Source organism: Calliopsis andreniformis, unplaced genomic scaffold, assembly GCF_051401765.1.
Source record: "Calliopsis andreniformis isolate RMS-2024a unplaced genomic scaffold, iyCalAndr_principal scaffold0001, whole genome shotgun sequence".
Lineage (NCBI taxonomy): Eukaryota > Metazoa > Arthropoda > Insecta > Hymenoptera > Andrenidae > Calliopsis > Calliopsis andreniformis.
The window spans coordinates 19,410,231-19,554,409 of NW_027480422.1; positions in this window are offsets into that span (position 1 = coordinate 19,410,231).

Sequence of the window (144,179 nt, forward strand, 5' to 3'; positions counted from 1 at the left end):
AGGCTTCACTCTAGGGCGTTGCTCAACCATATCGAATAGCTACGGCCCTAGAAGACAACGCCATAACTATAAAATACAATGTAAATACAACAGCCTTTCCATCGTATAAAACGGATAATTGCAGCCAGTCTGATAGTTATGGTCATTTCTACGTTCCGGGCAAGCTAGGTTTCACCCTTGGGCGTTGATCCATCAGATCGAATAGCTAGCGACTTAGAAGTCAACGCCAGAAGCTTAAAATACAATAAAAATCCAACAGTTTTTCCATCGATTAACAGGCATAATTGCAACCAGTGCGAAGGTAATGGTCATTTCTACGTTCCGGGCAACCTAGGCTTCACTCTAGGGCGGCGGTCCACCAGATCGAATAGCTAGCGACATAGAAGTCAACGCCAGAAGCATAAAATACAATAAAAATACAACAGTTTTTACAACGTATAACTGGAATAATTGCAACCAGTGTGAAAGTAATGGCCATTTCTACGTTCCGGGCAACCTAGGCTTCACTCTAGGGCGTTGGTCCACCAGATCGAATAGTCAGGGCCTATGAAGTCAACGCCAGAAGCATAAAATACAAAATAAATTCAACAGTTTTTCCATCGTATAAAACGAATAATTGCAACCAGTATGAAAGCTATGGTCATTTCTACGTTCCGGGCAACCTAGGCTTCACTCTAGGGCGTTGCTCCATCAGATCGAATAGCTAGGGACTTAGAATTCAACGCCAGAAGAATAAAATACAACTTAAGTACAACAGTTTTACCACCGTATAAAATGAATAATCGCAAACAGTTTGAAGGTAATGGACACTTCCACGTTCCGGGCAACCTAGGCTTCACTCTAGGGCGTTGCTCCACCAGATCGAATAGTTAGGGCCTTAGAAGTCAATGCCAGAAGCATAAAATACAATATAAATACAACAGTTTTTTCATCGTATAACAGGAATAATTGCAACAAGCCTGAAGGTAATGGTCATTTCTACGTTTCGGGTAACCTAGGCTTCACTCTAGGGCGTTGCTCCACCAGATAGAATAGCTGGGGACTTAGAATTCAGCGCCAGAAGAATAAAATGCAACTTAAGTATAACAGTTTTTCCATCGTATAAAATTTATAATTGCAAGCAGTGTGAGGCTAATGGTCATTTCTACGTCCCGGGCAACCTAGGCTTCACTCTAGAGCGTTGCTCCATCAGAACGAATAGTTAGGGCCTTAGATGTCAACGCCCGAAGCATAAAATGCAAAATAAATACAACAGTTTTTCCATTGTATAAAACGAATAATTGCAACCAGTGTTAAAGTTATGGTCATTTCTACGTTCCTGGCAACCTAGGCTTAACTCCAGGGCGTTGCTCCACCAGATCGAATAGTTAGGGACTTTGAATACAACGCCAGAGGCATAAAATACAATAAAAATGCAGCAGTTTTTCCATCGTATAACAGGAAAGCTGCAACCAGTGTGAAAGTACTGGTCATTCCTATGTTCCCGGTAACCTAGGCTTCGCTCTAGGGCCTTGCTCCACCAGATCGAATAGCTAGGGACTTAGAAGTCAACGCCAGAAGCATAAAATACAATAAAAATACAACAGCTTTTCCATCGTATATAATGTATATTTACAAACAGTGTGAAAGTAAAGGTCATTTCTTCGTGCCGGGCAACCTAGGCTTAAGTGCAGGGCGATGCTCCACCAGATCGCATAGTTAGGGACATAGAATTCAACGCCAGAAGCATGAAATACAATAAAAATGCAACAGTTTTTCCATCGTATAAGAGGAATAATTGCAACCAGTGTGAAGGTAATGGTCATTTCCACGTTCCGGGCAACCTAGTCTTAACTGTAGGGCGTTGCTCCACCAGATCGCATAGTTAGGGCCTTAGAAGTCAACGCCCGAAGCATAAAATACAAAATAAATAGAACAGTTTTTCCATTGTATAAAACGAATAATTGAAACCAGTGTGAAAGTTATGATCTTTTCTACTTTCCGCATAACCTGGGCTTCACCCCAGGGCGGTGCTCCACCAGACCAAATAGTTAGGGCCTAAGAAGTCAACGCCAGAAGCATAAAATACAATATAAATACAACAGCTTTTCCATCGTATATAATGTATATTTGCAAACATTGCGAAAATAACGGTGGTTTCTACGATCCGGCAACCTAGGCTTCACTCCAGGGCTTTGCTCCACCAGATCGAATAGTCTGGGACATCGAATTCAACGCCAGAAGCATAAATTACAATAAAAATGCAACAGTTTTTCCATCGTATAAGAGGAATAATTGCAACCAGTGTGAAGGTAATGGTCATTTCCACGTTCCGGGCAACCTAGTCTTAACTGTAGGGCGTTGCTCCACCAGATCGCATAGTTAGGGACTTAGAATTCAACGCCAGAAGCATAAAATACAATAAAAATGCAACAGTTTTTCCGTCGTATAACAGGAATAACTGCAACCAGTGTGAAAGTACCTGTCATTTCTACGTTCCGGGCAACCTAGGCTTCACTCTAGGGCGTTGCTCCACCTGATCGAACAGCTAGGGACTTAGAATTCAACGCCAGAAGAATAAAATACAACCTATGTACAACAGTTTTACCATCGTATAAAATGAATAATCTCAAACAGTGTGAAGGTAATGGTCATTTCTACGTTCCGGGCAACCTAGGCTTCACTCTAGGGCGTCGCTCCACCAGGTCGAGTAGTTAGGGCCATAGAAGTCAACGCCCGAAGCATAAAATAAAATAAAAATAGAACAGTTTTTCCATCGTATAACAGGAATAACTGCAACCAGTGTGAAGGTAATGGTGTTTTCTACGTTCCGCGCAACATAGGCTTCACTACAGGGCGGTGCTCCACCAGATCAAATAGTTAGGGCCTAAGAAGTCAACGCCAGAAGCATAAAATACAACATAAATACAACAGCTTTTCCATCGTATATAATGTATATTTGCAAACATTGTGAAAGTAACGGTCATTTCTACGTTCCGGGCAACCTAGGCTTCGCTTGAGGGCGTTGCTCCACCAGATCGAATAGCTGGGGACTTAAAAGTCAACGACAGAAGCATAAAATACAATAAAAATACAACAGCTTTTCCATCGTATAAACCGAATAATGGCAATCAGTATGAAAGTTATGGTCACTAATACGTTCCGGGCAACCTAGGCTTCACCCTAGGGCGTTGTTCCACCAGGTCGTTCAGTTAGGGCCTAAGAAGTCTACGCCAGAAGCATAAAATACAATATAAATGCAACAGCTATTCCATCGTATAACAGGAATCACTGCAAACAGTGTGTAAGATATGGTCATTTCTACGTCCCGGACAACCTAGGCTTCACTCTAGGGTGTTGCTCGACCACATCGAATTGCTATGGCCTTAGAAGTCAACGCCAGAAGCATTAAATACAATATAAATACAACAGCTTATCCACCGTATATCAGGAATAATTGCAAACAGTGTGAAAGACATGGTCATTTCTACGTTCCGGGCAACCGAGGCTTCCCTCTAGGGCGTTACTCCAACACATCGAATAGCTACGGCCTTAGGAGTCAACGCCAGAGGCATAAAATACAAATAAATGCAACAGTTTTTCCATCGTATAACAGGAATAATTGCAACCAGAGTGAAGGCGATGGTCATCTCTACGTTCCGGGCAACCTAGGCTTCACTCTAGGGCGTTGGTCCACCAGTTCGAATTGTTAGGGCCTAACAAGTGAACGCCAGAAGCATAAAATACAATAGAAATACAACAGCTTTTCCATCGTATAAAACGAATAATTGCAATCAGTATGTAAGTTATGGTCATTTATACGTTCCGGGCAACCTAGGCTTCACCCTAGGGCGTTGCTTCAACAGATCCAATAGTTGGGGCCTACGAAGTCAACGCCAGAAGCATTAAATACAATATAAATACAACAGCTTTTCCACCGTATAACAGGAACAATTGCAAACAGTGTGAAAGACATGGTCATTTCTACGTTCCGGGCAATCTAGGCTTCCTTCTAGGGCGTTACTCCACCACATCGAATAGCTACGGCCTTAGGAGTCAACGCCAGAGGCATAAAATACAAATAAATGCAACAGTTTTTCCTTCGTATAACAGGAATAATTGCAACCAGAGTGAAGGTGATGGTCATCTCTACGTTCCGGGCAACCTAGGCTTCACTCTAGGGCGTTGGTCCACCAGTTCGAATTGTTAGGGCCTAACAAGTGAACGCCAGAAGCATAAAATACAAATAAATACAACAGTTTTTCCATCGTATAACAGGAATAATTGCAACCAGAGTGAAGGTGATGGTCACCTCTACGTTCCGGGCAACCTAGACTTCACTCTAGGGCGTTGGACCACCAGATCGAATAGCTAGGGACTTAGATGCCAACGCCAGAAGCATAAAGTAAAATAAAAATACTACAGTTTTTCCATCCTATAAAACGAATAATTGCAACCTGTATGAATGTTATGGTCATTTCTACGTACCGGGCAACCTAGGCTTCACTCTAGAGCGTTGCTCCACCAGAACGTATAGTTAGGGCCTTAGATGTCAACGACCGAAGCATAAAATACAAAATAAATACAACAGTTTTTCCATTGTATAAAACGAATAATTGCAACCAGTGTTAAAGTTATGGTCATTTCTACGTTCCGGGCAACCTAGGCTTAACTCCAGAGCGTTGCTCCACCAGATCGAATAGTTAGGGACTTTGAATACAACGCCAGAAGCATAAAATACAATAAAAATGCAACAGTTTTTCCATCGTATAACAGGAATAACTGCAACCAGTGTGAAGGTAATGGTGTTTTCTACGTTCCGCGCAACCTAGGCTTCACTACAGGGCGGTGCTCCTCCAGATCAAATAGTTAGGGCCTAAGAAGTCAACGCCAGAAGCATAAAATACAACATAAATACAACAGCTTTTCCATCGTATATAATATATATTTGCAAACAGTGTGAAAGTAATGGTCATTTCCCCCTTCCGGGCAACCCAGGCTTCACTCTAGGGCGTTGCTCCACCTCATCGAATAGCTATGGCCTTAGCAGTCAACGCCTGAAGAATAAAATACATTAAAAATAAAACAGTTTTTCCGTCTTATAAAAGGAATAATTGCAACCAATGTGCACGTAATGTTCATTTCTACGTTCCCGGCAACATAGGCTTCACTCTTGGACGTTGTCCACCGAGAGCGAATAGCTAGGACCTTAGAAGTCAACGCCAGAAGCATATATTACAATAAAAATAGAACAGTTCTTCCATCGTATAAAACGAATAATTGCAACCAGTGTGAAAGTTATGGTCATTTCTACGTTCCGGGCAACCTAGGCTTCACTCTAGGGCGTTGCTCCACCAGATCGAATAGCTAGGGCCTTAGAAGTCAACACCCGAAGCATAAAATAAAATAAAAATAGAACAGTTCTTCCATCCTATAACACGAATAATTGCAACCAGTGTGAAGGTAATGGTCATCTCTACGTTACGGGCAACGTAGGCTGCACCCTAGGGCGTTGCTCCCCCAGGTCGAATAGTTAGAATCTCAGAAGTCAACGCCGGAAGCATAAAGTACAATATAGATACAGAAGTTTTTCCATTGAATAGCAGGAATAATTGCAACCAGTGGGAAAGTAATGTTCATTTCTACGTTCCGGGCAACCTAGGCTTCACTATAGGGCGTAGCTCCACCAGATCGTATAGCTGTGGCCTGAGATGTCAACGACAGGATCATAAAATAAAATAAAAATACAACAGTTTTTCCATCGTATAACAGGAAGAACTTCAGCCTGTGTGAAAGTAATGGCCATTTCTACGTTCCGTCCAACCCAGGCTTCACTCTAGGGCGTCGCTCCACCAGGTCGAGTAGTTAGGGCCATAGAAGTCAACGCCCGAAGCATAAAATAAAATAAAAATAGAACAGTTCTTCCATCCTATAACACGAATAATTGCAACCAGTGTGAAGGTAATGGTCATCTCTACGTTACGGGCAACGTAGGCTGCACCCTAGGGCGTTGCTCCCCCAGGTCGAATAGTTAGAATCTCAGAAGTCAACGCCGGAAGCATAAAGTACAATATAGATAAAGAAGTTTTTCCATTGAATAGCAGGAATAATTGCAACCAGTGGGAAAGTAATGTTCATTTCTACGTTCCGGGCAACCTAGGCTTCAGTATAGGGCGTAGCTCCACCAGATCGTATAGCTATGGCCTGAGATGTCAACGACAGGATCATAAAATAAAATAAAAATACAACAGTTTTTCCATCGTATAACAGGAAGAACTTCAGCCTGTGTGAAAGTAATGGCCATTTCTACGTTCCGTCCAACCCAGGCTTCACTCTAGGGCGTCGCTCCACCAGGTCGAGTAGTTAGGGCCATAGAAGTCAACGCCCGAAGCATAAAGTAAAATAAAAGTGAAACAGTATTTCCATCCTATAGCAGGAATAATTGCAACCAGTGTGAAGGTAATAGTCATTTCTACGTTACGGGTAACCTAGGCTGCACACGAGGGCGTTGCTCCACCAGATCGAATAGTTGGGGCCTAAGAAGTCAACGCCAGAAGCATAAAATACAAAATTAATACAATAGTTTTTCCATCGTATAAAACGAATAATTGCACGTGTGTGAAAGGTATGGTCATTTCTACGTTCCCGCCAACCTAGTCTTCACTCTAGGGCGCTGCTCCACCACATCTAGTAGCTACGGCCTTAGAAGTCAACGCCGGAAGCATAAAATACAATATAAATACAACACCTTTTCCGTCGTATAAAATGAATAATTGCAAACAGTGTCAAAGTCATGCTCATTTCTACATTCCGGGCAACATAGGCTTCACTCTGTGGCGTTGCTCCACCGAATCGAATAGCTACGGCCTTAGAAGTCAACGCCTGAAGCATAAAATACAATAAAAATGCAAAAGTTTTTTCATCGTATAACAGGAATAATTGCAACAAGCGTGAAGGTAATGGTCATTTCTACGTTCCGGGCAATCTAGGCTTCACTCTAGTGCTTTGGTCCAACAGATACAGTAGTTAGGGCCTAAGAAGTCAACGCCAGAAGCATAAAATACAGCATAAATGCTACAGCTTTTCCACCGTATACAATGTATATTTGCAAGCAGTGTGAAAGTAATGGTCATTTCTACGTTCCGGGCAACCTAGTTTTCACTCTAGGGCGTTGCTCCACGAGACCGTGTAGTTAGGGACATAGAACTCAACGCCAGAAGCATAAAATACAATAAAAATGCAACAGTTTTTCCATCGTATAACAGGAATAACTGCAACCAGTGTGAAAGTACTGATCATTTCTACGTTACGGGTAACCTAGGCTTCACTCTAGGGCGCTGCTCCACCAGATCGAATAGCTAGGGACTTAGAATTGTACGCCAGAAGGATAAAATACAATATAAGTTCACCAGTTTTTCCATCGTATAAAATGAATAATTGCAAACAGTGTGAAAGTAATGGTCATTCCTACGTTCCGGGTAACCTAGGCTTCACTCTAGGGCGTTGCTCCACCACATCTAATAGCTACGGCCTTAGAAGTCAACGCCGGAATCATAAAATACAATATAAATACAACAGCTTTTTCGTCGTATAAAATGAATAATTGCAACCACTGTGAAGGTAATGGTTATTTCTACGTTCCGGGCAATCAAGGCTTCACTCTAGGGCGTTCCTCTACCAGATCCAATAGTTAGGGACTATGAAGGCAACACCAGAAGCATAAAATACAATAGAAATACAACAGCTTTTCCATCGTATAAAACGAATAATTGCAATCAGTATGTAAGTTATGGTCATTTATACGTTCCGGGCAACCTAGGCTTCACCCTAGGGCGTTGCTTCAACAGATCCAATAGTTGGGGCCTACGAAGTCAACGCCAGAAGCATTAAATACAATATAAATACAACAGCTTTTCCACCGTATAACAGGAACAATTGCAAACAGTGTGAAAGACATGGTCATTTCTACGTTCCGGGCAACCTAGGTTTCACACTAGGGCGTTGCTCCACCACGTCGAACAGTTAGGGCCTTAGAAGTCAAGGCCAGAAGCATAAAATACAACCCAAGTGCAACAGTTTTACCATCGTATATAATGTATATTTGCAAACAGTGTGAAAGTAAAGGTCATTTCTACGTTCCGGGCAACCTAGGCTTCACTCTAGGGCGTTGCTCCACCAGATCGAATAGTTAGGGACTTTGAATACAACGCCAGAAGCATAAAATACAATAAAAATGCAACAGTTTTTCCATCGTATAACAGGAATAACTGCAACCAGTGTGAAGGTAATGGTGTTTTCTACGTTCCGCGCAACCTAGGCTTCACTACAGGGCGGTGCTCCTCCAGATCAAATAGTTAGGGCCTAAGAAGTCAACGCCAGAAGCATAAAATACAACATAAATACAACAGCTTTTCCATCGTATATAATATATATTTGCAAACAGTGTGAAAGTAATGGTCATTTCCCCCTTCCGGGCAACCCAGGCTTCACTCTAGGGCGTTGCTCCACCTCATCGAATAGCTATGGCCTTAGCAGTCAACGCCTGAAGAATAAAATACATTAAAAATACAACAGTTTTTCCGTCTTATAAAAGGAATAATTGCAACCAATGTGCACGTAATGTTCATTTCTACGTTCCCGGCAACATAGGCTTCACTCTTGGACGTTGTCCACCGAGAGCGAATAGCTAGGACCTTAGAAGTCAACGCCAGAAGCATATATTACAATAAAAATAGAACAGTTCTTCCATCGTATAAAACGAATAATTGCAACCAGTGTGAAAGTTATGGTCATTTCTACGTTCCGGGCAACCTAGGCTTCACTCTAGGGCGTTGCTCCACCAGATCGAATAGCTAGGGCCTTAGAAGTCAACACCCGAAGCATAAAATAAAATAAAAATAGAACAGTTCTTCCATCCTATAACACGAATAATTGCAACCAGTGTGAAGGTAATGGTCATCTCTACGTTACGGGCAACGTAGGCTGCACCCTAGGGCGTTGCTCCCCCAGGTCGAATAGTTAGAATCTCAGAAGTCAACGCCGGAAGCATAAAGTACAATATAGATACAGAAGTTTTTCCATTGAATAGCAGGAATAATTGCAACCAGTGGGAAAGTAATGTTCATTTCTACGTTCCGGGCAACCTAGGCTTCACTATAGGGCGTAGCTCCACCAGATCGTATAGCTATGGCCTGAGATGTCAACGACAGGATCATAAAATAAAATAAAAATACAACAGTTTTTCCATCGTATAACAGGAAGAACTTCAGCCTGTGTGAAAGTAATGGCCATTTCTACGTTCCGTCCAACCCAGGCTTCACTCTAGGGCGTCGCTCCACCAGGTCGAGTAGTTAGGGCCATAGAAGTCAACGCCCGAAGCATAAAATAAAATAAAAATAGAACAGTTCTTCCATCCTATAACACGAATAATTGCAACCAGTGTGAAGGTAATGGTCATCTCTACGTTACGGGCAACGTAGGCTGCACCCTAGGGCGTTGCTCCCCCAGGTCGAATAGTTAGAATCTCAGAAGTCAACGCCGGAAGCATAAAGTACAATATAGATAAAGAAGTTTTTCCATTGAATAGCAGGAATAATTGCAACCAGTGGGAAAGTAATGTTCATTTCTACGTTCCGGGCAACCTAGGCTTCACTCTAGGGCGGTGTTCCACTAGAACGAATAGCTAGGGCCTAAGAAGTCAACGCCAGAAGCATAAAATACAATATAAATACGACAGATTTTCGATCGTATAAAATGAATAATAGCAAATAGTGTGAAAGTAATGCTCATTTCTACATTCCTGGCAACATAGGCTTCACTCTAGGGCGTTGCTCCACCACATCGAATAGCTACGGCCTTAGAAGTCAACGCCTGAAGCATAAAATGCAATAAAAATACAAAAGTTTTTTCATCGTATAACAGGAGTAATTGCAACACGCGTGAAGGTAATGGTCATTTCTACGTTCCGGACAATTTAGGCTTCACTCTAGGGCTTTGGTCCACCAGATCCAATAGTTATGGCCTAAGAAGTCAACGCCAGAAGCACCAAATACAAAATAAATACAACAGTTTTTCCATCGTATGAAACGCATAATTGCAACCAGTATGAAAGTTATGGTCATTTCTAGGTTCCGGGCAACCTAGGCTCCACTCTAGGGCGTTAATCCACCAAATCGAATAGCTAGAGCCTTAGAAGTCAACGCCCGAAGCATAAAACACAATAAAAATACAACAGTTTCTCCATCGTATAACAGAATAATTGCAACCAGAGTAAAAGTGATGGTCATTTCTACGTTCCGGGCGACCTAGGCTTCACTCTTGGACGTTGCCCCAAGAGATCGAATAACTAGGACCTTAGAAGACAACGCCAGAAGCATAAAATACAATAAAAATACAACATTTTTTCCATCGTATAGCATGAATAATTGCAACCAGTTTGAAAGTAATGGTCATTTCTATGTTTCGGGCAACCTAGGCTCCACTCTAGGGCGTTGCTCCACCAGATGCAATAGTTAGGGCCTAACAAGTCAACGAAGGAAGCACCAAATACAAAATAAATACAACAGTTTTTCCATTGTATAACAGGAATAATTGAACCACTGCTAAAGTGATGGTCATTTCTACGTTCCGGGCAACCTAGGCTTCACTCTAGGGCGGTGTTCCACTAGAACGAATAGCTAGGGCCTAAGAAGTCAACGCCAGAAGCATAAAATACAATATAAATACGACAGATTTTCGATCGTATAAAATGAATAATAGCAAATAGTGTGAAAGTAATGCTCATTTCTACATTCCTGGCAACATAGGCCTCACTCTAGGGCGTTGCTCCACCACATCGAATAGCTACGGCCTTAGAAGTCAACGCCTGAAGCATAAAATGCAATAAAAATACAAAAGTTTTTTCATCGTATAACAGGAGTAATTGCAACACGCGTGAAGGTAATGGTCATTTCTACGTTCCGGACAATTTAGGCTTCACTCTAGGGCTTTGGTCCACCAGATCCAATAGTTATGGCCTAAGAAGTCAACGCCAGAAGCACCAAATACAAAATAAATACAACAGTTTTTCCATCGTATGAAACGCATAATTGCAACCAGTATGAAAGTTATGGTCATTTCTAGGTTCCGGGCAACCTAGGCTCCACTCTAGGGCGTTAATCCACCAAATCGAATAGCTAGAGCCTTAGAAGTCAACGCCCGAAGCATAAAACACAATAAAAATACAACAGTTTCTCCATCGTATAACAGAATAATTGCAACCAGAGTAAAAGTGATGGTCATTTCTACGTTCCGGGCGACCTAGGCTTCACTCTGGGGCGTTCGTCCAGCAGATCGAATAGTTGGGGCCTAAGAAGTCAACGCCAGAAGCATAAAACACAAAATAAATGCAATAGCTTTTCCATCGTATAAAACGAATAATTGCACGAGTGTGAAAGGTATGGTCATTTCTACGTTCCGGCCAACCTAGTCTTCACTGTAGGGCGCTGCTCCACCAGATCGAATAGCTAGGACATTAGAAGTCAACGCCAGAGGCATAAAATACTATATAAATACAACAGTTATTCCATCGTATAACAGGAATAATTGCAACCAGTGTGAAAGTAATGGTCATCTCTACGTTCCGGGCAACCTAGGGTTCACTCTATGGCGTTGCTCTACCAGATGGATGAGTTTGGTCCTTAGAAATTAACGCCAGAAGTTTAAAATACAAAATAAATACCAGAACCTTCACACTGGTTGCAATTATTCCTGTTATACGATGGAAAAACAGTTGTATGTTCATTGTATCTTATGCTTCGTCCGTTGACTTCTAAGGCACTGGCTATTCGATCTGGTGGAGTAGCGCTCTAGAGTGATGCCTAGGCTGCTCGAAACGTAGAAATGACCTTTAGATTGACACTCGTTGCATCAGTTCCTGTCATACGTCTCGCAAACCTGCGGTATTTATTTTTAATTTTAATATTCTGGCGTTGATTTCTAAGGCCAAAACTCATCCATCTGGTGAAGCAACGCCCTAGAGTGAACCCTAGGTTGCCCGGAACGTAGAAATGACCATTAGATTGACACTCGATGCATCAGTTCCTGTCATACGTTCGCAAACCTGCCGTATTTATTTTTTATTTTAATCTGTGGCGTTGATTTCTAAGGCCCTAACTATTCGATCTGGCGGAGCAACGCCCTAGAGTTAAGCCTAGGTTGCACGGAACGTAGAAATGGCCATTACCTTCACACAGGTTTCAATTATTCCTGTTATACGATGGAAAGACTGTTGTATTTATATTGTATTTTATGCGTCTGGCGTTATTTTCTAATGCCCTAACTATTCGATCTGGTGGAGCAACGCCCTAGAGTCAAGTCTAGGTTGCCCGGAACGTAGAAATGACACTTACCTTCACACTGATTGCAGTTATTCCTGTTATACGGTGGAAAAACTGTTGAATTTTTATTGTATTTTATGCTTCTGGCGTCGACTTCTAAGTCCCTAGCTATTCGATCTGATGGAGCAACGCCCTACAGTGAAGCCTAGGTTGCACGGAACGTAGAAATTACCATCACTTTCACACTGGTTGCAATTATTCATTTTATACGATGGAAAAACTGGTTCATTTATAAGGTGTTTTATGCTTCTGGCGTTGACTTCTAAGGCCGTAACTATTCGATCTGGTGGAGCAACGCCCTAGAGTGAAGACTAGGTAGCCCGGAACGTAGAAATGACCATAACTTTCAGACTGTTTGCAATTATTCGTTTTATACGATGGAAAAGCTGATGTATTTATATTTTATTTTATGCATCTGGCGTTGAATTCTTAGACCCTAACTATTCGATCTGGTGTAGCAACGCCCTAGAGTGAAGCCTAGGTTGCCCGGAACGTAGAAGTGTCCATCACCTTCACACTGGTTGCAATTATTCCTGTTACACGATGGAAAAACTGTAGTATTTTTATTTTATGTTATGCTTCTGTCGTTGACTTCTAAGGCCCTAGCTATTCGATCTGGTGGAGCAACGCCCTAGAGTGAAGCCTAGGTTGCCCGGAACTTAGAAATGGCCGTTACTTTCACACTGTTTTCAAATATTCATTTTATACGGTGGAAAAACTGTTTTATTTATATAGTATTTTATGCTTCTGGCGTTAACTTCTAAGGCCCTAACTATTCGATCTGGTGGAGCAACGCCCTAGAGTGAGGCCTAGGTTGCCCGAAGCGTAGAAATGACCATTACTTTCACTCTGGTTGCAATTACTCATGCTATACGAGGGAAAAACTGTTGTATTTTTATTATATTTTATGCTTCTGGCGTTGACTTCTAAGGTCCTAGCTATTCTAGCACGTGGGGCAACGTCCAAGTGTGAAGCCTATGTTGCCCGGAACGTAGAAATGGCCATTACTTACACACTGGGTGCAATTATTCCTTTTATACGATGGAAAAACTGTTGTATTTTTATTGTATTTTATGCGTCTGGCGTTGTTCTCTAAGGCCCTAACTATTCGACCAGGTGGAGCTACGCCCTAGAGCGAAGCCTAGGTTGCACGGAACGTAGAAATGACCATCCCTTTCACACTGGTTGCAATTATTCATGCTATACGATGGAAAAACTGTTGTATTTTTATTATATTTTATGCTTCTGGCGTTGACTTCTAAGGTCCTAGCTATTCTAGCACGTGGGGCAACGTCCAAGTGTGAAGCCTATGTTGCCCGGAACGTAGAAATGGTCATTACTTTCACACTGGGTGCAATTATTCCTTTTATACGATGGAAAAACTGTTGTATTTTTATTGTATTTTATGCGTCTGGCGTTGTTTTCTAAGGCCCTAACTATTCGATCTGGTGGAGCAACGCCCTAGACTGAAGCCTAGGCAGCACGGAACGTGGAAATGGCCATCACCTTAACACAGGTTGCAATTATTCCTGTTACACGATGGAAAAGCTGTAGTATTTTTATCTTATGTTATGCTTCTGTCGTTGACTTCTAAGTCCCTAGCTATTCGATCTGGTGGAGCAACGCCCTAGAGTGAAGCCTAGGTTGCCCGGAACTTAGAAATGACCGTTACTTTCACACTGTTTGCAATTATTCATGCTATACGATGGAAAAACTGTTGTATTTTTATTATATTTTATGCTTCTGCCGTTGTTTTCTAAGGCCCTAACTATTCGACCTGCTGGAGCAACGCCCTATGCTGAAGCCTAGGCAGCACGGAACGTAGAAATGGCCATTGCTTTCACACAGGTTGCAATTATCCCTGTTATACGATGGTAAAACTGTTGTATTTTTATTTTGTATTTTATGCTTCTGGCGTTGACTTCTAAGGTCTTAGCTATTCGATATCCCGGTGCAACGTCCAAGAGTGAAGCCTATGCTGCCCGGAACGTAGAATGACCTTTACTTTCACTCTGGTTGCAATTATTCCTGTTATACGATGGAAAAACTGTAGTATTTTTATTCTATTTTATGCTTCTGGCGTTGCTTTCTAATACCCTAACTATTCGACCTGTTGGAGCAACGCCCTAGAGTGAAGCCTAGGTTGCACGGAACGTAGAAATGACAATCACTTTCACACTGGTTGCAATTATTCCTGTTATACGACGGAAAAACTGTTGTATTTTTAGTGTATTTTATGATTCTGGCGTTGACTTCTAAGACCCTAGCTATTCGATCTGGTGGAGCAGCGCCATAGAGTGATGCCTAGGTTGCCCGGAACTTAGAAATGACTGTTACTTTCACACTGTTTGCAATAATTCATTTTATACGGTGGAAAAACTGTTTTATTTGTATTGTACTTTATGCTTCTGGCGTTGACTTCTAAGGCCGTAGCTATTCGATGTGGTGGACCGACGCGCTGGAGTGAAGCCTACTTTGCCCGGAACGTAGAAATGACCATTACTTTCACATTGGTTGCAATTATTCCTGTTATACAATGAAAAAACTGTTTTATTTATATAGTATTTTATGCATCTCGCGTTGACTTCTAAGGCCCTAACTATTCGACCTGGTGGAGCAACGCCCTAGAGCGAAGCCTAGGCTGCACGGAACGTAGAAATGACGATCCCTTTCACACTGGTTGCAATTATTCATATTATACAATGGAAAAACTGTTTTATTTATATAGTATTTTATGCTTCTGGCGTTGACTTCTAAGGCCCTAACTATTCGATCTGGTGGAGCAACGCCCTAGAGTGAGGCCTAGGTTGCCCGAAGCGCAGAAATGACCATTACTTTCACTCTGGTTGCAATTACTCATGCTATACGAGGGAAAAACTGTTGTATTTTTATTATATTTTATGCTTCTGGCGTTGACTTCTAAGGTCCTAGCGATTCTAGCACGTGGGGCAACGTCCAAGTGTGAAGCCTATGTTGCCCGGAACGTAGAAATGGCCATTACTTACACACTGGGTGCAATTATTCCTTTTATACGATGGAAAAACTGTTGTATTTTTATTGTATTTTATGCGTCTGGCGTTGTTTTCTAAGGGCCTAACTATTCGATCTGGTGGAGCAACGCCCTAGAGTGAAGCCTAGGTTGCCCGGAACTTAGAAATGACCGCTACTTTCACACGGTTTGCAATTATTCATTTTATACGATGGAAAAACTGTTATATATATATTTTATTTTATGCTTCTGGCGTTGACTTCTAAGGCCCTAGCTATTCGATCTGGTGGAGCAATGCCTCAGAGTTAAGTCTAGGTTGCGCGGAACGTAGAAATGACCATTACTTTCACACTGTTTGCAATTATTCCTGTTATACGATGGAAAAACTGTTGTATTTTTAATGTATTTTATGCGTCTGGCGTTGTTTTCTAAGGCCCTCACTATTCGATGTGGTGGAGCAACGCCCCAGAGTGAAGCCTAGGTTTCACGGAACATAGAAATGGCCATTACCTTCAAACAGGTTGCAATTATTCCTGTTATACGATGGAAAAACTGTAGTATTTTTATTCTATTTTATGCTTCTGGTGTTGACTTCTAAGGCCCTAACTATTCGATCTGATGGACCAACGCCCTAGAGTGAAGCCTAGGTTGCCCGGAACTTAGAAGTGACCGTTACTTTCACACTGTCTGCAATTACTCATTTTATACGATGGAAAAACTGTTTTATTTATATTGTATTTTATGCTTCTGGCGTTGACTTCTGAGGCCCTAGCTATTCGATCTGGTGGAGCAATGCGTCAGAGTTAAGTCTAGGTTGCGCGGAACGTAGAAATGACCATTAATTTCACACTGGTTGAAATTATTCCTGTTATACAATGAAGAAACGTCTATATTTAGTTTGTATTTTATGCTTCTGGCGTTGACTTCTAAGGTCTTAGCTATTCGATATCGCGGGGCAATGTCCAAGAGTGAAGCCTATGCTGCCAGGAACGTAGAAATGACCATTACTTTCACTCTGGTTGCAATTATTCATGCTATACGATGGAAAAACTGTTGTATTTTTAATGTATTTTATGCGTCTGGCGTTGTTTTCTAAGGCCCTAACTATTCGATGTGGTGGAGCAACGCCCTAGAGTGAAGCCTAGGTTGCACGGAACGTAGAAATGGCAATTATTTTCGCACACGTTGCAATTATTTCTGTTATACGATGGAAAAACTGTTGTACTTTTATTGTATTTTGTGAGTCTGGCGTTGCTTTCTAATACCCTAACTATTCGACCTGTTGGAGCAACGCCCGAGAGTGAAGCCTAGGTTGCACGGAACGTAGAAATGACAATCACTTTCACACTGGTTGCAATTATTCCTGTTATACGACGGAAAAACTGTTGTATTTTTAGTGTATTTTATGATTCTGGCGTTGACTTCTAAGACCCTAGCTATTCGATCTGGTGGAGCAGCGCCATAGAGTGATGCCTAGGTTGCCCGGAACTTAGAAATGACTGTTACTTTCACACTGTTTGCAATAATTCATTTTATACGGTGGAAAAACTGTTTTATTTGTATTTTACTTTATGCTGCTGGAGTTGACTTCTAAGGCCGTAGCTATTCGATGTGGTGGACCGACGCGCTGGAGTGAAGCCTACTTTGCCCGGAACGTAGAAATGACCATTACTTTCACATTGGTTGCAATTATTCCTGTTATACAATGAAAAAACTGTTTTATTTATATAGTATTTTATGCATCTCGCGTTGACTTCAAAGGCCCTAACTATTCGATCTGGTGGAGCAACGCCCTAGAGTGAAGCCTAGGTTGCCCGGAACTTAGAAATGACCGCTACTTTCACACTGCTTGCAATTATTAATTTTATACGATGGAAAAACTGTTGTATTTTTATTGTATTTTATGCGTCTGGCGTTGTTCTCTAAGGCCCTAACTATTCGACCTGGTGGAGCAACGCCCTAGAGCGAAGCCTAGGCTGCACGGAACGTAGAAATGACCATCCCTTTCACACTGGTTGCAATTATTCATATTATACAATGGAAAAACTGTTTTATTTATATAGTATTTTATGCTTCTGGCGTTGACTTCTAAGGCCCTAACTATTCGATCTGGTGGAGCAACGCCCTAGAGTGAGGCCTAGGCTGCCCGAAGCGTAGAAATGACCATTACTTTCACTCTGGTTGCAATTACTCATGCTATACGAGGGAAAAACTGTTGTATTTTTATTATATTTTATGCTTCTGGCGTTGACTTCTAAGGTCCTAGCTATTCTAGCACGTGGGGCAACGTCCAAGTGTGAAGCCTATGTTGCCCGGAACGTAGAAATGGCCATTACTTACACACTGGGTGTAATTATTCCTTTTATACGGTGGAAAAACTGTTGTATTTTTATTGTATTTTATGCGTCTGGCGTTGTTTTCTAAGGGCCTAACTATTCGATCTGGTGGAGCAACGCCCTAGAGTGAAGCCTAGGTTGCCCGGAACTTAGAAATGACCGCTACTTTCACACTGTTTGCAATTATTCCTGTTATACAATGAAAAAACGTCTATATTTAGTTTGTATTTTATGCTTCTGGCGTTGACTTCTAAGGTCCTAGCTATTCGATATCGTGGGGCAACGTCTAAGAGTGAAACCTATGTTGCCGGGAACGTAGAAACGACCATTACTTTCATTCTCGTTGCAACTATTCCTGTTATACGATGGAAAAACTGCTGTATTTTTATTTTATTTTATTCTTCTGGCGTTGACTTCTAACGCCCTAGCTATTCGATCCGGTGGAGCAACGCCCTAGATCGTATCCTAGGTTGCCCGGAACGTAGAAATGACCATTACTTTCACACTGGTTGCAATTATTCATGTTATACAATGGAAAAACTTCTGTATATATAGTGTCTTCTATGCTTCCGGCGTTGACTTCTGATGGCCTAACTCTTCGATCTGGTGAAGCAATGCCTCAGAGTTAGGTCTAGGTTGCCCGGAACGTAGAAATGACCATTACTTTCACACTGGTTGCAATTATTCCTGTTATACGATGGAAAAACTGTTGTATTTTTATTGTATTTTATGCTTCGGTCATTGACTTCTAAGGCCCTAGCTCGTCGATCTGGTGGAGAAACGACCTGGAGTGAAGCCTAGGTTGCCCGAAGCGTAGAAATGACCATTACTTTCACTCGGGTTGCAATTATTCATGCTATACGATGAAAAACTCTTGTATTTTTATTTCGTATTTTATGCTTCTGGCGTTGACTTCTAAGGTCCTAGCTATTCGATATCATGGGGCAACGTCCAAGGGTGAGGCCTATGTTGCCCGGAACGTAGAAATGACCATTACTTTCACTCTGGTTGCAATTATTCCTGTTATACGATGGACAACCTGTAGTATTTTTATTTTATTTTATGCTTCTGGCGTTGACTTCTAAGGCCCTAACTATTCGATCTGGTGGACAAGCGCCCTAGGGTGAAGCCTAGGCTGCCCGGAACTTAGAAATGACCGTTACTTTCACACTGTTTGCAATTATTCATTTTATACGATGGAAAGACTGTTTTATTGAAATTGTATTTTATGCTTCTGGCGTTGACTTCAAAGGCCGTAGCTATTCGATGTGGTGGAGCAACGCGCTGGTGTGAAGCCTATTTTGCCCGGAACGTAGAAATGACCATTACTTTCACATTGGTTGCAATTATTCCTGTTATACAATGGAAAAACTTCTGTATATATATGGTCTTTTATGCTTCCAGCGTTGACTTCTGATGCCCTAACTCTTCGATCTGGTGAAGCAATGCCTCAGAGTTAAGTCTAGGTTGCCCGGAACGTAGAAATGAAAATTACTTGCACACTGGTTGCAATGATTCCTGTTATACGATGGAAAAACTGTTGTATTTTTATTGTATTTTATGCTTCGGTCGTTGACTTCTAAGGCCCTAGCTAGTCGATCTGGTGGAGCAACGACCTGGAGTGAAGCCTAGGTTGCCCGGAGCGTATGAATGACCATTACTTTCACTCGGGTTGCAATTATTCATGCTATACGAAGGAAAAACTGTTGTATTTTTATTATATTTTATGCTTCTGGCGTTGACTTCTAAGGTCCTAGCTATTCGAACACGTGGGGCAACGTCCAAGTGTGAAGCCTATGTTGCCCGGAACGTAGAAATGGCCATTACTTTCACACTGGGTGCAATTATTCCTTTTATACGATGGAAAACTGTTGTATTTTTATTATATTTTATGATTCTGGCGTTGATTTCTAAGGTCCTAGCTATTCGATCACGTGGTGCAACGTCCAAGTGTGAAGCCTATGTTGCCCGGAACGTAGAAATGTCCATTGCTTTCATACTGGGTGCAATTATTCCTTTTATACGATGGAAAAACTGTTGTACTTTTATTGCATTTTATGCGTCTGGCGTTGTTTTCTAAGGCCCTAACTATTCGATCTCTTGGAGGAACGCCCTAGTGTGAAGCCTAGGTTGCGCGGAACGTAGAAATGGCCATTACCTTCACACAGGTTGTAATTATTCCTGTTATACGATGAAAAAAATGTTGTATTTTTATTGTATTTTATGCGTCTGGCGTTGTTTTCTAAGGCCCTAACTATTCGACCTGGTGGTGCAACGCCCTAGACTGAAGCCTAGGCTGCACGGAACGTAGAAATGGCCATTGCTTTCACACTGTTTGCAATTATTCATTTTATACGATGGAAAGACTGTTTTATTGAAATTGTATTTTATGCTTCTGGCGTTGACTTCAAAGGCCGTAGCTATTCGATGTGGTGGAGCAACGCGCTGGTGTGAAGCCTATTTTGCCCGGAACGTAGAAATGACCATTACTTTCACATTGGTTGCAATTATTCCTGTTATACAATGGAAAAACTTCTGTATATATATGGTCTTTTATGCTTCCAGCGTTGACTTCTGATGCCCTAACTCTTCGATCTGGTGAAGCAATGCCTCAGAGTTAAGTCTAGGTTGCCCGGAACGTAGAAATGAAAATTACTTGCACACTGGTTGCAATGATTCCTGTTATACGATGGAAAAACTGTTGTATTTTTATTGTATTTTATGCTTCGGTCGTTGACTTCTAAGGCCCTAGCTAGTCGATCTGGTGGAGCAACGACCTGGAGTGAAGCCTAGGTTGCCCGGAGCGTATGAATGACCATTACTTTCACTCGGGTTGCAATTATTCATGCTATACGAAGGAAAAACTGTTGTATTTTTATTATATTTTATGCTTCTGGCGTTGACTTCTAAGGTCCTAGCTATTCGAACACGTGGGGCAACGTCCAAGTGTGAAGCCTATGTTGCCCGGAACGTAGAAATGGCCATTACTTTCACACTGGGTGCAATTATTCCTTTTATACGATGGAAAACTGTTGTATTTTTATTATATTTTATGATTCTGGCGTTGATTTCTAAGGTCCTAGCTATTCGATCACGTGGTGCAACGTCCAAGTGTGAAGCCTATGTTGCCCGGAACGTAGAAATGTCCATTGCTTTCATACTGGGTGCAATTATTCCTTTTATACGATGGAAAAACTGTTGTACTTTTATTGCATTTTATGCGTCTGGCGTTGTTTTCTAAGGCCCTAACTATTCGATCTCTTGGAGGAACGCCCTAGTGTGAAGCCTAGGTTGCGCGGAACGTAGAAATGGCCATTACCTTCACACAGGTTGTAATTATTCCTGTTATACGATGAAAAAAATGTTGTATTTTTATTGTATTTTATGCGTCTGGCGTTGTTTTCTAAGGCCCTAACTATTCGACCTGGTGGTGCAACGCCCTAGACTGAAGCCTAGGCTGCACGGAACGTAGAAATGGCCATTGCTTTCACACAGGTTGCAATTATCCCTGTTATACCATGGAAAAACTGTTTTATTTATATTGTATTTTATGCTTCTGGCGTTGACTTCTAAGGCCCTAGCTATTCGATCTGGTAGAGCAATGCGTCAGAGTTAAGTCTAGGTTGCCCGGAACGTAGAAATGACCATTAATTTCACACTGGTTGCAATTATTCCTGTTATACAATGAAAAAACGTCTATATTTAGTTTGTATTTTATGCTTCTGGCGTTGACTTCTAAGGTCCTAGCTATTCGATATCGTGGGGCAACGTCTAAGAGTGAAACCTATGTTGCCGGGAACGTAGAAACGACCATTACTTTCATTCTCGTTGCAACTATTCCTGTTATACGATGGAAAAACTGCTGTATTTTTATTTTATTTTATTCTTCTGGCGTTGACTTCTAAGGCCTAGCTATTCGATCTGGTGGAGCAACGCCCTAGATCGTATCCTAGGTAGCCCGGAACGTAGAAATGACCATTACTTTCACACTGGTTGCAATTATTCCTGTTATACAATGGAAAAACTTCTGTATATATATTGTCTTTTATGCTTCCGGCGTTGACTTCTGATGGCCTAACTCTTCGATCTGGTGAAGCAATGCCTCAGAGTTAGGTCTAGGTTGCCCGGAACGTAGAAATGATCATTACTTTCATACTGGTTGCAATTATTCCTGTTATACGATGGAAAAACTGTTGTATTTTTATTTTATTTTATGCTTCTGGCGTTGACTTCTTAGGCCCTATCTATTCGATCTGGAGCAGCAATGCTCTAGAGTGAAGCCTAGGTTGCCCGGAACGTAGAAATGACCATTACCTTCAGACTGCTTGCAATTATACATTTTATACAATGGAAGAACTGTTATACTTATGTTGTATTTTATTCTTCTGGCGTTGAATTCTAAGTCCCTAGCTATTCGATCTGGTGGAGCAACGCCCTAGAGTGAAACCTAGGTTACCCGAAACGTAGAAATTACCATTACCTTCAGGCTTGTTGCAATTATTCCTGTTATACGATGAAAAAACTGTTGTATTTATATCGTATTTTATGCTTCAGGCATTGACTTCTAAGGCCCTAACTATTCGATGTGGTGGAGCAACGCCATAGAGCGAAACCTAGGTTGCTCGGAACGTAGAAATGACCATTACTTTCACACTGGTTCCAATTATTCATTCTATACGATGGAAAAACTGTTGTACATATATCGTATTTTATGCTTCTGGCGTTGACTTCTTAGGCCCTAACTATTCGATCTGATCGAGCAACGCCCTAGGGTGAAGCCTAGCTTGCCCGGAACGTAGAAATGACCATAACTATCAGACTGGTTGCTATTGTCCGTTTTATGCGATGGAAAGACGGTTGTATTTATATTGTATTTTATAGTTATGGCGTTGTCTTCTCGGGCCGTAGCTATTCGATATGGTTGAGCAACGCCCCAGGGTGAAGCCTAGGTTGCCCGGAACGTAGAAATGACCATAGCTTTCATACTGGTTGCAATTATTCGTTTTATACGATGGAAAAACGGTTGTATTTATTATGTATTTGGTGCTCCTGGCGTTGACTTCTTAGGCCCTAGCTATTGGATCTGGTGGACCAACGCCCTAGAGTGAAGCCTAGGATGCCCGGAACGTAGAAATGACGATAACATTCATATTGGTTGCAATTATTCGTTTTATAAGATGGAAAAACTGTTGTATTTTTATTTTATTTTACGCTTCTGGCATTGACTTCTAAGTCCCTAACTATTCGATGTGGTGGAGCAACGCCCTAGAGTGAAGCCTAGGTTGCCCGGAACGTAGAAATGACCATAGCTTACACACTGGTTGCAATTATTCCTGTTATACAAGGGAAAAACTGTTCTACTTATATTGTATTTTATGCTTCTGGCCTTGACTTCTTAGGCCCTAACTATTCGATCTGGTGGAGCACTGCCCTAGACTGAAGCCTAGGATGCCCGGAACGTAGTAATGACCAGTACTTTCACACTGGTTGCAGTTATTCCTGTTATACAATGGAAAGACTGTTGCATTTTTAATGTATTTTATGCTTCTGGCATTGTACTCAAAGTCCCTAACTATTCGATCTGGTGGAGCAACGCCCTAGAGTGAAGCCTAGGTTACCCGGAACATAGAAATGACCAGTACTTTCACACTGGTTGCAGCTTTCCTGATATACGATGGAAAAGCTTTTGTATTTATATTGTATTTTATGCTTCTGGCGTTGACTTCTTAGGCCCTAACTATTCGATCTGGTGGAGCACTGCCCTAGACTGAAGCCTAGGTTGCCCGGAACGTAGTAATGACCAGTACTTTCACACTGGTTGCAGTTATTCCTGTTATACAATGGAAAAACTGTTGCATTTTTAATGTATTTTATGCTTCTGGCATTGTACTCAAAGTCCCTAACTATTCGATCTGCTGGAGCAACGCCCTGGAGTTAAGCCAAGGTTGCCCGGAACGTAGAAATGACCATAACTTTCACACTGGTTGCAATTATTCCATCTATACAATGAAAAGACTGTTCTATTTATTTTGTATTTTATGCTTCGGGCGTTGCCTTCTATGGCCCTAACTATTCGATCTGGTGGAGCAACGCCCAAGAGTGAAACCTAGGTAGCCCGGAACGAAGAAATGACAATTACTTTCACACTGGTTGCTATTATTCCTTTTATACGATGGAAAAACTGTTGTACTTTTATTGTATTTAATGCTTCTGGCGTTGACTTCTAAGTTCCTAGCTATTCGATCAGGTGGAGCAACGCCCTAGAGCGAAACCTAGGTTGCCCGGAACGTTGAAATGACCGTTACTCCCACACTGTTTGCAATTATTCAAATTATACAGTGGAAAAACTGTTGTATTTATATTGAATTTTATGCTTCTGGCATTGACTTCTAAGACCCTAACTATTCGATGTGGTGGAGCAACGCCCTAGAGTGAAGCCTAGGTTGCCCGGAACGTAGAAATGACCATAGCTTTCTCACTGGTTGCAATTATACATGTTATACAAGGGAAAAACTGTTGAATTTATATTTTATTTTATGCTTCTGGCGTTGACTTCTATGGCCCTAACTATTGGATCTGGTGGAGCAACGCCCCAGAGTGAAGCCTAGGTTGCACGCAACGTAGAAATGACCATCACTTTCTCACTGGTTGCAGTTACTCCTGTTATACGATGGAAAAACTGTTGTAATTTTATTTTATTTTATGCTTCTAGCGTTGACATCTTAGGCCCTAACTATTCGACCTGGAGGAGCAACGCTCTAGAGTGAAGACTAGGTTACCCGGAACGTAGAAATGACCATTACGTTCACACTGTTTCCAATTATTCATTTTATACAATGGAAAGACTGTTGTATTTATATTGTATTCTATGCTTCTGGCGTTGACTTCTAAGGTCCTAGCTATTCGATCTCATGGAGCAACGTCCAAGATAGAAGCCTATGTTGCCCAGAACGTAGAAATGACCATTACTTTCACACTGGTTGCAATTATTCCTGTTTTACGATGGAAAAACTGTTGTATTTATTTTGTATTTGATGCTCCTGGCGTCGGCTTCTTAGGCCCTAGCTATTGGATCTGGTAGAGCAGCGCCCTAGAGTGATGCCTAGGTTGCCTGGAACGTAGATATGACCATCACTTTCACACTGGTTGCAATTATTCCAGTTATACGATGGAAAAACTGTTGTAATTTTATTTTATTTTATGCTTCTGGCGTTGACTTCTTAGGCCCTAACTTTTCGATCTGGTGGGGCAACGTCCAAGTGTGAAGCCTATGTTGCCTGGAACGTAGAAGTGACAATTACTTTCACATTGGTTGCAATTATACCTTTTATACGATGGAAAAGCTGTTGTATTTTTATTGTATTTTATGCGTCTGGCGTTGACTTCCAAGGTCCTAGCTATTCGATCTCATGGAGCAACGTCCAGGAGTGAAGCCTATGTTGCCCGGAACGTAGAAATGACCATTACTTTCACACTGGTTGCAATTATTCCTGTTTTACGATGGAAAAACTGTAGTATTTATTTTGTATTTGATGCTCCTGGCGTCGGCTTCTTAGGCCCTAGCCATTGGATCTGGTGGAGCAGCGCCCTAGAGTGAAGCCTAGGTTGCCCGGAACGTAGAAATGACCATTTCTTTCACACTGTTTGCAATTATTCATTTAATACAATGAAGAGAGTGTTGTATTTATATTGTGTTCTATGCTTCTGGCGTTGACTTCTAAGGTCCTAGCTATTCGATCTCTTGGAGCAACGTCCAAGAGAGCAGCCTATGTTGCCCGGAACGTAGAAATGACCATTCCTTTCACACTGGTTGCAATTATTCCTGTTTTACGATGGAAAAACTGTTGTATTTATTTTGTATTTGATGCTCCTGTCGTCGGCTGCTTAGGCCCTAAGTGTTGGATCTGGTGGACCAACGCCCTAGAGTGATGAATAGGTTGCCCGCAACGTAGAAATGACCATAACTTTCACACTGGTTGCAATCATTCCAGTTATACGATGGAAAAGCTGTTGTAATTTTATTTTATTTTATGCTTCTGGCGTTGACTTCTTAGGCCCTAACCTTTCGATCTGGTAGGGCAACGTCCAACAGTGAAGCCTATGTTGCCCGGAACGTAGAAGTGACCATTACTTTCACATTGGTTGCAATTATACCTTTTATACGATGGAAAAGCTGTTGTATTTTTATTGTATTTTATGCTTCTGGCGTTGACTTCTTAGGCCCTAACTTTTCGATCTGGTGGGGCAACGTCCAAGAGTGAAGCCTATGTTGCCCGGAACGTAGAAATGACCATTACATTCACACTCATTGCAATTATTCCTGTTTTACGATGGGAAAACAGTTGTATTTATTTTGTATTTGATGCTCCTGGCGTCAGCTTCTTGGGCCCTAACTATTGGATCTGGTGGAGCAACGCCCTAGAGTGATGCCTAGGTTGCCCGAAACGTAGAAATGACCATCACCTTCACACTGGTTTCAATTATTCCTGTTATACGATGGAAAAACTGTTGTAATTTTATTTTATTTTATGCTTCTGGCGTTGACTTCTTAGGCCCTAACTTTTCGATCCGGTGGAGCAACGACCTAGAGTGAAGCCTAGGTTGCCCGGAACGTAGAAATGACCATTTCTTTCACACTGTTTGCAATTATTCATTCTATACAATCGAAAAACTGTTGTATTTTTATTGTATTTCATGCGCCTGGCGTTGTTTTCGAAGGCCCTAACTATTCGACCTGGTGGAGCAACGCCCTAGAGTGAAGCATAGGATGCCCGGAACGTAGAAATGACCATTACTTTCACACTGTTTTCAATTATTCATTTTATACAATGGAAAAACTGTTGTATATATATTGTATTTTATGCATCTGGTGTGGACTTCTAAGGCCCTAACAATTCGGCGTGGTGCAGCAACGCCCTAGAGCGAAACCTAGGTTGCCCGGAACGTAGAAATGACCATTACTTTCACACTGGTTGCAATTATTCGTTTTATACGATGGAAAATCTGTTGAATTTATATTTCATTTTATGCTTCTGGCGTTGACTTCTATGGCCCTAACTATTGGATCTGGTGGACCAACGTCCTAGAGTGAGGCCTACGATGCCCGGAACGTAGAAATGACCATAACATTCATATTGGTTGCAATTATTCGTTTTATAGGATAGAAAAACTGTTGTATTTTTATTTTATTTTACGCTTCTGGCGTTGACTTCTAAGACCCTAGCTATTCGATCTGGTGGACCAACGCCCTAGAGTGAAGCCTAGGTTTCCCGGAACGTAGAAATGACCATCACCTTCGCTCTGGTTGCATTTATTCCTGTTATACGATGGAAAAACTGTTGTATTTATATATATTTTATGCTTCAGGCGTTGACTTCTAAGGCCGTAGCCATTCGATGTGGTGGAGCAACGCCCTAGAGTGAAGCCTAGGTTGCCCGGAACGTAGAAATGACCATTACTTCCACACTGTTTGCAATTATTCATATTATACAGTGGAAAAACTGTTGTATTTATATTGTATTTTATGCTTCTGGCATTGTCTTCTAAGGCCCTAACTATTCGATCTGGTGGAGCACTGCCCTAGACTGAAGCCTAGGTTGCCCGGAACGTAGTGATGACCAGTACTTTCACACTGGTTGCAGTTATTCCTGTTATACAATGGAAAGACTGTTGCATTTTTAATGTATTTTATGCTTCTGGCATTGTACTCAAAGTCCCTAACTATTCGATCTGGTGGAGCAACGCCCTAGAGTGAAGCCTAGGTTACCCGGAACATAGAAATGACCAGTACTTTCACACTGGTTGCAGCTTTCCTGTTATACGATGGAAAAGCTTTTGTATTTATATTGTATTTTATGCTTCTGGCGTTGACTTCTTAGGCCCTAACTATTCGATCTGGTGGAGCACTGCCCTAGACTGAAGCCTAGGTTGCCCGGAACGTAGTAATGACCAGTACTTTCACACTGGTTGCAGTTATTCCTGTTATACAATGGAAAAACTGTTGCATTTTTAAGGTATTTTATGCTTCTGGCATTGTACTGAAAGTCCCTAACTATTCGATCTGGTGGAGCAACGCCCTGGAGTTAAGCCAAGGTTGCCCGGAACGTAGAAATGACCATAACTTTCACACTGGTTGCAATTATTCCATCTATACAATGAAAAGACTGTTCTATTTATTTTGTATTTTATGCTTCGGGCGTTGACTTCTATGGCCCTAACTATTCGATCTGGTGGAGCAACGCCCAAGAGTGAAACCTAGGTAGCCCGGAACGAAGAAATGACCATTACTTTCACACTGGTTGCTATTATTCCTTTTATACGATGGAAAAACTGTTGTACTTTTATTGTATTTAATGCTTCTGGCGTTGACTTCTAAGTTCCTAGCTATTCGATCAGGTGGAGCAACGCCCTAGAGCGAAACCTAGGTTGCCCGGAACGTTGAAATGACCGTTACTCCCACACTGTTTGCAATTATTCAAATTATACAGTGGAAAAACTGTTGTATTTATATTGAATTTCATGCTTCTGGCATTGACTTCTAAGACCCTAACTATTCGATGTGGTGGAGCAACGCCCTAGAGTGAAGCCTAGGTTGCCCGGAACGTAGAAATGACCATAGCTTTCACACTGGTTGCAATTATACATGTTATACAAGGGAAAAACTGTTGAATTTATATTTTATTTTATGCTTCTGGCGTTGACTTCTATGGCCCTAACTATTGGATCTGGTGGAGCAACGCCCCAGAGTGATGCCTAGGTTGCACGCAACGTAGAAATGACCATCACTTTCTCACTGGTTGCAGTTACTCCTGTTATACGATGGAAAAACTGTTGTAATTTTATTTTATTTTATGCTTCTAGCGTTGACATCTTAGGCCCTAACTATTCGACCTGGAGGAGCAACGCTCTAGAGTGAAGACTAGGTTACCCGGAACGTAGAAATGACCATTACGTTCACACTGTTTCCAATTATTCATTTTATACAATGGAAAGACTGTTGTATTTATATTGTATTCTATGCTTCTGGCGTTGACTTCTAAGGTCCTAGCTATTCGCTCTCATGGAGCAACGTCCAAGAGTGAAGCCTATGTTGCCCGGAATGTAGAAATGACCATTACCTTCACACTGGTTGCAATTATTCCTGTTTTGCGATGGAAAAACTGTTGTATTTATTTTGTATTTGATGCTCCTGGCGTCGGCTTCTTAGGCCCTAGCTATTGGATATGGTGGAGCAGCGCCCTAGAGTGATGCCTAGGTTGCCCGGAACGTAGAAATGACCATCACTTTCACACTGGTGGCAATTATTCCAGTTATACGATGGAAAAACTGTTGTAATTTTATTTTATTTTATGCTTCTGGCGTTGACTTCTTAGGCCCTAACTTTTCGATCTGCTGGGGCAACGTCCAAGAGTGAAGCCTATGTTGCCTGGAACGTAGAAGTGACCATTACTTTCACACTGGTTGCAAGTATACCTTTAATACGATGGAATAGCTGTTGTATTTTTATTGTATTTTATGCGTCTGGCGGTGTTTTCGAAGGCCCTAACTATTCGACCTGGTGGAGCAACGCCCTAGAGTGAAGCCTAGGTTGCCCGGAACGTAGAAATGACCATTACTTTCACACTGTTTGCAATTATTCATTTTATACAATGGAAAAACTGTTGTATTTATATTGTATTTCATGCTTCTGGCGTTGACTTCTAAGGCCCTAACAATTCGACGTGATGGAGCAACGCCATAGAGCGAAACCTAGGTTGCCCGGAACGTAGAAATGACCATTACTTTCACTCTGGTTGCAATTATTCGTTTTATACAATGGAAAGACTGTTGTATTTATATTGTATTCTATGCTTCTGGCGTTGACTTCTAAGGTCCTAGCTATTCGATCTCATGGAGCAACGTCCAAGAGAGCAGCCTATGTTGCCCGGAACGTAGAAATGACCATTCCTTTCACACTGGTTGCAATTATTCCTGTTTTACGATGGAAAAACTGTTGTATTTATTTTGTATTTGATGCTCCTGTCGTCGGCTGCTTAGGCCCTAAGTGTTGGATCTGGTGGACCAACGCCCTAGAGTGATGAATAGGTTGCCCGCAACGTAGAAATGACCATCACTTTCACACTGGTTGCAATCATTCCAGTTATACGATGGAAAAGCTGTTGTAATTTTATTTTATTTTATGCTTCTGGCGTTGACTTCTTAGGCCCTAACCTTTCGATCTGGTAGGGCAACGTCCAACAGTGAAGCCTATGTTGCCCGGAACGTAGAAGTGACCATTACTTTCACATTGGTTGCAATTATACCTTTTATACGATGGAAAAGCTGTTGTATTTTTATTGTATTTTATGCTTCTGGCGTTGACTTCTTAGGCCCTAACTTTTCGATCTGGTGGGGCAACGTCCAAGAGTGAAGCCTATGTTGCCCGGAACGTAGAAATGACCATTACATTCACACTCATTGCAATTATTCCTGTTTTACGATGGGAAAACAGTTGTATTTATTTTGTATTTGATGCTCCTGGCGTCAGCTTCTTGGGCCCTAACTATTGGATCTGGTGGAGCAACGCCCTAGAGTGATGCCTAGGTTGCCCGGAACGTAGAAATGACCATCACCTTCACACTGGTTTCAATTATTCCTGTTATACGATGGAAAAACTGTTGTAATTTTATTTTATTTTATGCTTCTGGCGTTGACTTCTTAGGCCCTAACTTTTCGATCCGGTGGAGCAACGACCTAGAGTGAAGCCTAGGTTGCCCGGAACGTAGAAATGACCATTTCTTTCACACTGTTTGCAATTATTCATTCTATACAATCGAAAAACTGTTGTATTTATATTGTATTTCATGCGCCTGGCGTTGTTTTCGAAGGCCCTAACTATTCGACCTGGTGGAGCAACGCCCTAGAGTGAAGCATAGGATGCCCGGAACGTAGAAATGACCATTACTTTCACACTGTTTTCAATTATTCATTTTATACAATGGAAAAACTGTTGTATATATATTGTATTTTATGCATCTGGTGTAGACTTCTAAGGCCCTAACAATTCGGCGTGGTGCAGCAACGCCCTAGAGCGAAACCTAGGTTGCCCGGAACGTAGAAATGACCATTACTTTCACACTGGTTGCAATTATTCGTTTTATACGATGGAAGATCTGTTGAATTTATATTTCATTTTATGCTTCTGGCGTTGACTTCTATGGCCCTAACTATTGGATCTGGTGGACCAACGCCCCAGAGTGAAGCCTAGGTTGCACGGAACGTAGAAATGACCATCACTTTCTCACTGGTTGCAGTTACTCCTGTTATAAGATGGAAAAACTGTTGTCATTTTATTTTATTTTATGCTTCTAGCATTGACTTCGTAGGCCCTAACTATTGGACCTGGTGGAGTAACGCCCTAGAGTGAAGCCTAGGATACCCGGAACGTAGAAATGACCATTACCTTCACACTGTTTGCAATTATTCATTTTATACAATGGAAAGACTGTTGTATTTATATTGTATTCTATGCATCTGGCGTTGACTTCTGAGGTCCTAGCTATTCGATCTCATGGAGCAACGTCCAAGAGTGAAGCCTATGTTGCCCGGAACGTAGAAATGACCATTACTTTCACTCTGGTTGCAATTATTCCTGTTTTACGATGGAAAAACTGTTGTATTTATTTTGTATTTGATGCTCCTGGCGTCGGCTTCTTAGGTCCTAGCTACTGGATCTGGTGGAGCAGCGCCCTAGAGTAATGCCTAGGTTGCCCGGAACGTAGAAATGACCATCACTTCCACACTGGTTGCAATTATTCCAGTTATACGATTGAAAAACTGTTGTAATTTTGTTTTATTTTATGCTTCTGGCGTTGACTTCTTAGGCCCTAACTTTTCGATCTGGTGGGGCAACGTCCAAGAGTGAAGCCTATGTTGCCTGGAACGTAGAAGTGACCATTACTTTCACATTGGTTGCAATTATACCTTTTATACGATGGAAAATCTGTTGTATTTTTATTGTATTTTATGCGTCTGGCGTTGTTTTCGAAGGCCCTAACTATTCGACCTGGTGGAGCAACGCCCTAGAGTGAAGCCTAGGTTGCCCGGAACGTAGAAATGACCATTACTTTCACACTGTTTGCAATTATTCATTTTATACAATGGAAAAACTGTTTTATTTATATTGTATTTTATGCTTCTGGCGTTGACTTCTAAGGTCCTAGCAATTCGATCTCTTGGAGCAACGTCCAAGAGTGAGGCCTATGTTGCCCGGAACGTAGAAATGACCATTACTTTCACACTGGTTGCATTTATTCCTGTTTTACGATGGAAAAACTGTTGTATTTATTTTGTATTTGATGCTCCTGGCGTCGGCTTCTTAGGCCCTAACTATTGGATCTGGTGGACCAACGACCTAGAGTGATGCCTAGGTTGCCCGCAACGTAGAAATGACCATCACTTTCACACTGGTTGCAATTATTCCTGTTATACGGTGAAAAAGCTGTTGTATTTTTATTGTATTTTATGCGTCTGGCGTTGTTTCCGAAGGCCCTAACTTTTCGACCTGGTGGAGCAACGCCCTAGAGTGAAGCCTAGGTTGCCCGGAACGTAGAATTGACCATTACTTTCACACTGTTTGCAATTATTCATTTTATACAGTGGAAAAACTGTTGTATTTATATTGTATTTTCTGCTTCTGGCGATGACTTCTAAGGCCCTAACCATTCGAGGTGGTAGAGCAACGCCCTAGAGCGAAACCTAGGTTGCTCGGAACGTAGAAGTGACCATTACTTTCACACTGGTTGCAATTATTCGTTTTATACGATGGAAAAACTGTAGAATTTATATTTTATTTTATGCTTCTGGCGTTGACTTCTATGGCCCTAACTATTGGATCTGGTGGAGCAACGCCCCAGAGTGAAGCCTAGGTTGCACGGAACGTCGAAATGACCATCACCTTCACGCTGGTTGCAATTATTCCTGTTATACGATGGAAAAACTGTTGTAGTTTTATTTTATTTTATGCTTCTGGCGTTGACTTCTTAGGCCCTAATTTCTCGATCTGGTGGGGCAACGTCCAATAGTGAAGCCTATGTTGTCCGGAACGTAGAAATGACCATTACTTTCACACTGGTTGCAATTATTCATTTTATACAATGGAAAAACTATTGTATTTATATTGTATTTTATGCTTCTGGCGTTGACTTCTAATGCCCTAACCATTCCCCGTGGTGAAGCAACGCCCTAGAGCGAAACCTAGGTTGCCCGGGACGTATAAATGGCCACTACTTTCACACATGTTGCAATTATTCCTGTTATACCATGGACAAACTGTTGGATTTTTATTGTATTTTATGCTTCTGGCGTTGACTTCTAAGGCCCTAACCATTCGACGTGGTGGAGCAACGCCCTAGAGCGAAACCTAGGTTGCCCGGAACGTAGAAATGACCATTACTTTCACACTGGTTGCAATTATTCGTTTTATACGATGGAAAAACTGTTGTACTTCTATTTTATTTTATGCTTCTGGCGTTGACTTCTTTGGCCCTAACTATTGGATCTGGTGGAGCAACGCCCCAGAGTGAAGCCTAGGCTGCAAGGAACGTAGAAATGACCATCACTTTGACACTGGTTGCAATTATTCCTGTTATACCATGGTCAAACCGTTGGATTTTTATTGTTTTTTATGCTTCTGGCGTGGAATTCTAAGTCCCTAGCTATTCGATCTGGTGGAGCAACGCCCTAGAGTGATGCCTAGGTAGCACATAGCGTTGAAATGACCATCACATTCACACTGGTTGCAATTATTCCTGTTATACTATGGAAAAACTGTTGTAATTTTATTGTATTTTATGCGTCTGGCGTTGTTTTCTAAGGCCCTAACTATTCGACCTGGTGGAGCAACGCCCTAGAGTGAAGCCTAGGTTGCCCGGAACGTAGAAATGATCATTACTTTCACACTGTTTGCAATTATTCATTTTATACAATGGAAAGACTGTTGTATTTATATTGTATTCTATGCTTCTGTAGTTGACTTCTAAGGTCATAGCTATTCGATCTCATGGAGCAACGTTCAAGAGTGAAGCCTATGTTGCCCGGAACGTAGAAATGACCATTTCTTTCACACTGGTTGCAATTATTCCTATTTTACGATGGAAAAACCTTTGTATTTATTTTGTATTTGATGCTCCTGGTGTTGGCTTCTTAAGCCCTAACTATTGGATCTGGTGGACCAACGCCCTAGAGTGATGATTAGGTTGCCCCGAACGTAGAAATGACCATCACTTTTACACTGGTTGCAATTATTCCTGTTATGCGATGGAAAAACTGTTGTAATTTTATTTTGTTTTATGCTTCTGGCGTTGACTTCTTAGGCCCTAACTTTTCGATCTGATGGGGCAACGTCCAAGAGTGATGCCTATGTTGCCCGGAACGTAGAAGTGACCATTACTTTCACATTGGTTGCAATTATACCTTTTATACGATGGAAAAGCTGTTGTATTTTTATTGTATTTTATGCGTCCGGCGTTGTTTTCTAAGGCTCTCACTATTCGACATGGTGGAGCAACGCCCTAGATTGAAGCCTAGGTTGCCCCGTACGTAGAAATGACTATTATTTTCACACTGGTTGCAATTATTCCTGTTATACCATGGACAAACTGTTGGATTTTTATTGTATTTTATGATTCTGGCGTTGAATTCTAAGTCCCTAGCTATTCGATCTGGTGCAGCAACGCCCTAGAGTGATGCCTAGTTAGCCCAGAGCGTTGAAATGACCATCACTTTCACACTGGTTGCAATTATTCCTGTTATATGATGGAAAAACTGTTGTAATTTTATTGTATTTTAAGCGTCTGGCGTTGTTTTCAAAGGCCCTAACTAATCGACCTGGTGGAGCAACGCCCTAGAGTGAAGCCAAGGTTGCCCGGAACGTAGAAATGACCATTACCTTCACACTGTTTGCAATTATTCATTTTGTACAATGGAAAGACTGTTGTATTTATATTGTATTCTATGCTTCTGGCGTTGACTTCTAAGGTCCTAGCTATTCGATCTCATGGAGCAACGTCCAAGATAGAAGCCTATGTTGCCCGGAACGTAGAAATGACCATTACTTTCACACTGGTTGCAATTATTCCTGTTTTACGATGGAAAAACTGTTGTATTTATTTTGTATTTGATGCTCCTGGCGTCGGCTTCTTAGGTCCTAGCTACTGGATCTGGTGGAGCAGCGCCCTAGAGTGATGCCTAGGTTGCCCGGAAAGTAGAAATGACCATCACTTTCACACTGGTTGCAATTATTCCAGTTATACGATTGAAAAACTGTTGTAATTTTATTTTATTTTATGCTTCTGACGTTGACTTCTTAGGCCCTAACTTTTCGATCTGGTGGGCAACGTCCAAGAGTGAAGCCTATGTTGCCTGGAACGTAGAAATGACAATTACTTTCACATTGGTTGCAATTATACCTTTTATACGATGGAAAAGCTGTTGTATTTTTAGTGTATTTTATGCGTCTGGCGTTGACTTCTAAGGTCCTAGCTATTCGATCTCATGGAGCAACGTCCAGGAGTGAAGCCTATGTTGCCCGGAACGTAGGAATGACCATTACTTTCACACTGGTTGCAATTATTCCTGTTTTACGATGGAAAAACTGTTGTATTTATTTTGTATTTGATGCTCCTGGCGTCGGCTTCTTAGGCCCTAGCTATTGAATCTGGTGGAGCAGCGCCCTAGAGTGATGCCTAGGTTGTCCGGAACGTAGAAATGACCATCACTTTCACACTGGTTGCAATTATTCCAGTTATACGATGGAAAAACTGTTGTAATTTTATTTTACTTTATGCTTCTGGCGTTGACTTCTTAGGCCCTAACTTTTCGATCTGGTTGGGCAACGTCCAAGAGTGAAGCCTATGTTGCCTGGAACGTATAAGTGACCATTACTTTCACATTGGTTGCAATTATACCTTTTATACGATGGTAAAGCTGTTGTATTTTTATTGTATTTTATGCGCCTGGCGTTGTTTTCGAATGCCCTAACTATTCGACCTTGTGGAGCAACGCCCTAGAGTGAAGCCTAGGTTGCCCGGAACGTAGAAAAGACCATTTCTTTCACACTGGTTGCAATTATTCCTGTTATACCGTGGAAAAACTGCTGTTTTTTTATTGTATTTTATGCTTCTGGCGTTGAATTCTAAGTCCCTAGCTATTCGATCTGGCGAAGCAACGCCCTAGAGTGATGCCTAGGTAGCCCAGAGCGTTGAAATGACCATCACTTTCACACTGGTTGCAATTATTCCTGCTATACGATGGAAAAACTGTTATAATTTTATTGTATGTTAAGCGTCTGGCGTTGTTTTCAAAGGCCCTAACTATTCGACCTGGTGGTGCAACGCCCTAGAGTGAAGCCTAGGTTGGCCGGAACGTAGCAATGACCATTACTTTCACACAGTTTGCAATTATTCATTTAATACAATGAAGAGACTGTTGTATTTATATTGTGTTCTATGCTTCTGGCGTTGACTTCTAAGGTCCTAGCTATTCGGTCTCTTGGAGCAACGTCCAGGAGAGCAGCCTATGTTGCCCGGAACGTAGAAATGACCATTTCTTTCACACTGGTTCCAATTATTCCTGTTTTACGATGGAAAAACTGTTGTTATTATATTTTACTTTATGCTTCTGGCGTTGACTTCTTAGGCCCTAACTTTTCGATCTGGTGGGGCAACGTCCAAGAGTGAAGCCTATGTTGCCCGGAACGTAGAAATGACCATTACTTTCACACTGGTTGGAATTATACCTTTAATACGAAGGAATAGCTGTTGTATTTTTATTGTATTTTATGCGTCTGGCGTTGTTTTCTAAGGCCCTAACTATTCGACCTGGTGGAGCGACGCCCTAGAGTGAAGCCTAGGTTGCCCGGAACGTAGAAATGACCATTTCTTTCAAACTGTTTGCAATTATTCATTCTATACAATGGAAAAACTGTTGTATTTATATTGTATTTTATGCTTCTGGCGTTGACTTCTAAGGCCCTAGCTATTCGATCAGGTGGACCAACTCCCTACAGAGAAGCCTAGGTCGCCCGGAACGTAGAAATGGCCATACCTTTCACGCTCGTGCAATTATTCGTTTTAGACGATGGAAAAACTATTGTATTTATTTTGTATTTTATGCCTCTGTAGTTGACTCCTTAGGCCCTAACTATTCGATCAGGTGGACCAACGCCCCAGAGTGAAGCCTAGATCGACCGGAACGTAGAAATGACCATTACTTTCACACTGGTTGCAATTATTCTTTTTCTACGGTGGAAAAACTATTGTATTTATTTTGTATTTTCTGCGCCTGGCGTTGACTTCTAAGGTCCTAGCTATTCGATCTCGTGTGGCAACGTCCAAGAGTGGAGCCTACGTTGCCGGAAAGTAGAAATGACCATAACTTTCACACTGGTTGCTATGATTCGTTTCATACGATGGAAAAACTGCTGTACCTGTATTGTATTTTATGCTTCTGGCGTTGACTTCAAAGGCCTTTGCTATCCGATCTGGTGGACCAACGCTCTAGAGTGAAGCCTAGGTTGCCTTGAACGTAGAAATGTCCATCACCTTCACTCTGGTTGCCACCATTCCTGTTATACGATGGAATAACTGTTGTATTTTTATTGTATTTAATGCGTCTGGCGTTAACTTCTAAGGCCCGAACTATTGGATCTGGTGGACCAACGCACTACAGCGTAGCGTTGGTTGATAGGAACGTAGAAATGACCATTACGTTCACACTGGTTGCAATTATTCCTGATATACGATGGAAAGACTGTTGTATTGTTATTGTATTTTATGCTTCTGGCGTTGACTTTTAAGGCCCCAGCTATTCGATCTGGTGGCCCAACGCTCTAGAGTGAAGCCTAGGTTGCCCGGAACGTAGAAATGTTCATCACCTTCACTCTGGTTGCAATTATTCCTGTTATACGATGGAAAAACTGTTGTATTTATATGGTATTTTATGCTTCTGGCGTTGACTTCTAAGGTCCTAGCTATTCGATCTTGTTGACCAACGCCCTAGAGTGAAGCCTAGGTTGCGCGGCACGTAGAAGTGACCATCACTTTCACACTGGTTGCAATTATTCCTGTTATACGGTGGAAAAACTGTTGTATTTATTTTGTATTTTATGCTTCTGGCGTTGACTTCTTAGGCCCTAACTATTGGATCTGGTGGAGCCACGCCCTAAGGTGAAGCCTAGGTGGCTAGGGACGTAGAAATGACCATAACTTTCACACTGGTTTTAATTATTCCTGTTATACGATGGAAAAACTGTTGTATTTATATTGTATTTTATGTTTCTGGCGTTGACTTGTAAGGCCCTAGCTATCCGATCTGGTGGAGGAACGCCCTAGAGTGAAGCCTAGGTTGCCCGGAACGTAGAAATGACCATAACTTTCATACAGGTTGCTATTATTCGTTTTATTCGATGGAAAAACTGCTGTACTTATATTGTATTTTATGCTTCTGCCGTTGACTTCTTAGGACCTAACTATTCGATCTGGTGGAACAACGCCCTAGAGTGTAGCCTGGGTTGCCCGGAACGTAGAAATGACCATCACCTTCACTCTGGTTGCAATTATTCTTTTTATACGATGGAAAAACTGTTGTATTTTTTTGTATTTTATGCCTCTGGCGTTGATTTCTAAGGTCCTAACTATTCGATCTGGTGGAGCAACGCCCTAGAGTGAAGCCTACGTTGCGCGGAACGTAGAAATGACCATTACCTTCATACTGGTTACAATTATTCCTGTTATACGATGGAAAGACTTTTGTATTTTTATTGTATTTTATGCTTCTGGCGTTGACTTCTTAGGCCCTAACTATTCGATCTGGTGGAGGAACGCCCTATAGTGAAGCCTAGGTTGCCCGGAACGTAGTAATGACCGTTACAATCACAATCATTGCAATTAATCATTCCATACGATGGAAAAACTGTTGTATTTATAGTGTATTTTATGCTTCTGGCGTTGACTCCTAAGGCCGTAGCTACTCGATGTGGTGGAGCAATGCCCTAGAGTGAAGCCTAGGTTGCCCGGAACGTAGAAATAACCATCTCTTTCACACTTGTTGCAATTATTCCTGTTATACGATGGAAAAGCTGTTATATTTATATTGTATTTTATGCTTCTGGCGGTGTCTTGTAAGGTCCTATCTATCCGATCTCGTGAGGCAACGTCCAAGAGTGAAGCCTAGGTTGCCCGAAACGTGGAAATGGCCATTACTTTCGAACTGGTTGCAATTATTCGATTTATACTATGCAAAAACTGCTATATTTATATTGTATTTTATGCTTCTGGCGCTGACTTCTAAGGTCCTAGCTATTCGATCTCGTGCGGCAACGTCCAAGAGTGGAGCCTACGTTGCCGGAAAGTAGAAATGACCATAACTTTCACACTGGTTGCTATGATTCGTTTCATACGATGGAAAAACTGCTGTACCTGTATTGTATTTTATGCTTCTGGCGTTGACTTCAAAGGCCTTAGCTAACCGATCTGGTGGACCAACGCTCTAGAGTGAAGCCTAGGTTGCCTTGAACGTAGAAATGTCCATCACCTTCACTCTGGTTGCCACCATTCCTGTTATACGATGGAATAACTGTTGTATTTTTATTGTATTTAATGCGTCTGGCGTTAACTTCTAAGGCCCGAACTATTGGATCTGGTGGACCAACGCACTACAGCGTAGCGTAGGTTGATAGGAACGTAGAAATGACCATTACGTTCACACTGGTTGCAATTATTCCTGATATACGATGGAAAGACTGTTGTATTGTTATTGTATTTTATGCTTCTGGCGTTGACTTCTAAGGCCCCAGCTATTCGATCTGGTGGCCCAACGCTCTAGAGTGAAGCCTAGGTTGCCCGGAACGTAGAAATGTTCATCACCTTCACTCTGGTTGCAATTATTCCTGTTATACGATGGAAAACCTGTTGTATTTATTAGGTATTTTATGCTTCTGGCCTTGACTTCTAAGGTCCTAGCTATTCGATCTTGTTGACCAACGCCCTAGAGTGAAGCCTAGGTTGCGCGGCACGTAGATGTGACCATCACTTTCACACTGGTTGCAATTATTCCTGTTATACGGTGGAAAAACTGTTGTATTTATTTTGTATTTTATGCTTCTGGCGTTGACTTCTTAGGCCCTAACTATTGGATCTGGTGGAGCCACGCCCTAAGGTGAAGCCTAGGTGGCTAGGGACGTAGAAATGACCATAACTTTCACACTGGTTTTAATTATTCCTGTTATACGATGGAAAAACTGTTGTATTTATATTGTATTTTATGCTTCTGGCGTTGACTCCTAAGGCCCTAACTATCCGATCTCGTGGATCAACGCTCTAGGGTGAAGCCTAGGTTGCCCGGAACGTAGAAATGACCATTACTTTCCCACTGTTTGCAATTATTTATTTAAACGATGGAAAGACTGTTGTACTTATATTGTATTTTATTCTTCTGTCGTTGAATTCTAAGTCCCTACCTATTCGATCTCGTGGAGCAACGCCCAGGAGTGAAGACTAGGTTTCCCGGAACGTAGAAATGACCATTACTTTCACACTGGTTGCAATTATTCTTTTTATACGATGGAAAAACTGTTGTATTTATATTGTATTTTATGCTTCTGGCGTTGACTTCTAAGGCCGTAGCTATTCGATGTGGAGGAGCAATGCGCTAGAGTGAAGCCTAGGTTGCCCGGGACGTAGATATGGCCATAACTTTCACACTGGTTGCAATTATTCGTTTTATACGATGGAACGACTGTTGTATTTATTTTGTATTTTATGCTTCTGGCGTTGACTTCTAAGGTCCTAACTCTTCGATCTGTTGGAGCAATGCCTCAGAGTTAAGTCTAGAATGCCCGAAACGTCGAAATGATCATTACTTTCACACTGGTCGCAATTATTCCTGTTATACGATGGAAAAGCTGTTGTATTTATATTGTATTTTATGCTTCTGGCGTTGACTTCTTAGGCCCAAACTATGTGATCTGGTGGAACACCGCCCTACAGTGAAGCCTAGGTTGCCCGCAACGTAGAATTGTCCGTCACCTTCACACTGGTTGCAATTATTAATGTTATACAATGGAAAAACTGTTATACCTTTATTGTATTTTATGCTTCCGGCTTTGACTTCTTAGGCCCTAACTATTCGATCTGGTGGAGCAACGCCCTAGAGTGAAGCCTGGCTTGCCCGAATCGTAGAAATGATCATTACATTTACTCTGGTTGCAATTATTCATGCAATGCGATGGAAAAACTGTTGTATTTCTATTGTATTTTATGCTTCTGGCGTTGACATCTTAGGCCCTCACTATTCGATCTGGTGGAGCAACGCCCTAGAGTGAAGCCAAGGTTGCCCGGAGCGTAGAAATGACCATTACTTTCACACTGGTTGCAATTATTCCCTTTATACGATGGAAAAACTGTTGTATTTTTATTGTATTTTATGTTTCGGGCGTTTAGTTCTAAGGCCCTAGCTAGTGGATCTGGTAGAGCTACGCCCTAGAGTGAAGCCTAGGATGACCGGAACGTAGAAATGACCATACGTTTCACACTCGTGCAATTATACGTTTTAGACGATGGAAGAGCTATTGCATTTATTTTGTATTTTATGCTTCGTGCGATGACTTCTTAGGCCCTAACTGTTCGATCTGGTGGAACAAGGCCCTAGAATGAGGCCTACGTTGTCCGGTACGTAGATATGACCATTACTTTCGCACTGGTTGCAATTATTCATGCTATACGATGGAAAAACTGTTGCATTTTTATTGTATTTTCTGCTTCTGGCATTGACTTCTAAGGTCCTAGCTATTCGATCTGGTGGGGCAACGTCCAAGGGTGAAGCCTAGGTTGCCCGGAACGTAGAAATGACCGTTACTTTCACAATGCTTGCTATCATTCATTGTATACGATGGAAAAACTGTTATATTTATATTGCATTTTATGCTTCTGGCGTTGACTTCTAAGGACGTAGCTATTCGATGTGGTGAAGCAACGCCCTAGAGTGAAGCCTAGGTTGCACGGAACGTAGAAATGACCATAACTTTCACACTGGTTGCAATTATTCATGCTATACGATGGAAAAACTGTTGCATTTTTATTGTATTTTCTGCATCTGGCTTTGACTTCTAAGGTCCTAGCTATTCGATCTGGACTGGCAACGTCCAAGCGTGAAGTCTATGTTGCCCGGAACGAAGAAATGACCATGACTTTCACACTGGTTGCAATTACTCGTTTTATACAATGGAATAGCTGGCGTATTTATATTGTATTTTATGACTCTGGCGTTGACTTCTAAGGCCGTAGCTATTCGATATGGTGGAGCAACTCCCGAGAGTGAAGCCTAGGTTGCCCGGAACGTAGAAATGGCCATACATTTCACACTCGTGCAATTATTCGTTTTAGACGATGCAAAAGCTATTGTATTTATTTTGTATTTTATGCCTCTGGCGTTGCCTTCTTAGGCCCTAACTATTCGATCTGGTGGACCAACGCTCCAGAGTGAAGCCTAGGTCTGTCGGAACGTAGAAATGGCCATTACTTTCACACTGGATGCAATTATTCCTGTTATACGATGAAAAAACTGATGTATTTTTATTGTATTTTATGCTTCGGGACTTGGCTTCTAAGGCCCTAACTATACCATCTGGTGAAAGAACGCCCTAGAGTGAAGCCTAGGTTGCCCGGAACGTAGAAATGACCATAACTTTCATACAGGTTGCTATTATTCGTTTTATTCGATGGAAAAACTGCTGTACTTATATTGTATTTTATGCTTCTGCCGTTGACTTCTTAGGACCTAACTATTCGATCTGGTGGAACAACGCCCTAGAGTGTAGCCTGGGTTGCCCGGAACGTAGAAATGACCATCACCTTCACTCTGGTTGCAATTATTCTTTTTATACGATGGAAAAACTGTTGTATTTATTTTGTATTTTATGCCTCTGGCGTTGATTTCTAAGGCCCTAACTATTCGATCTGGTGGAGCAACGCCCTAGAGTGAAGCCTACGTTGCGCGGAACGTAGAAATGACCATTACCTTCATACTGGTTACAATTATTCCTGTTATACGATGGAAAGACTTTTGTATTTTTATTGTATTTTATGCTTCTGGCGTTGACTTCTTAGGCCCTAACTATTCGATCTGGTGGAGGAACGCCCTATAGTGAAGCCTAGGTTGCCCGGAACGTAGTAATGACCGTTACAATCACAATCATTGCAATTAATCATTCCATACGATGGAAAAACTGTTGTATTTATATTGTATTTTATGCTTCTGGCGTTGACTCCTATGGCCGTAGCTACTCGATGTGGTGGAGCAATGCCCTAGAGTGAAGCCTAGGTTGCCCGGAACGTAGAAATAACCATCTCTTTCACACTGGTTGCAATTATTCCTGTTATACGATGGAAAAGCTGTTGTATTTATATTGTATTTTATGCTTCTGGCGGTGTCTTGTAAGGTCCTATCTATCCGATCTCGTGAGGCAACGTCCAAGAGTGAAGCCTAGGTTGCCCGAAACGTGGAAATGGCCATTACTTTCGAACTGGTTGCAATTATTCTATTTATACTATGCAAAAACTGCTATATTTATATTGTATTTTATGCTTCTGGCGCTGACTTCTAAGGTCCTAGCTATTCGATCTCGTGTGGCAACGTCCAAGAGTGGAGCCTACGTTGCCGGAAAGTAGAAATGACCATAACTTTCACACTGGTTGCTATGATTCGTTTCATACGATGGAAAAACTGCTGTACCTGTATTGTATTTTATGCTTCTGGCGTTGAATTCAAAGGCCTTAGCTATCCGATCTGGTGGACCAACGCTCTAGAGTGAAGCCTAGGTTGCCTTGAACGTAGAAATGTCCATCACCTTCACTCCTGTTGCCACCATTCCTGTTATACGATGGAATAACTGTTGTATTTTTATTGTATTTAATGCGTCTGGCGTTAACTTCTAAGGCCCGAACTATTGGATCTGGTGGACCAACGCACTACAGCGTAGCGTAGGTTGATAGGAACGTAGAAATGACCATTACGTTCACACTGGTTGCAATTATTCCTGATATACGATGGAAAGACTGTTGTATTGTTATTGTATTTTATGCTTCCGGCGTTGACTTCTAAGGCCCCAGCTATTCGATCTGGTGGCCCAATGCTCTAGAGTGAAGCCTAGGTTGCCCGGAACGTAGAAATGTTCATCACCTTCACTCTGGTTGCAATTATTCCTGTTATACGATGGAAAACCTGTTGTATTTATTAGGTATTTTATGCTTCTGGCGTTGACTTCTAAGGTCCTAGCTATTCGATCTTGTTGACCAACGCCCTAGAGTGAAGCCTAGGTTGCGCGGCACGTAGAAGTGACCATCACTTTCACACTGGTTGCAATTATTCCTGTTATATGGTGGAAAAACTGTTGTATTTATTTTGTATTTTATGCTTCTGGCGTTGACTTCTTAGGCCCTAACTATTGGATCTGGTGGAGCCACGCCCTAAGGTGAAGCCTAGGTGGCTAGGGACGTAGAAATGACCATAACTTTCACACTGGTTTTAATTATTCCTGTTATACGATGGAAAAACTGTTGTATTTATATTGTATTTTATGCTTCTGGCGTTGACTCCTAAGGCCCTAACTATCCGATCTCGTGGATCAACGCTCTAGGGTGAAGCCTAGGTTGCCCGGAACGTAGAAATGACCATTACTTTCCCACTGTTTGCAATTATTTATTTAAACGATGGAAAGACTGTTGTACTTATATTGTATTTTATTCTTCTGTCGTTGAATTCTAAGTCCCTACCTATTCGATCTCGTGGAGCAACGCCCAGGAGTGAAGACTAGGTTTCCCGGAACGTAGAAATGACCATTACTTTCACACTGGTTGCAATTATTCTTTTTATACGGTGGAAAAACTGTTGTATTTATTTGTACTTTATGATTCTGGCGTTGATTTCTATGGTCCTAACTATTCGGTCTCGTGAGGCAACGTCCATGAGTGAAGCCTATGTTGCCCGAAACGTAGAAATGACCATTAACTTCATACTGGTTGCAATTATTCCTGTTATACGATGGAAAGACTGTTGTATTTTTATTGTATTTTATGCTTCTGGCGTTGACTTCTAAGGCCCTAGCTATTGGATCTGGTGGAGCAACTCCCTACAGTGAAGCCTAGGTCGCCCGGAACGTAGAAATGACCATACCTTTCACGCTCGTGCAATTATTCGTTTTAGACGATGGAAAAACTATTGTATTTATTTTGTATTTTATGCCTCTGTAGTTGACTCCTTAGGCCCTAACTATTCGATCAGGTGGACCAACGCCCCAGAGTGAAGCCTAGATCGACCGGAACGTAGAAATGACCATTACTTTCACACTGGTTGCAATTATTCTTTTTCTACGGTGGAAAAACTATTGTATTTATTTTGCATTTTCTGCGCCTGGCGTTGACTTCTAAGGTCCTAGCTATTCGATCTCGTGTGGCAACGTCCAAGAGTGGAGCCTACGTTGCCGGAAAGTAGAAATGACCATAACTTTCACACTGGTTGCTATTATTCGTTTCATACGATGGAAAAACTGCTGTACCTGTATTGTATTTTATGCTTCTGGCGTTGACTTCTTAGGCCCTAACTATTCGATCTGATGGAAGAACGCCCTAGAGTGAAGCCTAGGTTGCCCGGAACGTAGAAATGTCCATCACCTTCACTCTGGTTGCAATTATTCCTCTTATACGATGGAGTAACTGTTGTATTTTTATTGTATTTAATGCGTCTGGCGTTGACTTCTAAGGCCCGATCTATTCGATCTGGTGGAGCAACGCCCTAGAGTGAAGCCTAGGTCGCCCGGAACGTAGAAATGACCATACCTTTCACACTCGTGCAATTATACCTTTTAGACGATGGAAAAACTATTGTATTTATTTTGTATTTTATGCCTCTGGCGTTGACTTCTTAGGCCCTAACTATTCGATCTGATGGACCAACGCCCCAGACTGAAGCCTAGGTCGTCAGGAACGTAGAAATGACCATTACTTTCTCACTGGTTGCAATTATTCTTTTTATACGATGGAAATACTGTTGTATTTTTATTGTTTTTTATGCTTCTAGCGTTGACGTCTTAGGCCCTAACTCTTCGATCTGGTGGAGCAATGCCTCAGAGTTAAGTCTAGAATGGCCGAAAAGTCGAAATGATCATTACTTTCAGACTGGTTGCAATTATTCATGCTATACGATGGAAAGACTTTTGTATTTTTATTGTATTTTATGCTTATGGCGTTGACTTCTAAGGCCCTAGCTATTCGATCTGGTGGACCAACGCCCTAGAGTGAAGCCTAGGTTGCCCGGAACGTAGAAATGTCCATCACCTTCACTTTGGTTGCAACCATTCCTGTTATACGATGGAATAACTGTTGTATTTTTATTGTATTTAATGCGTCTGGCGTTAACTTCTAAGGCCCTAACTATTGGATCTGGTGGACCTACGCCCTAGAGTGAAGCATAGGTTGACAGGAACGTAGAAATGACCATCACTTTCACACTGTTTGCAATTATTCCTGCTATACGACGGAAAAACTGTTGTATTTATATCGTATTTTACGCTTCTGGCGTTGACTTCTAAGGCCCTAACTACTCGGTCTGGTGGAGCAACGCCCTAGAGTGAAGCCTAGGTTGCCGGAACGTAGAAATGACCATACCTTTCACACTCGTGCAATTATTCGTTTTAGACGATGGATAATATATTGTATTTATTTTGGAGTTTATGCCGCTGGCGTTGACTTCTAAGGTCCTAACTCTTCGATCTGGTGGAGCAATGCCTCAGAGTTAAGTCTAGAATGGCCGAAACGTCGAAATGATCATTACTTTCACACTGGTTGCAATTATTCATGGTATACCATGGAAAAACTGTTGTATTTTTATTGTATTTTATGCTTCGGCGTTGACTTCTAAGGCCCTTGCTATTCGATCTGGTGGAGCAACGCCCTAGAGTGAAGCCTCGGTTGCCCAGAACGTAGAAATGTCCATCACCTTCACTCTGGTTGCAATTATTCTTTATATACGATGGAAAAACTGTTGTATTTATTTTGTATTTTATGCTTCTGGCGTTGACTTATTAAGCCCTAACTATTGGATCTAATGGACCAGCGCCCTTGAGTGAAGCCTAGGTTGCCCGGTACGTGGACATGACTATTACTTTCACACTGGTTGCAATTATTCGTTTTATACGCTGGAAAAACTGTTGTATTTATTTTGTATTTTATGCTTCTGGCGTTGACTTATTAAGCCCTAACTATTGGATCTGATGGACCAGCGCCCTAGAGTGAAGCCTAAGTTGCCCGAAACGTAGGAATGGCCATTACTTTCACACTGGTTGCAATTACTCTATTCATACAATGGAAAAACTGTTGTACTTTTATTGTATTTAATGCGTCGGGTGTTGACTTCTAAGGCCCCAACTATTGGATCTGGTGGACCAACGCCCTAGAGTGAAGCGTAGGTTGCCAGGAACGTAGAAATGACCATCACTTTCACACTGTTTGCAATTATTCCTGTTATACGATGGAAAGACTGTTGTATTTATTTTGAATTTTATGCTTATGGCGTTGATTTCTAAGGTCCTAACTCTTCGATCTGGTGGAGCAATGCCTCAGAGTTAAGTCTAGGATGCCCGGAACGTAGAAATGACCATATCTTTGACACTGGATGCAGTTATTCATTTTATACGATGGAAAAGCTGTTGTATTTATTTCGTATTTTATGCTTCTGGCGTTGACTTCTAAGGCCGTTGCTATACGATGTGATGGACCAACGCCCTAGAGTGAAGCCTAGGTTGCCCCGAACGTAGAAATGACCATCACCTTCACTCTGGTTGCAATTATTCCTGCTATACGGTGTAAAAGCTGTTATATTTTTATTGTATTTTATGCTTCTGGCGTTGACTTCTAAGGCACTAGCTATTCGATCTGGTGGAGCAACGCCCTAGAGTGAAGCCTAGGTTGCCCGGAACGTAGAAATGACCATAACTTTCACACTGGTTGCAATTATTCGTTTTATGCAATGGAAAAACTGTTCTATTCATTTTGTATTTTATGCTTCGGGCGTTGACTTCAAAGACCCTAACTATTCGATCTGGTGGAGCAACGCCATAGTGTGAAGCCTAGGTAGCACGAAACGTAGAAATGACCATAACTTTCATACAGATTGCTATTATTCGTATTATACGATGGAATAACGGCTGTATTTTTATTTTATTTTATGCTTCTGGCGTTGACTTCTTAGGCCCTAGCTATTCGATCTGGTGGAGCAACGCCCTAGAGTGAAGCCTAGGTTGCCCGGAACGTAGATATGAAAATAAGTTTCATACAGGTTGCTATTATTCGTTTTATACGATGGAAAAACTGCTGAAGCTATATTGTATTTTATGCTTCTGGCGTTGACTTCTTAGGCTCTAACTATTCGATCTGGTGGAGGAACGCCCTAGAGTGAAGCCTAGGTTGCCCGGAACGTAGAAATGGCAATACATTTCACACTCGTGCAATTATTCGTTTTAGACGATGCAAAAACTATTGTATTTATTTTGTATTTTATGCCTCTGGCGTTGACTTCTTAGGCCCTAGCTATTCGATCTGGTGGAGCAACGCCCTAGAGTGAAGCCTAGGTTGCCCGGAACGTACAAATGACCATAACTTTCATACAGGTTGCTATTATTCGTTTTATACGATGGAAAAACTGCTGTACTTATATTGTATTTTATGCTTCTGGCGTTGACTTCTTAGGACCTAACTATTCGATCTGGTGGAAGAACGCCCTAGAGAGAAGCCTATGTTTCTCGGAACGTAGAAATGACCATCACTTTCACACTGGTTGCAATTATTCCTGTTATACGGTGGAAAAGCTGTTGTATTTTTATTGCATTTTATGCTTCGGGCGTAGTATTCAAAGTCCCTAACTATTCGATCTGGTGGAGCAACGCGCTAGGGTTAAGACCAGGTTGCCCGGAACGTAGAAATGACCATAACTTTCACACTGTTTGCAATCATTCATTTTATACGATGGAAAAGCTGTTTTATTTATATTGATTTTTATGCTTCTGGAGTTGACTTCTAAGGCCGTAGCTATTCGATGTGGTGGCGCAACGCCCAAGAGTGAAACCTACGTTGCCCGGAACGTAGAAGTGACCAGTACTTTCACATGGGTGCAGTTATTCCTGTTATACGATGGACAAACTGTTGCACTTTTACTGTATTTTATGCTTCTGGCGTTGTATTCAAAGTACCTAACTATTCGATCTGGTGGAGCAACGCCCTAGAGTCAAGCCGAGGTTGCCCGGAACGTAGAAATGACCGTTACTTTCACAATGTTTGCAATCATTGATTGTATACGATGGAAAAACTGTAGTATTTATATTGTATTTTATGCCTCTGGCGTTGACTTCTAAACCTGTAGCCATTCGATGTGGTGGAGCAACGCCCTAGAGTGAAGCCTAGGTTGCACGGAACGTAGAAATGACCATAATCTTCACACTGGTTGCAATTATTCGTTTTGTACAATGGAAAAACTGTTCTATTAATTTTGTATTTTACGCTTCGGGCGTTGACTTCCAAGGCCCAAACAATTCGATCTGGTGGAACAGCGCCCTAGAGTGAAGCCTAAGTTGCCCGGAACGTGGAAATGACCATCACTTTCGCACTGGTTGCAATTATTCTCGTTATACAATGGAAAAACAATTGTATTTTTATTGTATTTCATGTTTCGGGCGTTGACTTCTAAGGGCCTAGCTATCCGATCTGGTGGAGCAACGCCCTAGAGTGAAGCCTAGATTGCCCGGAACGTAGAAATGACCGTTACTTTCACAATGTTTGCAATCATTCATTATATACGATGGAAAAACTCTTGTATTTATATTGTATTTTATGCTTCTGGCGTTGACTTCTAAAGCCGTAGCGATTCGATGTTGTGGAGCAACGCCCTAGAGTGAAGCCTATGTAGCACGGAACGTAGAAATGACCATAATCTTCACACTGGTTGCAGTTATTCGTTTTATACAATGGAAAAACTTTTCTATTAATTTTGTCTTTTATGCTTGGGGCGTTGACTTCCAAGGCCCTAACAATTAGATCTGTTGGAGCAACGCCCCAGAGTAAAGACAAGGTTGCACGGAACGTAGAAATGACCATAACTTTCACATTCGTTGAAATTATTCGTTTTATACGATGGAAAAGGTGTTGTATTTATATTGTATTTTATGCTTCTGGCGTTGATTTCTTAGGCCCTAACCATTGGATCCGGTGGACCAACGCCCTCGACTGAACCCTAGGTTGCCCGGAACCTGGTAATGACCATCACTTTCACATTTGTTGCAATTATTCCGGTTATACGATGGAAAAACTGTTGTATTTTTATTGCATTTGGGCTTCGGGCGTTGACTTTTAGGGCCCTAGCTATTCGATCTGGTGGAGCAACGCCCTAGAGCGAAACCTGGATTGCCCGGAACGTAGAAATGACCTGTACTTTCGCACTGGTTGCAATTATTCCGGTTATACGATTGAAAAACTGTAGTACTTATGTTGTATTTTATGCTCCTGGCGTCGAATTCTAAGTCCCTAACTATTCGATCTGGTGGAGGAACGCCCTCGAGTGAAGCCTCGGCTGCCCGGAACGTAGAAATGACTGTTACTTTCATACTGTTTGCAAAGATACATTATATACGATGGAAAAGCTGGTGAATTTATATTGTATTTTAAGCTTATGGCGTTGACTTCTTAGGTCCTAACTATTTGATCTGGTGGAGCACCGGCCTAGAGTGAAGCCTAGGTTGCCCGGAAAGTAGAAATGACCTGTACTTTCACACTTGTTGCAGTTATTCCTGTTATACGATGGAAAAACTGTTGCATTTTTATTGCATTTTATGCTCCTGTCGTTGAATTCTAAGTCCCTAACTATGCGATCTGGTGGAGAAACGCCCTACAGTTAAGCCTAGGTTGTCCGGAACGTAGAAATGACCTTTACTTTCACACTGTTTGCAAATATACATTATATACTATAGAAAAACTGTTGTATCTATTTTGTATTTTATGCTTCTGGCGCTGACTTCTTAGGTCCTAACTATTGGATATGGTGGATCAACGCCCTAGAGTGAAGCCTAGGTCGCCCGAAACGTAGAAATGACCATTACTTTCACTCTGGTTGCAATTATTCATGCTATACGATGGAAAAACTGTCGTATTTTTATTGTATTTTATGATTCTGGCGTTGACTTCTAAGGCCCTATGTATTCGATCTGGTGGAGCAATGCCTCAGAGTTAAGTCTAGGATGCCAGGAACGTAGAGAAGACCATTACCTTCACACTGGTTGCAATTATTCCTGTTATACGATGGACAAACTGTTGCATCTTTATTGTATTTTATGCTTCGGGCGCTGACTTCTAAGGCACTAACAATTCGATCTGGTGGAGCACCGCCCTGTAGTGAAGCCTAGGTTGCCCGGAACGTAGAAATGACCTGTACTTTCACACTGGTTGCAGTTATTCCTGTTATACGATGGAAAAGCTGTTGCATTTTTATTGCATTTTATGCTCCTGTCGTTGAATTCTAAATCCCTAACTATGCGATCTGGTGGAGAAACGCCCTACAGTTAAGCCTAGGTTGCCCGGAACGTAGAAATGACCTTTACTTTTACACTGTTTGCAAATATACATTATATACTATAGAAAAACTGTTGTATCTATTTTGTGTTTTATGCTTCTGGCGCTGACTTCTTAGGTCCTAACTTTTGGATCTGGTGGAGCAACGCCCAGGGGTGAATCCTAGGTTGCGCGGAACGTAGAAATGACCTGTACTTTCACACTGGTTGCAATTATTCCAGTTATACGATGAAAAACTGTTGTACTTATGTTGTATTTTATGCTTCAGGCGTTGACTTCTAAGGCCCTAACTATTCGATGTGGTTGAGCAACGCCCTAGAGCAATACCTAGGTTGCCCGGAACGTAGAAATGACCATTACCTTCACGCTTGTTGCAATTATTCTTGTTATACGATGGACAAACTGGTGGATTTTGATTGTATTTTATGTTTCGGGCGTTGACTTCTAAGGCCCTAGCTATTCGATATGGTGGATCAACGCCATAGAGTGAAGCCTAGGTCGCCCGAAACGTAGAAATGACCATTACTTTCACTGTGGTTGCAATTATTCATGCTATACGATGGCAAAACTGTCGTATTTTTATTGTATTTTATGCTTCTGGCGTTGACTTCTTAGGCCCTAACTATTCGATCTGGTGGAGCAACGCCCTGGAGTGAAGCCTGGATTGCGCGGAACGTAGAAATGACCATCACCTTCACTCTGGCTGCAATTATTCCTGTTATACGATGAAAAAACTGTTCTATTTTTATTGTATTGTATGCTTCTGGCGCTGACTTCTTAGGTCCTAACTATTGGATCTGGTGGAGCAACGCCCAGTGGTGAAGTCTAGGTTGCGCGGAACGTAGAAATGACCATGATTTTCACACTGGTTTCAATTATTCGTTTTATATAATGGAAAAACTGTTGTATTTATTTTGTGTTTGGTGCTTCTGTCGTTGACTTCTTAGGCCCTAACTATTGGATCCGGTGGACCAACGCCCTCGAGTGAACGCTAGGTTGCCCGGAACCTGGTAACGACCATCACTTTCACATTTGTTGCAATTACTCCCGTTATACGATGGAAAAACTGTTCTATCTATTTTGTATTTCATGCTTCGGGCGTTGACTTCTAAGTCTCTAACTATTCGATCTGATGGAGCAACGCCCTACAGTTAAGCCTAGGTTGCCCGGAACGTAGAAATGACCTTTACTTTCACTCTGTTTGCAAATAGACATTGTATACGGTGGAAAAGATGTTGTATTTATTGTGTATTTTATGCTTCTGGCGTTGACTTCTCAGGCCCTACCTATTCGATCTGGTGGAACAACACCCTACAGTGAAGCTTAGGCTGCCCGGAACGTAGAAATGACCTTTACTTTCATACTGTTTGCATATATACATTATATACGATGGACAAGCTGTTGTATTTATATTGTATTTTGTGCATCTGGCGTTGTCTTCTTAGGCCCTAACTATTCGGTCTGGTGGAGCAACGCCCTAGAGTGAAGTCTAGGTTGCACGGAACGTAGAAATGCCCATTTCTTTCACACTGGTTGTAATTATTCCTGTTATAATATGGAATAACTGCTCTATTTTTATTTCATTTTATGCTTCTGGCGTTGACTTCTTAGGCCCTAACTTTTCGATCTGGTGGAGCGACGCCCTGGAGTGAAGCATAGGTTGCCCGGAACGTAGAAATGACAATTACCTTCACACTGTTTGCGATTATTCATTTTATACGATGGTAAAACTGTTGTACTTATGTTGCATTTTATTCTTCTGGCGTTGAATTCTAAGTCCCTAGCTATTCGATCTGGTGGAGCAACGCCCTGGAGTTAAGCCTAGAATGCCCGGAACGTAGAAATGACCATAACTTTCACACTGGTTGCAGTTATTCGTTTTATACAATGGAAAAACTGTACTATTTATTTTATATTTTATGCTTCGGGAGTCGACATCTAAGGCCGTAGCTATTCGGTGTGGTGGAGCAACGCCCAAGAGTGAAACCTAGGTTGCCCGGAACGTAGAAGTGACCATTACTTTCACACTGGTTGCAATTATTCGTTTTATACAATGGAAAAACCGTTCTACTTATTTTGTATTTTATGCTTCGGGCGTTGACTTCTAAGGCCCTAACTATTCGACCTGGTGGAACAACGCCCTAGAGTGAAGCCTAGGTAGCCCGGAACGTAGAAATGGCCTTTACTTTCACACTGTTTGCAAATATACATTATATACGATGGAAAAGCTGTTGTATTTATATTGTATTTTATGCTTCTGGAGTTGACTTCTTAGGCCCTACCTATTCGATCGGGTGGAACAACTCCCTAGAGTGAAGCCTAGGTTGCCCGGACCGTAGAAATGACCTTTACTTTCACACTGGATGCAATTATTCGTTTTATCCGATGGAAAAACTGTTGTATTTATTTTGTGTTTGGTGCTTCTGGCGTTGACTTCTTAGGCCCTAACTTTTCGATCTGGTGGAGCAACGCCCTGGAGTGAAGGCTAGGTTGCCCGGAACGTAAAAATGACCATTACCTTCACACTGTTTGCGGTTATTCATTTTATACGATGGTAAAACTGTTGTACTTATGTTGTATTTTATTCTTCTGGCGTTGAATTCTAAGTCCCTAGCTATTCGATCTGGTGGAGCAGCACCCTGGAGTGAAGCCTAGGCTACCCGGAACGTAGAAATGACCAGTACTTTCAAACTGGTTGCAGTTATTCCTGTTATACAATGCAAAAACTGTTGCATTTTTATTGTATTTTATGCTTCTGGCGTTGTATTCAAAGTCCCTGACTATTCGATCTGGTGGAGCAACGCCCAAGAGTGAAGCCTAGGTTGCCCGGAACATAGAAATGACCTGTACTTTCACACTGGTTGCAATTATTCCTGTTACACGATGGAAGAACTGTTGTACTTGTGTTGTATTTTATGCTTCTGGCGTTGAATTCTAAGTCCCTAACTATTCCATCTGGTGGAGCAACGCCATAGAGCAAAACCTAGGTTGCTCGGAACGTAGAAATGACCATTACTTTCACACTGGTTCCAATTATACATTTTATACGATGGAAAAACTGTTGTACATATATCGTATTTTATGCTGTTGGCGTCGACTTGTTAGGCCCTCACTATTCGATCTGGTTGAGCAACGCCCTAGTGTGAAGCCTAGGTTGCCCGGAACGTAGCAATGATCATAACTATCAGACTGGTTGCAATTATTCGTTTTATAGGATGGAAAGACTGTTGTATTTTTATTGTATTTTATGATTCTGGCGTTGACTTCTAAGGCCCTATGTATTCGATCTGGTGGAGCAATGCCTCAGAGTTAAGTCTAGGATGCCAGGAACGTAGAGAAGACCATTACCTTCACACTGGTTGCAATTATTCCTGTTATACGATGGACAAACTGTTGCATCTTTATTGTATTTTATGCTTCGGGCGCTGACTTCTAAGGCACTAACAATTCGATCTGGTGGAGCACCGCCCTGTAGTGAAGCCTAGGTTGCCCGGAACGTAGAAATGACCTGTACTTTCACACTGGTTGCAGTTATTCCTGTTATACGATGGAAAAGCTGTTGCATTTTTATTGCATTTTATGCTCCTGTCGTTGAATTCTAAATCCCTAACTATGCGATCTGGTGGAGAAACGCCCTACAGTTAAGCCTAGGTTGCCCGGAACGTAGAAATGACCTTTACTTTTACACTGTTTGCAAATATACATTATATACTATAGAAAAACTGTTGTATCTATTTTGTGTTTTATGCTTCTGGCGCTGACTTCTTAGGTCCTAACTTTTGGATCTGGTGGAGCAACGCCCAGGGGTGAATCCTAGGTTGCGCGGAACGTAGAAATGACCTGTACTTTCACACTGGTTGCAATTATTCCAGTTATACGATGAAAAACTGTTGTACTTATGTTGTATTTTATGCTTCAGGCGTTGACTTCTAAGGCCCTAACTATTCGATGTGGTTGAGCAACGCCCTAGAGCAATACCTAGGTTGCCCGGAACGTAGAAATGACCATTACCTTCACGCTTGTTGCAATTATTCTTGTTATACGATGGACAAACTGTTGGATTTTGATTGTATTTTATGTTTCGGGCGTTGACTTCTAAGGCCCTAGCTATTCGATATGGTGGATCAACGCCATAGAGTGAAGCCTAGGTCGCCCGAAACGTAGAAATGACCATTACTTTCACTGTGGTTGCAATTATTCATGCTATACGATGGCAAAACTGTCGTATTTTTATTGTATTTTATGCTTCTGGCGTTGACTTCTTAGGCCCTAACTATTCGATCTGGTGGAGCAACGCCCTGGAGTGAAGCCTGGATTGCGCGGAACGTAGAAATGACCATCACCTTCACTCTGGCTGCAATTATTCCTGTTATACGATGAAAAAACTGTTCTATTTTTATTGTATTGTATGCTTCTGGCGCTGACTTCTTAGGTCCTAACTATTGGATCTGGTGGAGCAACGCCCAGTGGTGAAGTCTAGGTTGCGCGGAACGTAGAAATGACCATGATTTTCACACTGGTTTCAATTATTCGTTTTATATAATGGAAAAACTGTTGTATTTATTTTGTGTTTGGTGCTTCTGTCGTTGACTTCTTAGGCCCTAACTATTGGATCCGGTGGACCAACGCCCTCGAGTGAACGCTAGGTTGCCCGGAACCTGGTAACGACCATCACTTTCACATTTGTTGCAATTACTCCCGTTATACGATGGAAAAACTGTTCTATCTATTTTGTATTTCATGCTTCGGGCGTTGACTTCTAAGTCTCTAACTATTCGATCTGATGGAGCAACGCCCTACAGTTAAGCCTAGGTTGCCCGGAACGTAGAAATGACCTTTACTTTCACTCTGTTTGCAAATAGACATTGTATACGGTGGAAAAGATGTTGTATTTATTGTGTATTTTATGCTTCTGGCGTTGACTTCTCAGGCCCTACCTATTCGATCTGGTGGAACAACACCCTACAGTGAAGCTTAGGCTGCCCGGAACGTAGAAATGACCTTTACTTTCATACTGTTTGCATATATACATTATATACGATGGACAAGCTGTTGTATTTATATTGTATTTTGTGCATCTGGCGTTGTCTTCTTAGGCCCTAACTATTCGGTCTGGTGGAGCAACGCCCTAGAGTGAAGTCTAGGTTGCACGGAACGTAGAAATGCCCATTTCTTTCACACTGGTTGTAATTATTCCTGTTATAATATGGAATAACTGCTCTATTTTTATTTCATTTTATGCTTCTGGCGTTGACTTCTTAGGCCCTAACTTTTCGATCTGGTGGAGCAACGCCCTGGAGTGAAGCCTAGAATGCCCGGAACGTAGAAATGACCATAACTTTCACACTGGTTGCAGTTATTCGTTTTATACAATGGAAAAACTGTACTATTTATTTTATATTTTATGCTTCGGGAGTCGACATCTAAGGCCGTAGCTATTCGGTGTGGTGGAGCAACGCCCAAGAGTGAAACCTAGGTTGCCCGGAACGTAGAAGTGACCATTACTTTCACACTGGTTGCAATTATTCGTTTTATACAATGGAAAAACCGTTCTACTTATTTTGTATTTTATGCTTCGGGCGTTGACTTCTAAGGCCCTAACTATTCGACCTGGTGGAACAACGCCCTAGAGTGAAGCCTAGGTAGCCCGGAACGTAGAAATGGCCTTTACTTTCACACTGTTTGCAAATATACATTATATACGATGGAAAAGCTGTTGTATTTATATTGTATTTTATGCTTCTGGAGTTGACTTCTTAGGCCCTACCTATTCGATCGGGTGGAACAACTCCCTAGAGTGAAGCCTAGGTTGCCCGGACCGTAGAAATGACCTTTACTTTCACACTGGATGCAATTATTCGTTTTATCCGATGGAAAAACTGTTGTATTTATTTTGTGTTTGGTGCTTCTGGCGTTGACTTCTTAGGCCCTAACTTTTCGATCTGGTGGAGCAACGCCCTGTAGTGAAGGCTAGGTTGCCCGGAACGTAAAAATGACCATTACCTTCACACTGTTTGCGGTTATTCATTTTATACGATGGTAAAACTGTTGTACTTATGTTGTATTTTATTCTTCTGGCGTTGAATTCTAAGTCCCTAGCTATTCGATCTGGTGGAGCAGCACCCTGGAGTGAAGCCTAGGCTACCCGGAACGTAGAAATGACCAGTACTTTCAAACTGGTTGCAGTTATTCCTGTTATACAATGCAAAAACTGTTGCATTTTTATTGTATTTTATGCTTCTGGCGTTGTATTCAAAGTCCCTGACTATTCGATCTGGTGGAGCAACGCCCAAGAGTGAAGCCTAGGTTGCCCGGAACATAGAAATGACCTGTACTTTCACACTGGTTGCAATTATTCCTGTTACACGATGGAAGAACTGTTGTACTTGTGTTGTATTTTATGCTTCTGGCGTTGAATTCTAAGTCCCTAACTATTCCATCTGGTGGAGCAACGCCATAGAGCAAAACCTAGGTTGCTCGGACCGTTGAAATGACCATTACTTTCACACTGGTTCCAATTATACATTTTATACGATGGAAAAACTGTTGTACATATATCGTATTTTATGCTGTTGGCGTCGACTTCTTAGGCCCTCACTATTCGATCTGGTTGAGCAACGCCCTAGTGTGAAGCCTAGGTTGCCCGGAACGTAGCAATGATCATAACTATCAGACTGGTTGCAATTATTCGTTTTATAGGATGGAAAGACTGTTGTATTTATTTTGTATTTTATGCTTCTGGCGTTGACTTCTAAGTCCCTAACTATTCGGTGTGGTGGAGCAACGCCCAAGAGTGAAACCTAGGTTGCCCGGAACGTAGAAATGACCATTACTTTCACACTGGTTGCAATTATTCATTTATACGATGGAAAAAGTGTTGTATTTTTATTGTATTTTATGCTTCTGGCGTTGACTTCTAAGTCCCTAGCTATTCGATCTGGTGGAGCAGCGCTCTACAGCGAAACCTAGGTTGCCCGGAACGTAGAAATGATCATTACTTTCACACTGTTTGCAAATATACATTATATACGATGGAAAAGCTGTTGTATTTATATTGTATTTTATGCTTCTGGCGTTGTCTTCTTAGGCACTAACTATTCGATCTGATGGAGGAATGCTCCAGAGTAAAGCCTAGGTTGCCCGGAACGTATAAATGACCATAACTTTCATACTGATTGCAATTATTCGTTTTATACAATGGAAAAACCGTTCTACTTATTTTGTATTTTATGCTTCGGGCGTTGACTTCTAAGGCCCTAACTATTCGACCTGGTGGAACAACGCCCTAGAGTGAAGCCTAGGTTGCCCGGAACGTAGAAATGGCCTTTACTTTCACACTGTTTGCAAATATACATTATATACGATGGAAAAGCTGTTGTATTTATATTGTATTTTATGCTTCTGGAGTTGACTTCTTAGGCCCTACCTATTCGATCGGGTGGAACAACTCCCTAGAGTGAAGCCTAGGTTGCCCGGACGGTAGAAATCACCTTTACTTTCACACTGGATGCAATTATTCGTTTTATCCGATGGAAAAACTGTTGTATTTATTTTGTGTTTGGTGCTTCTGGCGTTGACTTCTTAGGCCCTAACTTTTCGATATGGTGGAGCAACGCCCTGGAGTGAAGGCTAGGTTGCCCGGAACGTAAAAATGACCATTACCTTCACACTGTTTGCGGTTATTCATTTTATACGATGGTAAAACTGTTGTACTTATGTTGTATTTTATTCTTCTGGCGTTGAATTCTAAGTCCCTAGCTATTCGATCTGGTGGAGCAGCACCCTGGAGTGAAGCCTAGGCTACCCGGACCGTAGAAATGACCAGTACTTTCAAACTGGATGCAGTTATTCCTGTTATACAATGCAAAAACTGTTGCATTTTTATTGTATTTTATGCTTCTGGCGTTGTATTCAAAGTCCCTGACTATTCGATCTGGTGGAGCAACGCCCAAGAGTGAAGCCTAGGTTGCCCGGAACATAGAAATGACCTGTACTTTCACACTGGTTGCAATTATTCCTGTTACACGATGGAAAAACTGTTGTACTTGTGTTGTATTTTATGCTTCTGGCGTTGAATTCTAAGTCCCTAACTATTCCATCTGGTGGAGCAACGCCATAGAGCAAAACCTAGGTTGCTCGGAACGTAGAAATGACCATTACTTTCACACTGGTTGCAATTATTCATTTATACGATGGAAAAAGTGTTGTATTTTTATTGTATTTTATGCTTCTGGCGTTGACTTCTAAGTCCCTAGCTATTCGATCTGGTGGAGCAGCGCTCTACAGCGAAACCTAGGTTGCCCGGAACGTAGAAATGATCATTACTTTCACACTGTTTGCAAATATACATTATATACGATGGAAAAGCTGTTGTATTTATATTGTATTTTATGCTTCTGGCGTTGTCTTCTTAGGCACTAACTATTCGATCTGATGGAGGAATGCTCCAGAGTAAAGCCTAGGTTGCCCGGAACGTATAAATGACCATAACTTTCATACTGATTGCAATTATTCGTTTTATACAATGGAAAAACCGTTCTACTTATTTTGTATTTTATGCTTCGGGCGTTGACTTCTAAGGCCCTAACTATTCGACCTGGTGGAACAACGCCCTAGAGTGAAGCCTAGGTTGCCCGGAACGTAGAAATGGCCTTCACTTTCACACTGTTTGCAAATATACATTATATACGATGGAAAAGCTGTTGTATTTATATTGTATTTTATGCTTCTGGAGTTGACTTCTTAGGCCCTACCTATTCGATCGGGTGGAACAACTCCCTAGAGTGAAGCCTAGGTTGCCCGGACCGTAGAAATGACCTTTACTTTCACACTGGATGCAATTATGCGTTTTATCCGATGGAAAAACTGTTGTATTTATTTTGTGTTTGGTGCTTCTGGCGTTGACTTCTTAGGCCCTAACTTTTCGATATGGTGGAGCAACGCCCTGGAGTGAAGGCTAGGTTGCCCGGAACGTAAAAATGACCATTACCTTCACACTGTTTGCGGTTATTCATTTTATACGATGGTAAAACTGTTGTACTTATGTTGTATTTTATTCTTCTGGCGTTGAATTCTAAGTCCCTAGCTATTCGATCTGGTGGAGCAGCACCCTGGAGTGAAGCCTAGGCTACCCGGAACGTAGAAATGACCAGTACTTTCAAACTGGATGCAGTTATTCCTGTTATACAATGCAAAAACTGTTGCATTTTTATCGTATTTTATGCTTCTGGCGTTGTATTCAAAGTCCCTGACTATTCGATCTGGTGGAGCAACGCCCAAGAGTGAAGCCTAGGTTGCCCGGAACATAGAAATGACCTGTACTTTCACACTGGTTGCAATTATTCCTGTTACACGATGGAAAAACTGTTGTACTTGTGTTGTATTTTATGCTTCTGGCGTTGAATTCTAAGTCCCTAACTATTCCATCTGGTGGAGCAACGCCATAGAGCAAAACCTAGGTTGCTCGGAACGTAGAAATGACCATTACTTTCACACTGGTTCCAATTATACATTTTATACGATGGAAAAACTGTTGTACATATATCGTATTTTATGCTGTTGGCGTTGACTTCTTAGGCCCTCACTATTCGATCTGGTTGAGCAACGCCCTAGTGTGAAGCCTAGGTTGCCCGGAACGTAGCAATGACCATAACTATCAGACTGGTTGCAATTATTCGTTTTATAGGATGGAAAGACTGTTGTATTTATTTTGTATTTTATGCTTCTGGCGTTGACTTCTAAGTCCCTAACTATTCGGTGTGGTGGAGCAACGCCCAAGAGTGAAACCTAGGTTGCCCGGAACGTAGAAATGACCATTACTTTCACACTGGTTGCAATTATTCATTTATACGATGGAAAAAGTGTTGTATTTTTATTGTATTTTATGCTTCTGGCGTTGACTTCTAAGTCCCTAGCTATTCGATCTGGTGGAGCAGCGCTCTACAGCGAAACCTAGGTTGCCCGGAACGTAGAAATGATCATTACTTTCACACTGTTTGCAAATATACATTATATACGATGGAAAAGCTGTTGTATTTATATTGTATTTTATGCTTCTGGCGTTGTCTTCTTAGGCACTAACTATTCGATCTGATGGAGGAATGCTCCAGAGTAAAGCCTAGGTTGCCCGGAACGTATAAATGACCATAACTTTCATACTGATTGCAATTATTCGTTTTATACAATGGAAAAACCGTTCTACTTATTTTGTATTTTATGCTTCGGGCGTTGACTTCTAAGGCCCTAACTATTCGACCTGGTGGAACAACGCCCTAGAGTGAAGCCTAGGTTGCCCGGAACGTAGAAATGGCCTTTACTTTCACACTGTTTGCAAATATACATTATATACGATGGAAAAGCTGTTGTATTTATATTGTATTTTATGCTTCTGGAGTTGACTTCTTAGGCCCTAACTATTCGATCTGGTGGAGCATGGCCCTAGAGTGAAGCCTAGGTTGCCCGGAATGTAGAAATGGCCTTCACTTTCACACTGGTTGCAATTATTCTTGTTATACGATGGAAAAACTGTTGTATTTATTTTGTATTTTATGCCTCTGGCGTTGACTCCTAAGGCCGTAGCTATTCGATGTGGTGGAGCAACGCCCTAGAGTGAAGCCTAGGTTGCCCGGAACGTAGAAATGACCATGTCTTTCACACTGCTTGCAATTATTCCTGTTATACGATGGAAAAACTGTTGTATTTATATTATATTGTATGCTTCAGACGTTGACTTCTAAGGCCGTAGCTATTCGATGTGGTGGAGAAACGCCCTAGAGTGAAGCCTAGGTTGCCCGGAAAGTAGAAATGACCATTACCTCCACACTGTTTGCAATTATACACTTTATACAATGGAAAAACTGTTGAATTTATATTGTTTTTTAAAGTTATGGCGTTGACTTCTAAGGCCGTAGCTATTCGATGTGGTGGAACAATGCCCTAGAGTGAAGCCTAGGGTGCCCGCAACGTAGAAATGACCATACCTTTCAAACTGGTTGCAATTATTCCTGTTATACGATGGAAAAGCTGTTGTATTTGTATTGTGTTTTATGCTTCTGGCATTGACTTCTAAGGCCCTAACTATTCGATGTGGTGGAGCAACGCCATAGAGCGAAACCTAGGTTGCTCGGAACGAAGAAATGACCATTACTTTCACACTGGTTGCAATTATTCCTGTTATACGATGGACAAACTGTTGGATTTTTAATGTACTTTATGTTTCTGGCGTTGACTTCTAAGGCCCTATGTATTCGATCTGGCGGAGCAATGGCTCAGTGTTAAGTCTAGGATGCCCGGAACGTAGAAATGGCCGTTACTTTCACACTGGTTGCAATTATTCATTTTATACGATGGAAAAACTGTTGTACATATATCGTATTTTATGCTTCTGGCGATGACTTATAAGGCCCTAACTATTTGATCTGGTGGAGCAGCGCCCTAGGGTGAAGCCTAGCTTGCCCGGAACGTAGAAATGACCATAACTATCAGACTGGTTAAAATTATTCGTTTTATACGATGGAAAGACTGTTGTATTTATATTGTATTTTATAGTTATGGCATTGTGCTCTAGGGCCGTAGCTATTCGATTTGGTTGAGCAACGCCCTAGAGTGAAGCCTAGGTTGCCCGAAACGTAGAAATGACCATTACTTCCACACTGTTTGCAATTATTCGTATTATACAGTGGAACAACTGATGTATTTATATGGCATTTTATGCTTCTGGCATTGACTTCTTAGGCCCTAGCTATTGGATTTGGTGGACCAACGCCCTAGAGTGAAGCCTAGGCTTCCCGGAACGTAGAAATGACCATAACATTCATACTGGTTGCAATTATTCGTTTTATACGATGGAGAAACTGTTGTATTTTTATTTTATTTTATGCTTCTAGAGTTGACTTCTAAGTCCCTAGCTATTCGATCTCGTGGAGCAACGCCCTCGAGTGAAGCCTAGGTTGCCGGGACGTAGAAATGGCCATCACCTTCACTCTGGCTGCAATTATTCCTGTTATACGATGGAAAGACTGTTGTATTTATATTGTATTTTATAGTTATGGCATTGTGCTCTAGGGCCGTAGCTATTCGATTTGGTTGAGCAACGCCCTAGAGTGAAGCCTAGGTTGCCCGGAACGTAGAAATGACCATAGCTTTCATACTGGTTGCAATTATTCGTTTTATACGATGGAAAAACTGTTGTATTTATTTTGTATTTGGTGCTCCTGGCGTTGACTTCTCAGGCCCTAGCTATTGGATCTGGTGGACCAACGCCCTAGAGTGAAGCCTAGGTTGCCCGTATCGTAGAAATGACCATTACCTTCACACTTCTTGCAATTATACATTTTATACGATGGAAAAACTATTGTACTTATGTTGTATTTTGTTCGTCTGGCGTCGAATTCTAAGTCCCTAGCTATTCGATCTGGTGGAGCAATGCCCTAGAGTGAAGCCTAGGTCACCCGGAACATAGAAATGACCAGTACTTTCACACTGGTTGCAGCTTTCCTGTTATACGATGGAAAACCTGTTGCATTTTTATTGTATTTTATGCTTCTGGAGTTGTATTCAAAGTCCCTAACTATTCGATCTGGAGGAGCAGCGCCCTGGAGTTAAGCCTAGGTAGCCCGGAAAGTAGGAATGACCATAACTTTCACACTGGTTGTAATTATTCGTTTTATACAATGGAAAAGCTGTTGCATTTATATTGTATTTTATGCTTCTGGCATTGACATCTAAGGCCCTAACTATTCGATGTGGTGGAGCTACGCCATAGAGCGAAACCTAGGTTGCTCGGAACGTAGAAATGACCATTACTTTCACACTGGTTGCAATTATTCCTGTTATACGATGGACAAGCTGTTGGATTTTTAATGTACTTTATGCTTCTGGCGTTGACTTCTAAGGCCTTATGTATTCGATCCGGCGGAGCAATGGCTCAGTGTTAAGTCTAGGATGCCCGGAACGTAGAAATGGCCGTTACTTTCACACTGGTTGCAATTATTCATTTTATACGATGGAAAAACTGTTGTACATATATCGTATTTTATGCTTCTGGCGATGACTTCTTAGGCCCTAACTATTCGATCTGGTGGAGCAGCGCCCTAGGGTGAAGCCTAGCTTGCCCGGAACGTAGAAATGACCATAACTATCAGACTGGTTGCAATTATTCGTTTTATACGATGGAAAGACTGTTGTATTTATATTGTATTTTATAGTTATGGCATTGTGCTCTAGGGCCGTAGCTATTCGATGTGGTTGAGCAACGCCCTAGAGTGAAGCCTAGGTTGCCCGGAACGTAGAAATGACCATAGCTTTCATACTGGTTGCAATTATTCGTTTTATACGATGGAAAAACTGTTGTATTTATTTTGTATTTGGTGCTCCTGGCGTTGACTTCTCAGGCCCTAGCTATTGGATCTGGTGGACCAACGCCCTAGAGTGAAGCCTAGGTTGCCCGTATCGTAGAAATGACCATTACCTTCACACTTCTTGCAATTATACATTTTATACGATGGAAAAACTATTGTACTTATGTTGTATTTTGTTCGTCTGGCGTCGAATTCTAAGTCCCTAGCTATTCGATCTGGTGGAGCAATGCCCTAGAGTGAAGCCTAGGTCACCCGGAACATAGAAATGACCAGTACTTTCACACTGGTTGCAGCTTTCCTGTTATACGATGGAAAACCTGTTGCATTTTTATTGTATTTTATGCTTCTGGAGTTGTATTCAAAGTCCCTAACTATTCGATCTGGAGGAGCAGCGCCCTGGAGTTAAGCCTAGGTAGCCCGGAAAGTAGGAATGACCATAACTTTCACACTGGTTGTAATTATTCGTTTTATCCGATGGAAAAACTGTTGTATTTATTTTGTGTTTGGTGCTTCTGGCGTTGACTTCTTAGGCCCTAACTTTTCGATATGGTGGAGCAACGCCCTGGAGTGAAGGCTAGGTTGCCCGGAACGTAAAAATGACCATTACCTTCACACTGTTTGCGGTTATTCATTTTATACGATGGTAAAACTGTTGTACTTATGTTGTATTTTATTCTTCTGGCGTTGAATTCTAAGTCCCTAGCTATTCGATCTGGTGGAGCAGCACCCTGGAGTGAAGCTTAGGCTACCCGGAACGTAGAAATGACCAGTACTTTCAAACTGGATGCAGTTATTCCTGTTATACAATGCAAAAACTGTTGCGTTTTTATTGTATTTTATGCTTCTGGCGTTGTATTCAAAGTCCCTGACTATTCGATCTGGTGGAGCAACGCCCAAGAGTGAAGCCTAGGTTGCCCGGAACATAGAAATGACCTGTACTTTCACACTGGTTGCAATTATTCCTGTTACACGATGGAAAAACTGTTGTACTTGTGTTGTATTTTATGCTTCTGGCGTTGAATTCTAAGTCCCTAACTATTCCATCTGGTGGAGCAACGCCATAGAGCAAAACCTAGGTTGCTCGGAACGTAGAAATGACCATTACTTTCACACTGGTTCCAATTATACATTTTGTACGATGGAAAAACTGTTGTACATATATCGTATTTTATGCTGTTGGCGTTGACTTCTTAGGCCCTCACTATTCGATCTGGTTGAGCAACGCCCTAGTGTGAAGCCTAGGTTGCCCGGAACGTAGCAATGACCATAACTATCAGACTGGTTGCAATTATTCGTTTTATAGGATGGAAAGACTGTTGTATTTATTTTGTATTTTATGCTTCTGGCGTTGACTTCTAAGTCCCTAACTATTCGGTGTGGTGGAGCAACGCCCAAGAGTGAAACCTAGGTTGCCCGGAACGTAGAAATGACCATTACTTTCACACTGGTTGCAATTATTCATTTATACGATGGAAAAAGTGTTGTATTTTTATTGTATTTTATGCTTCTGGCGTTGACTTCTAAGTCCCTAGCTATTCGATCTGGTGGAGCAGCGCTCAACAGCGAAACCTAGGTTGCCCGGAACGTAGAAATGATCATTACTTTCACACTGTTTGCAAATATACATTATATACGATGGAAAAGCTGTTGTATTTATATTGTATTTTATGCTTCTGGCGTTGTCTTCTTAGGCACTAACTATTCGATCTGATGGAGGAATGCTCCAGAGTAAAGCCTAGGTTGCCCGGAACGTATAAATGACCATAACTTTCATACTGATTGCAATTATTCGTTTTATACAATGGAAAAACCGTTCTACTTATTTTGTATTTTATGCTTCGGGCGTTGACTTCTAAGGCCCTAACTATTCGACCTGGTGGAACAACGCCCTAGAGTGAAGCCTAGGTTGCCCGGAACGTAGAAATGGCCTTTACTTTCACACTGTTTGCAAATATACATTATATACGATGGAAAAGCTGTTGTATTTATATTGTATTTTATGCTTCTGGAGTTGACTTCTTAGGCCCTACCTATTCGATCGGGTGGAACAACTCCCGAGAGTGAAGCCTAGGTTGCCCGGACCGTAGAAATGACCTTTACTTTCACACTGGATGCAATTATTCGTTTTATCCGATGGAAAAACTGTTGTATTTATTTTGTGTTTGGTGCTTCTGGCGTTGACTTCTTAGGCCCTAACTTTTCGATATGGTGGAGCAACGCCCTGGAGTGAAGGCTAGGTTGCCCGGAACGTAAAAATGACCATTACCTTCACACTGTTTGCGGTTATTCATTTTATACGATGGTAAAACTGTTGTACTTATGTTGTATTTTATTCTTCTGGCGTTGAATTCTAAGTCCCTAGCTATTCGATCTGGTGGAGCAGCACCCTGGAGTGAAGCCTAGGCTACCCGGAACGTAGAAATGACCAGTACTTTCAAACTGGATGCAGTTATTCCTGTTATACAATGCAAAAACTGTTGCATTTTTATCGTATTTTATGCTTCTGGCGTTGTATTCAAAGTCCCTGACTATTCGATCTGGTGGAGCAACGCCCAAGAGTGAAGCCTAGGTTGCCCGGAACATAGAAATGACCTGTACTTTCACACTGGTTGCAATTATTCCTGTTACACGATGGAAAAACTGTTGTACTTGTGTTGTATTTTATGCTTCTGGCGTTGAATTCTAAGTCCCTAACTATTCCATCTGGTGGAGCAACGCCATAGAGCAAAACCTAGGTTGCTCGGAACGTAGAAATGACCATTACTTTCACACTGGTTCCAATTATACATTTTATACGATGGAAAAACTGTTGTACATATATCGTATTTTATGCTGTTGGCGTTGACTTCTTAGGCCCTCACTATTCGATCTGGTTGAGCAACGCCCTAGTGTGAAGCCTAGGTTGCCCGGAACGTAGCAATGACCATAACTATCAGACTGGTTGCAATTATTCGTTTTATAGGATGGAAAGACTGTTGTATTTATTTTGTATTTTATGCTTCTGGCGTTGACTTCTAAGTCCCTAACTATTCGGTGTGGTGGAGCAACGCCCAAGAGTGAAACCTAGGTTGCCCGGAACGTAGAAATGACCATTACTTTCACACTGGTTGCAATTATTCATTTATACGATGGAAAAAGTGTTGTATTTTTATTGTATTTTATGCTTCTGGCGTTGACTTCTAAGTCCCTAGCTATTCGATCTGGTGGAGCAACGCCCTGGAGTTAAGCCTAGGATGCCCGGAACGTAGAAATGACCATAACTTTCACACTGGTTGCAGTTATTCGTTTTATACAATGGAAAAACTGTACTATTTATATTATATTTTATGCTTCGGGAGTCGACATCTAAGGCCGTAGCTATTCGGTGTGGTGGAGCAACGCCCAAGAGTGAAACCTAGGTTGCCCGGAACGTAGAAGTGACCATTACTTTCACACTGGTTGCAATTATTCATGCTATACGATGGAAAAACTGTTGTATTTTTATTGTATTTTATGCTTCTGGCGTTGACTTCTAAGTCCCTAGCTATTCGATCAGGTGGAGCAGCGCTCTCCAGCGAAACCTAGGTTGCCCGGAACGTAGAAATGACCTTTACTTTCACACTGTTTGCAAATATACATTATATATGATGGAAAAGCTGTTGTATTTATATTGTATTTTATGCTTCTGGCGTTGACTTCTTAGGCCCTACCTATTCGATCTGGTGGAACAATGCCCTAGAGTGAAGCCTTGGTTGCCCGGAACGTAGAAATGACCATTACTTCCTCACTGTTTGCAATTATTCATTTTATACAATGGAAAAGCTGTTGTATTTATATTGTATTTTATGCTTCTGGCATTGACATCTAAGGCCCTAACTATTCGATGTGGTGGAGCTACGCCACAGAGCGAAACCTAGGTTGCTCGGAACGTAGAAGTGACCATTACTTTCACACTGGTTGCAATTATTCCTGTTATAAGATGGACAAACTGTTGGATTTTTAATGTACTTTATGCTTCTGGCGTTGACTTCTAAGGCCCCATGTATTCGATCTGGCGGAGCAATGGCTCAGTGTTAAGTCTAGGATGCCCGGAACGTAGAAATGGCCGTTACTTTCACACTGGTTCCAATTATTCATTTTATACGATGGAAAAACTGTTGTACATATATCGTATTTTATGCTTCTGGCGATGACTTATAAGGCCCTAACTATTTGATCTGGTGGAGCAGCGCCCTAGGGTGAAGCCTAGCTTGCCCGGAACGTAGAAATGACCATAACTATCAGACTGGTTAAAATTATTCGTTTTATACGATGGAAAGACTGTTGTATTTATATTGTATTTTATAGTTATGGCATTGTGCTCTAGGGCCGTAGCTATTCGATGTGGTTGAGCAACGCCCTAGAGTGAAGCCTAGGTTGCCCGGAACGTAGAAATGACCATAGCTTTCATACTGGTTGCAATTATTCGTTTTATACGATGGAAAAACTGTTGTATTTATTTTGTGTTTTATGCTTCGGGCGTTAACATCTAAGGCCCTAACTATTCGATCTGGAGGAGCAACGCTCTAGAGTGAAGCCTAGGTTGCCCGGAACGTAGAAATGACCATTACCTTCACACTGATTGCAATTATACATTTTATACGATGGATAAACTGTGGTACCTGTGTTGTATTTTATTCTTCTGGCGTTGAATTCTAAGTCCATAGCTACTCGAAGTGGTGGAGCAACGCCCAAGCGTGAAGCCTATGTTGCCCGGAACATAGAAATGACCATGTCTTTCACAATGGTTGCAATTATTCCTGTTATACGGTGGAAAAACTGTTGTACTTATATTATATTTTATGCTTCAGGCGTTGACTTCTAAGGCCGTAGCTATTGGATGTGGTGGAGAAACGCCCTAGAGTGAAGCCTAGGTTATCCGGAAAGTAGAAATGACCATTACCTCCACACTGTTTGCAACTATTCATTTTATACAGTGGAACATCTGTTGTATTTATATGGCATTTTATGATTCTGGCATTGACTTCTAAGGCCCTAACTATACGTTGTGGTGGAGCAACGCCCTAGAGTGAGGCCTAGGTTGCCCGGAACGTAGAAATGACCATGTCTTTCAGACTGGTTGCAATTATTCCTGTTATACGATGGAAAAACTGTTGTATTTATATTATGTTTTATGCTTCAGACGTTGGCTTGTAAGCCGTAGCTATTCGATGTGGTGGAGAAACGCCCTAGAGTGAAGCCTAGGTTTCCCGAAAAGTAGAAATGACCATTACCTCCACACTGTTTGCAATTATACACTTTATACAATGGAAATACTGTTGAATTTATATTGTTTTTTAAAGTTATGGCGTTGACTTCTAAGGCCGTAGCTATTCGATGTGGTGGAACAATGCCCTAGAGTGAAGCCTAGGATGCCCGCAACGTAGATATGACCATATCTTTCACACTGTTTGCAATTATTCCTGTTATACGATTGAAAAACTGTTGTATTTATACTGTATTTTATGCTTCTGGCGTTGACTTCTAAGGCCGCAGCTATTCGATGTGGTGGAGAAACGCCCTAGAGTGAAGCTTAGATTGCCCGGAAAGTAGAAATGACCATTACCTCCACACTGTTTGCAATTATTCATTTTATACAATGGAAAAACTGTTGTATTTATATTGTTTTTTATAGTTATGGCGTTGACTTCTCAGGCCGTAGCTATTCGATGTGGTGGAGCAATGCCCTAGAGTGAAGCCTAGGTCACCCGGAACATAGAAATGACCAGTACTTTCACACTGGTTGCAATTACTTCTGTTATACGAGGGAAAAACTTTTTCATTTATATTGCATTTTATGCTTCTGGCGTTGACTTCTTAGGCCCTGACTATTCGATCTGGTGGAGCAACGCCCTAGAGTGAAGCCTAGGTTGCACGGAACGTAGAAATGACCATTACTTCCTCACTGTATGCAATTATTCATTTTATACAATGGAAAAGCTGTTGCATTTATATTGTATTTTATGCTTCTGGCGTTGACTTCTAAGGCCGCAGCTGTTCGATGTGGAGGAGCAACGCCCTAGAGTGAAGCCTAGGTTGCCCGGAACGTAGAAATGACCATACCTTTCAAACTGGTTGCAATTATTCCTGTTATACGATGGACAAACTGCTGGATTTTTAATGTACTTTATGCTTCTGGCGTTGACTTCTAAGGCCCTATGTATTCGATCTGGCGGAGCAATGGCTCAGTGTTAAGTCTAGGATGCCCGGAACGTAGAAATGGCCGTTACTTTCACACTGGTTGCAATTATTCATTTTATACGATGGAAAAACTGTTGTACATATATCGTATTTTATGCTTCTGGCGATGACTTCTTAGGCCCTAACTATTCGATCTGGTGGAGCAGCGCCCTAGGGTGAAGCCTAGCTTGCCCGGAACGTAGAAATGACCATAACTATCAGACTGGTTAAAATTATTCGTTTTATACGATGGAAAGACTGTTGTATTTATATTGTATTTTATAGTTATGGCATTGTGCTCCAGGGCCGTAGCTATTCGATGTGGTTGAGCAACGCCCTGGAGTGAAGCGTAGGTTGCCCGGAACGTAGAAATGACCATTACCTTCACACAGCTTGCGATTATACATTTTATGCGATGGATAAACTGTGGTACCTGTGTTGTATTTTATTCTTCTGGCGTTGAATTCTAAGTCCATAGCTATTCGATCTGGTGGAGCAACGCCCTAGAGTGAAGCCTAGGTTACCCGGAACATAGAAATGATCAGTACTTTCACACTGGTTTCAATTATTCCTTTTATACGATGGAAAAACTGTTGTATTTTTACTGTATTTTATGCTTCAGGCGTTGACTTCTGAGTCCCTAGCTATTCGATCTGATGGAGCAACGCCCTACAGCGAAACCTAGGTTGCCCGGAACGTAGAAATGACCTTTACTTTCACACTGTTTGCAAATATACATTATATACGGTGGAAAAGCTGTTGTATTTATATTGTATTTTATGCTTCTGGCGTTGACTTCTTAGGCCCTAACTATTCGATCTGGTGGAACAATGCCCTAGTGTGAAGACTAGGTTGCCCGGAACGTTGAAATGACCATAACTTTCACACTGGTTGCAATTATTCGTTTTATACAATGGAAAAACTGTTCTATTAATTTTGTATTTTATGCTTCGGGAGCTGAATTCCATGTCCCTAGCTATTCCATCTGCTGGAGCAATGCCCTACAGTGAAGCCTAGGTTGCCCGGAACGTAGAAATGACCATAGCTTTCACACTGGTTGCAATTATTCCTGTTATACAAGGGAAAAACTGTTGTATTTATATTGTATTTTATGCTTCTGGCGTTGACTTCTTAGGCCCTAGCTATTCGGTCTGGTGGAGCAACGCCCTAGAGTGGTGCCTATGTTGCCCGAATCGTAGAGATGACCATTACTTTCACACTGGTTGCAATTATTCATGCTATACGAAGGAAAGACTGTTGTATTTATATTGCATTTTATGCTTCTGGCGTTGACTTCTAAGGCCGTAGATATTCGATGAGGTGGAGCAACGCCCTAGAGTGAAGCCTAGGTTGTCCGGAACGTAGAAATGACCATTACTTTCACACTGATTGCAATTATTCCTGTTATACGATGGAAAAACTGTTGTATTTCTATTGTGTTTTATGCTTCTGGCGTTAACTTCTAAGTCCCTAGCTACTCGATCTGGTGGAGCAACGCCCTACAGCGAAACCTAGGTTGCCCGGAACGTAGAAATGACCTTTACTTTCACACTGTTTGCAAATATACATTATATACGATGGAAAAGCTGTTGTATTTATATTGTATTTTATGCTTCTGGCGTTGACTTCTTAGGCTCTAACTATTCGATCTGGTGGAACAATGCCCTAGAGCGAAGCCTAGGTTGCCCGGAACTTCGAAATGACCATAACTTTCACACTGGTTGCAATTATTCGTTTTATACAATGGAAAAACTGTTCTATTTATTTTGTATTTTATGCTTCGGGAGCTGAATTCTAGGTCCCTAGCTATTCGATCTGGTGGAGCAACGGCCTAGAGTGAAGCCTAGGTTACCGGGAACATAGAAATGACCAGTACTTTCACACTGGTTGCAGTTATTCCTGTTATACGATGGAAAAACTGTTGCATTTTAATTGTATTTTATGCCTCTGGCGTTGACTTCTAAGTCCCTAGCTATTCGATCTGGTGGAGCAAGGCCCTGGAGCGAAGCCTAGGTTGCCCGGAACGTAGAAATGACCATTACCTTCACACTTCTTGGTATTATACATTTCATACGATGGAAAAGCTGTTGTACATATATCGTATTTTATGCTTCTGGCGTTGACTTCTTAGGACCTAACTATTCGATCTGGTGGAGCAACGCCCTAGGGTGAAGCCTAGGTTGCCCGGAACGTAGAAATGACCATAACTTTCATACTGGTTGCAATTATTCGTTTTATACCGTGGAAAAACTGTTGTATTTATACTGCATTTTATGCGTCTGGAGGTGTTTTCTAAGGTCCTAACTATTCGACCTGATGGACCAACGGCCTAGAGTGAAGCCTAGGTTGCACGGAACGTAGAAATGCCCATTACTTTCACACTGGTTGTAATTATTCCTGTTACACAATGGAATAACTGTTGTATTTTTATTTTATTTTGTGCTTCTGGCGTTGACTTCTAAGGCCCTTACTATTCGCTCTGGTGGAGCAACGCCCTAGAGTGAAGCCTAGATTGCCCAGAATGTAGAAATGACCATCACTTTCACACTGGTTGCTATTATTCCTGTTATACGATGGAAAAACTGTTGTATCTATATTGTATTTTATGCTTCTGGCGTTGACTTCTTATGTCCTAACTATTGGATCTGGTGGAGCAACGCCTAGAGTGAAGCCTAGGTTGCACGGAACGTAGAAATGGCGATAACTTTCACACAGGTTGCAATTATTCGTTTTATACAATGTTAAAGCTGTTCTTTTAATTTTGTATATTATGCCTCGGGCGTTGACTTCTAAGGCCCTAGCTATACGATTTGGTGGACCAACGCCCTAGAGTGGTGCCTATGTTGCCCGAATCGTAGAGATGACCATTACTTTCACACTGGTTGCAATTATTCATGCTATACGATGGAAAGACTGTTGTATTTATATTGCATTTTATGCTTCTGGCGTTGACTTCTAAGGCCGTAGATATTCGATGAGGTGGAGCAACGCCCTAGAGTGAAGCCTAGGTTGTCCGGAACGTAGAAATGACCATTACTTTCACACTGATTGCAATTATTCCTGTTATACGATGGAAAAACTGTTGTATTTCTATTGTGTTTTATGCTTCTGGCGTTAACTTCTAAGTCCCTAGCTACTCGATCTGGTGGAGCAACGCCCTACAGCGAAACCTAGGTTGCCCGGAACGTAGAAATGACCTTTACTTTCACACTGTTTGCAAATATACATTATATACGATGGAAAAGCTGTTGTATTTATATTGTATTTTATGCTTCTGGCGTTGACTTCTTAGGCCCTAACTATTCGATCTGGTGGAACAATGCCCTAGAGCGAAGCCTAGGTTGCCCGGAACTTCGAAATGACCATAACTTTCACACTGGTTGCAATTATTCGTTTTATACAATGGAAAAACTGTTCTATTTATTTTGTATTTTATGCTTCGGGAGCTGAATTCTAGGTCCCTAGCTATTCGATCTGGTGGAGCAACGGCCTAGAGTGAAGCCTAGGTTACCGGGAACATAGAAATGACCAGTACTTTCACACTGGATGCAGTTATTCCTGTTATACGATGGAAAAACTGTTGCATTTTAATTGTATTTTATGCCTCTGGCGTTGACTTCTAAGTCCCTAGGTATTCGATCTGGTGGTGCAAGGCCCTGGAGCGAAGCCTAGGTAGCCCGGAACGTAGAAATGACCATTACCTTCACACTTCTTGCTATTATACATTTCATACGATGGAAAAACTGTTGTACTTATGTTGTATTTTGTTCTTCTGGCGTTGAATTCTAAGTCCCTAGCTATTCGATCTGGTGGAGCAATGCCCTAGTGTGAAGCCTAGGTTGCCCGGAACGTAGAAATGACCATACCTTTCACACTGGTTGCAATTATTCCTGTTATACAAGGGAATAACTGTTGTATTTATATTGCAGTTTATGCTTCTGGCGTTGACTTCTTAGGCCCTAACTATCCGATCTGGTGGAGCAACGCCCTACAGTGAAGCCTAGGTTGCCTGTAACGTAGAAATGACCATACATTTCACACTGATTACAATTATTCCTGTTATACGGTGGAAAAACTGTTGTATTTCTATTGTGTTTTATGCTTCTGGCGTTGACTTCTAAGTACCTAGCTACTCGATCTGTTGGAGCAACGCCCTACAGCGAAACCTAGGTTGCCCGGAACGTAGAAATGACCATACCTTTCACACTGGTTGCAATTATTCCTGGTATACAAGGGAACAACTGTTGTATTTATATTGCAGTTTAAGCTTCTGGCGTTGACTTCTTAGGCCCTAACTATCCGATCTGGTGGAACAATGCCCTAGAGTGAAGCCTAGGTTGCGCGGAACTTCGAAATGACCATAACTTTCACACAGGTTGCAATTATTCGTTTTATACAATGTTAAAGCTGTTCTTTTAATTTTGTATTTTATGCCTCGGGCGTTGACTTCTAAGGCCCTAGCTATTCGATTTGGTGGACCAACGCCCTAGAGTGGTGCCTATGTTGCCCGAATCGTAGAGATGACCATTACTTTCACACTGGTTGCAATTATTCATGCTATACGATGGAAAGACTGTTGTATTTATATTGCATTTTATGCTTCTGGCGTTGACTTCTAAGGCCGTAGATATTCGATGAGGTGGAGCAACGCCCTAGAGTGAAGCCTAGGTTGTCCGGAACGTAGAAATGACCATTACTTTCACACTGATTGCAATTATTCCTGTTATACGATGGAAAAACTGTTGTATTTCTATTGTGTTTTATGCTTCTGGCGTTAACTTCTAAGTCCCTAGCTACTCGATCTGGTGGAGCAACGCCCTACAGCGAAACCTAGGTTGCCCGGAACGTAGAAATGACCTTTACTTTCACACTGTTTGCAAATATACATTATATACGATGGAAAAGCTGTTGTATTTATATTGTATTTTATGCTTCTGGCGTTGACTTCTTAGGCCCTAACTATTCGATCTGGTGGAACAATGACCTAGAGCGAAGCCTAGGTTACCCGGAACTTCGAAATGACCATAACTTTCACACTGGTTGCAATTATTCGTTTTATACAATGGAAAAACTGTTCTATTTATTTTGTATTTTATGCTTCGGGAGCTGAATTCTAGGTCCCTAGCTATTCGATCTGGTGGAGCAACGGCCTAGAGTGAAGCCTAGGTTACCGGGAACATAGAAATGACCAGTACTTTCACACTGGATGCAGTTATTCCTGTTATACGATGGAAAAACTGTTGCATTTTAATTGTATTTTATGCCTCTGGCGTTGACTTCTAAGTCCCTAGGTATTCGATCTGGTGGAGCAAGGCCCTGGAGCGAAGCCTAGGTAGCCCGGAACGTAGAAATGACCATTACCTTCACACTTCTTGCTATTATACATTTCATACGATGGAAAAACTGTTGTACTTATGTTGTATTTTGTTCTTCTGGCGTTGAATTCTAAGTCCCTAGCTATTCGATCTGGTGGAGCAATGCCCTAGTGTGAAGCCTAGGTTGCCCGGAACGTAGAAATGACCATACCTTTCACACTGGTTGCAATTATTCCTGTTATACAAGGGAATAACTGTTGTATTTATATTGCAGTTTATGCTTCTGGCGTTGACTTCTTAGGCCCTAACTATCCGATCTGGTGGAGCAACGCCCTACAGTGAAGCCTAGGTTGCCTGTAACGTAGAAATGACCATACATTTCACACTGATTACAATTATTCGTATTATACGATGGAAAATTTGTTGTATTTATATTGTATTTTAACCTTCTGGCGTTGACTTCTAAGGCCGCAGCTATCCGATCTGGTGGAGCAACGCCCTAGAGTGAAGCCTAGGTTGCACGGAACGTAGATATGACCATACCTTTCACACTGGTTGCAATTATTCCTGTTATACCAGGGAAAAACTGTTGTATTTATATTGTATTTTATGCTTCTCGCGTCGACTTCCTGGGCCCTAACTATTGTATCTGGAGGAGCAACGCCCTAGAGTGAAGCCTAGGTTGCCCGGAACGTAGAAATGACCATAACCTTCACACTTCTTGCTATTATACATTTCATACGATGGAAAAACTGTTGTACTTATGTTGTATTTTGTTCTTCTGGCGTTGAATTCTAAGTCCCTAGCTATTCGATCTGGTGGAGCAATGCCCTAGTGTGAAGCCTAGGTTGCCCGGAACGTAGAAATGACCATACCTTTCACACTGGTTGCAATTATTCCTGTTATACAAGGGAATAACTGTTGTATTTATATTGCAGTTTATGCTTCTGGCGTTGACTTCTTAGGCCCTAACTATCCGATCTGGTGGAGCAACGCCCTACAGTGAAGCCTAGGTTGCCTGTAACGTAGAAATGACCATACATTTCACACTGATTACAATTATTCCTGTTATACGGTGGAAAAACTGTTGTATTTCTATTGTGTTTTATGCTTCTGGCGTTGACTTCTAAGTACCTAGCTACTCGATCTGTTGGAGCAACGCCCTACAGCGAAACCTAGGTTGCCCGGAACGTAGAAATGACCATACCTTTCACACTGGTTGCAATTATTCCTGGTATACAAGGGAACAACTGTTGTATTTATATTGCAGTTTAAGCTTCTGGCGTTGACTTCTTAGGCCCTAACTATCCGATCTGGTGGAACAATGCCCTAGAGTGAAGCCTAGGTTGCGCGGAACTTCGAAATGACCATAACTTTCACACAGGTTGCAATTATTCGTTTTATACAATGTTAAAGCTGTTCTTTTAATTTTGTATTTTATGCCTCGGGCGTTGACTTCTAAGGCCCTAGCTATTCGATTTGGTGGACCAACGCCCTAGAGTGGTGCCTATGTTGCCCGAATCGTAGAGATGACCATTACTTTCACACTGGTTGCAATTATTCATGCTATACGATGGAAAAACTGTTGTATTTCTATTGTGTTTTATGCTTCTGGCGTTAACTTCTAAGTCCCTAGCTACTCGATCTGGTGGAGCAACGCCCTACAGCGAAACCTAGGTTGCCCGGAACGTAGAAATGACCTTTACTTTCACACTGTTTGCAAATATACATTATATACGATGGAAAAGCTGTTGTATTTATATTGTATTTTATGCTTCTGGCGTTGACTTCTTAGGCCCTAACTATTCGATCTGGTGGAACAATGACCTAGAGCGAAGCCTAGGTTGCCCGCAACTTCGAAATGACCATAACTTTCACACTGGTTGCAATTATTCGTTTTATACAATGGAAAAACTGTTCTATTTATTTTGTATTTTATGCTTCGGGAGCTGAATTCTAGGTCCCTAGCTATTCGATCTGGTGGAGCAACGGCCTAGAGTGAAGCCTAGGTTACCGGGAACATAGAAATGACCAGTACTTTCACACTGGATGCAGTTATTCCTGTTATACGATGGAAAAACTGTTGCATTTTAATTGTATTTTATGCCTCTGGCGTTGACTTCTAAGTCCCTAGGTATTCGATCTGGTGGAGCAAGGCCCTGGAGCGAAGCCTAGGTAGCCCGGAACGTAGAAATGACCATTACCTTCACACTTCTTGCTATTATACATTTCATACGATGGAAAAACTGTAGTACTTATGTTGTATTTTGTTCTTCTGGCGTTGAATTCTAAGTCCCTAGCTAATCGATCTGGTGGAGCAATGCCCTAGTGTGAAGCCTAGGTTGCACGGAACGTAGATATGACCATACCTTTCGCACTGGTTGCAATTATTCCTGTTATACCAGGGAAAAACTGTTGTATTTATATTGTATTTTATGCTTCTCGCGTCGACTTCCTGGGACCTAACTATTGTATCTGGAGGAGCAACGCCCTAGAGTGAAGCCTAGGTTGCCCGGAACGTAGAAATGACCATAACCTTCATACTGATTGCAATTATTCGTTTTATACGATGGAAAAACTGTTGTACTTATATTGTATGTTATGGCTCTGGTGTTGACTCCTAAGGCCGTAGCTATTCGATCTGGTGGAACAAAGCCCTAGAGTGAAGCCTAGGTTGCCCGAAACGTAGAAATGACCATCACTTTCACACTGGTTGCAATTATTCCTGTTATACGATGGAAGGACTGTTGTATCTATTTTGTTTTTTATGCTTCTGGCGTTGACTTCTTAGGTCCTAACTATTGGATCTGGTGGAGCAACGCCCTCTGATGTAGCCCAAGTTGCCCGGAACGTAGAAATGACCATAACTTTCATACTGATTGCAATTATTCGTATTATACGATGGAAAATCTGTTGTATTTATATTGTATTTTAACCTTCTGGCGTTGACTTCTAAGGCCGTAGCTATTCGATGTGGTGCAGCAACGCCCTGGAGTGAAGCCTAGGTTGCACGGAACGTAGAAATACCCATTACTTCCACACTGTTTGCAATTATTCCTGTTATACGATGGAAAAACTGTTGTATTTCTATTTTATTTTACGCTTCTGGCGTTGACTTCTTAGGCCCTAACTATTCGACCTGGTGGAGCAACGCTCTAGAGAGAAGCCTAGATTGCCCGGAACGTAGAAATGACCATTACCTTCTGGCTTGTTGCAATTATTCCTGTTGTACGATGATAAAGCCGCTGTATTTTTATTGTATTTTATGCGTCTGGAGTTGTATTCTAAGGCCGTAACTATTCGATGTGGTGGAGCAACGCCCTAGAGCGAAACCTAGGTTGCCCTGAACGTAGAAATGACCATTACTTTCACACTGGTTGCAATTATTCCTGTTATACGGTGGACAAACTGGTGGATTTTTATTGTACGTTATACTTCTGGCGTTGACTTCTTAGGCCCTAACTATCGGATCTGGTGGAGCAACGCCTCCAGTGAAGCCTAGGTTGCGCGGAACGTAGAAATGACCATAACCTTCATACTGAGTGCAATTATTCGTCTTATACGATGGAAAAGCTGTTGGACTTATATTGTATGTTATGCCTCTGGCGTTGACTCCTAAGGTCGTAGCTATTCGATGTGGTGGAGCAATGCCCTAGAGTGAAGCCTAGGTTGCCCGGAACGTAGAAATGACCATCACTTTCACACTGGTTGCAATTATTCCTGTTATACGATTGAAAGACTGTTGTACCTATTTTGTTTTTTATGCTTCTGGCGTTGACTTCTTAGGTCCTAACTATTGGATCTGGTGGAGCAACGCCCTCTGATGAAGCCCAGGTTGCCCGGAACGTAGAAATGACCATAAATTTCATATTGATTGCAATTATTCGTATTATACGATGGAAAATCTGTTGTATTTATATTGTATTTTAACCTTCTGGCGTTGACTTCTAAGGCCGTAGCTATTCGATGTGGTGCAGCAACGCCCTGGAGTGAAGCCTAGGTTGCCCTGATCGTAGAAATGACCATATCTTTCACACTGGTTGCAATTATTCCTGTTAATCGATGGAAAAACTGTTGTATTTCTATTGTATTTTATGCTTCTGGCGTTGACTTCTTAGGCCCTAACTATTCGATCTGGTGGAGCAACGCCCTAGAGAGAAGCCTAGATTTCCCGGAACGTATAAATGACCATTACCTTCAGGCATATTGCAATTGTTCCTGTTATAGGATGAAGGAACTGTTGTATTTTTCCTGTGTTTTATGCGTCTGGAGTTGTTTTCTAAGGCCCTAACTATTCGACCTGGTGGAGCAACGCCCTAGAGTGAAGCCTAGGTTGCACGGAACGTAGAAATGCCCATTACTTTCACACTGGTTGTAATTATTCCTGTTATATGATGGAATAACTGTTGTATTTATATTTTATTTTATGCTTCTGGCGTTGACTTCTAACGCCCTAGCTATTTGATCTGGTGGTGCAACGCTCTAGGGTGAAGCCTAGGTTGCCGGAACTTAGAAATGCCCATTACTTTCATACTGGTTGTAATCATTCCTGTTACACGATGGAATAACTGTTGTATTTTTATTTTATTTTGTGCTTCTGGCGTTGACTTCTTAGGTCCTAACTATTGGATCTTGTGGAGCAACGCCCTCTGATGAAGCCCAGGTTGCCCGGAACGTAGAAATGACCATAAATTTCATACTGATTGCAATTATTCGTATTATACGATGGAAAATCTGTTGTATTTATATTGTATTTTAACCTTCTGGCGTTGACTTCTAAGGCCATACTATTCGATGTGGTGGAGCAGCGCCCTAGAGTGAAGCCTAGGTTGCCCGGAACGTAGATATGACCATACCTTTCACACTGGTTGCAATTATTCCTGTTATACCAGGAAAAAACTGTTGTATTTATATTGTATTTTATGCTTCTCGCGTCGACTTCCTGGGCCCTAACTATTGTATCTGGAGGAGCAACGCCCTAGAGTGAAGCCTAGGTTGCCCGGAACGTAGAAATGACCATAACCTTCATACTGATTGCAATTATTCGTTTTATACGATGGAAAAACTGTTGTACTTATATTGTATGTTATGGCTCTGGTGTTGACTCCTAAGGCCGTAGCTATTCGATCTGGTGGAACAAAGCCCTAGAGTAAAGCCTAGGTTGCCCGGAACGTAGAAATGACCATCACTTTCACACTGGTTGCAATTATTCCTGTTATACGATGGAAGGACTGTTGTATCTATTTTGTTTTTTATGCTTCTGGCGTTGACTTCTTAGGTCCTAACTATTGGATCTGGTGGAGCAACGCCCTCTGATGAAGCCCAAGTTGCCCGGAACGTAGAAATGACCATAACTTTCATACTGATTGCAATTATTCGTATTATACGATGGAAAATCTGCTGTATTTATATTGTATTTTAACCTTCTGGCGTTGACTTCTAAGGCCGTAACTATTCGATGTGGTGCAGCAACGCCCTGGAGTGAAGCCTAGGTTGCACGGAACGTAGAAATACCCATTACTTCCACACTGTTTGCAATTATTCCTGTTATACGATGGAAAAACTGTTGTATTTCTATTTTATTTTATGCTTCTGGCGTTGACTTCTTAGGCCCTAACTATTTGACCTGGTGGAGCAACGCTCTAGAGAGAAGCCTTGATTGCCCGGAACGTAGAAGTGACCATTACCTTCTGGCTTGTTGCAATTATTCCTGTTGTACGATGAAAAAGCCGCTGTATTTTTATTGTATTTTATGCGTCTGGAGTTGTATTCTAAGGCCGTAACTATTCGATGTGGTGGAGCAACGCCCTAGAGCGAAACCTAGGTTGCCCTGAACGTAGAAATGACCATTACTTTCACACTGGTTGCAATTATTCCTGTTATACGGTGGACAAACTGGTGGATTTTTATTGTACGTTATGCTTCTGGCGTTGACTTCTTAGGCCCTAACTATCGGATCTGGTGGAGCAACGCCTCCAGTGAAGCCTAGGTTGCCCGGAACGTAGAAATGACCATAACCTTCATACTGAGTGCAATTATTCGTCTTATACGATGGAAAAGCTGTTGGACTTATATTGTATGTTATGCCTCTGGCGTTGACTCCTAAGGTCGTAGCTATTCGATGTGGTGGAGCAATGCCCTAGTGTGAAGCCTAGGTTGCCCGGAACGTAGAAATGACCATACCTTTCACACTGGTTGCAATTATTCCTGTTATACAAGGGAATAACTGTTGTATTTATATTGCAGTTTATGCTCCTGGCGTTGACTTCTTGGGCCCTAACTATTCGATCTTGTGGAGCAACGCCGTAGAGTGAAGCCTAGGGTGCCCGGAACGTAGAAATGGCCATTGCTTTCACACTGGTTGCAATTATTCGTATTATACGATGGAAAAACTGTTGTATTTATATTGTATTTTATGCTTCTGGAGTTGTTTTCTAAGGCCCTAACTATTCGACCTGGTGGACCAACGCCCTAGAGTGAAGCCTAGGTTGCCCGGAACGTAGAACTGACCATAACTTTCACACTGGTTGCAATTATTCGTTTTATACCGTGGGAAAACTGTTGTATTTATAATGTATTTTATGCGTCTGGAGTTGTTTTCTAAGGCCCTAACTATTCGACCTGGTGGAGCAACGCCCTAAAGAGAAGCCTAGATTTCCCGGAACGTAGAAATGACCATTACCTTCAGGCATGTTGCAATTGTTCCTGTTACAGGATGAAGGAACTGTTGTATTTTTCTTGTGTTTTATGCGTCTGGAGTTGTTTTCTAAGGCCCTAACTATTCGACTTGGTGGAGCAACGCCCTAGATGAAGCCTAGGTTGCACGGAACGTAGAAATGCCCATTACTTTCACACTGCTTGTAATTATTCCTGTTATATGATTGAATAACTGTTGTATTTATATTTTATTTTATGCTTCTGGCGTTGACATCTTAGGCCCTAGCTATTTGATCTGGTGGTGCAACGCTCTAGGGTGAAGCCTAGGTTGCCCGGAACTTAGAAGTGACCATCACCTTCACTCTGGTTGCTATTATTCCTGTTATACGATGGAAAAATTGTTGTATTTTTATTGTATTTTATGCTTCGGGCGTTGACTTCTAAGGCCGTAGCTATTCGATCTGGTATAGCAACGCCCTAGAGTTAAGTCTAGGATGCCCGGAACGTAGAAATGGCCATTGCATTCACACTGGTTGCAATTATTCGTATTATACGATGGAAAAACTGTTGTATTTACATTGTATTTTATGCTTCTGGTGTAGACATCTTAGGCCCTAGCTATTCGATCTGGAGGAACAACGCCCTAGAGTGAAGCCTAGGTTGCCCGGGACGTAGAAATGACCATCACTTTCACACTGGTTGCAATTATTCCTGTTATACGATTGAAAGACTGTTGTACCTATTTTGTTTTTTATGCTTCTGGCGTTGACTTCTTAGGTCCTAACTATTGGATCTGGTGGAGCAACGCCCTCTGATGAAGCCCAGGTTGCCCGGAACGTAGAAATGACCATAAATTTCATATTGATTGCAATTATTCGTATTATACGATGGAAAATCTGTTGTATTTATATTGTATTTTAACCTTCTGGCGTTGACTTCTAAGGCCATAGCTATTCGATGTGGTGCAGCAACGCCCTGGAGTGAAGCCTAGGTTGCACGGAACGTAGAAATACCCATTACTTCCACACTGTTTGCAATTATTCCTGTTATACGATGGAAAAACTGTTGTATTTCTATTTTATTTTATGCTTCTGGCGTTGACTTCTTAGGCCCTAACTATTTGACCTGGTGGAGCAACGCTCTAGAGAGAAGCCTTGATTGCCCGGAACGTAGAAGTGACCATTACCTTCTGGCTTGTTGCAATTATTCCTGTTGTACGATGAAAAAGCCGCTGTATTTTTATTGTATTTTATGCGTCTGGAGTTGTATTCTAAGGCCGTAACTATTCGATGTGGTGGAGCAACGCCCTAGAGCGAAACCTAGGTTGCCCTGAACGTAGAAATGACCATTACTTTCACACTGGTTGCAATTATTCCTGTTATACGGTGGACAAACTGGTGGATTTTTATTGTACGTTATGCTTCTGGCGTTGACTTCTTAGGCCCTAACTATCGGATCTGGTGGAGCAACGCCTCCAGTGAAGCCTAGGTTGCCCGGAACGTAGAAATGACCATAACCTTCATACTGAGTGCAATTATTCGTCTTATACGATGGAAAAGCTGTTGGACTTATATTGTATGTTATGCCTCTGGCGTTGACTCCTAAGGTCGTAGCTATTCGATGTGGTGGACCAATGCCCTAGTGTGAAGCCTAGGTTGCCCGGAACGTAGAAATGACCATACCTTTCACACTGGTTGCAATTATTCCTGTTATACAAGGGAATAACTGTTGTATTTATATTGCAGTTTATGCTCCTGGCGTTGACTTCTTAGGCCCTAACTATTCGATCTTGTGGAGCAACGCCGTAGAGTGAAGCCTAGGGTGCCCGGAACGTAGAAATGGCCATTGCTTTCACACTGGTTGCAATTATTCGTATTATACGATGGAAAAACTGTTGTATTTATATTGTATTTTATGCTTCTGGAGTTGTTTTCTAAGGCCCTAACTATTCGACCTGGTGGACCAACGCCCTAGAGTGAAGCCTAGGTTGCCCGGAACGTAGAACTGACCATAACTTTCACACTGGTTGCAATTATTCGTTTTATACCGTGGGAAAACTGTTGTATTTATAATGTATTTTATGCGTCTGGAGTTGTTTTCTAAGGCCCTAACTATTCGACCTGGTGGAGCAACGCCCTAGAGAGAAGCCTAGATTTCCCGGAACGTAGAAATGACCATTACCTTCAGGCATGTTGCAATTGTTCCTGTTACAGGATGAAGGAACTGTTGTATTTTTCTTGTGTTTTATGCGTCTGGAGTTGTTTTCTAAGGCCCTAACTATTCGACTTGGTGGAGCAACGCCCTAGATGAAGCCTAGGTTGCACGGAACGTAGAAATGCCCATTACTTTCACACTGCTTGTAATTATTCCTGTTATATGATGGAATAACTGTTGTATTTATATTTTATTTTATGCTTCTGGCGTTGACATCTTAGGCCCTAGCTATTTGATCTGGTGGTGCAACGCTCTAGGGTGAAGCCTAGGTTGCCCGGAACTTAGAAGTGACCATCACCTTCACTCTGGATGCTATTATTCCTGTTATACGATGGAAAAATTGTTGTATTTTTATTGTATTTTATGCTTCGGGCGTTGACTTCTAAGGCCGTAGCTATTCGATCTGGTATAGCAACGCCCTAGAGTTAAGTCTAGGATGCCCGGAACGTAGAAATGGCCATTACTTCCACACTGTTTGCAATTATTCCTGTGATACGATGGAAAAACTGTTGTATTTCTATTTTATTTTATGCTTCTGGCGTTGACTTCTTAGGCCCTAACTATTTGACCTGGTGGAGCAACGCTCTAGAGAGAAGCCTTGATTGCCCGGAACGTAGAAGTGACCATTACCTTCTGGCTTGTTGCAATTATTCCTGTTGTACGATGAAAAAGCCGCTGTATTTTTATTGTATTTTATGCGTCTGGAGTTGTATTCTAAGGCCGTAACTATTCGATGTGGTGGAGCAACGCCCTAGAGCGAAACCTAGGTTGCCCTGAACGTAGAAATGACCATTACTTTCACACTGGTTGCAATTATTCCTGTTATACGGTGGACAAACTGGTGGATTTTTATTGTACGTTATGCTTCTGGCGTTGACTTCTTAGGCCCTAACTATCGGATCTGGTGGAGCAACGCCTCCAGTGAAGCCTAGGTTGCCCGGAACGTAGAAATGACCATAACCTTCATACTGAGTGCAATTATTCGTCTTATACGATGGAAAAGCTGTTGGACTTATATTGTATGTTATGCCTCTGGCGTTGACTCCTAAGGTCGTAGCTATTCGATGTGGTGGAGCAATGCCCTAGTGTGAAGCCTAGGTTGCCCGGAACGTAGAAATGACCATACCTTTCACACTGGTTGCAATTATTCCTGTTATACAAGGGAATAACTGTTGTATTTATATTGCAGTTTATGCTCCTGGCGTTGACTTCTTAGGCCCTAACTATTCGATCTTGTGGAGCAACGCCGTAGAGTGAAGCCTAGGGTGCCCGGAACGTAGAAATGGCCATTGCTTTCACACTGGTTGCAATTATTCGTATTATACGATGGAAAAACTGTTGTATTTATATTGTATTTTATGCTTCTGGAGTTGTTTTCTAAGGCCCTAACTATTCGACCTGGTGGACCAACGCCCTAGAGTGAAGCCTAGGTTGCCCGGAACGTAGAACTGACCATAACTTTCACACTGGTTGCAATTATTCGTTTTATACCGTGGGAAAACTGTTGTATTTATAATGTATTTTATGCGTCCGGAGTTGTTTTCTAAGGCCCTAACTATTCGACCTGGTGGAGCAACGCCCTAGAGAGAAGCCTAGATTTCCCGGAACGTAGAAATGACCATTACCTTCAGGCATGTTGCAATTGTTCCTGTTACAGGATGAAGGAACTGTTGTATTTTTCTTGTGTTTTATGCGTCTGGAGTTGTTTTCTAAGGCCCTAACTATTCGACTTGGTGGAGCAACGCCCTAGATGAAGCCTAGGTTGCACGGAACGTAGAAATGCCCATTACTTTCACACTGGTTGTAATTATTCCTGTTATACGATGGAATAACTGTTGTATTTATATTTTATTTTATGCTTTGGCGTTGACATCTTAGGCCCTAGCTATTCGATCTGGTGGTGCAACGCTCTAGGGTGAAGCCTAGGTTGCCCGGTACTTAGAAGTGACCATCACCTTCACTCTGGTTGCTATTATTCCTGTTATACGATGGAAAAATTGTTGTATTTTTATTGTATTTTATGCTTCGGGCGTTGACTTCTAAGGCCGTAGCTATTCGATCTGGTATAGCAACGCCCTAGAGTTAAGTCTAGGATGCCCGGAACGTAGAAATGGCCATTGCATTCACACTGGTTGCAATTATTCGTATTATACGATGGAAAAACTGTTGTATTTACATTGTATTTTATGCTTCTGGTGTAGACATCTTAGGCCCTAGCTATTCGATCTGGAGGAACAACGCCCTAGAGTGAAGCCTAGGTTGCCCGGGACGTAGAAATGACCATCACTTTCACACTGGTTGCAATTATTCCTGTTATAAGATGGAAAAACTCTTGGAACTATTTTGTATTTTATGCTTCTGGCGTTGACTTCTTATGTCCTAACTATTGGATCTGGTGGAGCAACGCCCTCTGGTGAAGCCCAGGTTGCCGGGAACGTAGAAATGACCATAACTTTCATACTGATTGCAATTATTCGTATTACACGATGGAAAATCTGATGTATTTATATTGTATTTTAACCTTCTGGCGTTGACTTCTAAGGCCGTAGCTATTCGATGTGGTGCAGCAACGCCCTGGAGTGAAGCCTAGGTTGCCCTGATCGTAGAAATGACCATATCCTTCACACTGGTTGCTATTATTCCTGTTATACGATGGAAAAACTGTTGTATTTTTATTGTATTTTATGCTTCGGGCGTTGACTTCTAAGGCCGTAGCTATTCGATCTGGTAGAGCAACGCCCTAGAGTTAAGTCTAGGATGCCCGGAACGTAGATATGGCCATTGCTTTCACACTGGTTGCACTTATTCGTTTGATACGATGGAAAAGCTCTTGTACATATATCGTGTTTTATGCTTCTAGCGTTGACTTCTTAGGACCTAACTATTCGATCTGGTGGAGCAACGCCCTATGGTGAAGCCTAGGTTACCCGAAACGTAGAGATGACCATTACTTTCACACTGGTTGCAATTACTCCTGTTATATGTTAGAAAAACTGTTGTGTCCCTATTGTATTTTATGATTATGGCGTTGACTTCTAAGGCCGCAGCTATTCGATGTGATGGAGCAACGCCCAAGAGTGAAGCGTAGCTTGCCCGGAACGTAGAAATGACCATTACTTTCACACTGGTTGCAACTATTCCTTTTATACGAAGGAAAAGCTGTTGTATTTTTATTGTATTTTATGCTTCTGGCGTTGACTTCTAAGTCCCTAGCTATTCGATCTGGTGGAGCAACGCCCTTAAGCGAAGCCTAGGTTGCCCGGAACGTAGAAATGACCTGTACTTTCACACTGGTTGCAATTATTCCTGTTATACGATGGAAAAACTGTTGTACTTATGTTGTATTTTAGGCTTCTGGCGTTGAATTCTAAGTTCCTAACTATTCGATCTGGTGGAGCTACGCCCTAGAGTGAAGCCTAGGTTACCCGGAACATAGAAATGACCAGTACTTTCACACTGGTTGCAGCTTTCCTGTTATACGATGGAAAAACTGTTTCATTTTTGTTGTATTTTGTGCTTCTGGCGTCGTATTCAAAGTCCCTATCTATTCGATCTGGTGGAGCAACGCCCTGGAGTTAAGCCTAGGTTGCCGGGAACGTAGAAATGACCATAACTTTCACACTGGTTGCAATCATTCACTTTATACGATGGAAAAGCTGTTGTATTTATATTGTATTTCATGCTTCTGGAGTTGACTTCTAAGGCCGTAGCTATTCGATGTGGTGGAGCAACGCCCAAGAGTGAAACCTAGGTTGCCCGGAACGTAGAAATGACCATTACCTTCACACTGTTTGCGATTATTCATTTTATACGATGGTAAAACTGTTGTCCTTATGTTGTATTTTATTCTTCTGGCGTTGAATTCTAAGTCCCTAGCTATTCGATCTGGTGGAGCAACACCCTAGGGTGAAGCCTAGGTTACCCGGAGCGTAGAAATGACCTGTACTTTCACACTGGTTGCAATTACTCCTGTTATACTATAGAAAAACTGTTGCATTTTTATAGTATTTTATGCTTCTGGCGTTAAATTCTAAGTCCCTAACTATGCGATCTGGTGGAGCAACGCCCTACAGTTAAGCCCAGTTGCCCGGAACCTAGGAATGACCTTTACTTTCACACTGGTTGCAATTATTCGTTTTATACAGTGGGAAAACTGTTCTATTTATTTTGTATTTTATGCTTCGGGCGTTTTCATCTAAGGCCCTAACTACTCGATCTGGTGCAGCAACGCTATAAAGTGAAGCCTAGGTTGCCCTGAACGTAGAAATGACCATTACCTTCACACTGCTTGCAATTATACATTCTATACAATGGAAAACCTGTGGTACTTATGTTGTATTTTATTCTTCTGGCGTTGAATTCTAAGTCCATAGCTATTCGATCTGGTGAAGCAACGCTCTAGAGTGAAGCATAGGTTGCCCGGAACGTAGAAATGACCATTACCTTCACACTGCTTGCTGTTATACATTTTATACGATGGAAAAACTGTTCTACATATGGTGTATTATATTCTTCTGGCGCTGAATTCTATGTCCCTAGCTATTCGATCTGGTGGACCTATGCCCTAGAGTGAAGCCTAGGTTACCCGGAACATAGAAATGACTAGTGCTTTCACACTGGTTGCAGCTTTCCAGTTATACGATGGAAAAACTGTTGCATTTTTATTGTATTTTATGCTTCAGGCGTTGTACTCAAAGTCCCTAACTAATCGATCTGGTGGAGCAACGCCCTGGAGTTAAGCCTAGGTTGCCCGGAAGGTAGAAATGACCATAACTTTCACACTGTTTGCAATCATTCATATTATACGATGGAAAAGCTGTTGTATTTATATTGGATTTTATGCTTCTGGCGTTGACTTCATAGGCCCTAGCTATTCGATCTGGTGGAGCAACGCCCTGGAGTTAACCCTAGGTTGCCCGGAACGTAGAAATGACCATAACTTTCACACTGGTTGCAATTATTCGTTTTATACAATGGAAAAACTATTCTATTTATTTTGTATTTTATGCTTCGGGCGTTGACATCTAAGGCCCTAACTATTCGATCTGGTGCAGCGACGCTCTAGAATGAAGCCTAGGTTGCACGGAACTTAGAATTGACCAGTACCTTCACACTGCTTGCAATTATACATTTTATACGATGGAAAAACTGTGGTACTTATGTTGTATTTTATTCTTCTGGCGTTGAATTCTAAGTCCATAGCTATTCGATCTGGTGGAGTTACGCCCTAGAGTGAAGCCTAGGTTACCCGGAACATAGAAATGACTAGTGCTTTCACACTGGTTGCAGCTTTCCAGTTATACGATGGAAAAACTGTTGCATTTTTATTGTATTTTATGCTTCAGGCGTTGTACTCAAAGTCCCTAACTAATCGATCTGGTGGAGCAACGCCCTGGAGTTAAGCCTAGGTTGCCCGGAAGGTAGAAATGACCATAACTTTCACACTGTTTGCAATCATACATATTATACGATGGAAAAGCTGTTGTATTTATATTGTGTTTTATGCTTCTGGAGTTGACCTCTAAGGCCGTAGCTATTCGGCGTGGTGGAGCAACGCCCAAGAGTGAAACCTAGGTTGCCGGGAACGCGGAAATGACCATTACTTTCACACTGTTTGCAATTATTCATATTATACAGTGGAAAAACTGTTCTATTTATTTTGTATTTTATGCTTCGGGCGTTTTCATCTAAGGCCCTAACTACTCGATCTGGTGCAGCAACGCTCTAAAGTGAAGCCTAGGTTGCCCGGAACGTAGAAATGACCATTACCTTCACACTGCTTGCAATTATACATTCTATACAATGGAAAAACTGTGGTACTTATGTTGTATTTTATTCTTCTGGCGTTGAATTCTAAGTCCATAGCTATTCGATCTGGTGGAGCTACGCCCTAGAGTGAAGCCTAGGTTACCCGGTACATATAAATGACCAGTACTTTCACACTGGTTGCAGGTTTCCTGTTATACGATGGAAAAACTGTTGCATTTTTATTGTATTTTATGCTTCTGGCGTCGTATTCAAAGTCCCTATCTATTCGATCTGGTGGAGCAACGCCCTGGAGTTAAGCCTAGATTGCCCGGAACGTAGAAATGACCATAACTTTCACACTGTTTGCAATCATTCATATTATACGATGGAAAAGCTGTTGTATTTATATTGTATTTTATGCCTCTGGAGTTGACTTCTAAGGCCGTAGCTATTCGGTGTGGTGGAGCAACGCACAAGAGTGAAACCTAGGTTCGCGGGAACGCAGAAATGACCATTACTTTCACACTGTTTGCAATTATTCATATTATACAGTGGAAAAACTGTTGTATTTATATTGTATTTTATGCTTCTGGCATTGACTTCTAAGGCCCTAACTATTCGATGTGGTGGAGGAACGCCCTAGAGTGAAGCCTAGGTTGCCCGGAACGTAGAAATGACCATAGCCTTCACACTGGTTGCAATTATTCCTGTTATACAAGGGAAAAACTGTTGTATTTATATTGTATATTATGCTTCTGGCGTTGACTTCTTAGGCCCTAGCTATTCGATCTGGTGGAGCAACGCCCTAGAGTGAAGCCTAGGTTGCCCGGAACGTAGAAATGACCATTACCTTCACACTGTTTGCGATTATTCGTTTTATACACTGGAAAAACTGTTCTATTGGTTTTGTATTTTATGCTTCGGGCGTTGAATTCTAAGTCTAGAGCTATTCGATCTTGTGGAGCAGCGCCCTAGAGTGATGCCTAGGTTATCCGGAACATAGAAATGACCAGTACTTTCACACTGGTTGTAGCTTTCCTGTTATGCGATGGTAAAACTGTTGCATTTTTACTGTATTTTGTGCTTCTGGCGTTGTATTCAAAGTCCCTAACTATTCGATCTGGTGGAGCAACGCCCTGGAGTTAAGCCTAGGTTGCCCGGAACGTAGAAATGACCATAACTTTCACACTGTTTGCAATCATTCACTTTATACGATGGAAAAGCTGTTGTATTTATATTGTATTTTATGCTTCTGGAGTTGACTTCTAAGGCCGTAGCTATTCGATGTGGTGGAGCAACGCCCAAGAGTGAAACCTAGGTTGCCCGGAACGTAGAAATGACCATTACTTTCACACTGGTTGCAATAACTCCTTTTATCCGATGGAAAAACTGTTGCATCGTTATTGTATTTTATGCTTCTGGCGTTAAATTCTAAGTCCCTAACTATGCGATCTGGTGGAGCAACGCCCTGTAGTTAAGCCTAGGTTGCGCGGAACGTAGAAATGACCATTACCTTCACACTGCTTGCAATTATACATTCTATACAATGGAAAAACTGTGGTACTTATGTTGTATTTTATTCTTCTGGCGTTGAATTCTAAGTCCATAGCTATTCGATCTGGTGGAGCTACGCCCTAGAGTGAAGCCTAGGTTACCCGGAACATAGAAATGACCAGTACTTTCACACTGGTTGCAGGTTTCCTGTTATACGATGGAAAAACTGTTGCATTTTTATTGTATTTTATTCTTCTGGCGTTGTAATCAAAGTCCCTAACTATTCGATCTGGTGGAGCAGCGCCCTGGAGTTAAGCCTAGGTTGCCCGGAACGTAGAAATGACCATAACTTTCACACTGGTTGCAATTATTCGTTTTATACAATGGAAAAACTGTTCTATTTATTTTGTATTTTATGCTTCGGGCGTTTTCATCTAAGGCCCTAACTACTCGATCTGGTGCAGCAACGCTCTAAAGTGAAGCCTAGGTTGCCCGGAACGTAGAAATGACCATTACCTTCACACTGCTTGCAATTATACATTCTATACAATGGAAAAACTGTGGTACTTATGTTGTATTTTATTCTTCTGGCGTTGAATTCTAAGTCCATAGCTATTCGATCTGGTGGAGCTACGCCCTAGAGTGAAGCCTAGGTTACCCGGTACATAGAAATGACCAGTACTTTCACACTGGTTGCAGGTTTCCTGTTATACGATGGAAAAACTGTTGCATTTTTATTGTATTTTATGCTTCTGGCGTCGTATTCAAAGTCCCTATCTATTCGATCTGGTGGAGCAACGCCCTGGAGTTAAGCCTAGGTTGCCCGGAACGTAGAAATGACCATAACTTTCACACTGTTTGCAATCATTCATATTATACGATGGAAAAGCTGTTGTATTTATATTGTATTTTATGCTTCTCGAGTTGACTTCTAAGGCCGTAGCTATTCGGTGTGGTGGAGCAACGCCCAAGAGTGAAACCTAGGTTGCCGGGAACGCAGAAATGACCATTACTTTCACACGGTTTGCAATTATTCATATTATACAGTGGACAAACTGTTGTATTTATATTGTATTTTATGCTTCTGGCATTGACTTCTAAGGCCCTAACTATTCGATGTGGTGGAGGAACGCCCTAGAGTGAAGCCTAGCTTGCCCGGAACGTAGAAATGACCATAGCCTTCACACTGGTTGCAATTATTCCTGTTATACAAGGGAAAAACTGTTGTATTTATATTGTATTTTATGCTTCTGGAGTTGACTTCTAAGGCCGTAGCTATTCGATGTGGTGGAGCAACGCCCAAGAGTGAAACCTAGGTTGCCCGGAACGTAGAAATGACCATTACTTTCACACTGGTTGCAATTACTCCTTTTATCCGATGGAAAAACTGTTGCATCGTTATTGTGTTTTATGCTTCTGGCGTTAAATTCTAAGTCCCTAACTATGCGATCTGGTGGAGCAACGCCCTGTAGTTAAGCCTAGGTTGCGCGGAACGTAGAAATGACCATTACCTTCACACTGCTTGCAATTATACATTCTACACAATGGAAAAACTGTTGTACATATGTTGTATTATATTCTTCTGGCGCTGAATTCTAAGTCCCTAGCTATTCGATCTGGTGGAGCAACGCCCTAGAGTGAAGCCTAGGTTACTGGGAACATAGAAATGACCAGTACTTTCACACTGGTTGCAGTTATTCCAGTTATACGATGTAAAAACTGTTGCATTTTTATTGTATTTTAAGCCTCTGGTGTTGACTTCTAAGTTCCTAGCTATTCGATCTGGTAGAGCAACGCCCAAGAGTGAAACGTAGGTTGCCGGGAACGCAGAAATGACCATTACTTTCACACTGTTTGCAATTATTCATATTATACAGTGGAAAAACTGTTGTATTTATATTGTATTTTATGCTTCTGGCATTGACTTCTAAGGCCCTAACTATTCGATGTGTTGGAGGAACGCCCAAGAGAGAAGCCAAGGTTGCCCGGAACGTAGAAATGACCATAGGCTTCACACTGGTTGCAATTATTCCTGTTATACAAGGGAAAAACTGTTTTATTTATATTGTGTATTATGCTTCTGGCGTTGACTTCATAGGCCCTAGCTATTCGATCTGTTGGAGCAACGCCCTGGAGTTAACCCTAGGTTGCCCGGAACGTAGAAATGACCATAACTTTCACACTGGTTGCAATTATTCGTTTTATACAATGGAAAAACTATTCTATTTATTTTGTATTTTATGCTTCGGGCGTTGACATCTAAGGGCCTAACTATTCGATCTGGTGCAGCGACGCTCTAGAATGAAGCCTAGGTTGCCCGGAACTTAGAAATGACCAGTACCTTCACACTGCTTGCAATTATACATTTTATACGATGGAAAAACTGTGGTACTTATGTTGTATTTTATTCTTCTGGCGTTGAATTCTAAGTCCATAGCTATTCGATCTGGTGGAGTTACGCCCTAGAGTGAAGCCTAGGTTACCCGGAACATAGAAATGACCAGTACTTTCACACTGGTTGCAGCTTTCCTGTTATACGATGGAAAAACTGTTGCATTTTTATTGTATTTTATGCTTCTGGCGTTGTAATCAAAGTCCCTAACTATTCGATCTGGTGGAGCAGCGCCCTGGAGTTAAGCCTAGGTTGCCCGGAACGTAGAAATGACCATAACTTTCACACTGGTTGCAATTATTCGTTTTATACAATGGAAAAACTGTTCTATTTATTTTGTATTTTATGCTTCGGGCGTTTTCATCTAAGGCCCTAACTACTCTATCTGGTGCAGCAACGCTCTAAAGTGAAGCCTAGGTTGCCCGGAACGTAGAAATGACCATTACCTTCACACTGCTTGCAATTATACATTCTATACAATGGAAAAACTGTGGTACTTATGTTGTATTTTATTCTTCTGGCGTTGAATTCTAAGTCCATAGCTATTCGATCTGGTGGAGCTACGCCCTAGAGTGAAGCCTAGGTTACCCGGTACATAGAAATGACCATTACTTTCACACTGATTGCAATTATTCATATTATACAGTGGAAAAACTGTTGTATTTATATTGTATTTTATGCTTCTGGCATTGACTTCTAAGGCCCTAACTATTCGATGTGGTGGAGGAACGCCCTAGAGTGAAGCCTAGGTTGCCCGGAACGTAGAAATGACCATAGCCTTCACACTGGTTGCAATTATTCCTGTTATACAAGGGAAAAACTGTTGTATTTATATTGTATATTATGCTTCGGGCGTTGACATCTAAGGCCCTAACTATTCGATCTGGTGGAGCAACGCCCTGTAGTTAAGCCTAGGTTGCGCGGAACGTAGAAATGACCATTACCTTCACACTGCTTGCAATTATACATTCTATACAATGGAAAAACTGTGGTACTTATGTTGTATTTTATTCTTCTGGCGTTGAATTCTAAGTCCATAGCTAGTCGATCTGGTGGAGCTACGCCCTAGAGTGAAGCCTAGGTTACCCGGAACATAGAAATGACCAGTACTTTCACACTGGTTGCAGGTTTCCTGTTATACTATGGAAAAACTGTTGCATTTTTATTGTATTTTATGCTTCTAGCGTCGTATTCAAAGTCCCTATCTATTCGATCTGGTGGAGCAACGCCCTGGACTTAAGCCTAGGTTGCCCGGAACGTAGAAATGACCATTACCTTCACACTGCTTGCTGTTATACATTTTATACGATGGAAAAACTGTTGTACATATGTTGTATTATATTCTTCTGGCGCTGAATTCTAAGTCCCTAGCTATTCGATCTGGTGGAGCAACGCCCTAGAGTGAAGCCTAGGTTACCGGGAACATAGAAATGACCTGTACTTTCACACTGGTTGCAGTTAGTCCTGTTATACGATGTAAAAACTGTTGCATTTTTATTGTATTTTAAGCCTCTGGTGTTGACTTCTAAGTCCCTAGCTATTCGATCTGGTAGAGCAACGCCAAAGAGTGAAACCTAGGTTGCCGGGAACACAGAAATGACCATTACTTTCACACTGTTTGCAATTATTCATATTATACAGTGGAAAAACTGTTGTATTTATATTGTATTTTATGCTTCTGGCATTGACTTCTAAGGCCCTAACTATTCGATGTGGTGGAGGAACGCCCAAGAGTGAAGCCTAGGTTGCCCGGAACGTAGAAATGACCATAGGCTTCACACTGGTTGCAATTATTCCTGTTATACAAGGGAAAAACTGTTGTATTTATATTGTGTATTATGCTTCGGGCGTCGACATCTAAGGCCCTAACTATTCGATCTGGTGCAGCGACGCTCTAGAATGAAGCCTAGGTTGCCCGGAACTTAGAAATGACCAGTACCTTCACACTGCTTGCAATTATGCATTTTATACGATGGAAAAACTGTGGTACTTATGTTGTACTTTATTCTTCTGGCGTTGAATTCTAAGTCCATAGCTATTCGATCTGGTGGAGTTACGCCCTAGAGTGAAGCCTAGGTTACCCGGAACATAGAAATGACCAGTACTTTCACACTGGTTGCAGCTTTCCTGTTATACCATGGAAAAACTGTTGCATTTTTATTGTACTTTATGCTTCTGGCGTTGTAATCAAAGTCCCTAACTATTCGATCTGGTGGAGCAGCGCCCTGGAGTTAAGCCTAGGTTGCCCGGAACGTAGAAATGACCATAACTTTCACACTGGTTGCAATTATTCGTTTTATACAATGGAAAAACTGTTCTATTTATTTTGTATTTTATGCTTCGGGCGTTTTCATCTAAGGCCGTAACTACTCGATCTGGTGCAGCAACGCTCTAAAGTGAAGCCTAGGTTGCCCGGAACGTAGAAATGACCATTACCTTCACACTGCTTGCAATTATACATTCTATACAATGGAAAAACTGTGGTACTTATGTTGTATTTTATTCTTCTCGCGTTGAATTCTAAGTCCATAGCTATTCGATCTGGTGGAGCTACGCCCTAGAGTGAAGCCTAGGTTACCCGGTACATAGAAATGACCAGTACTTTCACACTGGTTGCAGGTTTCCTGTTATACGATGGAAAAACTGTTGCATTTTTATTGTATTTTATGCTTCTGGCGTCGTATTCGAAGTCCCTATCTATTCGATCTGGTGGAGCAACGCCCTGGAGTTAAGCCTAGGTTGCCCGGAACGTAGAAATGACCATAACTTTCACACTGTTTGCAATCATTCATATTATACGATGGAAGAGCTGTTGTATTTATATTGTATTTTATGCTTCTGGAGTTGACTTCTAAGGCCGTAGCTATTCGGTGTGGTGGAGCAACGCCCAAGAGTGAAACCTAGGTTGCCGGGAACGCAGAAATGACCATTACTTTCACACCGTTTGCAATTATTCATATTATACAGTGGAAAAACTGTTGTATTTATATTGTATTTTATGCTTCTGGCATTGACTTCTAAGGCCCTAACTATTCGATGTGGTGGAGGAAGGCCCTAGAGTGAACCCTAGGTTGCCCGGAACGTAGAAATGACCATAGCCTTCACACTGGTTGCAATTATACATTCTATACAATGGAAAAACTGTGGTACTTATGTTGTATTTTATTCTTCTGGCGTTGAATTCTAAGTCCATAGCTATTCGATCTGGTGGAGCTACGCCCTAGAGTGAAGCCTAGGTTACCCGGAACATAGAAATGACCAGTACTTTCACACTGGTTGAAGGTTTCCTGTTATACGATGGAAAAACTGTTGCATTTTTATTGTATTTTATGCTTCTGGCGTCGTATTCAAAGTCCCTATCTATTCGATCTGGTGGAGCAACGCCCTGGACTTAAGCCTAGGTTGCCCGCAACGTAGAAATGACCATTACCTTCACACTGCTTGCTGTTATACATTTTATACGATGGAAAAACTGTTGTACATATGTTGTATTATATTCTTCTGGCGCTGAATTCTAAGTCCCTAGCTATTCGATCTGGTGGAGCAACGCCCTAGTGTGAAGCCTAGGTTACCGGGAACATAGAAATGACCTGTACTTTCACACTGGTTGCAGTTATTCCTGTTATACGATGGAAAAACTGTTGCATTTTTATTGTATTTTAAGCCTCTGGTGTTGACTTCTAAGTCCCTAACTATTCGATCTGGTAGAGCAACGCCCTGGAGTTAAGCCTAGGTTGCCAAGAACGCAGAAATGATCATTATCTTCACACTGTTTGCGATTATTCATTTTATACGATGGTAAAACTGTTGTACTTATGTTGTATTTTATTCTTCTGGCGTTGAATTCTAAGTCCCTAGCAATTCGATCTGGTGGAGCAACGCTCTAGAGTGAAGCCTAGGTTCCCCGGAACATAGAAATGACCAGTACTTTCACACTGGTTACAGCTTTCCTGTTATACGATGGAAAAACTGTTGCATTTTTATTGTATTTTATGCTTCTGGCGTTGTATTCAAAGTCCCTAAGAATTCGATCTGGTGGAACAACGGCCTCGAGTTAAGGCTAGGTTGTCCGGAAAGTAGAAATGACCATAACTTTCACACTGTTTGCAATCATTCATTTTATGCGATGGAAAAGCTGTTGTATTTATATGGATTTTATGCTTCTGGAGTTGACTTCTAAGGCCGCAGCTATTCGATGTGATGGAGCAACGCCCAAGAGTGAAGCGTAGGTTGCCCGGAACGTAGAAATGACCATTACTTTCACACTGGTTGCAACTATTCCTTTTATACGGAGGAAAAGCTGTTGTACTTATGTTGTATTTTAGGCTTCTGGCGTTGAATTCTAAGTCCCTAACTATTCGATCTGGTGGAGCTACGCCCTAGAGTGAAGCCTAGGTTACCCGGAACATAGAAATGACCAGTACTTTCACACTGGTTGCAGCTTTCCTGTTATACGATGGAAAAACTGTTTCATTTTTGTTGTATTTTGTGCTTCTGGCGTCGTATTCAAAGTCCCTATCTATTCGATCTGGTGGAGCAACGCCCTGGAGTTAAGCCTAGGTTGCCCGGAACGTAGAAATGACCATAACTTTGACACTGGTTGCAATTATTCCTGTTATACTATAGAAAAACTGTTGCATTTTTATAGTATTTTATGCTTCTGGCGTTAAATTCTAAGTCCCTAGCTATGCGATCTGGTGGAGCAACGCCCTACAGTTAAGAAAAGGTTGCCCGGAACGTAGAAATGACCTTTGCTTTCACACTCTTTGCAAATATACATTATATACGATGGAAATGCTGTTGTATTTATATTGTATTTTATGCATCTGGCGTTGGCTACTTAGACCCTAACTATTCGATCTTGGTCAACAACGCCCTAGGGTGAAGCCTATGTCGCCCGGAACGTAGAAATGACCATAACATTCACACTGGTTGCAATTATTCGTTTTATACACTGGAAAAACTGTTCTATTGGTTTTGTATTTTGTGCTTCGGGCGTTGAATTCTAAGTCCCGAGCTATTCGATCTTGTGGAGCAGCGCCCTAGAGTGATGCCTAGGTTATCCGGAACATAGAAATGACCAGTACTTTCACACTGGTTGTAGCTTTGCTGTTATGCGATGGTAAAACTGTTGCATTTTTACTGTATGTTGTGCTTCTGGCGTTGTATTCAAAGTCCCTAACTATTCGATCTGGTGGAGCAACGCCCTGGAGTTAAGCCTAGGTTGACCGGAACGTAGAAATGATCATAACTTTCACACTGTTTGCAATCATTCACTTTATACGATGGAAAAGCTGTTGTATTTATATTGTATTTCATGCTTCTGGAGCTGACTTCTAAGGCCGTAGCTATTCGATGTGGTGGAGCAACGCCCAAGAGTGAAACCTAGGTTGCCCGGAACGTAGAAATGACCATTACCTTCACACTGTTTGCGATTATTCATTTTATACGATGGTAAAACTGTTGTCCTTATGTTGTATTTTATTCTTCTGGCGTTGAATTCTAAGTCCCTAGCTATTCGATCTGGTGGAGCAACACCCTAGGGTGAAGCCTAGGTTACCCGGAGCGTAGAAATGACCTGTACTTTCACACTGGTTGCAATTACTCCTGTTATACTATAGAAAAACTGTAGCATTTTTATAGTATTTTATGCTTCTGGCGTTAAATTCTAAGTCCCTAACTATGCGATCTGGTGGAGCAACGCCCTACAGTTAAGCCCAGTTGCCGGAACCTAGAAATGACCTTTACTTTCACACTGTTTCCAAATATACACTATATACGATGGAAAAGCTGTTGTATTTATATTGTATTTTATGCTTCTGGCGTTGACTTCTTAGGTCATAACAATTCGATATGGTGGAACAACGCCCTAGAGTGAAGCCTATGTTGCCTGGAACGTAGAAATGACCATAACTTTCAAACTGGTTGCAATTATTCGTTTTATACAATGGAAAAACTGTTCTATTTATTTTGTAGTATATGCTTCGCGCGTTGACTTCTAAGGCCGTGACTATTCGATCTGGTGGAGCAACGCTCTTGAGTGAAGCCTAGGTTGCCCGGAACGTAGAAATGACCATTACCTTAACACGACTTGCAATTATACATTTTATACGATGGAAAAACTGTTGTACTCATGTTGTATTTTATTCTTCTGGCGTTGAATTCTAAGTCCCTAGCTATTCGATCTGGTGGAGCAACACCCTAGAGTGAAGCCTAGGTTACCCGGAACGTAGAAATGACCAGTACTTTCACACTGGTTGCAGTTATTCCTGTTATAGGATGGAAAAACTGTTGCATTTTTATTGTATTTTATGCTACTGGCGCTGACTCCTAAGTCTCTAGCTATTCGATCTGGTGGTGCAAGGCCCTAGAGCGAAGCCTAGGTTGCCCGGAACGTGGAAATGACCATAACTTTAACACTGGTTGCAATTATTCCTGTTATACTATAGAAAAACTGTTGCATTTTTATAGTATTTTATGCTTCTGGCGTTAAATTCTAAGTCCCTAACTATGCGATCTGGTGGAGCAACGCCCTACAGTTAAGCAAAGGTTGCCCGGAACGTAGAAATGACCTTTGCTTTCACACTCTTTGCATATATACATAATATACGACGGAAAAGCTGTTGTATTTATATTGTATTTTATGCATCTGGCGTTGGCTACTTAGGCCCTAACTATTCGATCTGGTGCAACAACGCCCTAGAGTGAAGCCTAGGTCGCCCGCAACGTAGAAATGACCATAACTTTCACACTGGTTGCAATTATTCGTTTTATACAATGGAAAAACTGTTCTATTTATTTTGTATTTTATGCTTCGGGCGTTGACGTCTAAGGCCCTAACTATTCGATCTGGTGAAGCAACGCTCTAGAGTGAACCATAGGTTGCCCGGAACGTAGAAATGACCATTACCTTCACACTGCTTGCTGTTATACATTTTATGCGATGGAAAAACTGTTGTACATATGGTGTATTATATTCTTCTGGCGCTGAATTCTATGTCCCTAGCTATTCGATCTGGTGGACCGATGCCCTAGAGTGAAGCCTAGGTTACCCGGAACATAGAAATCACTAGTGCTTTCACACTGGTTGCAGCTTTCCAGTTATACGATGGAAAAACTGTTGCATTTTTATTGTGTTTCATGCTTCAGGCGTTGTACTCAAAGTCCCTAACTAATCGATCTGGTGGAGCAACGCCCTGGAGTTAAGCCTAGGTTGCCCGGAACGTAGAAATGAGCATAACTTTCACACTGGTTGCAATTATTCGTTTTATACAATGGAAAAACTGTTCTATTTATTTTGTATTTTATGCTTCGGGCGTTGACGTCTAAGGCCCTAACTATTCGATCTGGTGAAGCAACGCTCTAGAGTGAAGCATAGGTTGCCCGGAACGTAGAAATGACCATTACCTTCACACTGCTTGCTGTTATACATTTTATACGATGGAAAAACTGTTGTACATATGGTGTATTATATTCTTCTGGCGCTGAATTCTATGTCCCTAGCTATTCGATCTGGTGGACCTATGCCCTAGAGTGAAGCCTAGGTTACCCGGAACATAGAAATGACTAGTGCTTTCACACTGGTTGCAGCTTTCCAGTTATACGATGGAAAAACTGTTGCATTTTTATTGTATTTTATGCTTCAGGCGTTGTACTCAAAGTCCCTAACTAATCTATCTGGTGGAGCAACGCCCTGGAGTTAAGCCTAGGTTGCCGGAAGGTAGAAATGACCATAACTTTCACACTGTTTGCAATCATTCATATTATACGATGGAAAAGCTGTTGTATTTATATTGTATTTTATGCTTCTGGAGTTGACTTCTAAGGCCGTAGCTATTCGGCGTGGTGGAGCAACGCCCAAGAGTGAAACCTAGGTTGCCGGGATCGCAGAAATGACCATTACTTTCACACTGTTTGCAATTATTCATATTATACAGTGGAAAAACTGTTGTATTTATATTGTATATTATGCTTCTGGCATTGACTTCTAAGGCCCTAACTATTCGATGTGGTGGAGGAACGCCCAAGAGTGAAGCCTAGGTTGCCCGGAACGTAGAAGTGACCATAGGCTTCACACTGGTTGCAATTATTCCTGTTATACAAGGGAAAAACTGTTGTATTTATATTGTATATTATGCTTCTGGCGTTGACTTCATAGGCCCCAGCTATTCGATCTGGTGGAGCAACGCCCTGGAGTTAAGCCTAGGTTGCCCGGAACGTAGAAATGACCATAACTTTCACACTGGTTGCAATTATTCGTTTTATACAATGGAAAAACTATTCTATTTATTTTGTATTTTATGCTTCGGGCGTTGACATCTAAGGCCCTAACTATTCGATCTGGTGCAGCGACGCTCTAGAATGAAGCCTAGGTTGCCCGGAACGTAGAAATGACCAGTACCTTCACACTGCTTGCAATTATACATTTTATACGATGGAAAAACTGTGCTACTTATGTTGTATTTTATCCTTCTGGCGTTGAATTCTAAGTCCATAGCTATTCGATCTGGTGGAGTTACGCCCTAGAGTGAAGCCAAGGTTACCCGGAACATAGAAATGACCAGTACTTTCACACTGGTTGCAGCTTTCCTGTTATACGATGGAAAAACTGTTGCATTTTTATTGTATTTTATGCTTCTGGCGTTGTAATCAAAGTCCCTAACTATTCGATCTGGTGGAGCAACGCCCTGGAGTTAAGCCTAGGTTGCCCGGAACATAGAAATGACCATAACTTTCACACTGTTTCCAAATATACACTATATACGATGGAAAAGCTGTTGTATTTATATTGTATTTTATGCTTCTGGCGTTGACTTCTTAGGTCATAACAATTCGATATGGTGGAACAACGCCCTAGAGTGAAGCCTATGTTGCCTGGAACGTAGAAATGACCATAACTTTCAAACTGGTTGCAATTATTCGTTTTATACAATGGAAAAACTGTTCTATTTATTTTGTAGTATATGCTTCGCGCGTTGACTTCTAAGGCCGTAACTATTTGATCTGGTGGAGCAACGCTCTTGAGTGAAGCCTAGGTTGCCCGGAACGTAGAAATGACCATTACCTTAACACGACTTGCAATTATACATTTTATACGATGGAAAAACTGTTGTACTCATGTTGTATTTTATTCTTCTAGCGTTGAATTCTAAGTCCCTAGCTTTCGATCTTGTGGAGCAGCGCCCTAGTGTGATGCCTAGGTTATCCGGAACATAGAAATGACCAGTACTTTCACACTGGTTGTAGCTTTCCTGTTATGCGATGGTAAAACTGTTGCATTTTTACTGTATTTTATGCTTCTGGCGTTGTATTCAAAGTCCCTAACTATTCGATCTGGTGGAGCAACGCCCTGGAGTTAAGCCTAGGTTGCCCGGAACGTAGAAATGACCATAACTTTCACACTGTTTGCAATCGTTCACTTTATACGATGGAAAAGCTGTTGTATTTATATTGTATTTTCTGCTTCTGGAGTTGACTTCTAAGGCCGTAGCTATTCGACGTTGTGGAGCAACGCCCAAGAGTGAAACCTAGGTTGCCCGGAACGTAGAAATGACCATTACTTTCACACAGGTTGCAATTATTCCTTTTATCCGATGGAAAAACTGGTGAATCTTTATTGTATTTTATGCTTCTGGCGTTAGATTCTAAGTCCCTAACTATGCGATCTGGTGGAGCAACACCCTAGAGTGAAGCCTAGGTTACCCGGAACGTAGAAATGACCAGTACTTTCACACTGGTTGCAGTTATTCCTGTTATAGGATGGAAAAACTGTTGCAATTTTATTGTATTTTATGCTACTGGCGCTGACTCCTAAGTCTCTAGCTATTCGATCTGGTGGTGCAAGGCCCTAGAGCGAAGCCTAGGTTGCCCGGAACGTGGAAATGACCATAACTTTAACACTGGTTGCAATTATTCCTGTTATACTATAGAAAAACTGTTGCATTTTTATAGTATTTTATGCTTCTGGCGTTAAATTCTAAGTCCCTAACTATGCGATCTGGTGGAGCAACGCCCTACAGTTAAGCAAAGGTTGCCCGGAACGTAGAAATGACCTTTGCTTTCACACTCTTTGCATATATACATAATATACGACGGAAAAGCTGTTGTATTTATATTGTATTTTATGCATCTGGCGTTGGCTACTTAGGCCCTAACTATTCGATCTGGTGCAACAACGCCCTAGAGTGAAGCCTAGGTCGCCCGCAACGTAGAAATGACCATAACTTTCACACTGGTTGCAATTATTCGTTTTATACAATGGAAAAACTGTTCTATTTATTTTGTATTTTATGCTTCGGGCGTTGACGTCTAAGGCCCTAACTATTCGATCTGGTGAAGCAACGCTCTAGAGTGAACCATAGGTTGCCCGGAAAGTAGAAATGACCATTACCTTCACACTGCTTGCTGTTATACATTTTATGCGATGGAAAAACTGTTGTACATATGGTGTATTATATTCTTCTGGCGCTGAATTCTATGTCCCTAGCTATTCGATCTGGTGGACCGATGCCCTAGAGTGAAGCCTAGGTTACCCGGAACATGGAAATCACTAGTGCTTTCACACTGGTTGCAGCTTTCCAGTTATACGATGGAAAAACTGTTGCATTTTTATTGTGTTTCATGCTTCAGGCGTTGTACTCAAAGTCCCTAACTAATCGATCTGGTGGAGCAACGCCCTGGAGTTAAGCCTAGGTTGCCCGGAACGTAGAAATGAGCATAACTTTCACACTGGTTGCAATTATTCGTTTTATACAATGGAAAAACTGTTCTATTTATTTTGTATTTTATGCTTCGGGCGTTGACGTCTAAGGCCCTAACTATTCGATCTGGTGAAGCAACGCTCTAGAGTGAAGCATAGGTTGCCCGGAACGTAGAAATGACCATTACCTTCACACTGCTTGCTGTTATACATTTTATACGATGGAAAAACTGTTGTACATATGGTGTATTATATTCTACTGGCGCTGAATTCTATGTCCCTAGCTATTCGATCTGGTGGACCTATGCCCTAGAGTGAAGCCTAGGTTACCCGGAACATAGAAATGACTAGTGCTTTCACACTGGTTGCAGCTTTCCAGTTATACGATGGAAAAACTGTTGCATTTTTATTGTATTTTATGCTTCAGGCGTTGTACTCAAAGTCCCTAACTAATCTATCTGGTGGAGCAACGCCCTGGAGTTAAGCCTAGGTTGCCGGAAGGTAGAAATGACCATAACTTTCACACTGTTTGCAATCATTCATATTATACGATGGAAAAGCTGTTGTATTTATATTGTATTTTATGCTTCTGGAGTTGACTTCTAAGGCCGTAGCTATTCGGCGTGGTGGAGCAACGCCCAAGAGTGAAACCTAGGTTGCCGGGAACGGAGAAATGACCATTACTTTCACACTGTTTGCAATTATTCATATTATACAGTGGAAAAACTGTTGTATTTATATTGTATTTTATGCTTCTGGCATTGACTTCTAAGGCCCTAACTATTCGATGTGGTGGAGGAACGCCCAAGAGTGAAGCCTAGGTTGCCCGGAACGTAGAAGTGACCATAGGCTTCACACTGGTTGCAATTATTCCTGTTATACAAGGGAAAAACTGTTGTATTTATATTGTATATTATGCTTCTGGCGTTGACTTCATAGGCCCTAGCTATTCGATCTGGTGGAGCAACGCCCTGGAGTTAAGCCTAGGTTGCCCGGAACGTAGAAATGACCATAACTTTCACACTGGTTGCAATTATTCGTTTTATACAATGGAAAAACTATTCTATTTATTTTGTATTTTATGCTTCGGGCGTTGACATCTAAGGCCCTAACTAATCGATCTGGTGCAGCGACGCTCTAGAATGAAGCCTAGGTTGCCCGGAACGTAGAAATGACCAGTACCTTCACACTGCTTGCAATTATACATTTTATACGATGGAAAAACTGTGCTACTTATGTTGTATTTTATTCTTCTGGCGTTGAATTCTAAGTCCATAGCTATTCGATCTGGTGGAGCTACGCCCTAGAGTGAAGCCTAGGTTACCCGGAACATAGAAATGACCAGTACTTTCACACTGGTTGCAGGTTTCCTGTTATACGATGGAAAAACTGTTGCATTTTTATTGTATTTTATGCTTCTGGCGTCGTATTCAAAGTCCCTATCTATTCGATCTGCTGCAGCAGCGCCCTGGAGTTAAGCCTAGGTTGCCCGGAACGTAGAAATGACCTTTACCTTCACACTGCTTGCTGTTATAAATTTTATACGATGGAAAAACTGTTGTATTTATATTGTATTTTATGCTTCTGGAGTTGACTTCTAAGGCCGTAGCTATTCGGCGTGGTGGAGCAACGCCCATGAGTGAAACCTAGGTTGCCGGGAACGCAGAAATGACCATTACTTTCACACTGTTTGCAAATATTCATATTATACAGTGGAAAAACTGTGGTACTTATGTTGTAGTTTATTCTTCTGGCGTTGAATTCTAAGTCCCTAACTATTCGATCTGGTGGAGCAACGCCCTGGAGTTAAGCCTAGGTTGCCCGGAACGTAGAAATGACCATAACTTTCACACTGGTTGCAATTATTCGTTTTATACAATGGAAAAACTGTTCTATTTATTTTGTATTTTATGCATCGGGCGTTTTCATCTAAGGCCCTAACTACTCGATCTGGTGCAGCAACGCTCTAAAGTGAAGCCTAGGTTGCCCGGAACGTAGAAATGACCATTACCTTCACACTGCTTGCAATTATACATTCTATACAATGGAAAAACTGTGGTACTTATGTTGTATTTTATTCTTCTGGCGTTGAATTCTAAGTCCATAGCTATTCGATCTGGTGGAGCTACGCCCTAGAGTGAAGCCTAGGTTACCCGGAACATAGAAATGACCAGTACTTTCACACTGGTTGCAGGTTTCCTGTTATACGATGGAAAAACTGTTGCATTTTTATTGTATTTTATGCTTCTGGCGTCGTATTCAAAGTCCCTATCTATTCGATCTGGTGGAGCAACGCCCTGGAGTTAAGCCTAGGTTGCCCGGAACGTAGAAATGACCATAACTTTCACACTGTTTGCAATCATTCATATTATACGATGGAAAAGCTGTTGTATTTATATTGTATTTTATGCTTCTGGAGTTGACTTCTAAGGCCGTAGCTATTCGGTGTGGTGGAGCAACGCCCAAGAGTGAAACCTAGGTTGCCGGGAACGCAGAAATGACCATTACTTTCACACTGTTTGCAATTATTCATATTATACAGTGGAAAAACTGTTGTATTTATATTGTATTTTATGCTTCTGGCATTGACTTCTAAGGCCCTAACTATTCGATGTGGTGGAGGAACGCCCTAGAGTGAAGCCTAGGTTTCCCGGAACGTAGAAATGACCATTACCTTCACAATGTTTGCGATTATTCATTTTATACGATGGTAAAACTGTTGTACTTATGTTGTATTTTATTCTACTGGCGTTGAATTCTAAGTCCCTAGCTATTCGACCTGGTGGAGCAACGCCCTAGAGTGAAGCCTAGGTTCCCCGGAACGTAGAAATGACCAGTACTTTCACACTGGTTGCAGTTATTCCTGTTATAGGATGGAAAAACTGTTGCATTTTTATTGTATATTATGCTACTGGCGCTGACTTCTAAGTCTCTAGCTATTCGATCTGGTAGTGCAAGGCCCTAGAGCGAAGCCTAGGTTACCCGGAACGTGGAAATGACCATAACTTTAACACTGGTTGCAATTATTCCTGTTATACTATAGAAAAACTGTTGCATTTTTATAGTATTTTATGCTTCTGGCGTTAAATTCTATGTCCCTAACTATGCGATCTGGTGGAACAACGCCCTACAGTTAAGCAAAGGTTGCCCGGAACGTAGAAATGGCCTTTGCTTTCACACACTTTGCATATATACATTATATACGACGGAAAAGCTGTTGTATTTATATTGTATTTTATGCATCTGGCGTTGGCTACTCAGGCCCTAACTATTCGATCTGGTGCAACAACGCCCTAGAGTGAAGCCTAGGTCGCCCGGAACGAAGAAATGACCATTACCTTCACACTGCTTGCAATTATACATTCTATACAATGGAAAAACTGTGGTACTTATGTTGTATTTTATTCTTCTGGCGTTGAATTCTAAGTCCATAGCTATTCGATCTGGTGGAGCTACGCCCTAGAGTGAAGCCTAGGTTACCCGGAACATAGAAATGACCAGTACTTTCACACTGGTTGCAGGTTTCCTGTTATACGATGGAAAAACTGTTGCATGTTTATTGTATTTTATGCTTCTGGCGTTGTAATCAAAGTCCCTAACTATTCGATCTGGTGGAGCAACGCCCTGGAGTTGAGCCTAGGTTGCCCGGAACGTAGAAATGACCATAACTTTCACACTGTTTGCAATCATTCATTTTATACGATGGAAAAACTGTTGTATTTATACTGTATTTTATGCTTCTGGAGTTGACTTCTAAGGCCGTAGCTATTCGGCGTGGTGGAGCAACGCCCAAGAGTGAAACCTAGGTTGCCCGGAACGTGGAAATGACCATTACTTTCACACTGGTTGCAATTATTCCTTTTATACGATGGAAAAACTGTTGTATTTTTATTGTATTTTATGCTTCTGGCGTTGACTTCTAAGTCCCTAGCTATTCGATCTGGTGGTGCAAGGCCCTAGAGTGAAGCCTAGGTTACCGGGTACATAGGAATGACCAGTACTTTCACACTGGCTGCAGTTATTCCTGTTATACGATGGAAAAACTGTTGCATTTTTATTGTATTTTATGCCTCTGGCGTTGACTTCTAAGTCCCTAACTATTCGATCGGGTGGAGCAAGGCCCTAGAGCGAAGCCTAGGTTGCCGGGAACGTAGAAATGACCTGTACTTTCACACTGGTTGCAATTACTCCTGTTATACTATGCAAAAACAGTTGCATTTTTATTGTATTTTATGCCTCTGGCGTTGACATCTAAGGCCCTAACTATTCGATCTGGTGCAGCGACGCTCTAGAGTGAAGCCTAGGTTGCCCAGAACGTAGAAATGACCATTACCTTCACACTGCTTGCAATTATACATTTTATACGATGGAAAAACTGTGGTACTTATGCTGTATTTTATTCTTCTGGCGTTGAATTCTAAGTCCATAGCTATTCGATCTGGTGGAGTTACGCCCTAGAGTGAAGCCTAGGTTACCCGGAACATAGAAATGACCAGTACTTTCACACTGGTTGCAGCTTTCCTGTTATACGATGGAAAAACTGTTGCATTTTTATTGTATTTTATGCTTCTGGCGTTGTAATCAAAGTCCCTAACTATTCGATCTGGTGGAGCAACGCCCTGGAGTTAAGCCTAGGTTGCCCGGAACGTAGAAATGACCATAACTTTCACACTGGTTGCAATTATTCGTTTTATACAATGGAAAAACTGTTCTATTTATTTTGTATTTTATGCTTCGGGCGTTTTCATCTAAGGCCCTAACTATTCGATCTGGTGCAGCAACGCTCTAGAGTGAAGCCTAGGTTGCCCGGAACGTAGAAATGACCATTACCTTCACACTGCTTGCAATTATACATTCTATACAATGGAAAAACTGAGGTACTTATGTTGTACTTTATTCTTCTGGCGTTGAATGCTAAGTCCATAGCTATTCGATCTGGTGGGGCTACGCCCTAGAGTGAAGCCTAGGTTACCCGGAACATAGAAATGACCAGTACTTTCACTCTGGTTGCAGCTTTCCTGTTATACGATGGAAAAACTGTTGCATTTTTATTGTATTTTATGCTTCTGGCGTCGTATTCAAAGTCCCTATCTATTCGATCTGGTGGAGCAACGCCCTGGAGTTAAGCCTAGGTTGCCCGGAACGTAGAAATGACCATAACATACACACTGTTTGCAATCATTCCTATTATACGATGGAAAAGCTGTTGTATTTATATTGTATTTTAAGCTTCTGGAGTTGACTTCTAAGGCCGTAGCTATTCGGTGTGGTGGTGCAGGGCCCTAGAGCGAAGCCTAGGTTGCCCGGAACGTGGAAATGACCATAACTTTAACACTGGTTGCAATTATTCCTGTTATACTATAGAAAAACTGTTGCATTTTTATAGTATTTTATGCTCCTGGCGTTAAATTCTAAGTCCCTAACTATACGATCTGGTGGAGCAACGCCCTACAGTTAAGCAAAGGTTGCCCGGAACGTAGAAATGACCATAACTTTCACACTGTTTGCAATCATTCATTTTATGCGATGGAAAAGCTGTTGTACATATGGTGTATTATATTCTTCTGGCGCTGAATTCTATGTCCCTAGCTGTTGGATCTGGTGGAGCAACGCCCTGGAGTGAAGCCTAGGTGACCGGGAACATAGAAATGACCAGTACTTTCACACTGGTTGCAGTTATTCCTGTTATACGATGGAAAAACTGTTGCATTTTTATTGTATTTTATGCCTCTGGCGTTGACTTCTAAGTCCCTGGCTATTCGATCCGGTGGAGCAAGGCCATAGAGCGAAGCCTAGGTTGCCCGGAACGTAGAAATGACCTGTACTTTCACACTGGTTGCAATTACTCCTGTTATACCATGCAAAAACTGTTGCATTTTTATTGTATTTTATGCTTCTGGCGTTGTAATCAAAGTCCCTAACTATTCGATCTGGTGGAGCAACGCCCTGGAGTTAAGCCTAGGTTGCCCGGAACGTAGAAATGACCATAACTTTCACACTGTTTGCAATCATTCATTTTATACGATGGAAAAGCTGTTGTATTTATACTGTATTTTATGCTTCTGGAGTTGACTTCTAAGGCCGTAGCTATTCGGTGTGGTGGAGCAACGCCCAAGAGTGAAACCTAGGTTGCCCGGAACGTGGAAATGACCATTACTTTCACACTGGTTGCAATTATTCCTTTTATACGATGGAAAAACTGTTGTATTTTTATTGTATTTTATGCTTCTGGCGTTGACTTCTAAGTCCCTAGCTATTCGATCTGGTGGTGCAAGGCCCTAGAGTGAAGCCTAGGTTACCGGGAACATAGGAATGACCAGTACTTTCACACTGGTCGCAATTATTCTTTTCATACGATGGAAAAACTGATGTATTTTTATTGCGTTTTATGTGTCTGGAGTTGTTTTCTCAGGCCCTAACAATTCGACCTGGTGGACCAACGCCCTAGAGTGAAGCCTAGGTTGCACGGAACGTAGAAATGACCATAACTTTCACACTGGTTGCAATTATTCGTTTTATACAATGGAAAAACTGTTCTTTTTATTTTGTATTTTATGCTTCGGGCGTTGACGTCTAAGGCCCTAACAATTCGATCTGGTGAAGCAACGCTCTAGAGTGAAGCCTAGGTTGCCCAGAACGTAGCAATGACCATTACCTTCACACTGCTTGCAATTATACATTTTATACGATGGAAAAACTGTTGTACTTATGTTGTATTTTATACTTCTGGCGTTGAATTCTAAGTCCCTAGCTATTCGATCTGGTGGACCAATGGCCTAGAGTGAAGCCTAGGTTACAAGGAAAATAGAAATGACCAGTGCGTTCACACTGGTTGCAGCTTTCCAGTTATACGATGGAAAAACTGTTGCATTTTTATTGTATTTTATGCTTCTGGCGTTGTAATCAAAGTCCCTAACTATTCGATCTGGTGGAGCAACGCCCTGGAGTTAAGCCTAGGTTGACCGGAACGTAGAAATGACCATAACTTTCACACTGGTTGCAATTATTCGTTTTATACAATGGAAAAACTGTTCCATTTATTTTGTATTTTATGCTTCGGGCGTTGACATCTAAGGCCCTAACTATTCGATCTGGTGCAGCAACGCTCTAGAGTGAAGCCTAGGTTGCCCGGAACGTAGAAATGACCATTACCTTCACACTGCTTGCAATTATACATTCTATACAATGGAAAAACTGTGGTACTTATGTTGTATTTTATTCTTCTGGCGTTGAATTCTAAGTCCATAGCTATTCGATCTGGTGGAGCTACGCCCTAGAGTGAAGCCTAGGTAACCCGGAACATAGAAATGACCAGTACTTTCACAGTGGTTGCAGCTTTCCTGTTATACGATGGAAATACTGTTGCATTTTTATTGTATTTTATGCCTCTGGCGTTGACATCTAAGGCCCTAACTATTCGATCTGGTGCAGCGACGCTCTAGAGTGAAGCCTAGGTTGCCCGGAACGTAGAAATGACCATTACCTTCACACTGCTTGCAATTATACATTCTATACAATGGAAAAACTGAGGTACTTATGTTGTACTTTATTCTTCTGGCGTTGAATTCTAAGTCCCTAGCTATTCGATATGGTGGTCCAACGCCCTAGAGTGAAGCCTAGGTTGCACGGAACGTAGAAATGCCCATTACTTTCACACTGGTTGTAATTATTCCTGTTATACGATGGAATAGCTGTTGTATTTTTATTTTATTTTGTGCTTCTGGCGTTGACTTCTAAGGCCGTAGCTATTCGATGTGGTGGAGCAACGGCCTAGAGTGAAGCCTATGTTGCCCGGAACGTAGAAATGTCCATAACTTTCACACTGCTTGCAATTACTCCCGTTATACGATGGACATACTGTTTGACTTTTATTGTACTTTATGCTTCTGGCGTAGACTTCTAAGACCCTATGTATTCGCTCTGGCGCAGCAATGACTCAGAGTGAAGTCTAGGATGCCCGGAACGTAGGAATGGCCATTACTTTCACACTGGTTGCAATTTTCCGTTTTATACGATGGAAAAACTGCTGTACATATATCGTATTTTATGCTTCTGCCGCTGACTTCCTAGTCCCTAACTATTCGACCTGGTGGAACAACGCCCTAGAGTGAAGCCTAGATTGCCCGGAACGCAGAAATGACCATTACGTTCACGCTTGTTGCAATTATTCCTGTTATACGATGAAAAAACTGTTGTATTTTTATTTTATCTTTTACTTCTGGCGTTGACTTCTAATGCCCTAGCTATTCGATCTGGTGGAGCTACGCCCCAGGGTCAAGTCTAGGTTATCCGGAACGTAGAGGGGACTATTACTTTCACACTGGTTCCAATTATTCCTGTTATACGATGGAAAAACTGAAGTATGTTTATTGTATTTTCTGCTTCTGGCGTTGAATTCTATGTCTCTAGCGATTCGATCTTGTAGGGCAATGCCCTCGAATGAAGCCTAGGTTACCCGGAACGTAGAAATGACCAGTCCTTTCACACTGGTTGCAGTTATTCCTGTAATACGATGGAAAAACTGTTGAATTTACATTGTATTTTATGCTTCTGGCGTTGAATTCTAAGGCCCTATGTATTCGATCTGGTGGTGCAATGTGTCAGAGTTAAGTCTAGGATGCCCGGAACGTAGAAATGGCCATTACCTTAACACTGGTTGCAATTATCCGTTTTATACAATGGAGAATCTGTTGTATTTTTATTTTATCTTATGCTTCAGGCGTTGACTTCCAAGGTCGTAGCTATTCGATGTGGCGGAACAACGCCCTACTGTGAAGCCTAGGTTGCCCGGAACGTGGTAATGACCATCTCTTTCACATTTGTTGCAATTATTCCCGGTATACGATGGAAAAACTGTTGTACTTTAATTGTATTTTAGGTTTCGGGCGTTGACTTCTAAGGCCGTAGCTAATCGATGTGGTGGGGCAACGCCCTGGAGTGAAGCCTAGGTTGCGCGGAACGTAGAAATGCCCATTTCTTTCACGCTGGTTGCAATTATTCCTTTTTTACGATGGAATAACTGCTCTATTTTTATTTTATTTTATTCTTCTGGCGTTGACTTCTAAGGCCCTAGCTATTCGATCTGGTGGAGCAACGCCCTAGGGTGAAGCCTAGGTTGTCCGGAACGTAGAAATGGCCATCACCTTCACTCTGGTTGCAATTACTCCTGTTATACGATGGGAAAACTATTGTATTTATATTGAATTTTATGCTTCAGGCGTTGACTTCCAAGGCCGTAGCTATTCGATGTGGTGGAGCAACGCCCTAGGGTGAAGCCTAGGTTGCCCGGAACGTAGAAATGACCATATCTTTCACACTGGTTGCAATTATTCGATTTATACGATGGAAAAGCTGTTGTATTTCTATTGTATTCTATGCTTCTGGCGTTGACTTCTAAGGCCCTATGTATTCGATCTGGAGGAGCAATGCCTCAGTCTTAAGTCTAGGATGCCCGGAACGTAGAAGTGGCCGTTACTTAAACACTGGTTGCAATTATTCATTTTATACGATGGAAGAACTGTTGTACATATATCGTATTTTACGCTTCTGGCGTTGACTTCTAAGTCCCTAGCTATTCGATCTGGTGGAGCAGTGCCCTAGAGTGATGCCTAGATTGCCCGGAACGTAGAAATGACGATAGCTTTCATACTGGTTGCAATTATTCGTTTTATATGATGGAAAAACTATTGTATTTATTTTGTATTTGGTGCTCCTGGCGTTGACTTCTTAGGCCCTAACTATTGGATCTGGAGGACCAACGCTCTAGAATGAAGCCTAGGTTTCCCGGAACGTAGAAATGACTATAACATTCATACTGGTTGCAACTATTCGTTTTATACGATGGAAAATCTGTTGTATTTATTTTATTTTATACTTCTGGCGCTGACTTCTAAGACCCTAGCTTTTCGATCTGGTGGAGCAACGTGCTAGAGTGAAGCCTAGGTTTCCCGGAACGTAGAAATGACCATAACACTCATACTGGTTGCAATTATTCGTTTTATACGATGGAAAATCTGTTGTATTTTTGTTTTATTTTATGCTTCTGGCGCTGACTTCTAAGACCCTAGCTATTCGATCTGGTGCAGCAACGCCCTAGAGCGAAGCCTAGGTTGCCCGGAATGTAGAAATGACCATCACTTTCACACTGGTTGCAATTATTCTTGTTATGCGATGGAAAAACTGTTGTATTTATTTTGAATTTTAAGCTTCAGGCGTTGACTTCCAAGGCCGTAGCTATTCGATGTGGTGGAGCAACGCCCTAGAGTGAAGCCTAGGTTGTCAGGAACGTAGAAGTGACCATTACTTCCACAGTGTTTGCAATTATTCATACTATACAGTGGAAAAACTGTTGTATTTATATTGTATTTTATGCTTCAGACGTTGACTTCTAAGGCCGTAGCTATTCGATGTGGTGGAGAAACGCCACAGACTCAAGCCTAGGTGGCCCGGAATGTAGAAATGACCATTACCTCCACACTGTTTGCAATTACTCATTTTATACAATGGAAAAACTGTTGTATTTATATAGTTTTTTATAGTTATGGCGTTGACTTCTAAGGCCGTAGCTATTCGATGTGGTGGAGCAATGCCCTAGAGTGAAGCCTCAGATGCCCGCAACGTAGAAATGACCATATCTTTCACACTCTTTGCAATTATTCCTGTTATACGATTGAAAAACTGCTGTATTTATATTGTATTTGGTGCTCCTGGCGTTGACTTCTTAGGCCCTAGCTATTCGACCTGGTGGTGCAACGCTCTAGAGTGAAGCCTAGGTTGCCCGGAACTTAGAAGTGACCATCACCTTCACTCTGGTCGCTAGTATTCCTGTTATACGATGGAAAAACTGTTGTACATATATCGTATTTTATGCTTCTGGCATTGACTTCTTAGGCCCTAACTATTCGATCTGGTGGAGCAACACCCTAGGGTGAAGCCTAGGTTGCCCGGAACGTAGAAATGACCATAGCTATCAGACTGGTTGCAATTATTCGTTATATACAATGGAAAGACTGTTGTATTTATATTGTATTTTATAGTTATGGCGTTGTCTTCTAGGGCCGTAGCTATTCGATGTGGTTGAGCAACGTCCTAGAGTGAAGGCTAGGTTGCCCGGAACGTAGAAATGACCATTACTTCCACACTGTTTGCAATTATTCTTATTATACGGTGGAAAAACTGTTGTATTTATATTTCATTTTATGCCTCTGGCGTTGACTCCTACGGCCGTAGCTATGCGATGTGGTGGAGCAACGCCCTAGAGTGAAGCCTAGGATGCCCGGAACGTAGAAATGACCATACCTTTCACACTGGTTGCAATTATCCCTGTTATACGATGGAAAAGCTGTTGTATTTGTATTGTATTTTATGCTTCTGGCGTAGACGTCTTAGGCCCTAACTCTTCGATGTGGTGGAACGACGCCCTAGAGTGAAGCCTAGGCTGCCCGGAACGTAGAAATGACCATAGTTTTCATACTGGTTGCAATTATTCGTTTTAAACGATGGAAAAACTGTTGTATTTATTTTGTATTTGGTGCTCCTGGCGTTGACTTCTTAGGCCCTAGCTATTGGATCTGGTGGACCAACGCCCTAGAGTGAAGCCTAGGTCGCCAGAAACGTAGAAATGACCATTACTTTCACACTGGTTGCAATTATTCATGTTATACGATGGAAAAACTGTTGTATCTATTTTGTATTTTATGCTTCTGGCGTTGACTTCTTAGGTCCTAACTATTGGATCTGGTGGAGCAACGCCCTAGAGTGAAGCCTAGGTTGCCCGGGACGTAGAAATGACCATCACCTTCACTCTGGTTGCAATTATTCCTGTTATACGATGGAAAAACTGTTGTATTTATATTATATTTTATGCTTCAGGCGTTGACTTCTAAGGCCGTACATATTCGATGTGGTGGAGCAACGCCCTAGAGTGAAGCCTAGGTTGCCCGGAACGTAAAAATGACCATTAGTTCCAAACTGGTTGCAATTATTCCTGTTATACGATGGAAAAACTGTTGTATTTATATTATATTTTATGCTTCAGACGTTGACTTCTAAGGCCGTAGCTATTCGATGTGGTGGAGAAACGCCATAGACTCAAGCCTAGGATGCCCGGAACGTAGAAATGACCATACCTTTCACACTGGTTGCAATTATCCCTGTTATACGAAGGAAAAGCTGTTGTATTTGTATTGTATTACATGCTTCTGGCGTAGACTTCTTAGGCCCTAACTATTCGATCTGGTGGAACGACGCCCTAGAGTGAAGCCTAGGTTGCCCGGGACGTAGAAATGACCATCACCTTCACTCTGGTTGCATATATTCCTGTTATACAAGGGAAAAACTGTTGTATTTATATTGTATTTTATGCTTCTGGCGTTGACTTCCTAGGCTCTAACTATTCCATCTGGTGGAGTTACGCCCTAGAGTGAAGCCTAGGTTGCCCGGAATGTAGAAATGACCATCACTTTCACACTGGTTGCAATTATTCTTGCTATACGATGGAAAAACTGTTGTATTTATTATGTATTTTATGCCTCTGCCGTTGGCTCCTAAGGCCGTAGCTATTCGATGTGGTGGAGCAACGCCCTAGGGTGAAGCCTAGGTTGCCCGGAACGTAGAAATTACCATTAGTTCCACACTGTTTGCAATTATTCATTTTATACAATGGAAAAACTGTTGTATTTATATTGTATTTTATAGCTATGGCGTTGACTTCTTAGGCCCTAACTATTCGATCTGGTGGAGCAACGCCCTAGAGAGAAGCCTATATTGCCCGGAACGTAGAAGTGACCATTACCTTCTGGCTTGATGCAATTATTCCTGTTATACGTTGAAAAAACTGCTGTATTTTTATTGTATTTTATGCGTCTGGAATTGTTTTCGAAGGCCCTAACTATTGGATGTGGTGGAGCAACGCCCTAGAGCGAAACCTAGGTTGCCCGGAACGTAGAAATGATCATTACTTTCACACTGGTTGCAATTATTCCTGTTATACGATGGACAAACTGTTGGATTTTTATTGTACGTTATGCTTCTGGCGTTGACTTCTTAGGCCCTAGCTATTGGATCTGGTGGAGCAACGCCTAGAGTGAAGCCTAGGTTGCCCGGAACGTAGAAATGACCATAACCTTCATACTGATTGCAATTATTCGTTTTATACGATGGAAAAACTGTTGTACTGATATTGCATGTTATGCCTCTGGCGCTGGCTCCTAAGGCCGTAGCTATTCGATGTCGTGGAGCAGCGCCCTAGCGTGAAGCCTAGGTTGCCCGGAACGTAGAAATAACCATTACTTCCACACTGTTTGCTATTACTCAGTTTATACAATGGAAAAACTGTTGTATTTATATTGTATTTTATAGTTATGGCGTTGACTTCTAAGGCCGTAACTACTCGATGTGGTGGAGCAATGCCCTAGAGTGAAGCCTAGGTTGCCCGGAACGTAGAAATGACCATACCTTTCACCCTGGTTGCAATTATTTCTGTTATACGATGGAAAAACTGTTGCATCTATTTTGTATTTTATGCTTCTGGCATTGACTTGTAAGGCCCTAACTATTCGATGTGGTGGAGCAACGCCCTAGAGTGAAGCCTAGGTTGCCCGGAACGTAGAAATGACCATAGCTTTCACAATGGTTGCAATTATTCCTGTTATACATGGGAAAAACTGTTGTATTTATATTGTATTTTATGCTTCTGGCGTTGACTTCTTAGGCCCTAACTATTCGATCTGGTGGAGCAACGCCCTAGAGGGAAGCCTAGGTTGCCCGGAATGTAGAAATGACCATAACTTTCACACTGGTTGCAATTATTCTTGTTATACGATGGAAAAACTGTTGTATTTATTTTGTATTTTATGCCTCTGGCGTTGAGTCCTAAGGCCGTAGCTTTCGATGTGGTGGAGCAACGCCCTAGAGTGAAGCCTAGGATGCCCGGAACGTAGAAATGACCATCACTTTCACACTGGTTGCAATTATTCCTGGTATACGATGGAAAAACTGTTGTATCTATTTTGTATTTTATGCTTCTGGCGTTGTCTTCTTAGGTCCTAACTATTGGATCTGGTGGAGCAACGCCCTCTGATGAAGCCGAGGTTGCACGGAACGTAGAAATGCCCATTACTTTCTCACTGGTTGTAATTATTCCTGTTATACGATGGAATAACTGTTGTATTTTTATTTTATTTTGTGCTTCTGGCGTTGACTTCTAAGGCCCTAGCTATTCGATCTGGTGGAGCAACGCTCTGGAGTGAAGCCTAGGTTGCCTGGAACGTAAAAATGACCATTACTTTCACACTGGTCGCGATTATTCCTGTTATATGACGGAAAAGCTGCTGTATCTATTTTGTATTTTATGCTTCTGGCGTTGACTTCTTAGGTCCTAACTATTGGATCTGGTGGAGCAACGCCCTAGGGTGAAGCCTAGGTTGCCCGGAACGTAGAAATGACCATAGTTTTCATACTGGTTGTAATTATTCGTTTTATAACGTGGAAAAACAGTTGTCTTTATATTGTATTTTATGAGTCGGGAGTTGTTTTCTAAAGCCCTAACTATTCGACCTGGTGGACCAACGCCGTAGAGTGAAGCCTAGGTTGCACGGAACGTAGAAATGCCCATTACTTTCACACTGGTTCTAATTATTCCTGTTATACGATGGAATAACTGTTGTATTTTTACTTTATTTTGTGCTTCTGGCGTTGACTTCTAAGGCCCGAGCTATTCGATCTGGTGGAGCAACGCTATAGAGTGAAGCCTAGGTTGCCCGGAACTTAGAAATGACCATCACCTTAACACTGGTTGCAATTATGCCAGTTATACGTTGGTAAAACTGTTGTATTTTTATTGTATTTTATACGTCTGGAGTCGTTTTCTAAGGCCGCAACTATTCGACCTGGTGGAGCAACGCCCTAGAGTGAAGTCTAGGTTGCACGGAACGTAGAAATGCCCATTTCTTTCACACTGGTTGTAATTATTCCTGTTATACGATGGAATAACTGCTCTATTTTTATTTTATTTTATGCTTCTGGCGTTGACTTCTAAGGCCCTAGCTATTCGATCTGGTGGAGCAACCCCCTAGGGTGAAGACTAGGTTGCCCGGAACGTAGAAATGACCATATCTTTCAGACTGGTTGCAATTATTCCTTCTATACGATGAAAAAAATGATGTATTTTTATTGTATTTTATGCTTCAGGCGTTGTCTTCTAAGGCCCTAACTATTCGATGTTGTGAAGCAACGCCCTAGAGCAAAACCTAGGTTGCCCGGAACGTGGAAATGACCATCACGTTCACATTTGTTGCAATTATTCCCGTTATACGATGGAAAACTGTTGCATTTTTATTGTATTTTATGCTTCTGTCGTTGACTTCTTAGGCCCTAACTATTGGATCTGGTGGACCAACGCCCTAGAGTGAAGCCTAGATTGCCCGGAACGTGGAAATGGCCATCACGTTCACAATTGTTGCAATTATTCCCGTTATACGATGGAAAAACTGTTGTATTTTTATTGTATTTAATGTTTCGGTCGTTGACTTCTAAGGCACTAGCTATTCGATCTGGTGGAGCAACGCCCTGGAGTGAAGCCTAGGTTGCCCGGAACGTAGAAATGACCAGTACCTTCAGACTGTTTGCAAATATACATAATATACGATGGAAAAGCTGTTGTATTTATATTGTATTTTATGCTTCTGGCGTTGACTTCTTAGGCCCTAACTATTCCATCTGGTGGAGCAACGCCCTAGGGTGAAGCCTAGGTTACCCGGAACTTCGAAATGACCCTAACTTTCATACTGGTTGCAATTATTCGTTCTATACGATGGAAAAACTGTTGTATTTATACTCTATTTTATGCTTCAGGCGTTGACTTCTTAGGCCCAAACTATTCGCTCTGGTGGAACAACGCCCTAGAGTGATGCCTAGGTCGCCCGGATCGTTGTAATGACCATTACTTGCACACTGGTTGCAATTTTTCGTTTTATACGATGGAAAAACTGTTGTATTTATTTTGTATTTGGTGCTCCTGGCGTTGACTTCTTAGGCCCTAACTGTTGAACCTGGTGGACCAACGCCCTAGCGTGAAGCCTAGGTTGCCCGGAACGTAGAAATGACCATAACATTCATACTGGTTGCAATTATTCATTTTATACGATGGAAAAACTGTTGTACTTATATTATATTTTATGCTTCAGGCGTTGACTCCTAAGGCCGCAGCTATTCGATGTGGTGGAGCAACGACCTAGAGTGAAGGCTAGGTTGCCCGGAACGCAGAAAAGGCCATGCCTTTCACACTGGTTGCAATTATTCCTGTTATACGATGGAAAAACTGTTGTATTTATATTATATTTTATGCTTCAGGCGTTGACTTCTAAGGCCGTAGCTATTCGATGTGGTGGAGCAACGCCCTAGAGCGAAGCCTACGTTGCCCGGAAAGTAGAAATGGCCATTACCTCCACACTGTTTGCAATTATTCATTTTATACTATGGAAAAACTGTTGTATTTATATTGTTTTTTATAGTTATGGCGTTGACTCCTAACGCCGCAGCTATTCGATGTGGTGGAGCAACGACCTAGAGTGAAGCCTAGGTTGCCCGGAACGCAGAAAAGACCATGCCTTTCACACTGTTTGCAATTATTCCTGTTATACGATTGAAAGGCTGTTGTATTTATATTGTATTTTATGCTTCTGGCGTTGACTTCTAAGGTCCTAACTATTGCATCTGTTGGAGCAACGCCCTAGGGTGAAGCCTAGGTTGCCCGGAACGTATAAATGACCATAACTTTCATACTGGTTGCATTTATTCGTTTTATACGATGGAAAAACTATTGTATATATATTGTATTTTATGCTTCTGGCGTTGACTTCTAAGGCCGTAGCTGTTCGATGTGTTGGTGCAACTCTCTAGAGTGAAGCCTAGGTTGCCAGGAACGTAGATATGACCATATCTTTTACACTGTTTGCAATTATTCATGTTATGCGGTGGAAAAGCTGTTGTATTTATATTGTATTTACTGCTTCTGGCGTTGACTTCTAAGGCCATAGCTATTCGACGAGGTCGAGCAACGCCCTAGAGTGGAGCCTAGATTGCCCGGAACGTAGAAAAGACCATTACCATCACTCGTGTTGCAATTCTTCCTGTTATACGGTGAAAAAACTGTTGTATTGTTAATGTATTTTATGCTCCAGGCGTTGACTTCTAAGGCCGTAGATATTCGATGGGGTGGAGCAACCTCCTGGAGTGAAGCCTAGGTTGCCCGGAACGTAGAAATGACCATCACTTTCAACCTGGTTGCAATTATTCCCGTTATACGATGGAAAAAATGTTGTATTTTTACTGTATTTTATGTTTCGGGCGTTGACTTCTAAGGTCCTAGCTATTCGATCTGGTGGAGCAACACCCTAGAGTGAAGCCTAGGTTGCCCGAAACGTAGATATGACCATAACATTTACACTGGTTGCAATTATTCGTTTTATACGACGGAAAGACTGTTGTATTTATTTTGTATTTTATGCTTCTGGCGTTGACTTCTATGGGCCTAACTCTTCGATCTGGTGGAGCAATGCCTCAGAGTTAAGTCTAGCATGCCCGAAACGTCGAAATGATCATTACTATCACACCGGTTGCAATCATTCATGCTATACGATGGAAAAACTGCTGCATATTTATTGTATTTCCTGCTTCTGGCTTAGACTTCTAAGGTCCTAGCTATTCGATCGGTTGAGGCAACGTCCAAGAGTGAAGCCTATGTTGCCCGGAACGTAGAAATGTCCATAACTTTCACACTGCTTGCAATTACTCCCGTTATACGATGGACATACTGTTTGACTTTTATTGTACTTTATGCTTCTGGCGTAGACTTCTAAGACCCTATGTATTCGCTCTGGCGCAGCAATGACTCAGAGTGAAGTCTAGGATGCCCGGAACGTAGGAATGGCCATTACTTTCACACTGGTTGCAATTTTCCGTTTTATACGATGGAAAAACTGCTGTACATATATCGTATTTTATGCTTCTGCCGCTGACTTCCTAGTCCCTAACTATTCGACCTGGTGGAACAACGCCCTAGAGTGAAGCCTAGATTGCCCGGAACGCTGAAATGACCATTACGTTCACGCTTGTTGCAATTATTCCTGTTATACGATGAAAAAACTGTTGTATTTTTATTTTATCTTTTACTTCTGGCGTTGACTTCTAATGCCCTAGCTATTCGATCTGTTGGAGCTACGCCCCAGGGTCAAGTCTAGGTTGTCCGGAACGTAGAAGGGACTATTACTTTCACACTGGTAGCAATTATTCCTGTTATACGATGGAAAAACTGAAGTATGTTTATTGTATTTTCTGCTTCTGGCGTTGAATTCTATGTCTCTAGCGATTCGATCTTGTGGGGCAATGCCCTCGAATGAAGCCTAGGTTACCCGGAACGTAGAAATGACCAGTCCTTTCACACTGGTTGCAGTTATTCCTGTAATACGATGGAAAAAATGTTGAATTTACATTGTATTTTATGCTTCTGGCGTTGAATTCTAAGGCCCTATGTATTCGATCTGGTGGTGCAATGTGTCAGAGTTAAGTCTAGGATGCCCGGAACGTAGAAATGGCCATTACCTTAACACTGGTTGCAATTATCCGTTTTATACAATGGAGAATCTGTTGTATTTTTATTTTATCTTATGCTTCAGGCGTTGACTTCCAAGGTCGTAGCTATTCGATGTGGCGGAACAACGCCCTACAGTGAAGCCTAGGTTGCCCGGAACGTGGTAATGACCATCTCTTTCACATTTGTTGCAATTATTCCCGGTATACGATGGAAAAACTGTTGTACTTTAATTGTATTTTAGGTTTCGGGCGTTGACTTCTAAGGCCGTAGCTAATCGATGTGGTGGGGCAACGCCCTGGAGTGAAGCCTAGGTTGCGCGGAACGTAGAAATGCCCATTTCTTTCACGCTGGTTGCAATTATTCCTTTTTTACGATGGAATAACTGCTCTATTTTTATTTTATTTTATTCTTCTGGCGTTGACTTCTAAGGCCCTAGCTATTCGATCTGGTGGAGCAACGCCCTAGAGCGAAGCCTAGGTTGCCCGGAATGTAGAAATGACCATCACTCTCACACTGGTTGCAATTATTCTTGTTATACGATGGAAAAACTGTTGTATTTATTTTGAATTTTAAGCTTCAGGCGTTGACTTCCAAGGCCGTAGCTATTCGATGTGGTGGAGCAACGCCCTAGAGTGAAGCCCAGGTTGCCAGGAACGTAGAAATGACCATTACTTCCACAGTGTTTGCAATTATTCATACTATACAGTGGAAAAACTGTTGTATTTATATTGTATTTTATGCTTCTGGCATTGACTTCTAAGGCCCTAACTATTCGTTGTGGTGGAGCAACGCCCTAGAGTGAAGCCTAGGTTGCCCGGAACGTAGAAGTGACCATTACTTCCACACTGGTTGCAATTATTCCTGTTATACGATGGAAAAACTGTTGTATTTATATTATATTTTATGCTTCAGGCGTTGACTTCTAAGGCCGTACATATTCGATGTGGTGGAGCAACGCCCTAGAGTGAAGCCTAGGTTGCCCGGAACGTAAAAATGACCATTAGTTCCAAACTGGTTGCAATTATTCCTGTTATACGATGGAAAAACTGTTGTATTTATATTATATTTTATGCTTCAGACGTTGACTTCTAAGGCCGTAGCTATTCGATGTGGTGGAGAAACGCCATAGACTCAAGCCTAGGTGGCCCGGAATGTAGAAATGACCATTACCTCCACACTGTTTGCAATTACTCTTTTTATACAATGGAAAAACTGTTGTATTTATATAGTTTTTTATAGTTATGGCGTTGACTTCTAAGGCCGTAGCTATTCGATGTGGTGGAGCAATGCCCTAGAGTGAAGCCTCAGATGCCCGCAACGTAGAAATGACCATATCTTTCACACTGTTCGCAATTATTCCTGTTATACGATTGAAAAACTGCTGTACTTATATTGTATTTTACGCTTCTGGCGTTGACTTCTAAGGCTGCAGCTATTCGATGTGGTGGAGCAATGCCCTAGAGTGAAGCCTAGGATGCCCGGAACGTAGAAATGACCATACCTTTCACACTGGTTGCAATTATCCCTGTTATACGAAGGAAAAGCTGTTGTATTTGTATTGTATTACATGCTTCTGGCGTAGACTTCTTAGGCCCTAACTATTCGATCTGGTGGAACGACGCCCTAGAGTGAAGCCTAGGTTGCCCGGGACGTAGAAATGACCATCACCTTCACTCTGGTTGCATATATTCCTGTTATACAAGGGAAAAACTGTTGTATTTATATTGTATTTTATGCTTCTGGCGTTGACTTCCTAGGCTCTAACTATTCCATCTGGTGGAGTTACGCCCTAGAGTGAAGCCTAGGTTGCCCGGAATGTAGAAATGACCATCACTTTCACACTGGTTGCAATTATTCTTGCTATACGATGGAAAAACTGTTGTATTTATTATGTATTTTATGCCTCTGCCGTTGGCTCCTAAGGCCGTAGCTATTCGATGTGGTGGAGCAACGCCCTAGAGTGAAGCCTAGGTTGCCCGTATCGTAGAAATGACCATATCTTTCACACTGGTTGCAATTATTCCTGTTATACGATGGAAAAACTGTTGTATTTCTATTGTATTTTATGCTTCTGGCGTTGACTTCTTAGGCCCTAACTATTCGATCTGCTGAAGCAACGCCCTAGAGAGAAGCCTATGTTGCCCGGAAAGTAGAAATGACCGTAACTATCAGACTGGTTGCAATTATTCGTTTTATACGATGGAAAGACTGTTGTATTTATATTGTATTTTATAGTTATGGCGTTGTCTTCCAGGGACGTAGCTATTCGATGTGGTTGAGCAACGCCCTAGAGTAAAGCCTAGGCTGCCCGGAACGTAGAAATGACCATAGTTTTCATACTGGTTGCAATTATTCGTTTTATACGATGGAAAAACTGTTGTATTTATTTTGTATTTGGTGCTCCTGGCGTTGACTTCTTAGGCCCTATCTATTGGATCTGGTGGACCAACGCCCTAGAGGGAAGCGTAGGTTGCCCGGAACGTAGAAATGACCATCACTTTCACACTGGTTGCAATTATTCTTGTTATACGATGGAAAAACTGTTGTATTTATTTTGTATTTTATGCCTCTGTCGTTGACTCCTAAGGCCGTAGCTATTCGATGTGGTGGAGCAACGCCCTAGAGTGAAGCCTAGGTTGCCCGGAACGTAGAAATGACCATCACTTTCACACTGGTTGCACTTATTCTTGTTATACGATGGAAAAACTGTTGTATTTATTTTGTATTTTATGCCTCTGGCGCTGACTCCTAAGGCCGTAGCTTTCGATGTGGTGGAGCAACGCCCTAGGGTGAAGCCTAGGTTGCCCGTATCGTAGAAATGACCATATCTTTCACACTGGTTGCAATTATTCCTGTTATACGATGGAAAAACTGTTGTATTTCTATTGTATTTTATGCTTCTGGCGTTGACATCTTAGGCCCTAACTATTCGATCTGGTGAAGCAACGCCCTAGAGAGAAGCCTAGGATGCCCGGAACGTAGAAATGACCGTAACTATCAGACTGGTTGCAATTATTCGTTTTATACGATGGAAAGACTGTTGTATTTATATTGTATTTTATAGTTATGGCGTTGTCTTCCAGGGACGTAGCTATTCGATGTGGTTGAGCAACGCCCTAGAGTGAAGCCTAGGTTGCCCGGAACGTAGAAATGACCATAGTTTTCATACTGGTTGCAATTATTCGTTTTAAACGATGGAAAAACTGTTGTATTTATTTTGTATTTGGTGCTCCTGGCGTTGACTTCTTAGGCCCTAGCTATTGGATCTGGTGGACCAACGCCCTAGAGTGAAGCCTAGGTCGCCAGAAACGTAGAAATGACCATTACTTTCACACTGGTTGCAATTATTCATGTTATACGATGGAAAAACTGTTGTATCTATTTTGTATTTTATGCTTCTGGCGTTGACTTCTTAGGTCCTAACTATTGGATCTGGTGGAGCAACGCCCTAGAGTGAAGCCTATGTTGCCCGGGACGTAGAAATGACCATCACCTTCACTCTGGTTGCAATTATTCCTGTTATACGATGGAAAAACTGTTGTATTTATATTATATTTTATGCTTCAGGCGTTGACTTCTAAGGCCGTACATATTCGATGTGGTGGAGCAACGCCCTAGAGTGAAGCCTAGGTTGCCCGGAACGTAAAAATGACCATTAGTTCCAAACTGGTTGCAATTATTCCTGTTATACGATGGAAAAACTGTTGTATTTATATTATATTTTATGCTTCAGACGTTGACTTCTAAGGCCGTAGCTATTCGATGTGGTGGAGAAACGCCATAGACTCAAGCCTAGGTGGCCCGGAATGTAGAAATGACCATTACCTCCACACTGTTTGCAATTACTCTTTTTATACAATGGAAAAACTGTTGTATTTATATAGTTTTTTATAGTTATGGCGTTGACTTCTAAGGCCGTAGCTATTCGATGTGGTGGAGCAATGCCCTAGAGTGAAGCCTCAGATGCCCGCAACGTAGAAATGACCATATCTTTCACACTGTTCGCAATTATTCCTGTTATACGATTGAAAAACTGCTGTACTTATATTGTATTTTACGCTTCTGGCGTTGACTTCTAAGGCTGCAGCTATTCGATGTGGTGGAGCAATGCCCTAGAGTGAAGCCTAGGATGCCCGGAACGTAGAAATGACCATACCTTTCACACTGGTTGCAATTATCCCTGTTATACGAAGGAAAAGCTGTTGTATTTGTATTGTATTACATGCTTCTGGCGTAGACTTCTTAGGCCCTAACTATTCGATCTGGTGGAACGACGCCCTAGAGTGAAGCCTAGGTTGCCCGGGACGTAGAAATGACCATCACCTTCACTCTGGTTGCATATATTCCTGTTATACAAGGGAAAAACTGTTGTATTTATATTGTATTTTATGCTTCTGGCGTTGACTTCCTAGGCTCTAACTATTCCATCTGGTGGAGTTACGCCCTAGAGTGAAGCCTAGGTTGCCCGGATTGTAGAAATGACCATCACTTTCACACTGGTTGCAATTATTCTTGCTATACGATGGAAAAACTGTTGTATTTATTATGTATTTTATGCCTCTGCCGTTGGCTCCTAAGGCCGTAGCTATTCGATGTGGTGGAGCAACGCCCTAGAGTGAAGCCTAGGTTGCCCGTATCGTAGAAATGACCATATCTTTCACACTGGTTGCAATTATTCCTGTTATACGATGGAAAAACTGTTGTATTTCTATTGTATTTTATGCTTCTGGCGTTGACTTCTTAGGCCCTAACTATTCGATCTGGTGAAGCAACGCCCTAGAGAGAAGCCTATGTTGCCCGGAAAGTAGAAATGACCGTAACTATCAGACTGGTTGCAATTATTCGTTTTATACGATGGAAAGACTGTTGTATTTATATTGTATTTTATAGTTATGGCGTTGTCTTCCAGGGACGTAGCTATTCGATGTGGTTGAGCAACGCCCTAGAGTAAAGCCTAGGCTGCCCGGAACGTAGAAATGACCATAGTTTTCATACTGGTTGCAATTATTCGTTTTATACGATGGAAAAACTGTTGTATTTATTTTGTATTTGGTGCTCCTGGCGTTGACTTCTTAGGCCCTATCTATTGGATCTGGTGGACCAACGCCCTAGAGGGAAGCGTAGGTTGCCCGGAATGTAGAAATGACCATCACTTTCACACTGGTTGCAATTATTCTTGTTATACGATGGAAAAACTGTTGTATTTATTTTGTATTTTATGCCTCTGGCGTTGAGTCCTAAGGCCGTAGCTTTCGATGTGGTGGAGCAACGCCCTAGGGTGAAGCCTAGGTTGCCCGGAACGTAGAAATGACCATAAGTATCAGACTGGTTGCAATTATTCCAGTTATACGATGGAAAAACTGTTGTATTTATATTGTATTTTATGCTTCTGGTGTAAACTTCTTAGGCCCTAGCTATTCGATCTGGAGGAACAACGCCCTAGAGTGAAGCCTAGGTTGCCCGGAACGTAGAAATGACCATCACTTTCACACTGGTTGCAATTATTCTTGTTATACGATGGAAAAACTGTTGTATTTATTTTGTATTTTATGCCTCTGTCGTTGACTCCTAAGGCCGTAGCTATTCGATGTGGTGGAGCAACGCCCTAGAGTGAAGCCTAGGTTGCCCGGAACGTAGAAATGACCATCACTTTCACACTGGTTGCAATTATTCTTGTTATACGATGGAAAAACTGTTGTATTTATTTTGTATTTTATGCCTCTGGCGCTGACTCCTAAGGCCGTAGCTTTCGATGTGGTGGAGCAACGCCCTAGGGTGAAGCCTAGGTTGCCCGTATCGTAGAAATGACCATATCTTTCACACTGGTTGCAATTATTCCTGTTATACGATGGAAAAACTGTTGTATTTCTATTGTATTTTATGCTTCTGGCGTTGACATCTTAGGCCCTAACTATTCGATCTGGTGAAGCAACGCCCTAGAGAGAAGCCTAGGATGCCCGGAACGTAGAAATGACCGTAACTATCAGACTGGTTGCAATTATTCGTTTTATACGATGGAAAGACTGTTGTATTTATATTGTATTTTATAGTTATGGCGTTGTCTTCCAGGGACGTAGCTATTCGATGTGGTTGAGCAACGCCCTAGAGTGAAGCCTAGGTTGCCCGGAACGTAGAAATGACCATAGTTTTCATACTGGTTGCAATTATTCGTTTTAAACGATGGAAAAACTGTTGTATTTATTTTGTATTTGGTGCTCCTGGCGTTGACTTCTTAGGCCCTAGCTATTGGATCTGGTGGACCAACGCCCTAGAGTGAAGCCTAGGTCGCCAGAAACGTAGAAATGACCATTACTTTCACACTGGTTGCAATTATTCATGTTATACGATGGAAAAACTGTTGTATCTATTATGTATTTTATGCTTCTGGCGTTGACTTCTTAGGTCCTAACTATTGGATCTGGTGGAGCAACGCCCTAGAGTGAAGCCTAGGTTGCCCGGGACGTAGAAATGACCATCACCTTCACTCTGGTTGCAATTATTCCTGTTATACGATGGAAAAACTGTTGTATTTATATTATATTTTATGCTTCAGGCGTTGACTTCTAAGGCCGTACATATTCGATGTGGTGGAGCAACGCCCTAGAGTGAAGCCTAGGTTGCCCGGAACGTAAAAATGACCATTAGTTCCAAACTGGTTGCAATTATTCCTGTTATACGATGGAAAAACTGTTGTATTTATATTATATTTTATGCTTCAGACGTTGACTTCTAAGGCCGTAGCTATTCGATGTGGTGGAGAAACGCCATAGACTCAAGCCTAGGTGGCCCGGAATGTAGAAATGACCATTACCTCCACACTGTTTGCAATTACTCTTTTTATACAATGGAAAAACTGTTGTATTTATATAGTTTTTTATAGTTATGGCGTTGACTTCTAAGGCCGTAGCTATTCGATGTGGTGGAGCAATGCCCTAGAGTGAAGCCTCAGATGCCCGCAACGTAGAAATGACCATATCTTTCACACTGTTCGCAATTATTCCTGTTATACGATTGAAAAACTGCTGTACTTATATTGTATTTTACGCTTCTGGCGTTGACTTCTAAGGCTGCAGCTATTCGATGTGGTGGAGCAATGCCCTAGAGTGAAGCCTAGGATGCCCGGAACGTAGAAATGACCATACCTTTCACACTGGTTGCAATTATCCCTGTTATACGAAGGAAAAGCTGTTGTATTTGTATTGTATTACATGCTTCTGGCGTAGAATTCTTAGGCCCTAACTATTCGATCTGGTGGAACGACGCCCTAGAGTGAAGCCTAGGTTGCCCGGGACGTAGAAATGACCATCACCTTCACTCTGGTTGCATATATTCCTGTTATACAAGGGAAAAACTGTTGTATTTATATTGTATTTTATGCTTCTGGCGTTGACTTCCTAGGCTCTAACTATTCCATCTGGTGGAGTTACGCCCTAGAGTGAAGCCTAGGTTGCCCGGAATGTAGAAATGACCATCACTTTCACACTGGTTGCAATTATTCTTGCTATACGATGGAAAAACTGTTGTATTTATTATGTATTTTATGCCTCTGCCGTTGGCTCCTAAGGCCGTAGCTATTCGATGTGGTGGAGCAACGCCCTAGAGTGAAGCCTAGGTTGCCCGTATCGTAGAAATGACCATATCTTTCACACTGGTTGCAATTATTCCTGTTATACGATGGAAAAACTGTTGTATTTCTATTGTATTTTATGCTTCTGGCGTTGACTTCTTAGGCCCTAACTATTCGATCTGGTGAAGCAACGCCCTAGAGAGAAGCCTATGTTGCCCGGAAAGTAGAAATGACCGTAACTATCAGACTGGTTGCAATTATTCGTTTTATACGATGGAAAGACTGTTGTATTTATATTGTATTTTATAGTTATGGCGTTGTCTTCCAGGGACGTAGCTATTCGATGTGGTTGAGCAACGCCCTAGAGTAAAGCCTAGGCTGCCCGGAACGTAGAAATGACCATAGTTTTCATACTGGTTGCAATTATTCGTTTTATACGATGGAAAAACTGTTGTATTTATTTTGTATTTGGTGCTCCTGGCGTTGACTTCTTAGGCCCTATCTATTGGATCTGGTGGACCAACGCCCTAGAGGGAAGCGTAGGTTGCCTCGAATGTAGAAATGACCATCACTTTCACACTGGTTGCAATTATTCTTGTTATACGATGGAAAAACTGTTGTATTTATTTTGTATTTTATGCCTCTGGCGTTGAGTCCTAAGGCCGTAGCTTTCGATGTGGTGGAGCAACGCCCTAGGGTGAAGCCTAGGTTGCCCGGAACGTAGAAATGACCATAAGTATCAGACTGGTTGCAATTATTCCAGTTATACGATGGAAAAACTGTTGTATTTATATTGTATTTTATGCTTCTGGTGTAAACTTCTTAGGCCCTAGCTATTCGATCTGGAGGAACAACGCCCTAGAGTGAAGCCTAGGTTGCCCGGAACGTAGAAATGACCATCACTTTCACACTGGTTGCAATTATTCTTGTTATACGATGGAAAAACTGTTGTATTTATTTTGTATTTTATGCCTCTGTCGTTGACTCCTAAGGCCGTAGCTATTCGATGTGGTGGAGCAACGCCCTAGAGTGAAGCCTAGGTTGCCCGGAACGTAGAAATGACCATCACTTTCACACTGGTTGCAATTATTCTTGTTATACGATGGAAAAACTGTTGTATTTATTTTGTATTTTATGCCTGTGGCGCTGACTCCTAAGGCCGTAGCTTTCGATGTGGTGGAGCAACGCCCTAGGGTGAAGCCTAGGTTGCCCGTATCGTAGAAATGACCATATCTTTCACACTGGTTGCAATTATTCCTGTTATACGATGGAAAAACTGTTGTATTTCTATTGTATTTTATGCTTCTGGCGTTGACATCTTAGGCCCTAACTATTCAATCTGGTGAAGCAACGCCCTAGAGAGAAGCCTAGGATGCCCGGAACGTAGAAATGACCGTAACTATCAGACTGGTTGCAATTATTCGTTTTATACGATGGAAAGACTGTTGTATTTATATTGTATTTTATAGTTATGGCGTTGTCTTCCAGGGACGTAGCTATTCGATGTGGTTGAGCAACGCCCTAGAGTGAAGCCTAGGTTGCCCGGAACGTAGAAATGACCATAGTTTTCATACTGGTTGCAATTATTCGTTTTAAACGATGGAAAAACTGTTGTATTTATTTTGTATTTGGTGCTCCTGGCGTTGACTTCTTAGGCCCTAGCTATTGGATCTGGTGGACCAACGCCCTAGAGTGAAGCCTAGGTCGCCAGAAACGTAGAAATGACCATTACTTTCACACTGGTTGCAATTATTCATGTTATACGATGGAAAAACTGTTGTATCTATTATGTATTTTATGCTTCTGGCGTTGACTTCTTAGGTCCTAACTATTGGATCTGGTGGAGCAACGCCCTAGAGTGAAGCCTAGGTTGCCCGGGACGTAGAAATGACCATCACCTTCACTCTGGTTGCAATTATTCCTGTTATACGATGGAAAAACTGTTGTATTTATATTATATTTTATGCTTCAGGCGTTGACTTCTAAGGCCGTACATATTCGATGTGGTGGAGCAACGCCCTAGAGTGAAGCCTAGGTTGCCCGGAACGTAAAAATGACCATTAGTTCCAAACTGGTTGCAATTATTCCTGTTATACGATGGAAAAACTGTTGTATTTATATTATATTTTATGCTTCAGACGTTGACTTCTAAGGCCGTAGCTATTCGATGTGGTGGAGAAACGCCATAGACTCAAGCCTAGGTGGCCCGGAATGTAGAAATGACCATTACCTCCACACTGTTTGCAATTACTCTTTTTATACAATGGAAAAACTGTTGTATTTATATAGTTTTTTATAGTTATGGCGTTGACTTCTAAGGCCGTAGCTATTCGATGTGGTGGAGCAATGCCCTAGAGTGAAGCCTCAGATGCCCGCAACGTAGAAATGACCATATCTTTCACACTGTTCGCAATTATTCCTGTTATACGATTGAAAAACTGCTGTACTTATATTGTATTTTACGCTTCTGGCGTTGACTTCTAAGGCTGCAGCTATTCGATGTGGTGGAGCAATGCCCTAGAGTGAAGCCTAGGATGCCCGGAACGTAGAAATGACCATACCTTTCACACTGGTTGCAATTATCCCTGTTATACGAAGGAAAAGCTGTTGTATCTGTATTGTATTACATGCTTCTGGCGTAGACTTCTTAGGCCCTAACTATTCGATCTGGTGGAGCGACGCCCTAGAGTGAAGCCTAGGTTGCCCGGGACGTAGAAATGACCATCACCTTCACTCTGGTTGCATATATTCCTGTTATACAAGGGAAAAACTGTTGTATTTATATTGTATTTTATGCTTCTGGCGTTGACTTCCTAGGCTCTAACTATTCCATCTGGTGGAGTTACGCCCTAGAGTGAAGCCTAGGTTGCCCGGAATGTAGAAATGACCATCACTTTCACACTGGTTGCAATTATTCTTGCTATACGATGGAAAAACTGTTGTATTTATTATGTATTTTATGCCTCTGCCGTTGGCTCCTAAGGCCGTAGCTATTCGATGTGGTGGAGCAACGCCCTAGGGTGAAGCCTAGGTTGCCCGGAACGTAGAAATTACCATTACTTCCACACTGTTTGCAATTATTCATTTTATACAATGGAAAAACTGTTGTATTTATATTGTATTTTATAGCTATGGCGTTGACTTCTTAGGCCCTAACTATTCGATCTGGTGGAGCAACGCCCTAGAGAGAAGCCTATATTGCCCGGAACGTAGAAGTGACCATTACCTTCTGGCTTGATGCAATTATTCCTGTTATACGTTGAAAAAACTGCTGTATTTTTATTGTGTTTTATGCGTCTGGAATTGTTTTCGAAGGCCCTAACTATTGGATGTGGTGGAGCAACGCCCTAGAGCGTAACCTAGGTTGCCCGGAACGTAGAAATGATCATTACTTTCACACTGGTTGCAATTATTCCTGTTATACGATGGACAAACTGTTGGATTTTTATTGTACGTTATGCTTCTGGCGTTGACTTCTTAGGCCCTAGCTATTGGATCTGGTGGAGCAACGCCTAGAGTGAAGCCTAGGTTGCCCGGAACGTAGAAATGACCATAACCTTCATACTGATTGCAATTATTCGTTTTATACGATGGAAAAACTGTTGTACTGATATTGCATGTTATGCCTCTGGCGCTGGCTCCTAAGGCCGTAGCTATTCGATGTCGTGGAGCAGCGCCCTATCGTGAAGCCTAGGTTGCCCGGAACGTAGAAATAACCATTACTTCCACACTGTTTGCTATTACTCATTTTATACAATGGAAAAACTGTTGTATTTATATTGTATTTTATAGTTATGGCGTTGACTTCTAAGGCCGTAACTACTCGATGTGGTGGAGCAATGCCCTAGAGTGAAGCCTAGGTTGCCCGGAACGTAGAAATGACCATACCTTTCACCCTGGTTGCAATTATTTCTGTTATACGATGGAAAAACTGTTGCATCTATTTTGTATTTTATGCTTCTGGCATTGACTTGTAAGGCCCTAACTATTCGATGTGGTGGAGCAACGCCCTAGAGTGAAGCCTAGGTTGCCCGGTACGTAGAAATGACCATAGCTTTCACAATGGTTGCAATTATTCCTGTTATACATGGGAAAAACTGTTGTATTTATATTGTATTTTATGCTTCTGGCGTTGACTTCTTAGGCCCTAACTATTTGATCTGGTGGAGCAACGCCCTAGAGGGAAGCCTAGGTTGCCCGGAATGTAGAAATGACCATAACTTTCACACTGGTTGCAATTATTCTTGTTATACGATGGAAAAACTGTTGTATTTATTTTGTATTTTATGCCTCTGGCGTTGAGTCCTAAGGCCGTAGCTTTCGATGTGGTGGAGCAACGCCCTAGAGTGAAGCCTAGGATGCCCGGAACGTAGAAATGACCATCACTTTCACACTGGTTGCAATTATTCCTGGTATACGATGGAAAAACTGTTGTATCTATTTTGTATTTTATGCTTCTGGCGTTGACTTCTTAGGTCCTAACTATTGGATCTGGTGGAGCAACGCCCTCTGATGAAGCCGAGGTTGCACGGAACGTAGAAATGCCCATTACTTTCTCACTGGTTGTAATTATTCCTGATATACGATGGAATAACTGTTGTATTTTTATTTTATTTTGTGCTTCTGGCGTTGACTTCTAAGGCCCTAGCTATTCGATCTGGTGGAGCAACGCTCTGGAGTGAAGCCTAGGTTGCCTGGAACGTAAAAATGACCATTACTTTCACACTGGTCGCGATTATTCCTGTTATATGACGGAAAAGCTGCTGTATCTATTTTGTATTTTATGCTTCTGGCGTTGACTTCTTAGGTCCTAACTATTGGATCTGGTGGAGCAACGCCCTAGGGTGAAGCCTAGGTTGCCCGGAACGTAGAAATGACCATAGTTTTCATACTGGTTGCAATTATTCGTTTTATAACGTGGAAAAACAGTTGTCTTTATATTGTATTTTATGAGTCGGGAGTTGTTTTCTAAAGCCCTAACTATTCGACCTGGTGGACCAACGCCGTAGAGTGAAGCCTAGGTTGCACGGAACGTAGAAATGCCCATTACTTTCACACTGGTTCTAATTATTCCTGTTATACGATGGAATAACTGTTGTATTTTTATTTTATTTTGTGCTTCTGGCGTTGACTTCTAAGGCCCGAGCTATTCGATCTGGTGGAGCAACGCTATAGAGTGAAGCCTATGTTGCCCGGAACTTAGAAATGACCATCACCTTCACACTGGTTGCAATTATTCCTGTTATACGATGGAATAACTGCTCTATTTTTATTTTATTTTATGCTTCTGGCGTTGACTTCTAAGGCCCTAGCTATTCGATCTGGTGGAGCAACCCCCTAGGGTGAAGACTAGGTTACCCGGAACGTCGAAATGACCCTAACTTTCATACTGGTTGCAATTATTCGTTCTATACGATGGAAAAACTGTTGTATTTATATTGTATTTTATGCTTCTGGCGTTGACTTCTTAGGCCCTAACTATTCTATCTGGTGGAGCAACGCCCTAGGGTGAAGCCTAGGTTACCCGGAACGTCGAAATGACCCTAACTTTCATACTGGTTGCAATTATTCGTTCTATACGACGGAAAAACTGTTGTATTTATACTCTATTTTATGCTTCAGGCGTTGACTTCTTAGGCCCAAACTATTCGCTCTGGTGGAACAACGCCCTAGAGTGATGCCTAGGTCGCCCGGATCGTTGTAATGACCATTACTTGCACACTGGTTGCAATTTTTCGTTTTATACGATGGAAAAACTGTTGTATTTATTTTGTATTTGGTGCTCCTGGCGTTGACTTCTTAGGCCCTAACTGTTGAACCTGGTGGACCAACGCCCTAGCGTGAAGCCTAGGTTGCCCGGAACGTAGAAATGACCATAACATTCATACTGGTTGCAATTATTCATTTTATACGATGGAAAAACTGTTGTACTTATATTATATTTTATGCTTCAGGCGTTGACTCCTAAGGCCGCAGCTATTCGATGTGGTGGAGCAACGACCTAGAGTGAAGGCTAGGTTGCCCGGAACGCAGAAAAGGCCATGCCTTTCACACTGGTTGCAATTATTCCTGTTATACGATGGAAAAACTGTTGTACTTATATTATATTTTATGCTTCAGGCGTTGACTTCTAAGGCCGTAGCTATTCGATGTGGTGGAGCAACGCCCTAGAGCGAAGCCTAGGTTGCCCGGAAAGTAGAAATGGCCATTACCTCCACACTGTTTGCAATTATTCATTTTATACAATGGAAAAGCTGTTGTATTTATATTGTTTTTTATAGTTATGGCGTTGACTCCTAACGCCGCAGCTATTCGATGTGGTGGAGCAACGACCTAGAGTGAAGCCTAGGTTGCCCGGAACGCAGAAAAGACCATGCCTTTCACACTGTTTGCAATTATTCCTGTTATACGATTGAAAAGCTGTTGTATTTATATTGTATTTTATGCTTCTGGCGTTGACTTCTAAGGCCGTAGCTGTTCGATGTGTTGGTGCAACTCTCTAGAGTGAAGCCTAGGTTGCCAGGAACGTAGATATGACCATATCTTTTACACTGTTTGCAATTATTCATGTTATGCGGTGGAAAAGCTTTTGTATTTATATTGTATTTACTGCTTCTGGCGTTGACTTCTAAGGCCATAGCTATTCGACGAGGTCGAGCAACGCCCTAGAGTGGAGCCTAGATTGCCCGGAACGTAGAAAAGACCATTACCATCACTCGTGTTGCAATTCTTCCTGTTATACGGTGAAAAAACTGTTGTATTGTTAATGTATTTTATGCTCCAGGCGTTGACTTCTAAGGCCGTAGATATTCGATGGGGTGGAGCAACCTCCTGGAGTGAAGCCTAGGTTGCCCGGAACGTAGAAATGTCCATCACTTTCAACCTGGTTGCAATTATTCCCGTTATACGATGGAAAAAATGTTCTATTTTTACTGTATTTTATGTTTCGGGCGTTGACTTCTAAGGTCCTAGCTATTCGATCTGGTGGAGCAACACCCTAGAGTGAAGCCTAGGTTGCCCGAAACGTAGATATGACCATAACATTTACACTGGTTGCAATTATTCGTTTTATACGACGGAAAGACTGTTGTATTTATTTTGTATTTTATGCTTCTGGCGTTGACTTCTATGGGCCTAACTCTTCGATCTGGTGGAGCAATGCCTCAGAGTTAAGTCTAGCATGCCCGAAACGTCGAAATGATCATTACTATCACACCGGTTGCAATCATTCATGCTATACGATGGAAAAACTGCTGCATATTTATTGTATTTCCTGCTTCTGGCTTAGACTTCTAAGGTCCTAGCTATTCGATCGGTTGAGGCAACGTCCAAGAGTGAAGCCTATGTTGCCCGGAACGTAGAAATGTCCATAACTTTCACACTGCTTGCAATTACTCCCGTTATACGATGGACATACTGTTTGACTTTTATTGTACTTTATGCTTCTGGCGTAGACTTCTAAGAACCTATGTATTCGCTCTGGCGCAGCAATGACTCAGTGTGAAGTCTAGGATGCCCGGAACGTAGGAATGGCCATTACTTTCACACTGGTTGCAATTTTCAGTTTTATACGATGGAAAAACTGCTGTACATATATCGTATTTTATGCTTCTGCCGCTGACTTCCTAGTCCCTAACTATTCGACCTGGTGGAACAACGCCCTAGAGTGTAGCCTAGATTGCCCGGAACGCTGAAATGACCATTACGTTCACGCTTGTTGCAATTATTCCTGTTATACGATGAAAAAACTGTTGTATTTTTATTTTATCTTTTACTTCTGGCGTTGACTTCTAATGCCCTAGCTATTCGATCTGTTGGAGCTACGCCCCAGGGTCAAGTCTAGGTTATCCGGAACGTAGAAGGGACTATTACTTTCACACTGGTTGCAATTATTCCTGTTATACGATGGAAAAACTGAAGTATGTTTATTGTATTTTCTGCTTCTGGCGTTGAATTCTATGTCTCTAGCGATTCGATCTTGTGGGGCAATGCCCTCGAATGAAGCCTAGGTTACCCGGAACGTAGAAATGACCAGTCCTTTCACACTGGTTGCAGTTATTCCTGTAATACGATGGAAAAACTGTTGAATTTACATTGTATTTTATGCTTCTGGCGTTGAATTCTAAGGCCCTATGTATTCGATCTGGTGGTGCAATGTGTCGGAGTTAAGTCTAGGATGCCCGGAACGTAGAAATGGCCATTACCTTAACACTGGTTGCAATTATCCGTTTTATACAATGGAGAATCTGTTGTATTTTTATTTTATCTTATGCTTCAGGCGTTGACTTCCAAGGTCGTAGCTATTCGATGTGGCGGAACAACGCCCTACAGTGAAGCCTAGGTTGCCCGGAACGTTGTAATGACTATCTCTTTCACATTTGTTGCAATTATTCCCGGTATACGATGGAAAAACTGTTGTACTTTAATTGTATTTTAGGTTTCGGGCGTTGACTTCTAAGGCCGTAGCTAATCGATGTGGTGGGGCAACGCCCTGGAGTGAAGCCTAGGTTGCGCGGAACGTAGAAATGCCCATTTCTTTCACGCTGGTTGCAATTATTCCTTTTTTACGATGGAATAACTGCTCTATTTTTATTTTATTTTATTCTTCTGGCGTTGACTTCTAAGGCCCTAGCTATTCGATCTGGTGGAGCAACGCCCTAGGGTGAAGCCTAGGTTGTCCGGAACGTAGAAATGGCCATCACCTTCACTCTGGTTGCAATTACTCCTGTTATACGATGGGAAAACTATTGTATTTATATTGAATTTTATGCTTCAGGCGTTGACTTCCAAGGCCGTAGCTATTCGATGTGGTGGAGCAACGCCCTAGGGTGAAGCCTAGGTTGCCCGGAACGTAGAAATGACCATATCTTTCACACTGGTTGCAATTATTCGATTTATACGATGGAAAAGCTGTTGTATTTCTATTGTATTCTATGCTTCTGGCGTTGACTTCTAAGGCCCTATGTATTCGATCTGGAGGAGCAATGCCTCAGTCTTAAGTCTAGGATGCCCGGAACGTAGAAGTGGCCGTTACTTAAACACTGGTTGCAATTATTCATTTTATACGATGGAAGAACTGTTGTACATATATCGTATTTTACGCTTCTGGCGTTGACTTCTAAGTCCCTAGCTATTCGATCTGGTGGAGCAGTGCCCTAGAGTGATGCCTAGATTGCCCGGAACGTAGAAATGACGATAGCTTTCATGCTGGTTGCAATTATTCGTTTTATATGATGGAAAAACTATTGTATTTATTTTGTATTTGGTGCTCCTGGCGTTGACTTCTTAGGCCCTAACTATTGGATCTGGAGGACCAACGCTCTAGAGTGAAGCCTAGGTTTCCCGGAACGTAGAAATGACTATAACATTCATACTGGTTGCAACTATTCGTTTTATACGATGGAAAATCTGTTGTATTTATTTTATTTTATGCTTCTGGCGCTGACTTCTAAGACCCTAGCTTTTCGATCTGGTGGAGCAACGTGCTAGAGTGAAGCCTAGGTTTCCCGGAACGTAGAAATGACCATAACACTCATACTGGTTGCAATTATTCGTTTTATACGATGGAAAATCTGTTGTATTTTTGTTTTATTTTATGCTTCTGGCGCTGACTTCTAAGACCCTAGCTATTCGATCTGGTGCAGCAACGCCCTAGAGCGAAGCCTAGGTTGCCCGGAATGTAGAAATGACCATCACTTTCACACTGGTTGCAATTATTCTTGTTATGCGATGGAAAAACTGTTGTATTTATTTTGAATTTTAAGCTTCAGGCGTTGACTTCCAAGGCCGTAGCTATTCGATGTGGTGGAGCAACGCCCTAGAGTGAAGCCTAGGTTGCCAGGAACGTAGAAATGACCATTACTTCCACAGTGTTTGCAATTATTCATACTATACAGTGGAAAAACTGTTGTATTTATATTGTATTTTATGCTTCTGGCATTGACTTCTAAGGCCCTAACTATTCGTTGTGGTGGAGCAACGCCCTAGAGTGAAGCCTAGGTTGCCCGGAACGTAGAAGTGACCATTACTTCCACACTGGTTGCAATTATTCCTGTTGTACGATGGAAAAACTGTTGTATTTATATTATATTTTATGCTTCAGACGTTGACTCCTAAGGCCGTAGCTATTCGATGTGGTGGAGAAACGCCATAGACTCAAGCCTAGGTGGCCCGGAATGTAGAAATGACCATTACCTCCACACTGTTTGCAATTACTCATTTTATACAATGGAAAAACTGTTGTATTTATATAGTTTTTTATAGTTATGGCGTTGACTTCTTAGGCCCTAGCTATTCGACCTGGTGGTGCAACGCTCTAGAGTGAAGCCTAGGTTGCCCGGAACTTAGAAGTGACCATCACCTTCACTCTGGTCGCTAGTATTCCTGTTATACGATGGAAAAACTGTTGTACATATATCGTATTTTATGCTTCTGGCACTGACTTCTTAGGCCCTAACTATTCGATCTGGTGGAGCAACGCCCTAGGGTGAAGCCTAGGTTGCCCGGAACGTAGAAATGACCATAGCTATCAGACTGGTTGCAATTATTCGTTATATACAATGGAAAGACTGTTGTATTTATATTGTATTTTATAGTTATGGCGTTGTCTTCTAGGGCCGTAGCTATTCGATGTGGTTGAGCAACGTCCTAGGGTGAAGGCTAGGTTGCCCGGAACGTAGAAATGACCATTACTTCCACACTGTTTGCAATTATTCTTATTATACGGTGGAAAAACTGTTGTATTTATATTTCATTTTATGCCTCTGGCGTTGACTCCTACGGCCGTAGCTATTCGATGTGGTGGAGCAACGCCCTAGAGTGAAGCCTAGGATGCCCGGAACGTAGAAATGACCATACCTTTCACACTGGTTGCAATTATCCCTGTTATACGATGGAAAAGCTGTTGTATTTCTATTGTATTTTATGCTTCTGGCGTTGACTTCTTAGGCCCTAACTATTCGATCTGGTGAAGCAACGCCCTAGAGAGAAGCCTATGTTGCCCGGAACGTAGAAATGACCGTAACTATCAGACTGGTTGCAATTATTCGTTTTATACGATGGAAAGACTGTTGTATTTATATTGTATTTTATAGTTATGGCGTTGTCTTCCAGGGACGTAGCTATTCGATGTGGTTGAGCAACGCCCTAGAGTAAAGCCTAGGCTGCCCGGAACGTAGAAATGACCATAGTTTTCATACTGGTTGCAATTATTCGTTTTATACGATGGAAAAACTGTTGTATTTATTTTGTATTTGGTGCTCCTGGCGTTGACTTCTTAGGCCCTAGCTATTGGATCTGGTGGACCAACGCCCTAGAGGGAAGCCTAGGTTGCCCGGAATGTAGAAATGACCATCACTTTCACACTGGTTGCAATTATTCTTGTTATACGATAGAAAAACTGTTGTATTTATTTTGTATTTTATGCCTCTGGCGTTGAGTCCTAAGGCCGTAGCTTTCGATGTGGTGGAGCAACGCCCTAGGGTGAAGCCTAGGTTGCCCGGAACGTAGAAATGACCATAAGTATCAGACTGGTTGCAATTATTCCAGTTATACGATGGAAAAACTGTTGTATTTATATTGTATTTTATGCTTCTGGTGTAAACTTCTTAGGCCCTAGCTATTCGATCTGGAGGAACAACGCCCTAGAGTGAAGCCTAGGTTGCCCGGAACGTAGAAACGACCATCACTTTCACACTGGTTGCAATTATTCTTGTTATACGATGGAAAAACTGTTGTATTTATTTTGTATTTTATGCCTCTGTCGTTGACTCCTAAGGCCGTAGCTATTCGATGTGGTGGAGCAACGCCCTAGAGTGAAGCCTAGGTTGCCCGGAACGCAGAAATGACCATCACTTTCACACTGGTTGCAATTATTCTTGTTATACGATGGAAAAACTGTTGTATTTATTTTGTATTTTATGCCTCTCGCGCTGACTCCTAAGGCCGTAGCTTTCGATGTGGTGGAGCAACGCCCTAGGGTGAAGCCTAGGTTGCCCGTATCGTAGAAATGACCATATCTTTCACACTGGTTGCAATTATTCCTGTTATACGATGGAAAAACTGTTGTATTTCTATTGTATTTTATGCTTCTGGCGTTGACATCTTAGGCCCTAACTATTCGATCTGGTGAAGCAACGCCCTAGAGAGAAGCCTAGGATGCCCGGAACGTAGAAATGACCGTAACTATCAGACTGGTTGCAATTATTCGTTTTATACGATGGAAAGACTGTTGTATTTATATTGTATTTTATAGTTATGGCGTTGTCTTCCAGGGACGTAGCTATTCGATGTGGTTGAGCAACGCCCTAGAGTGAAGCCTAGGTTGCCCGGAACGTAGAAATGACCATAGTTTTCATACTGGTTGCAATTATTCGTTTTAACGATGGAAAAACTGTTGTATTTATTTTGTATTTGTTGCTCCTGGCGTTGACTTCTTAGGCCCTAGCTATTGGATCTGGTGGACCAACGCCCTAGAGTGAAGCCTAGGTCGCCAGAAACGTAGAAATGACCATTACTTTCACACTGGTTGCAATTATTCATGTTATACGATGGAAAAACTGTTGTATCTATTTTGTATTTTATGCTTCTGGCGTTGACTTCTTAGGTCCTAACTATTGGAT